At 44.5% G+C, this 121,538-nt stretch overlaps 1 protein-coding gene across 1 annotated transcript; it reads left to right on the forward strand.

Annotated features, from left to right (window-relative positions):
* The first annotated feature begins 46,268 nt into the window (after positions 1-46,268).
* Positions 46,269-119,585, forward strand: Slc44a3 (solute carrier family 44 member 3). The gene is made up of 15 exons (XM_051185587.1): positions 46,269-46,392; positions 46,741-46,848; positions 51,908-52,050; positions 53,138-53,274; positions 54,091-54,184; positions 68,702-68,862; positions 70,155-70,244; positions 71,523-71,647; positions 72,383-72,569; positions 81,164-81,329; positions 88,509-88,665; positions 91,665-91,751; positions 114,742-114,879; positions 117,892-118,128; positions 119,152-119,585. The coding sequence occupies exons 1-15, from the start codon at positions 46,366-46,368 to the stop codon at positions 119,254-119,256; spliced, it is 1,962 nt and encodes a 653-aa protein (XP_051041544.1). The 5' UTR covers positions 46,269-46,365; the 3' UTR covers positions 119,257-119,585.
* The last annotated feature ends 1,953 nt before the right edge of the window (positions 119,586-121,538 follow it).

Below are 121,538 nucleotides of genomic sequence, written 5' to 3' on the forward strand. Positions count from 1 at the left end.
AGTCTAGCAGGACATGCTGGCCCATGCCTTTAATCACAGCATTTGGGAAATAGTGGCCAGAGGATCATGAGTTCAAAGACACATAGCCACTTCCAGACCAGCCTGTGTTACACAGTGAGACCTAATTTCCAAAATTTTAAAAACCATCTTTTTAGGGGCTAGAGAGGTGGCTCAGTTGTTATGAGCTTTGTGGCTGTTCTTCCAGAGGACACAGCTTTTATTCCTAGCATCCATATAGCAGCTCACAACTATTTGTAACTTCAGTCCCAGGCCCCTCCCATATTATCTTCGGGCCTCCATGGTTACCTGGAAGGTACATGGTACACACATATTCATGCAAGCCAAACACCCAGACACATAAAATAAAGATAAATCTCCTAAAATGTAGTTCTTTATATTCCAAACAGAAGCATGGATATATGGATTTACTGCACATTTTCTAAACTGTGTGTGTATGGTAAGGCATGCTAAAGAATTTACTGTTTAGATTAGAAAAGCTCAAAGAAACCAGCCCGTACATTATTTGGCTTCACATGTCAACCGAGGGAAATGTGCCTCCACAATTAGTGTGCATGCAAGTTGGAGGCGGGAGAAATTCGGTTGTGGTCATGCCTCAATATTTACCTGGTGACTGGCTTGCCCCCTGAAACCTTCTGAGGCCAGGGAGGTCAGGTGAGCGGCAGTCTGATGACAGGGGTGGCAGCCATTGGGTTTGGAGGACAATGTTTCTATATAATATTAAGTGGGAGTTCAAGGTTTGTCCCCCCCCCCCACCCACCCAAAGAAAGAAAGAAAAGGAAGGAAAGAAGGAAGGAAGGAAGGAAGGAAGGAAGGAAGGAAGGAAGGAAGGAAGGAAGGGAAAGAAAAACCTGTCTTTCTTTCTGCCTTGTGTCTTGCATCTGTACAAGCCTGGCCAATTTCTTGGTAGGAAGACTCAGTGCTTTAGGGAATGAAGTGGCAGAGGAAAGCCCATCACACTGATGGAAAGCTGATCACAGTGATCACAAGCCTAGGGCTGCTCTTTCTCCTGATGTCTGTGGATTACTTCTTTTGGATCCCCCCCACACAGAGCCCGCAGGAGCTAGATACACCTGTCTCCCCAGAGGGCTCCCCCAGTTCCAGGCAGTGGGTATTTGGTAGATCACTCTTCACTGAATTATGAGAGTCCTTTAGGAATTATAAACTAGATAGTTCAAAGCAGCCAGGAAAAAAGAAAACAGAAGAACGGAAAGATGACTAACTTGCTTTTCTTGACTTAAAAGGTTCCATGAAGGACCAGTAAGATGATATTAGAGGGTAGTGGGCCCATGCTTCTGTTCATCTGTTGTTCTTTTTCTGCTTAAATTTTGTATAACTATTTGGATAGAAGGCTATTTATTAAGACAGAAGGGTCAAAAAGCTTTCCCTTCACAAAACCAAAACCCAACCTACACTATTTTCTTTCACAGAAAGCTCATGGCAGTGCCGTGGAGGACAGCGGTCTCCTTGCTTAGGTTTTCCATGCCGCCTTGATTTCTCTGTCAGGATGCTCGCTTGCCTTTGGAGATCAGCCACTACATTGTGTTTAAGCCACCTTGCTGAAAACTAAAAGCTCCCTCCACCAGGTAGTACCAGCTTGCCACCATCTCAAAGACATGTCTTTTTTTTTTTTTTTTTTTTTCTTATGTTACATATCCATCCCAGTTCCCTCTCCCTCCCCCTGACCACCCTCGCATCCCACCCACCCCCCACTCCACAGGGAGGGTGCTGCCTTCCAGGAGGGGTCAACAAAATCTGTCAAGTCATTTGGAGTAGGGACTAGGCTCTTCCTCCTGCCTCTAGGTTAAGGGAGTATCCTTCCATGGGGAATGTGCTCCCAAAGTCCTTTTGTGCACCAGGGATAGATACATCCTGGTTCCACTGTCAGAGGTCCCTTAGACTGCCCAGGCCTCAAAAACCTGTCTTGAAAGTGGGTCCATCAGCCCCATGCCAGACTCCTGACAAATTACAGCTCCAGCCAACATGTGATTGTACCCCCATGGGAGATCTTCCGGCCAAAAACTGCTCTCAGAGTCCTGACTCATAGAAACCAGGAGAGATAATAAGCAACTAGTGTTGTTTTAAGCCACTAGGTTTTATATTAACTTGTTAGGCAGCCTGTGGTTCTTGGGTCTCCCTTCGTGGTTAAGGAGTAGCTATCATAGCTCCTAAGTGTCATCATTTAGGTAAACAGCATATCGTATCAGGGCACACTTCAACCTGGTATTATAATAGGCATCAATATACTAGACTCTTCTGAATCCGTATCCAGATGTAGGGTTATATATCTCAGAGCATCCGTACTGGTTACACTCACATACTCTCCTCAAGCAAGGGCAGGACCCACCCTACGGCTCTCTTAGATGAGCTGTGTGTCTCTAGCACCATGTAGCTCACTGAGGGAAGCCCACTGCAGCCGCCCTTCTGCTAACTTCAAAGCCACTGATTTCATCAGCACCAACCCACTTCTAACCTTAAGTATGTCAACCAGCAAAGGCTCTGCTGCTGACAGAGACAATGGTCATGGAAGGGTCTAGAAGAGGCATTTCTGGAGGATGAGCTTCCTAGAACACTGGCTTACTGCCCAGGGGTGTCAATTCCTACTGAAGAACCATGACTGTGCCTGGAATATAATGCAATTGGTCACACACACACACACCCATGAAGGACAAGTTACAGATGTTGTGACACCCAAGCTACCTCTCTTACATCACGTACGAACTTCCTCTTCCAAGCTCCACCAAGCCTCACTATTAACTTTGACTTCTGAGGAATTTTATCCACTCTAAAGAGAGATGGGCTTCCTTTCCGGCACTGCCTCCAGCCGAGCTGTAGCTGACCCTGGCTCTTACACCAGCTGCATTTTTAATGAGAATAACTCTAGAATGTCAGGTGCCTATAGGCTCCAAATGCTCACTATGTGCAGGCCTCCTACTCAACACTTTTCATGCATCTGCTCATTGCGTTTAATTCCTCCAGCACCCTCTGGGAAATAATTGTCAGTTTCCCACTGGGAGAAGCCAAGAGATGCATCTCAAATCCCACAGCTTTTCCCAGAAAGAACCCCCTGAACAGAAGGAAAAGCACAGAGCCAAGTGTTCGTGGCGATAGGTTCAGAAGGCTGTGAGAGACTAAGAGAGACAAAGGAGCTCCCTTACATGAATCTGGAGTTTCTTCCAAGAGACACCCATGACTTGATAGAAAAGAGTCATGGATTTAGATGAACTCGGTGCTTAGAAGAGGATGAAGGAAAAAATAAAAACGTCACTGTCGCCTAATATCACAATAAGGGAAATAACCTATGGTTTAGTTAATTATGTTTTGTTAACACTAATGATACATCACTGTTGCTTTTCAACACTCATATCCTCAGAAATATCTACTTCTTAATTTTGATTCTTGCCTCATTTCCTCCTTTATGCTAAGTGATGCCATTTATATTTGTTGATGCTGGACCTCACTTCCCTCACAACATCCTGCCTGCCTTCCCCAATTTTCTCATTCATATATTGGTAAATCACGTGCTTGAGTGTATTTTACTTAATGTTCTACAACGGATCCAGGAAAGTCCCCTCACTTTCTAGGGACATTAGCCTCTACATTAAGGCCTCAGATGATTGGTCCCTCACTGAGCTCCGGCTTTGACTCACACTCACCCTCATAGGTTGGGGTCAGGAAGTGTGGAAAAGTGACGTATCATTGCTCAGCACCCACGGGCTACTCTGTTGACTAGGGATCTACTCCTTTGGGGCAGGAAGGAGGCACTTTCCTATCAATGCCGAGTCCTCAGGCCTGGCCGGTCAAGGTCATGGAATGATCCATGTTAGACTGCTGCATAGCAACCTGGGAGCCTTTCTTCCATTCTCTGGTAACAAATCTGAGAGGAGATGAGCGTGGGGTCAAAGCCTTCCTCTCTGCTATCACTTAGTAGTGGCCACTTAAGCAGTTGGTGTTTCCACTCAGGCTGGTTAGAGATTTTCATAGCTCTACACCCCACACCCACAACACCCCACCCCTCCACACACTGGCCAATAGTGCCACTGCATTTGGGCACCGTCAGAGAAGCTCCTAACAAGAGACACTACTATGTGCTGTGTAAAACAGCATATGGAAGCCCAGTGGCAGTGAATGAGTCTAGCAAAGCAATCACAGAGAATGTATTGGACCGTACTGCAGGAGAATAGGCAGCAACTTCCCAGAAGACAGTGTTGCTTCAGGGAGGAGGTGAGAGTTCTCTGTGGCAGTTGATGGAAGGTACTTGTTCTTATCATCTTGGGATTCACTTGAGCCTGTATCTGTGGCATCAGGCAGAACTCTCATTTTCTTAGTGGATTTTACACCAGGTGATGGTGGCTCACGCCTTTAATCCCAACATTTGGGAAGCAGAAGCAGATGGATCTTTGTGACTTTGAGACCCACCTGATCCACAGAAGAAGTTCCAGAACATTCAGGGCTACATAGAGAAACCCTGATTGGGGGGGGGGAGATAATAAAATGGTCTATTTTACAGTACATGTTGTATTTCTTGAGACTCACATTTGTGTAAGATGCCATGTTCATTAAGGGTTAAGCTCCAAATGGTCATGATCTGATGGTTAAAGTGTGGTACTTTTATTTTTGGCCTTTTGTCTGTACATACCCCCATTCCCATGCTAGCTAGCCCCTGGTAGATCAATAAGATTAAATAATTGAAAAGGGACAAAATCCCATTTCTGGAGCTGCTTCAGGGCTGAGTAGGAGAAGGCAGAAGCATTGCTGATTGTCACGGTGGTGTCAGAACCACAGTGCATAGAAGGCTCAAAAGACATTTGGGGAATGAGAAGGGTTTGTACCACAAGCTGTCAAAGGCCACACTGTGACACCAGTTGGAGACAGGGAAGCCCTCAGTGGTAGGAGACAGGTCTTGATGGATATTATCCTTGAGGCAATGCCATCTGGAACACAATGACTTGAAGTCTGAAGGACATCAATAGTACCAAAAGGGTCAAAGCAGGAGCCAAAACACAAAGCAGAATTTAAGGGGGGGGGGCCTTCTGGGACCAAGGCAGTCTAAAGTCATCTGGAGGACTTACTTAGGAGGTGTCCTGGCCAGGTCTGTTAAATTCTGGAAGATACAGACATGGAAGGAGGAGGGGACTGAAAATATAGAGTATAAGAAATCCTAGTAGAGCAGCAGTGGACATTGGCAGTGAGAAGGAAGAAAGGCCTGGCACAAGCAGACACCTTTACCCTCTAGGGAATTCGGTAGGAAGATAAAAAGCCTGCTGTGTTGTGGGGACAGAGGATTTGGGTTCCATTTCTCCACTGTAAGGAGAAACTAGAACCAGGAAGTAGCTTTAGATATGGTCAAATCATGTCTGCCAGTTGCCCTTTTTGCCTGGGCACGAGCAGGGAGGGGGGGGGTCCTCTGGGGACCGGTACTTGAAGGAGGACTCAAGACATGTCTTGTGGACTGGTATAAAGTGCAAGTGAGGCCTCATGATGGCGGTGAGAAACCCAGCTGTGGTGGATGGAGCGTGATGGGTCTCTTCTCCAGCACGGGGGACTGAACAGCGCTGCATTTTATTTACTCGGAGACAAATTAGTTCTGAGAGAAGGATAAAAATGTCTTGAATCGATTTCTGTCATTGAAAGGATTTGTCTGGTAGGACAAAGTATGGGTGATCTCAGATGTTGGGAAGGCACCTCCCATTTGAACAATCCCCAACTGTGAAGTTACTGACTGAAGCTGGACCCCCATAAGCTCACAGGGCGTGGCACTACTAGGAGGTGTGGCTTTGTTGGAGTGGGTGTGGCCTTGTTGAAAAAGTGTGTCTCTGTGGGGGTGGGCTTTGAGGTTTCCTCTGCTCAAGAAACTGCCCAGTGTCTGAGACCAGTTCCTGTTGTCTGCAAGATGGAGGTCTCCCAGCTCCTCTCCAGCAGCATGTCTGCCTGCACACCACCATGTCCTACCACGATGATAGTAGACTAAACCTCTGAACTGTAAGCAAGCCACCCCAAATAAATGCTTTCCTTTATAAGAGTTGCAATGGAAACACTAACTAAAACATTGCTCCAATAGGCTCTTTTGTTTCCCTTTGAGCATGGGCTAGAGCCTTCGCTTCATTCCTGGAGAGGTGAACCCAGTTAGCAACTTCAAGGAGTTTGACGATTTAGGGTTACTTAATATGACCGAGAGAGATCTCCTTTAGGTGACTGAAGCTGGTCACCCTAATGACTGTTTCTGTATTTTTTATTATTATTATTATTATTATTATTATTATTATTATTATTATTATTATTTTAGGAGTACCAAGTCCTATGACTGAACCGCATCAGGAAGGGAATCAGACTCAAACTTTGTTTTTTAGTATTTATTATTGTTATTATTTTGCTGCACTTCCCCCTGGATTCAAGATTAGGTAGTTGGACAAAAATCAAACTCTTTCCTCTGCATTGTGAAGGTCAGTAAGACTCTGTGCAGGTTGCTCACAGGGACATATGAGGAGAATCCCAGGGTTTACTTTCTCTTCTACCATTTGTACCATGTACTGTGTTGCATCAGAGTCTTGCCATTCCTGGATGCTTAGTAAGAGTTCCTTTTGTTCTTTTTCTTCCACTTGGGTTAGGACTCCAGGCTTTAGTTGCTGAACACCCAGGAGGACTTTTTTTTTTCTTTTAACCTTAAAAAGGAAATGATGGAGACTGGAGAGATGGCTTAACAGTCAAGATCACTGGCTGCTCTTCCAGAGGACCAGGATTCAATTCCCAGCACCCACGTGGCAGCTCACCACTTTCTCTAACTCCAGTTTCAGTGACTCCAACAACCTCACACAGACATGTGCAGGCAAAACACCAGTGCATGTAAAATAAAAATAAATATATTTTTAAAAAACTTTAAGAAAAAAAGAAATGATGGATTTTAGTTTGAACTTTTGAGTAAGCATTTAGACATAGCTTAGACAAAAAGAGTTAAACATAAGTCCCGATTCTATTATGACTCAGTTTTTTAAGCAGTTAAAAGTTGGCAAGCATGGCAGAAAACATAATTATCTTGACAAAGCACAAACTCTGTTTTTTAAGGAAGTTTGTGTAAATGTTAGCAAGAACAGATGAAAACCTTAAGCAAATCTCACTGTCATAAACAAACTTTTAACCTTAGGAAGCTAATGAACTTTAATCATATGTGCACACTATCTTTTGGGTTTTATCTTTTACAAAACTCCTGTGGCCTTGTGATGCTTTTCTTTTCTTTTTTGTTGTTGTTGTTGTTTTGGAAAAATTTAGTCAATTTACCTTAGGCCAAAATCTTTGTTTGGTTTGCAAAAATATTTTCATATCAAAGGATCTTTCTTACTTTCATGCTTTTTATATCTCTCTTGTATTCACTGGCTGTTTTTAACATCTTTTTAGCATTGTGAGACAAAGTAACATAACAAATAAACCTACCAACTCAGTTAAGTAATTGAATCTAAATTATATTAATGGCATTTATGACATGATAACAGTCTAAACTTACCTGTCCACATATTGCTGAAATATAAATAAAAGTTTTGTTCCCTGTAAGTCTTAGGAGGAGGTTTTGTGACTTTAAATGGCTTTTTTGTAAATCCTTTCCTGGTCTTAAAAGAACCTGAGAATTACTTTTGCCCAAATGACAAAACTTTCAAATTAAATGAACTTGAACTAATAAAATTATCTTGATTAGAAAATGAAGTAGAAAAAATATACAAAAACAAAAATCTGTATTTGTTAACTCTATAATTGTAGTTTGGGATACAAAAGCATTTGTCCCAGGCTGGTGACATGCCTCACACTGGTGAGATGGCCCAGGATGGTGACATGGCATAGGCTGGTGAGATGTCCTAGGCTGGTGACATGGCCACAGTGGTGACAAGGCCCACAATGGTGACAAGGCCTAGCAGGTCAGAGCATTTGTCATGCAAATTTGACAACTTGAGTTCAAGTCCTGGCTCCCTCAGGAAAGCTCAGGCTGGATGTCAATGTCTAACTCCAGGTTCTTGCAACACATTTCTAAGTCCCCATATTTGCAAAGATAGCATGAGAGAAGTCTCCTATTTTATCAAGCATTCTTTCATTCCCATAAATGCTTATTTAGTGTGTAGGGCGTATGTGTTTGTGTGCAATGTTTAAGTGTATGACCATGTGCATGACAATATCAGGAAATGCATACAGCATGGGTGTGCTCACAAGCTTCTAAGGTTCTTTTTGAAGTCATACCCATTCATAAACCCAAAAGCAAGGTAAGTGTGGCCATTGGGTGCAGGTCACACATTTGTCTGAGAAGGAGTCTGTGACTCGCTCCCAGCAGATAACAGCTGCCACAAAGAAGCATGGACCCAAGATGTCCAGACATAATGATCCAACAGAGGCCATTGATCTTGATCTTGGTCAAATATAAGACCCACCTTCCTGAAAACACAGAATACAAAGTAACTGTGATCATAAGTGTCTTAGTTAGGGTTTCTATCACTGGGAAGACACGTCATGCCCACAGCAGCTGTTATAAAGGAAAACACTTAATTGGGGTGGCTTTCAGGTCCAGAAGTTTAGTCCTTTATCATCATGATGAGCAGCATGCAAGCAGACTTAATGCTAGAGAAGGGGCTGAGAGCTCTACATCTTGATGCAAAGGCAGCAGAAAGTGAACTGTATCACTGGGTATAGCTTGAGCATAGGAGACCTCAAAGCTCATCCCCACAATGACACACTTCCTCCAACAAGGTCACACCTCCTAAGAATGCACTGCCTATGAGATTATGGGGGCCAATTACATCCAGACTACCACAATAGAATAGAACACATCCTTTCCTTATGATTGGCATGTGTCCTATGCTGCAGACTTGGGACCGAGAGAGAGGCTAGACATGGAAATCTATTTGGCTAGTCAGTAAATGGCAGAGCTGAGGCCACTGAGTTCAATTGCAGCATTCATCATTTGCGGAGTTCAGTCTCCCAATGTTCTAGGCAGGATTTCACCCTGTGCCTCCCTCTCTACAGGTTAAGGACTGGGAGCATAGCTCAGTGGCAGAGCAACTGTCTAATGTGCACACGAGGCCCAGAGTTCAATCATTGGCACAGTACATAAAAAAAAGGAGGAGAGAGAAGTAGGAGAAAGCAAGGGGGAGGAGTGGAAAACACGTGCGACTAGGAAGATTGAATCCCGATAGAAATAGAAGACGGGGGGGGGGGAGAACATAAAAGAGGGAGCCAATATTGGTTTGAAGATAAAATTGAACACAAAGAAAGGTCTAGAGAACTACAAGACTGCTCCCAACTAACAATTTGAACTTCCGTGGAAAGGCTACCATAAATGCCCTTCCTGGTTAATGAGATCAGCAACTAACTTCTCCATGGAGCCCTCATCTAATGCCTGTTGGAAACAGGAGCAAACACCCATACATAAACACTGAGTCGAACTAGAACCCAGATGCAGATGGAGAGGACAAGACCAGGCTGCAGAAACACATAGAGACAGCTGACCTGAACAAGAAGGAGCTAACGGGCCACCAGACTGATAGCTGGGAAGCCAGCATGGGACTGACTCAGGACCCCTGAATATGGGTCTCAGCCAGAAGGATAGAGCAGTCTAAGGGACCTCAGACAGTGGAGCCAGGATGTATCCCTGGTGCACAAAAGGACCTTGCGAACACATCCCCCATGGAGGGATAACTGCCTTAACTTAGAGACAGGAGAGAAGCCCTAGTCCCTACTCCACATGACCTGTCAGATCTACATGACCCCAACTGGATGGCATTCTCCTACATGTGGAATTGGGGTGGGGGATGAAAGGGGAGGGTGGTTAGAGTGCATGTGAGAAGGCAGAGAGGGTAAAAGGGAGGGAAGGAGAGTGGGAGGGAGGGAGGGAGGGAGAGGGAACTGGGATCGACATGTAAAATAATAAATTAAATTTTTAAAAAAGGAGGATAGTTAGGCAGTGGCATCACATGCCTTTAATCCCAGCACTCAGGAGGCAGAAGCAGGTGGATCTCTGTCAGTTCAAGGCCAGCCTGGACTACACAGTGAATGAGTTCCAGGACAGCTGAGGCTACACAGAGAAACCCTGTCTCAAAAGAAAGAAAAAAAAAGAAAAAAGAAAGAAAAAGAAAAAAAAAGAGGAGGAGGAAGCAATTGTAAAACTTAGATGTTCTTATTTGTTATTGCTGTTACCTTTAAACGGTATTCACAATAAAGGTGGGTGGCTTCCCTACCACATCTTTCTTTATAAGCTTTTTTCACGACAGGTAGTGGGATGCTGGAGACATGGTCCAGCAGCTAGGAGCACTGGCTGCTCTTGCAGAGGACCCAGGTCCACTTCCTAGCACTAACACGGTGGTCCACAGCCATCTGTAATCCTTGTTTCAAGGGATCTGATGCCTTCTTATGACCTCCACAGGCACCGTGCACATGTGTGGTGCACAGACATACAAGCAGGCAGTGCAACCACACACATAAAATAAAATGAATAAACCTTTTTAAGAGCCTCGTGTCAATATAGGTCATATTTTGGCTTTCTTTACAGGGTTGTCACATTTTCCAGGGGAAACAAAAACAATCTTTCAAGACAGATAATTTTTATCCTGGAATATATTTGTTTAAGATCTTGGAAGAGAATAGTGATAAATTGCATTTGGCAAAAATATATTACTCATGTGCTAGGTAAGTATAAAGGACTTTTTAAATCCCCAATTACTATTATTCCCATGGAGACTAAGCCTCCCTGCTGAAATGAACACAAACACTCAACATTGTAAGCAGCATCTCTCTTAATTCTCTGGTTCTGTGTGCCAGAACCCCGCACTGAAACCTTGTGATGATGTCCCAGCCTGTGGCACCATAGTCCAGTCCCTTCTGTCACTGTGGTCTCTGCACAAACATCAAGAGGAGTGGCTGTTCCTGCTTGCCTTCTTCCTCCTCCCCATGACATGGAAATGGGATCTATCCAGTTACCATTTTCACTGCAGTTACAAAATGCCTGGGAAAGTAATTTAAAGAAGGAAGGTGCTGGATTCAAGAGGAGAAAGCCTGTCATGAAGGGAAGGTGTGGTGACAGAAAGCCGCGCACCTTCATAGACAGTCAGGAAGCAGAGAGAGATGGATGCTGGTACTCAGATTTCTTCCTCCTTTTTTTCTTTATATGCAGTCCATGGGATGGTACCGCTGATTTTCAGGGTAGGTCTTCCCTCTTTAGTCTTCTAAGTCTCCTTGATGACTCTGAATCCCATCACACTGACTGTCAAGAGCAACCATTACAGGGGAGAAATGAGCAAACGTCTTCCGTTCCCTTTTGGAGTCTGAACACGAAGAACAGAACAGAAGCTGAACACCTGGAGGTAGCAACTCTACTGTAAGTGGCCTCAACTCTAGGGAGCCCTGCAGCCATGTCTGCAAAAGCAAGTGTCCTTTTGGGGGACACTGAAGAGTAGGGTAAGCCAGCCTAACTCTGGACTCTTCTGTGCTACTTCCTGTGTAACTTTGGAGGAGGAGCTGGGCCTCACTCATCTCTTTAAGATAATAATTGATGCTGCCACTTTGGGTAAAGGATGAGAGGAGTAGACATTTGCACACATAACAGAGGCTCCACCTAGAGTGCATAGTGTTAAGCATGGCACTGTGTGGGGGCTAGCATTCCAGGGGTAGAACTTGATGTGGTGGTTTGCATGACAATAGCCCCCATTGGGCTCAGGTAATTGAATGCTTGGCCCCCAGTTGGCAGAACTGCTTGGGAAGAATTAGGAGGTGTAGCCTTGTTAGAGGAAGTGTGCTGCTGAGGGTGGGCTATGCCATGACATTTCAAAAGCCCACACCATTCCCAGTTAATTCTCTCTGCTCCTGTTTGTAGATCAGATGTGAGCTCTCAGCTGATGCTCTAATTCCATGCCTGCCTGCTGCCATGCTTCCTGCCACAGTGGTCATAGACACACCCTGAGACCGTAAGCCCCAATAAACAACTTCTTCCGTAAGTTGTCTTGGTCATGGCATTTTGCTACAGCAATAGAAAAGTAACTAAGACACTCAGGCTTTCTTCATATGAGTTACAAACCTTGCACTTTCTTTTTCAATTATTTATTTACTTTTATTTTATGTGCATTGGTGTTTTGCCTCTATGTATTGATAAGTAAAGGTATCAGATCCCCTGGATCTAGAGTTAGACAGTTGGGAGCTACCACATGGATTCTGGGAACTGAACCTGGGTCCTCTGGAAGAGCATCCAATGATCTTAACTGCTGAGCTCTCTTAACACCATAAACCTTTTACTTTTTTCCCAGGTTGGAGAAGATGGTTTTCCCAAGCGTCTCAGAGTCCTGGCCCTTTACTGGTCGCCACACAATGGCCCCTGCATGTGCTGCTGTACCCTGAAAACAAGCTTCGCTTGTTCTTTCTGTTCAAGCATGAGTGACATCATCACCCCAGTTTTTGGAAACTAGAAAGGATACAGAGGGTGCCTTGCAGAGGGCCCCATGTATTTCCAAGACTTTGTCAGAGGCAGACACCACGCCTCCAAGCAAACAAAGGTTGGGCAACACTTTCCTTAAGTATGTTCACACAAAGAACATTGTGCACTGGTGACAAACCTGTGGAGGCATGGGGGACAGAATGTAACAAAATGTCCCAGCTAGAGGTGAGGAAGGAGGCAACTGGGGGTAGCAGACTGGGTGCATCTCCCATTCTTACTGGCTGTGGGATCTCAAGCAGGAGGCAGCATTTCTGGGCCTGCGTACCCCAGTGGGGAATGCCAGGAGGAGCAGTCAGCCAGGTTAATCTGAAAATCCCTTTAGTTCCTGACTTCCACTCAAGGAGTCAAAGCTGGGGAAGAAACCATAAAGCAATTTTCTCTGCATCCTGGATCCTGAGCTCTCAAGGCTAGCTCAAGAGGGTCATCAGATAGAAGGCTGAAATAGCTACATTGCCTATTGTTTCTTTAAATGTTTTAAATCATTTGTGTATATGTATGTGGGTGAATGATTGTTCATGTATGTGCATGTGCACATATCAGGGGCGGGGCACTATAGAAGCTAGATGTCAAACTCCAGTGCCATCCTTAGGAGCTGTCTGCCTTGGTTTTTGAGAGAATCTCTCACTAGAACCTTAGGCTGGCTGGCCAGTGAGCCCGATGGACCCACCCGTCTCCATATAGCCAGCAATGACATTATAACATGTGCTCTCACACCTAGCTTTTTACGTGGAAGCTGAGGTTTGAGCTCAGATCCCGTGTTTGCCATCTCCCCAGCCCCTAAATGGTTTAAATCTTTGAAATCTCTACTGGGATGGAAATAGCAATGAGAGCATGAGCACCCTGAGGAGTGAACTTGGGATGCAGGGGAGGGATGTACTGGCTGTGCCCTAGCTGACTGATGTTCTCATTATAGAACCCAGGCCTCATTGGTTTGCACCTGTGAATGAAACCAAGCTCAAGCTTTGTTTTGCAAGAAGGGTCAGTGTCCACACAGTCAGAGCAGCCCTGAGGGGAACAAGGCACCCTCGTGTGCTGAGGAACAGGCTGAACTTGGGTGTGCCTGCCTCAAGCCTGCTGCCCAGAAGTCCACCCTAAAGAAAAACCTGCCAAAGTTAGTGAAGACCTCATTCCTCACAAACAGCTGGAGAGATAAGGTTGCAGCCCCACTGGGGCTTTTGGTTTTTGGTTTTGTTTTGTTTTTGTTTTTGTTTGCTTCTTCTTCCTTCTTCTTCTCCTTCTCCTCCTCTTCCTCCTTCTTCTTCTCCTTCTTCTTTGTCCTTTCTTTTTTCCTTTTTCTTTCTTTTTCTCATCCTTCCCTCCTTCCTTTCTCCCTTCCTTCCTCCCATCCTTCCTCCCTTCTTTCCTTTCTTTCATATCCCAGCCACAGTTTCCCCTTCCTCTCCTCCTATTCCTCCCCCCCCCCACATCCCCTCTGCTCCCTCCCCCTCAATTCACTCCTGTTTCTGTTTAGAAAGGGGCAGGCCTCCCATGGGTATCAATAAACCATGGCATATCAAGTTGCAGTAAGACTAGGCAATCCAATATGAGAAATAAGTCCCCAAGAACCAGACAAAGGATTAGGGACAGACCGTGCTCCCATTGTTAGGAGTCCCATAAGTAGACCAAGCTACACAACTGTCACGTATATGTAGAGGGCCTAGGTCAGTACCATGCAGGTAATTTTTGGTTGTTGGTTCAGACTCTGTGAGTTCCTATGAGTTGTTTGTGTGGGTTTCCTTGTGATGTCCTTGACACCTCTGACTCACACAATCCTTCCTCTCTCTCTTCAGCAGGATTCCCCTATGGAGCTCTGCATCTGTTTCCATCAGTTACTGGATGAAGTCTCTCTGATGACAATTGGGGCAGTTACTAGTCTGATCACAGGAGAGGACAGTTCAGACTACGTATGTATCCACTGTCGCTGGGAGTCTTAGCTGGGGCCATCCTTGTAGATTCATGAGAGTTTCCACCTGACCCTGAAATGCCTACCCCGTTTCCAATCATCTCTTCCAATACTGTCCCCATCCATCCACCTCCTAAACCTGATCCCTCAAGTTCCCATCCCAGCCGCCCCAGTCAGCACAGGAGCTCCCTTCTATTTTCCCTTCCAGGAAGTGGAAATTCTCAACACCTCCCTGGAATCAGCTGGGTAGGAGAGGAGTGGACATTCTTGCAAACACTCCAAGGTGAGAAAGCTCACAATGGAGCAGAGAAAGTGTAGGTTTATCTGGAACAAACGTCATCATCACATGCTCTGGCCCGAGAGTAAGAACAAGCTGTAACCTGGAAACCAGGCCCACACCCTGAGCAAACACACCAACATGGCTTCTGAACCTGACAGCAGTTCTCAGGTGTCCATGGCCTTCGTTGTCATAGCTCCCACCTACAGCGCCTACGCCTTCTGTCACTGAGATCTGCTGGGGATCAGAACATCCTGTGTAGATATACACTGAGCCCTCCCTGCTCACATGTGTCAGTGCCCACATACATTCAGCCTCTGATGTGTCCCAAGTGCCAATGTGGCAAAGGAAGAGGCTGGCAGAAGATTTCAGGGCAGACGATGAGTGAGCAAAGGATACCTTGGCTAGGAGTTGGAAAGATAGCATCCTCCTTTCCATTAACTCACAGTGAGGAAAGAACCTGGACTGCCTAGGGCCGAGGGAGCAGCTGGAAAAGCGCTCCACACCCTTGGGGAAGGGAGCTTTTCCCCACACAAGAGCATTTCCCCACTCAGAGACAGTAGCCATCCTTGATAAAAGTGTGTCATTTCTTTCTCATTTGATGAGCGGGACAGCCGTGTTACTAGTGTGCGAGCTGCTGCAGTAAGGCTAGCTTGTCAGTTGCCACCCTCACACGTACTGGGGAAGTAAATGCCTCCAAGGCTCCCAGCACTTCAAGAGCCACACGGAGAGGTGAACAAAAACAGCTTTGGTTCCTGTGGTCGTGAAGTGGGTGTGGGAAGAACAGACATGACACCGGTAACTGTTTGAGAAAGCAAACAATAGCACAGAGGATTGTCCCTGCCGGGAGGATTGTCTCTGCAGGGAGGATTGTCTCTGCCCGGAGGATTGTCTCTGCCGGGAGGATTGTCTCTGCCGGGAGGATTGTCTCTGCCGGGAGGATTGTCTCTGCCTGGAGGATTGTCTCTGCCCGGAGAGGCCCAGTGACAGCAATCACTAACTAGTGCTGGAAACCCGCACACACTCAGACTTGGCTCTTGGTACTATTTTTGTTTTCCACAGCCCTCAGGGTGGAGGGTTGGGATGGCCCCACAGAAAGAAGGCTGGGACCTTTCCCGAAACCCTCCTCTTCCCATTGGCAGAAATGCCATGAGGAGGGGAGAGATGGTAAGATGCCCAGGACTGATTCACAAGGAAGTCAGCTCTAGACTCTGCAATCAAGAGAGGCTGTCATTTGGACTGTCCCCAAGGATTATACAAACTGCCTCAGGCATAATCACCTACCAAGAAAGGTCCAGCCCTTCAGAGAATCCCTCCCTTCCATTTGGAGAGGAATAGGATTCTTGTGCCATACACTAGCTGGAGCCCGCTCCCGCCTGCAGAGTGGATTCTATGCTTTCACTCAATTTAAAAAGATATTTGCTTTCACAATTTGTATCTCATGTCTTCACTCAGTTCTTTGACCAGCAAAGAACCTAGAGATGCAAGATGGGCACTCAGAGCCTGCCTCTTGCCGTACCAGAGCTCAGCATGAAGACTGGCCTTCACATAGCTTGCCTTTTTCAAACTACTAAGTGAAATTAGTCATCTTTCGTTCCTATTGTGGTCACATTGAATAAATCCTTTTTGTGCTTTTCACATCACACTGTCTATCTGATTAAGCATACCGAGGATGGGTGGCTGAGCCCAGGTTCTTAGGGCTGCCAAGGCTAATCCCAACAAACCCACTAACAAAGTCTCCCAATAAATAAATCACTTACTTAACTTGTACTCTCAGGAACCAAGGCTGTACCAGAAGATGATAAACTACACCCTGGAGAAATGCTGTGACCTAAACAGAGACCCACAGGGGAACAGGTCATCAAAGAAACAGTAGGCAAGTAATTAGTCATGTTAAAGTTAGTTGTGGTATTACTGCCAATAGCCAGCTGTAGGCTGTCTGGTGCCAGCTTGGGTAACCAGCTAACAAGCCATAGTCTAATTTTATAATCTGAACATTATGCTGAACAAAATTAAATTTTTAAAATAGACTTTGTTGTTTTTTTAAACCATAACCTATATGTTCAAACTTGTTTTAAATTCAGGCGTTACATTTAACATATAAATAAATAAATAGCTAAGACATAAGTATCAAAGTTCTAGGGAACAAAGATTCTGGCCCAACAAATTAGATATTTCCACCAGTCTATCTAGCAATGAATGACTGCAGGTTCAAAACAGCTTCTACAGAAATATCACAATGACACAGCATTTACATGGGCCTGGTGAGATGGCTAAGTGGGTAGAGGTGCTTGCTGCCAAGCCTGGTGACCTGAGTTCAATTCCTGGAATGCACACGGTAGAAGGGAATAACCTACCTCCTCAAGCTGTCCTGTGACAACCTCATTTGAGCAGCAGTGCACTCACAAGCACATGGGCACACGCATAACAAAAATATAAAATGTAAATGTATATGCATAAGAACTCTAGAAGAAACAAACATTAAAATGTAGCATGATAATTATAGCTGATGTTTTTACAATTTCCATATTTAAAATTTTATTTAATAGTTGCCTATTTTCTTGTAATAAACTTTTTTAAACAACTGTTCAAATATGCAACAATCTCGTTTACTTTGGGATATTAGTTGCGCCTACAGTCTTAATCTTTGTGTGGGTGTTCACTGTGGCCTCCTTTTCTCCCCCTATATATATTTCCTGAATGAAGGAGTAGACAAAAACTTAGAACCATAATAAGACTGACTAATGAAATGTTTGTGTTGAGCTTGAATTTCCCAACCAAATACCAAACTGAAAACATTTGGGCTTTCTTTTTTAGTATTTTTAAGTTTAAAAGATTTTTTTTATTGGTTCATTTCATACACCTGGGTAGTTTGAGTGCATGCAGAGGCCAGAAGAGCGCATCAGACCTGAAACTGCAGTCCCAGATGGCTGTGAACCACGATGTGGGTGCTGGGAACCAAACAGGGGCCTCTGGAAGAGCAGCCAGTGCTCTCAACTGCTGAGCCATCCCTCCACCTCTGTTTGGAGTATCTGACAAGAAGATCTATTAGCCAGATATGTGGCCTATACCTGGGAAGGCTGAGTTTCAAAGGTCAACTTGGGTTACACAATGAGACTCAGTAAGAGAGAGAGAGAGGGAGAGAGAGAGGGAGAGAGAGAGAGAGAGGGAGAGAGAGAGGGAGAGAGAGGGGGGGGGAGAAAAACCAGAAAAGAAAAATGAGTCCATTTTATCTGTCTCACTCAATTATTGGCTATTTCATTTGTTGATATGAACTTTGGATATAATAGATTAAGTTTAAAAAAATAAAATGTTTAAACACATCCTGACATTTAAAGTTTCTCAAAATTCCACTGTTTAAATGTTATCTGCCTTTTATCAAATAACATCCTGCAGGCTTCTCAAGAAATCTCATTTCTTAGCCACAGATATTTGGATCCTATCAGAATATGGTTTTCATTTATAACTATGTCTCCTCTGGAGTCTTCTCCAATCTGCTTAGTTGTTATGACTATAAATTAGAAAAAGATAAATAAAAAATTTTCAATGGCAGAATTTTACACTGGAAGAGTTGTGAGTGATCACTTGGTCTAACATCCCCACCCCCCAAACCAGGAATCCCTTGCAAGCTTCTGCCAGTAGGCTTCTGGTATCTGCTTGAACTGATGCTGGGAGCTCACTGAATTCCATGGAAACCTTGTTTTGTTTTTTTTTTTAAAGGTTCTTCTTATCCTTAAATCTGCCACAGATGAAGGTTTCCTTTTGTTATACAAGCATTCCTGTTGAGCACATCAAAAACAAATGTTCAAAAAACTGTCTTTGAAGAAGTAGAAATTCTACTTTATTCATTCACTTAGCATAGTTTTGAACACCTACTGTGTGGTGAGTGTTATCTGCAGGACTGGGGACATAGTAATGGCTAAGAGACAAGGTGGCTAGCCCAGGACGTATTTGTTGTCTAGCTGGAATGAATCTTCCACTGTATTTCCCTTTCCTAGTTAAATGCATACATTGTCAGTGAGCAGATGGGAAGCAGCCAATGTTAGTTCAGACCCAAGAATATGTAGGGATTCCTTGTATACCCCTAGAAATTACTGGGGATCCCCAAGGGAAGATTGAACTGTTCTATTGGGCTGGGCTGGACATGTTCTAGGTTAGCACTGTTTGGACATCAAAGAAATGTAACAAAAAAAAAAAAAAAAAAAAAAAGAAGAAGAAGAAGAAGGAGGAGGAAGAGGAAAAGAGAGAAATGTAACTTATTTCATCCCTAAAGCTAGAGAAGCAGGTTATCCCCATCCAGAAAGAGATAAAACGGGAATGTACCAGCAGGCTGTTTAGGTCTGCTTGTGTTATATATGTGTATGCAGGCATATATGTACAGTGTACTATGCATATACACATGTATTTGTTAGTCAAGCTCACGCACACAGTCACATAAAGGTGGAAAGATACTGTATGTCACTTATCTCATTGCTGTGACCGAATGTCTGACAAGCAGAAACTTAAGGGAGAAAAGACTTGTCTTGGCTCGGGGTTTATGGGATGCACTTCTGCTACGGAAGGCCCACTGGCAGCAGCAGCAGCTCCCGAGTGGTGTGAGCATGAGGCTGCGACTCCTTCCCTCCTCACATCTTGGTAGCTCTTGGCTGGCTTCCTAATTTTCCTTTGCACTCAGCCTGGGTCCCCAGAACGTGATGGTGCCAGCCGGGGGTGGGGAGTGGGGGCTTTCCAGAAACATCCTCACAGACACACCTCGGGGTGTCTGGGTGACTCTATACTCAGTCAAGTTGATGAGGAAGAGCAACCATCGCAAACGCCTACCTGATTTCCAAAATCATCACATCAAGGCAATGGACTGTCGGCCCTTTTCTCTGCTGTCCTCCTGTACTTTGTTATCCATTTCCTGCAGATGAAAAGTAGTACTTAAAGCAAACAGATTATGCAAAAAAAAAATGAAGCAGACGGAACAGAGCCAGTCCCAATGAATGTTCAGCTACAGGTGCCTCAGGGCCTTGTTCCCCTGGCAGCTTCCACCCCTCACCCCCCCACCCTCCATTCCCCACCACCACTCCCCACCCCCGACCCCTTTCGCTTCCAGCCAATAGCTCTCAGCTCAAGCATCACCTCTATGAGAAAAGTTTTCCTGATGTCCCTGGGGCCCTGCAACCTCCTCCCTTTCTTTGTGCACCTGCTGAGTGGAGTATGCAAATCTACAGGGGCACCTCCACCGCTGTATTACCAGCTCGCTTGATTGCAGAACCCACAGGCCTGGCCCTGACAGAGCCTTTAGCTCTGACCCAGCCTCTAGCAGGGTGTCACATTTCAAGCAAAAAGTCAGAAGGTATGTGAAGCACGAGGCACCTCACGTGGTCACTCCCATGCCTTCCCAAGGGCTTCAGTTCAACTCACACTCCCCTTCCTCTCCAACCTCTGCCTGACTCCCACAGTCTACCAACTACACCATGCCTTAGTCCATCCAGGAGCTTCTACAGTGTGGCGTGTGGATCCAGCTCATTTGTTCACATACGTCATTCATTCACACATATATCACATTCCTCCAGAACTATGCCCCCAGCCCTGAACAGACCACGCTTCCTTCCATGTGGGGGCAACAGAGGTCCTTGATTTCAGAGAAGCAGGAATGTTAATTACACAGGAGTGTCTCCTCAGTGGAGGAGATATAAATCAAATGCCTGCATTCCAGCCAGAAAGCTGCTATTTTGCTATAGAGGCAGACCTCACTTACCTAACTCCCCAGAATAATTATCTCTAGACCGGTGCCCATCCTCAGGGGAGACAACACATGTGCTTTCTGGCCTGCCAACCTCCAGGCTGTTGTTCAGAGACCACATTAGATTCCAGACCCTTTAACTATAGAACCCACCCTCATGCTCACATGTGCTGGGTAAGAGTCTCTACGTAGCTACACCTTTGGACTGACCGTTGCCTGGAAACCTTTTCCCGGAGTGCCGTGTTTTAAATACACTGACAATGAACCGCCTGGCATTAGACTCCCTGAGTTCTGATCCCGGTTGACTCAGTCATTCTGCACTGGGTTTTCATTCTCTTCAGAGGGTTCGCTTCCCTGTGTGGCTCCTGCATACACACCCCCGCTTCCCACCCAGGGGATTTCTAAAAATAACTACCCCTCATTCATACTTCAGTTCAAATTCTCTCCTCTCTGAGGCCTCTTTGGAAGCTTTGAAGCTCTTAGCCCTCACAGCCCCAGGGCTGCCAGTCTGTTTCTGCTGTTGTGCAAGGGTAAATTTTCATGTGACATGAGTCATGCTTCTGTAGAGTCCTAGCCTCTGTGTCTTACCATAGTAGCTACTTGGTAAGGGTCTGTTGGTTGGAGTAATTTAGGAAGTAGAGGAGTGAAAATGCTCTCAACATCCGTAGCCATGAGGGAAATGCAAGTCAAAACCACACCTCAGAATGGTTATGATGGAAACAAAAACAAAAAAAAGCCAAACACCATTGGTGAGGCTTGGGGGTAGGGAAGGAGCCACTTAAACTGCTGATGCTGTGTGAACCAGTGCAGCCATTGTGGAAATCAGTATAGAGGCTCCTAAGAAACCGGAAAGCAGAACTACCATGGGCCTTTTCTGTATATACTCACAAAAGAATCCAAGTCAGCATGCCATGAGATCCTCTGTTCAGAAGACCCCAACTAACTATCTAAGCAATAGTGGAGAGGCTACCTTAAACGTCCCTCCCTGATAATGAGATTGATGACTACCTTATATGCCGTCCTAGAGGCTTCATCCAGTAGCTGCTGGAAGCAGAAGCAGACACCCAGAGCTAAACACTAGCCGAACAAACTCCTGGAATCCAGTTGCAGAGAGGGAGTGGTGAGCAAAGAGGTCAAGACCAAGCTAAATAAACCCACAGAAACTGCTGATCTGAACAAGGGGGAGCTCATGGCCCCCACTCTGACATGTGGGAAACCAGCATAGGACTGATCCAGCCCCCCTGAACGTGGGTGTTAGTTAGGAGGACTGGGCCGTCTATGGGGCCTCTGGTAGTGGATCAGTATTTATCCCTAGTATAGGAATGGACTTTGGGAGCCCATTCCACATACAGAGATACTCTCTCAGCCTAGACACATGGGGGAGGGCCTAGGTCCTGCTCCAAATAATATGAATCCCCATGGAAGTCTGCTCTCTGGGAAGCAGAAAGGATATGGGATGGGGGATGATGAGGGAAGCAGGGGAGGAGGGGAGGGGGAGGGAACTGGGATTGACCTCTAAAACAAGCTTATTTTAAATTTAAAATTTAAAAATATCATAAAAAAAGAAAACCAAGAAACCCAGATATTTTCACATTAAATGTCTTCATTCTTTTGGGGAAAAAGAAAAAGAGATTGTTCATCTCTGCTTACTGTGGCCCAGTTCACAACAGCCTTGTTGTAAAGTCACCCCCCCAGAGTCCATGAACAGATGAATGGATGAGGATTCCAGGTGTAAGTGTACACATATGTGCATGTGTACACATAATGTGTATACCTGACGGGGTTTTATTCAGCCATAAAGAGGAAACAAGTATGTCATTTGTAGAAAAGGGGATGGAATTAGAAGTCACCATGCTAAGCAAAGTAAGGAAGACTAGGAAAGACAAATATCATGTTTTCTTTCATGTGGAACTCAGATTTTGCACACACACAGAGGGGGGGAAGACTGAAAACAGAAGGGAGACTATTTGGAAAGAGGAAGGTGCCGTGGTGGCTGGAGAAGGTACCGGCTAGTGAATAGGAAAAGGTGTATATGCATGTTCAAAAATGTTACTGTGAAACCTGTCTTCATTAGGGTTTCTATTGCTGCTTCGAAACACTGTGACCAAAAAGCAAGTTGGAGAGGAGAGGGCTTATTTGGCTTACATTGTTGTCCATCACTGAAGGAAGTCAGGACAGGATAGGGCAGGATCCCAGAGGCAGGAGCTGATGCAGAGGCCATGGAGGGGAGCTGCTTACTGGCTTGCTTCCCATGACTTGCTCAACCTGCTTTCTTATAGAACCCAGGACCAGCAGCCCAGGGATGGAACCACCGGACATGGGCTGGGCCCTCCCCCATTGATCACTAATTGAGAAAATGCCTTACAGCTGGATCTCATGGAGACATTTCCTCAGCTGAGGCTCCTTCCTCTGATGACTCTAGCTTGTGTCAAGTTGACACACAAAACCAGCCGGTACAAAACCCATTGCTTTTACCATGAAAAAAAATGATTTGGGAAATAAAAATTCTGCCTTTTCTTGCACATGAAGATTCCTAGCAAGACCAGTAAAAATTTCCAAGGGCAACACAACTACCATAGATAGGATGGTTTTAACACAAAATGACAAAAGGCAGTCCTCACAGTGGAATGGGTAGGACCAGTAACCAGTCAAAAAGAGGACAAAACTAAGTATAGTTTGTTCTAAGGTAAAAAGCTTATGTGTCAGCGGCTGGACAGACAACTCCTTGGTTGAGAGCACCAACTGTTCTTGCAGAGGACTCAGGTTTAGTCCAGCACCCACATGGCAGCTCACATCCATCTGTAACTCCAATTCCAGGGAATCTGACCCTCTTTCCTGGCCTCCTGGGGCAGCAGACACACAGGTAGTATACATACAAACATACATGCATGTAGACAAAACATTCACATAATTAATTTTTTTAAGTTTAGGAATTGAACATCCGGAAGTTCTCTTCCTAGAGGTTTAAGTGCTAGATTGAAAGTCACTGGTCCTTGATGGTGTCCTTGACTTTGCTTCTGGGGAGCTTTGGTTGTTCAGTTGGAACATCCATCTCACATCTGCACAGTCGGAGAAGCCCCATCCCTGTCTCTCTCTCTCCAAGTCCTGCCTGCTCAGAGAGTCTCTGAACAAAGAAAAGTCTCGTTCTGCATTTTTGGTGGTTTTTTGCAACTTCCTAGCCTGAAGTTGCCAGCTGAGCTGCCCAAGTTCCCACCTAAGCGCTCAACCTTTCACCTTACTTCGGCACAAATCCAGCTTGTGGTTGGACGCATCATCACCATTCACCTACAGTCTATAAAACTTTCCTGCCCTGGCTCGGGTGTGAGACTTCTCTGGCCTTGATCTCTGAGACCGCTATATCTGCCCAGGAGTTGCTTTGCTCAATATACATGTTGTTATACTTTTTCAATTCAGCTTGACCTGACTTACTGCACTGGTAGAGGAACTTATTATCAAGGAGGGGGAAAAAATTACTGGTAACTTTGGGTAAGTCAATGCACTCTTCTGATATTTAATGTTATCTGCCTTAAATGAATGGAGGGATAGATAGACACAACAGCTATAAAAATACCTTTGAGATTGAGTCAGGGAAAGAACAGAGGAGAGCAAGAAAAGAAATACTATAATAGAGGGAGCCATTATAGGTTTAAAGAGAAATCTGACACTAGGGAAATGTCCAGAGATCTACAAGGATGAACCCAACTACCAATCTAAGCAATAGTGGAGAGACTACCTTTAATGCCCTTCTACAATGAGATTGATGACTACCTTATATGCCATCCTAGAGGCTTCATCCAGTAGCTGCTGGAAGCAGAAGCAGACATCCACAGCTAAACCCTAGCCGAACAAACTCCTGGAATCCAGTTGCTGAGAGGGAGGAGTGATGAGCAACGAGATCAAGACCAGGCTGGAGAAACCCTCAGAAACTGCTGACCTGAACAAGGGAGGGGGCTCATAGACCCCAGTCTAATAGCTGGGGAACCAGTATAGGACTAACCCAGACCCCCCTGAATGTGGGTGTCAGTTAGGAGGACTGGGCAGTCTATGGGGCCTCTGGGAGTGGATCCATATTTATCTTGAGTATACTAATGGACTTTGGGAGCCCATTCCACATAGAGGGATACTCTCTCAGCCTAGATACAAGGGGGAGGGCCTAGGTCCTGCTCTAAATGATATAACAGATCTTGAAGATTCCCCATGGATGGCCTCACCCTCCCTGGGGAGCAGAAAGGGGTTGGGATGGGGATGGGGGGTGGGGGGTGGGTAGGGGAGGACGGGAGGGAATTGGGATTGACCTCTAAAACCAGCTTGTTTCAAATTTAAATTAAAAAAAAATACCTTTGAAGACTTCACAGAGATGTCAGGTGTTAGAGAATGTAAATTTATTTCAACAAATAAACTAGTTGAACTAAGTGGCAAAGGCTCTGCCATATATATGAAAGCTAGTGGGAAAAAAAAGAGGAAAATGTTCTTAAAAGTGTCAACTTCCTTCATGCTTTCAGACATATCCTTTGATATTCAATTCTGTTTTTAATGACATCGATTAAAGAAGACCAGGTGTTCTCTCTTATCTCTACAGGGGAAATGAGAAGGAGACTGAGTTCATCATATATTCCCTCTCCCCAATCCTTCCTCATCCTGCATGGATCCACAAGGAAGGCAGGGGAAAGGTCCTCACGGTCCTCTAATGATGCAAGACAGACGAGAGCCAGTGTGCTCGTCCGTTTCACTCCGCCAGCCCTCAAGGCCAACAGTAAGCCATGACTGTGGCCACTGGTTGAGGGTGCTGACCTGAGGTTGAGATGGGTGTTTTTCTAGGCATATCATGAAGACCTTTTGATCACCCCTGCCTTCCAAAATAGAAGGAAAGATATCATGAACGAGAGAGGAAGCTGACCAAAGTCACCATCACACTATCCAGTGTCAACGTGTAGCATGAATAATGAAAACCCAGAGACAAATATTGGGGTTAAAGCTGAAGATCCAAGAAGAAAAGCAGCCAGCCACTAGAGAGTTCTCACCTCTACTGATGCGCAGACAGAAGGGGTAATCCACCGGACCTCACTGCTCCTGACTGCTCTGCCCCTCAGACTCACTCAGACTGCACTGAGCTCCTGTCTCCTCCAGCCTCATAGTCCTCTCTAGTGCTGGGATTAAAGGTGTGGGATCCCAAGTGCTGAGATCACCTTTGTGTGAGCTGTTTCTCTTTTAGATTCACTCTCATGTGGCCTTGAACTCACAGAGATCTGTCTGCCTCCCTCTCCCAAGTGCTGGGATTAAAGGTGTGTGCCACCACTGCCTGACCTCTATGGCTAACTAGTGTGGCTAGCTTTGCTCTCTGATCTTTAGGCAAGCTTATTTGTTAAATCATAAACAAAATAGCACCACACCAAAGAATAAAGCACTCGTCCTCAGATAGAAGGAGTGCCTATGCATCAACAGAGATTCAGGGATGCAGTCAAAAACTTTCTTAAAACACTATAGCCTGTGGTTAAAGCAGTGTTCTTTTAGATGTTGTGCAATCTGGGTTCAAATCTTGGCACCACCTTTACTGCTCATGGGAATTCAAACAAGTAATAAAAGCTCAATAGTCCCCACCCAACAAGTAGGATGAGATCAATAGTTTCCCATAGGAGTGTGGTGGGGATTCAATGATATCACAAAGCATTGTGCCTGGCACCTGCTGACTAGATAATGAGTCGTAATAGATCAAGATGTCGCTGTTATTCCTGCATTCCGAGCACCACCCTATGTGCCAGGATTAAAGGTTTTTGTCTTGATTTTTAACTCCTAAACTCCAGCAGATAAACGATTCAGTCTGGTACATTATGATAAGATAGAACCACAAAGCTGTAGGAACAAGGGTTTGGGTCCAAAGGTTGAATCGATTCCTAGAAGATGTGAAGTCTTCACTGAGCTGCAAATAAGTAGGATTTCGTCAGGAGAGGCCAGGTGAGCCCAGACATTCCAGGCAGAGGGAATGTCCAAGGAAAGACCGGGAGTGCCGAGCTGGGTGAGGCTCCAAGCCAGCCTGGGCTTCTTTGTCTAGTAGCTTGCAGAGAATCACTTTCTTCTTCCTCCTGGGCTCAGCAAACACAGCCTGGAACACTGCTCAGCTGATAGCAAGATCCTTCCCAAGGATGGAGTGTGTGGTACCCGTGAGATGCAGACTGGAGTGCACCCCTCAATCATCCAATACCTATGACTCCTCCTGAGAAGGGTCCAGCAAGGAAAATGGCGAGAAAGAACTCTCTCTCTCTCTGGAAACCTGGGTCAGCCTTCCCAAAAGCCTCAGGGAAACCCAAAGTTGCCTGGCAGCTCCGCTGAGGAGATGACCCAGCAGCTGAAGCAAAGCCAGCAAGCCGCCCATACAGCCTTTCACCACAAATCCCTGTTTCCTTTGGAGGCCAGCCATCTCCACAAGTCACACGCGGGACTTAGCTCCAGAAGCAGAGTCACACGGACTGTAGCATTTACATGAACACCCAAACAGCAGCCTTCGCCTCTGTGGCTGGCAAGGATGCGAAGGGAGGAATATTGCCCGGTTCTGGGCAAATTCTAGATGTGTTTATACACTTGGAGAAAGGGCATTCCAGTGATGTAATTGTCTCCTCGTCACCACAGTGTACTTGGGGGACTGAAACTTTTAACTGTACTAGTGTTCCCTGCATTTTCTCCAGCCCCTTATTTCATCCAGGACACCAAGCTTTGTATTTCTCATCGGGAGCTTTGGTAAAGGGGAGAGCAGATGTCAATCCTAGAGCAATAGAAACCAGGGGCAGTGAGTTGGGAAATGGGACTTCTTGAAATTGGGAGCCCTGGGGCCAGACCTGAGACCTGAAGGGAATACAGAGAGGTGCTACCAGCTGCCGTGGCCAAAGGGTGCCAAGGGGGTATTTACAGACAACTCGCTACTCAATGAGACTATCAATCACTTGATGCATAGAACTCCCGGTCAAGACAGCCCTTCAAATGACTGAGCTGGAATTTCCTCCTAGACAAATAAAAGAGGGACGAAATGAGTGTTCTTTGCCAGTAAGAGCAGCCCTTCCTCTCACTCCCACATAGAGAGCTTGGGCCTATGTTGCCGGAGGAAATCATAATGGCATCCCCCGAGGGAGTTACCTGGCTTGTGATTCCTCTCAAGATTCACCTTGGTGCCCTCGTTGCTTCTGATGTACAAAGTGTGACCTGTGTGAAGGTAAACTTATACTCCAAAAGAAGTACATGACTTTTCCTACCTACTCAGACAGGATTCTAGGAACTGTGTTTAGGAATAGACATTAAGGATACGGGATGAAGTTAGATGAGGCCCAATTTGCTGCCATGGTCTGCTAAGCCTAGATTCCGGGTTTAGTTCAGGGGCTTGATGAGACAGAAAAGATTCTAACCAGATGGTCTGCAAAACCATCATGCACCAAGAAAGAAAGGTAGTTTTGATGTCAGAGCTCTGTAATTGTTTTTACTGTTTTCTTTCTTTTTTGGCTCAGTACAGGGTATTATACCTCTGGCCTCCCTAGGCAAGCTTTGTACCCCTGAGCTACACTCTAGCCATTTTAAAATATGGAAACAACACTCTCCTTAAGTTATCTGGGATGGCCTGAATGCACTCTGTAGCCCAGGCAAACCTTGACCTTGTAATTTCCCTGTAGGAGGAGGCAATACTGAATCCCTGGGGGGCTGCAGAGGGTGGTGCTGCTGGAGAAGATGAGAAGGGCACAGTGCAGTGAATCCTGCCACACCTTCAACCTGCCTGTTTAGTTGATGCTGAGCAGATGGTCATTCTCAGAGAATGACAGTGGATCGTGTAAGTTTAGCCGGGCTATGACTCCCCTGTAGCTGATGTTCAAGATGTGGTTTCATTGCAAATCAACACATGCCTGCCTGAAACCATGGTGTCATGTGACTCTTGACCCTCCAACAGTTTCTGTCTCAGCCATTCAATGAATGGAATATTTATACATTCACATGAGAGAAGGAGGAGGAGAAAGAGGAGGAAGCCCCCACCATACACCATATACAATTCAACATGGGTCATAACCAAAACTAAATTGTAAAACTATAAAACTTCCAGAGAAAAAATAGACTATATCACTTTGGATTATGTAAACATTTGCTAGACATGACACCACAGGCATGATTTTAAACTTCTAACAGTTACAATGGGCTATATCGAAATCAAGTTTTATTCTTCCAAGGAACCATCAAGAAAATTAAAAGATGTATTACATATTTCAAAAAAATTAAAGAAATGGTAAACGTTTGAGGGGATAAATATGGTTAACCGGATTTAAACATTACAATATATATATATATATATATATATATATATATATTATTACATATTACTATATATGTATCAAAACACATATAAAGTTCCCCCACTGATGTGTATTAACTTTTATTTTTGATATGTCACTTAAAATAAACTTTGAGAAAAAAACATTAAAAGGCAAGCCACAACCTAAGGGCGGTGTTTCTAAATCATATATTTGATAAAGGAATCATCGAAATTTTTACAACATAATAAAAAAAAGCCAACAAAAAGAAACAAACAGAGGCTAAAGAGATGACACAGCTGTTAAGAGCATTTACTGAGACTCACACCTTTAATCTCAGCACTGGGGAGGCAGAGGCAGGTGGTTGTGAGTCCAAGGCCTGCCTGCCTGGTCTACAGAGTGAGTTCCAGGTAGAAACCCTGTCTTAGAAAAAAACAAAACAAAACAGCAGAGCATTTATTGATTTCAAAGAGGTCCTGAGTTCTATTTCCAGCACCCAACCCACGTGCTTCCCAAAAGTCTGAACTCCAGTTCCAGGGGCTCTGGTGTCCCCTTTCGGCCTCTGTGGACTCTGCATGTATATGTTGCGCATACATACATGCAAGCAAAACACTCATACATATAAATCTTTTAAAATCAAAATTTTTTTCTTGTTCATTTCTTTATTTAGGGGGGTTAACATCATAATTCTTTAGGTAGTTTGGATCTGAACATTGAATGCTACAAATATCTCTACTATGTTAGTTTACTTTTTCTTTCTTTTTTTTTCTTATTTTACATATCGATCCCAGTTCCCTCTCCCTCCCTCCCACCTTCCCTCCCTCCCTCTCTTCCCTTCCATCCCCCCTACCACCACCCTCCCATCCCATTCCCCCACACACACATTCCACATGTAGGGTGATGCCTTCCTGGAGGGGTCATCTAAATCTGTCAAGTCATTTGGAGTAGGGTCTAGGCCCTCCCTCCTGTCTCTAGGTTAAGGGAGTATGACTCCATGGGGAATGTGCCCCCAAAGTCCTTTTGTGCACCAGGGATACATCCTGGTTCCACTGTCAAAGGTCTCTTAGACCGCTCAGGCCTTCTAACTGAGACCCATGTTCAGGGTGTCTGAGTCGGTCCAATGCTGGATTCCCAGCTATCAGTCTGGGGTTAAAATTGAATTTTAAAAAAATAAAATTAAGGGGATGAATCAGATCAAAATACACTCGTATGAAATTCTCAAAAAACTAATAAGAAAATGAGAGAAAACAAATTATACCAGCTCTTAAAAATATACATGATGTGATTTAATTGTGTGTGTGTGTGTGTGTGTGTGTGTGTGTGTTAAAAAGTAAAAACAAAGCTGAGCTCATGCTTTGGGACTTGAGTTTTAGGGTTATATGCAGACCTTGTCTATGAGCTTGAACTTTTCAATGCATAAGTCGTTCCTTCCATTTCAAAAATTGGGACCAAGGCAACTCTGAGCAGGTACAGATGGCTCTCTCTGTGCTGTGTGCCCCTGACTCCCTCGCCTTTAAGCCACTGCTGGTTTGTGATTCTTTCATTTGGCTCAGGCATTAATTCAGAGGATCCACAGGAATCCTGGGCAGAAAGTATTCTATCTGGCTTGTTATCTTCCTGCTGACCCTGTAGCCACGATTACAGGAATCCAAGATTATTGCACTTCGAAGCCTGGAGTCTCGTTCCCCCGAGTTACATGAGCCTCTCCTGGAGCCCATTCTGCAAGCCTTCCATATCCAGGGCAGAGCTATGGGATCTCAGGTACACATATGTATGCCCCGTTTGGACATACCATATGTTTTTTCTTTCTTCCTATGAGGAAGTTACACATGGTTCAAAAGAATCTTCTTTTATTTTCATAAAATATAGCCCAAATCAAGAAAGGTATAATCATGACTGCTGTTGATTAAATTACTACTTCAAACATGCTGGAGGAAATCCAAGCCAAACTAAGTCTTGCCTGCACAAGGAAATTCAGAGCAGAACATACACACCTTCAAAAAGTACTGGGTGTCAAATTCAGCATCGTAGGGTTGACAGCTGAGATAGAACCCTGTGTCAAGCTACTTGTTATTTCTCCAATAGCAGCAATGATAATTGTTGATATATTTCAAGCTTGATTTTTCTTTTTTTCCACTTTCATTTGTTTACTTTTTGGTTTTTTGTTTGTTTTGTTTTGTTTTGTTTTTCCAATTCAAAGGCCACCGGTTCTTCCCCAGTAAGGAGAGTGTCTGACACCGAATTCCAAATTATTGATCAAAATGTCTCTGGTCTCTGAGGCTGGGCAGTGGTGGCTCATGCCTTTATTCCCAGCACTCAGGAGACAGAGGCAGACCCATCTCTGTGAGTTCAAGGCCAGCCTAGTCTATATAGAGCAAGTTCCAGGACAACCACTGCTATGCAGTAAAACCCTGTCTCAAAAAAAAAAAAAAAAAAAAAAAAAACAAGAAGAGCAGCAAACATCCTGGGTGGCTGAAACATTTTCTTCCAGGAGGAATTTACAAGACCCAAGAGAGCCATGGGAGGATATAAAAGGATAGAGGGCCGTCCGCCAGACTCTGAAGTCATCTCTATAGTATTACTGTTCATCTGCCTAACTCTCATGGAAACCAAGATTCTGTGGGACTAGGATTCTGAGTCTTGGTCAGTCTTTGCATGTTGGTTAACCATGTGAATACTCCAGAAAGGGAGTAGGGGATCAATTCCAGCTGCATTTACAGTTAGCAGATTAAACATCAGCATCCAGATCCTCCCATGACCATCCCATTCATTAGCCCCAACCATCTCACTTCTCAGACTCCACACACAATCCACAGAGTCCCTCACCTCCCTGGGGGAAGACAGGTGAGCATGCGAAGCTCTGTAGCATCTTGTGCTTTTGGTGATGCATAGCTAGTCGTGATGCCCTCTCTACACCACTGGGTGCATCTAAATTGCTGAGTTATTACCTTGGAAATAAAAGGAAATAAAATTGGGTTTTGTGTACTTCAGACTAGCATATACAAATTATAAGAACAAAACCTAAACCTTCCAAAGAAGAGCTCAGAGCGATTGTCTGTGGGAAGCATCAACTTGCCAAATAGTTATTACTCATGAGGCTGACGGTGCTCGCATTCTTTCTAGAAATAGACCTTTCCATGAAGCAGCACAATGTGTTGTTGCTTTATGACGTAAAGCTACAAAGGAAATTATTTTTGTCCTCTAGGCAGTTTTTTTTAGTACCACATGAAACCAAATATTTCATGGGGGAAAAAAGGGGAACCCAAACATCCGGAAATTAGTGACATTTCCGGATTACATTTCTGAAAGACCTTTTCCTATTACATGAAACTATATTCTGTAACCAAGGATGTCCAGTAAATGAGTGGCCCAGCTTGTGGAAACTAGCAACCATCAACTGAAGCCTCCAAACCAGACAAATAAAGGAAGGCAGAGATGGCCCGATGGGTACACGGTCCACTTTAGAAGACATTGTCTTTCTGCACTCCTGTCGGTCCCAGGAAGGCAGCAAGAGGAAAGATCTGAGTAGACCAGAGGAAGCTCTAGCCATACCACTTCCTAAAAGTGTGACCTGGAGAGCGACAAGGCACCCCTTAGCTGCTCCAGCCTTTCTCCTGCATAGCAGAGCAATGATATCCCCTGCTTCCAGAGAGCAGGATTAAAGGAGGTGCGGAGCCCAGATTTTATGCATTGTCTGCCCCACTGCAAGCACTGCAGAGATCAGCAAGGGCGAGCCTTGGCTCCCGTGCTTCCCAAAGAGTGAAGACAGAAAAGAATGAAGTGGCCAGGTGTAAACAACAGAAACATATAGCAGGACATTTTAGACATATACAGCATTTGGGAAACCATCTGACAGATTCTGACCTCATGCGTCAATTAATTTTCACCCAAGGTGCTCATTGGCAGCTCTCCACAAGCTCCATTTTTTTCCCAGTACAAGCTGAAATGAATGCCACGATGTTGTAGTAGTAACGCGGTTATTATTATATTATTATTTAAAACCTGTTTCTGTGTCAATCTCAGATCTTTTCTCTCTTCATTGCCAGCTGAACTCCCTGGGTGTCAGATTAAGCCTTTAGCATGTCTACCTGGGAGCTTCCTTCACACTCATAACATGTGGATGAGCTTAAGATGTACATCCCACCAACTGTGGCCTACTTCTAGCACACACACTTCACATAGATGTAAAGAAGCTGGAGAAAAAACTCAAAAGGACCATTAAGTGAAATTTCTGAGCTTGTAGTTCTTAAATTTCAAAGCGTGATTCTTGGGACCAGCAACCAAAACTCTGAGTCCCACTAGCCGGACTCAGAAGCAGTTTTGAGTTACTAGAAATCTCAGAACTAGAGGAGCCACTCAGGCAGCTTCCCGTGGGTGCTATTTATTCACTGAATCCCAAGAAATTGTGGTCAATTTCCCTTCAATCACACTTCGAGAAGCAGCGTGAGAGCTTCCCAGAGCCATCATCCTGCCCCAGACACAGGAAAATGAGCAGAAGAGAAGGCAGGAGAGACTGATGAAGGTAAAGCAAAGGGCCAGGGATGTCTGCTCTCCTCGAAGCAGCTCTTCTGTCAGATGAGGCAACCACCAAACAAGGGAAAGGCAAGCTGGGCTAAGAGCGAAGTATGGTGTGGCCTCCAATTCTGCACAAGCCAGCTGCATCGTGACTCCTGACACACATCTCTTCCCGTCAAGAAGAACAATACCACCAGTTCTGAACGAGGACTGTAGTCCCATGGTCCCAAGGACTGTCCCTCAGGAATTCCCAACATTGCATCTCTATTCTTAGAGACAACACTCATGGCTTAAGTGATGCATTTTTAGATGACCAATAAGACTTTCTTTTAAGATTTGCATGTTAGGTCCAACACAGGCAAATAACTTTTAGCGAGTTTCATTTGGCAAGAATTTTAGAGCTTCCTTAACCATGATTTAAGGGCTTTTATTCACAGCGTTGTACAGAACTGTACACCAAAAGTCATTATACGTTTTGTACAAACTCCTCCAAATGTCATGTTTTTCCAAGAGTACTGGGCTGTGGCCCCCACTTCCTGCCACTGTGAGCAGGATGTGACCCAACGGGACATAAAACTCCCTTGTTTTCTGCTCTGATAGACTGGTGTCTGAGTGTGGTGACTTGATCACTGGCGTCTGTCTGGTGAGCCCAGATGACAAGAGGAAAATTCAGACTTGAGCCTAGAGGCCTCTGTGATGGCTAGACTTCCATTGTTCCTTAAGTGAGTAGTAGTGCCCTTCCCTGGGCTAGGTAAGTCAGTGAGGGGTGGAGCCTAAGAGCAGATCTGCCCTACATCTCTGTCAAGTGAGCACTTTACGGTATATAAGGTGGCGGGGATGACAGCCCAGCGCCCACACAGCATATCTGCTGCGTCTTCTAAGATCTTGGGTGCTGGTCCACGTGGATGTATGAAGGTGTCTAATACTTCTGTCATATATGCAATGCTGGGTCAGGGCTCTGCTGTCTGTTGGCACTTCCCTTCTACAGTAATGTTGAAGTTTTTGTCCTGAGCTACCAGAGTTGTTTTAAAAAAAAAAAAAAAAAAAGGGTGGGGGGACTAGTTTGTAGTCAAAAATTCCTGTTCTGCCTGTTCCCACCGCCCTTCAGGCCCCAAATTTTTGTATTTACACAGAGACTTTTATTAATTAGAAACTGCTTAGCTGATGGCTTAGGCTTCTTACTGGACAGATCTCTCTTAATTATTAACATATTTCTATTAATCTAAGTATTTCCACAGGGTCTTATCTTACCAGAGAGAGGTCCAGGCCTTTTATTCCTTCCTCAGCTACATAGCATTTTCTGGTAGCCTCTCTCCGTGTCCTCTCCCCAGAATTCTCCTTGTCTGGTAGCTCCGCCTATACTTCCTGCCTGGCTACTGGCCAATCAGTGTTTTATTCATCAACCAATAAGACAGATGTAAATACAGCAAGACATCCCCATCACTAATTCACTGGCTTAAGGTCAAAGCTTTCTCTTTCCCCATCACACATCCTAAGGAACAGCAGCAGAGGAATCTGGAGGCTAGGGAATTGCCAGGTATGGTCAATAGCTGACTGAAGACAAATGCGATGGAAAGGCATGACTAGCCCCCTTCTACTCAACACCAGGCAGGCCCACTGAGGCACTTTTCTCGCTCCTTCTAGAACTCATTTCCATCTGTCGGCTCTCCTAGTGCTTGAAATAACCCCTGGATGCAGACTATCGACTCTGCTAGCTTTGCTTCTCCAGGACAGTCTTGTGACAAATGCCAGTTCTCTGAGAGCCTTTAGTGACTGTCCCTCCTGTCCACACACAGCCAACAAGCAAAAGAGAGGACAGGGAGGAAAGAGCACGCTATTTCAGGTTGGTCTTCTTGGGCTTTGGGGATAGAAGTCTCATAGGTCAGGCCAGCAGACCATTGCCTGTCCCCAGCCACATTCCCCAAGCTTTGCCCAGAATTGCTTGGGACAGCAAATGATGGATTTCTATGAGGAACCAGCATCAGTAATAGAAAGATGCTGCTACCTTATTACAAAGATGGACAGAAACAAACCATGAACTTCAACATCTCTGATTTGTGCAGCTATCAGTTTATAGGACAGAATTAGAATTATCCTCTAATGTATTATTTGGCCCCTAAATTGACCTTCATATAACTAGATCTTTTAGAACATGGTATTCAAACTGTTCAAATTCAGCTAAGAGTTTCTAAACTCTCTTGCTATAAAAGTTCATGGCAAACAATAAATTGTCGTGAAAGAACCATGTAGTGAACAACCCAGAACAGTGTTAGTGCAGACTCCCGTCTAAGTCATGTGATCACAAACTGACCACAGTGTCCCGCTGTGCTTCTATAGATACATAAACTAGAGTGTCTCCTGCAGGGTCAACTGCTGGCTCCCACTCTAGTTCCACACAGTAGACTTCTGAAAAACATTAAAGGGCTTAAATTTGAACAGGGACTCTTGTAAGTAACATGAGCTTTGTTAGTAGTCAGGCATCTGGACTGGCCTGTCCTTGGGGTTCTGACAGGATACACCCTCAGCTGCTGCCACTAAGAGCACCACCTGTGCATACTCACTACTTTCCCTTTTAAAAGGGCCCTGCCCACCTCCATCTCTCTCTTTCTCTCTGTTGCTTTATCTCTCTCTCTTGCTTGCTTCTTCCCTGTCTCTCTGCCCCTCCAGACCTCTCTTTTCTCTTCCACTGTTCCTCCTGTCCCTAGAGGCTGAACTCCCCACCTCCACCCCCACCTCTTTTTTCCATTCCCTTTCCCCAATTAAAAAAAAAAAAAAAAAAAAAAAAAAAACTCCACATGAGTTCTGTTGCATGCTCTCTTTCTCGGGCTGCTTTTTAAATTGCAAGAAGTTTAGCAATCATAACTCTGACAACTGTACAAAAAATTTACAGAACATTCACTTCATTTGTTTATTATTATACTTTTCAAGTAAATTTTAAAATAAACATCAAGCTCCGCAGTGATGGCACATGTCTTTAATCCCAGTACTCAGGAGGCAGAGACTGGGATTTCTGTAAGTTCGAGGCCAGCCTGGTCTACCAGAGTGAGCTCCAGGACAGGCTCCAAAACTACAGAGAAACCCTGTCTTGAAAAAGCAAAAATAAATAAACATCAAATTTGAAAGAATATCAAATCAAACTCCTTTTGTAATGTAAGCATTACACGACTCTCTAATTCACAATAACCGTCTAGAGTGTTTTTTCTTAACTTTGGCAATGCATGTGACTCATGATTGTAACCCAAGAACTTTGAGACACTGAGGCAAGAGAGAGCTTGTGTTTAACCTGAGCTGCATAGGGAGTTCACAGCTAACCTGAGCTTTGTTGTAAGGCATTGTCTTTAAAAGGTGGGAGGTAATCCAGGAGTAGTGATATGCACAGCTTTGATCCCTGCACTCAGGAGGAAGAGGCAGACTGATCTTTGAGTTCAAGGTCAGTCTGGTCTACATAGTGAGTTCCTGGGCAGCTAGAGCTACACACAGTGAGGCCCTGTCTCAAAAGGAGAGAAAGAAAGAAACAAAACAAACAAACAAAAAACCCACAAAATATAAAAGTGGGAAGGGGGCTGGAGTGGTGGTTCATCAGTCGAGAGCACTTGTTCACCTAGCAGAGGACCTGGATTCAGTTCTCAGCACCCACATGGCTGCTCTCAACTGCCTGGAAGTACAGCCCCAGGGATCTGACACACTCCTCTGACCTCTTGAGGTCATGCACCTACATGCATGCATGCAGGCAAAACAGTCATGCCATAAAAAATTAAAAACAAGTGGAAAGGAAAAAGTAAATGAAATTTCCACGGAACATAATGCAACACAGCCATTTAAAACTCAAAATAGGTTTGTAGCTATTGCCTTGGCATGACATGTGGCTCAGTTGAAGAGAAGAAGCCAGGCGTCGAAAACAGTGCAGGGTGATCTCACCTCGGTGAAGCCACAGTTGTGAATAGTTTGACACTGTGGAAAGTGGAGGTTAAAACCTATCCCCTGGGCTCCCATGTCCTGACTTTGCCACTTCCCAGCTTGGTCAAGAAACTTGAGTTCACCAGAAAATGACTTTCCTGAAACAAGCCGAGCTAACATGTGTAAATTCTTCCTCTCAGGAAATTGCAGCTCCAGCAACACCAGGCAGAGATGGAAGGATTTCTATCACAAAGGGCAGGAGTGGGCACCCTGGGAATTTCATGCCCTCCTTATACAGTATGATAACAACAACAATGAAGTCAGCAAAAAAATTCAAAGTATATGATTCTACCTTAGGGTTCTAGCATCATTTTAATTCAATCATTAATTCATTAAGACAATACAAAATCAAGAATAACAGTAGCAGCCTATTCTAGCCAGATTTCACTCACTTCTTTAAAGAGATAAGGTTTATGAGACTTTTGCCCACATAAATAGTGGCCTCTGCTCCAGATTCCACTGCCCTGATTTTGGACTTTCTCTAACGTTTGCATCTCCTACCAGACCCAGCTTCCCCTTCCTCTCTAAGGGGCTCTGTTTTGCTCTCACTTGCTAGTGTACACCAGCATCCCAGCATGGAGACCCATCTACCTTACTGTGTTCTTGGGTAGGCTCAGAGCACTTCGCATCCTTGTATGAGACTTTACAACTATGGGTCTCCTAAACTGATAATAATATCCTATCCAAAGAAAACATTCAAACTGAGCTGTTCTGTTTATCCATGCCTTACAAGCAGGGACCTTAGATGGCATTGTGTGGGTGGGGACAGTCATTATTAAAGACAATGGGGAATTACAGAAATGAATAGAAAGGGATTTTTAGATCTTATATTGTTTCTCCATTCAGAATCCATTATTAACATGTTAGTAAGTTTCCTTCAGGTTTTTTTTTTCTTACAGTGTTATTTTAGGTGGTGGTAGTCATGTTACAGACACAAGTGAGCAAATTGCTTTTTCACTGGATAAAGAATCATAAATGTGCATCACACTATAATAGTTTCAAAAACGTATGAGTAACTAAATAACATCTGTTGAGTAATTTATGTTTTTTAAGACATTCATGGGTTTTCAAGGTTTAGCTATCAAGAATGGACATTCATAATTCTAAAATTTTTTTAATTTATTTATTTTTATGTGCATGTAGGTCTGTGTGAGGGTTGGAACTACAGTTGTTAGCTGTCATGTGGGTGCTGGGAATTGAATCCACGTCCTTTGGAAGAGCAGTCAGTGCTCTTAACCACTGAGCCATCTCTTCAGCCCATTCTAAACATTTTATGCACAAATTTTTGCTAAGTGTGTGCGTGGAGGGGTTGATGTATACACAAATATATATGTGTGTGTGTGCCTGTGGAGGACAGAGGTGAGCCTCAAGCTTCTAAGGGGCTGGAGAGCCTGGCTAAAACACCCAGAGACCTTCTGCCTCTCCTACAGGGCTGTGATTCCAAGCGCATGCTCTGGGCCTGCTTCCCCAGATGGTCTGTAAACCAAACTCAGGTGTGATGCTTGCAAGGCAGTCACTGATGCAGCAATCTCCTCAGCACATCTATCCCCCAGCCCAAAATGTTTGTACATGTCAAATTACTTCAGCTTTTTCATGTGTAGAATTAAAAAAAGGGGGGGAGAAATGTGTTCAAAATCATGAAATGAATGCAGGTGTTTTTACATTTATTTTATTCTATTTTTAGGTTTTTATACATGAGTAATATATTTAGATCATTTCCACTCCACCACCTCCCCGCTCCAATTTCTCCTTGCGTGCCCACCCAACTCCCTCTCAGGTTCATGATCTCCTCTTTAATTATTATTGTTACATGTGTGTGTGTGTGTGTGTGTGTGTGTGTGTGTGTGTAATACAACCTGACCAGTCCATTTAGTGATGAGATGGTTGTGGATATGTATATTTGTGGATATTTATATTTGTGTCTTATACTTTTACACATGAAAAGTATAAGTTAAATTATAAAGTATAAGTCAATTATATGTTGAACAATCATAATTAGAAAAATTAGGCTAGAATGGGAAAGTAAGAAAAACAGCAGCTAGCATCTACTAAACTCTTGGCGTGTGTCAGCAGCAAATTCACCACAGATAATTTCATTTAATTCCCTCAGCCAAGCATTAGGTACTATTATACCAATTTATAGATAAGAAAACTGAGGCCTGGAGAGATAGCCAATGTTCTGATTTCATGAAACCAGTAAAGAACAGAGTAGATATTCCATTCTCTAGAGGTGAACTGCTTCCTACTGGAGAGAGGAAGATGTGGAGATGCACATTGTTCACAAGAGAAACAATCCAGTCCCTTCCAGATTTCAGTACATCTCTTCCTCACACTGTTGCCAATATTTGGACCACCTTAATTTGAAATGTCAAGGTTAAAATGTTTGTGTCATTGAATGTGATCTCCCTGTTGTATTCATGTAAAGTCTGGAATTGAAGCCAGGATGCCGGATGCTGTGGGGAACAGTTGTGGTCCCAGCTTCTTGCCTACTGAAGCTGGGAGATCTCACACTGGGGCCAACCTGAGCAACTTAGCAAGATCCCATCTCCAAAATAAAGCAAACAAACCTGCGGCCTGCACTTCAATGCTTACAGCTTCTCCACGTTCATGTGTCTTTTGTGAAGTAGACAATTACATCGATTGCCCATGTTTCTGCTGCCCCCGCCCCTGCTTTTAGAATAAAGACAAGAATTTTGGACATATTTACAGAAAATACAAAAATATCTTACTTAACCTTGAATTCAGATGCATTTATGTTCCTATGAATTTATATCCCATAGTCCATGTGTTTCCTGTCAGTCTTTGTATCTTTGGAAAGCTCAGCCATCATCTTCTAGGAACTTAACAGACATTACTATTTATATCCCTGAAGCTTTTCTATGAATGAGTAATGCTATGGGGAGTATGATTTGAACTAGAAATATGCAGTGACTCTCTTTGTTTATAGTTATTGTTTAGAGTTTATTTAATCTACTGCTTGCTATTAATCTACTTATGTCTTTATGTGAAAACTTGCTGTAACAATAATTCATTCCATTTATTATTTACTTATTCTTTCATTTTATAACACATTCTGAATTCTCATGTGTGTTGTACAGAGTTATCTTGAGGCCCCTGAACCAGCTCCCCAGAACTGTACCGTGTTCTCATTATAGCTCTAATAGGATGACTAATGTAATATTCCTTTTCAAGTTTGATTGTTTACGAAACAGGTTGAGCTCAGGGGCTGAGCAAATACTTAGGAGGTATGAAGCCATAAGTTTAGTCTTCAGAACCAAAAGAAGAACATAAAGAAAGAGGTAATGACTTAGAAACAACTTAAGATGCTCTGGCCAAGGCTTCTACTCTAAGAATGCCTTATTAGATTTAGTTTGAAGCCGATAAACTAAATTTGAAAGAAGTCACACTTTGACAAGGCTCATCTTTCCAGGCCCAGTGGGGGCTTCTCTTCCCATAACTCGCTATAATCTGGAATTTCATTTCTGTCTTCTTTTGCTTCTGCCGTGGTTTCACTTTGGATCTGGTTTTCCTAGAGAAAATACACTCAAACATAAACAAGATAACTTTTACTTAATGTTTCAGAGAAATCGAGGCTCTGCTCTTAATCCAACAATTAGCAGCAGCTTTACCTAGGCTTGCAGGTTTGAGTTCCCCGACCACCAACTTCATCTGGTAAATAACTACTTAGAATACAAGGGAGGCCGGTGTGTTCTGCTTAAAGTTATCTGACTCTGTCTCCTGGGTAAGTATTTGGAGGAAGACTCATGGAGCCCAACTGGGACTTCCGTGAGTGAAATCAGGTGCCTGGGGTCAGGGTTCCAGGCTTGCCTGCTGCCTTTCCTGTCTCACCTGGGCCACCTAGTGCTGAGTGTGAAGCTAGGGGGAGGGACTCCTCCCCAAGACTTCCACCTAGGCACCTAGAGCACTTAGCTTGGTCTGACAGATCTGCCCTCTCCTTGCTTCTCTGTGTTGCCTTTGTGTTTGCAGATGATCTGTAAGCTAGAGCAGTTGGGCATCAAAATGCCATGTGAAATGTTCCTACAGCTTCCCTAGAGCCAGCCAATGTCAATTGACGGGATTCTCTGTCTATCTGATCCGTCAGTGGGATTGTGACCGACACTCTAGCATCCGCTATTGTTCACTGTCCAGACTTGCAGTCCACTGTCCACCACCAATTCAGAGGTGCCTGTCAAAGCCTCGGCACAAAGGCTTAATGCGCATACATGAGATTTAATTCTAACATCTCTGTATGCAACACTAAGAGGCAGAAAAGCCATTCTGGTGTGTGTTGTTTTTATTTAGTAGATCTTTCAATATCTTGGTGTGTGTGTGTGTGTGTGTGTGTGTGTGTGTGTGTGTGTGTGTGTGTTTTATTTGAGATACAAGCTATTAAAAAACAAAGAATAAATCATCATTAAAAATATGAAGAAAGAGTTGAGATGGGGAATCTTTCATTAACTGTCTCAGCTAACAGAAGGGGAGAGGTGTTCTTGTTGAGAAATGGTCCTGAGACAAGAGAAACAGTTATTTGGTGAAAAGCACTTGCTACTCTTCCAGAGGACCCACGTTCATTTACCAGCACCCACATGGTGGCTCACAATCACCTGTAATTCTAGTTCCAGGGGATCTGATCAGGCATGTGCATGGTGTATATTCCTACATACAGGAAAAATACTCATGTACATGATGTAAAAATAAATATTCAAAGAATAAAATGGTTTAGCCAGGCATGGTGGCACGCACCTTTAATGCCAGCACTTGGGAGGCAGAGGCAGGCAGATCTCTGTGAATCCAAGGCCAGTCTGATCTACAGAGTGAGTTCCAGGACAGCAGGGACTATTACATAGAGAAACAATGTCTCAAAACCCAAACAGACAAACAAACAAACAAAAAACCTATCCCCAAATGTTGAAGTACTGGGGACTGGGGTGTCTAATGTGAATTTCAGGGAGGGTCTTAATTCAGTTAACAGTTAAATAAGTTTCAGTTGTCTAGACCAGTTGCTCACCTGCCTTGAACTCTCATTGATTCACACAGTGCAGACAGCACATCCTTCCTACAATGGAGGTAGAAGCTACAAAAGGTAGACATGTAAGCAGCTGAAAGCAAAATGGACAGAGAAATGCCTCTCTTCCGGTTTATTTTTCCACTATGCAACAGGTAAAATCACCATATTGCAAGCACCACAGGACTGAGCCAATTAATGCAACCTCAACAACAGTTTATAGGAAACCGCATCTTAGATCAGAGTTTTCACACTGATAGGTCTGGGTAGCCTGGGATGTGCCTACTTAATGTCATCCCAGAAAGGTCTGCCCTGAAGCCAAGTACTAAGGAAGATGAGCAAGTCCCTTGGGATCTGTGTGTTCCCAAAAAGACTCATATGAACACAACTCCCATGAGTCAGCAAGCTAATTCACTAAATAGCGTAGACCAATTATCCTATTTCCTATAAACTAAAGGTGGCTGTTTGGTATCTTAGTTAACCAAATCTTTCAAAAAGTATTTAATATCAGTTGGAAGTTGCTTACATAATGGATGTAAAACAAGGCTCATCTAACTTGGTCATTTTAGGGACAGGAAAACTGAAGTTGTTAAAGGATGTGCTAAATTTGGCCAACAACTAGCATGTGTTGGAGTCTGGCCTCAAGGCTGACTTGCCTAAACTCAGATCCTCCTTACAATGAGGTAAGACATCTCTTACCTAATCTAAATACTGCTGAGCTTCGTGATATATTAAATATGCTAGACAACTTAAAGAATATATAAGAAGTTAAATCTATTTAGCAGCTTTTGACAGAGCATACAACATTGAAGTAGAAATATGTGTAATATAAAAGCTGCCTCAGTTTTTGAAATATTAATAGTTAATATGCAAATAACAGAAATATAGATAAGAGAAGATATCTAGCTCAGAATCCATTAAAAAAAAAAAAAACTTAGATGGTCTCGTTTGTTTTTTAACACAGCCACTGGCTTATAGTGCCATCTGCTGTTAGACAATGGTAATTACATTAGCCCTCACTAACCGGGTTTTTCAAAGCTCTTGGAGGATGGTGGGTGCCATTCTATGAAAAAAAAATCTGACTCACAATATAATATGGCTCATGTAAAACATAGATGTGAACTACAGGGGAAAATAAGCATTATAGAACTAAAGGAAAATAGCATCGTAGAAAAACAAAGTAAAGGCTATTGCTGTCGCTGTGGTTAGATCTACCCATATCTTCCAGATCGTAATATATTATGCATAGTTTATCCCTATCCTGTTGACTTTTCTTTCTATATTTTTCCCTTCAAAGAGCAAGTATTGGTTTTAATTGATCACGTCTCCTCCACTTGCTTCTCTTTTGCTTAATTTACTTTCTTTGGACATTTAGTTTTCACAAATACCATATGTTTTTAAATTTTAGATTTTCAGAGATGGGGGACAACAAAGAGCCTGGCTCATTTTACACGAGGCCCAGAGAGAAGGGAACCTGGCCTCATGCCCTCCAGCTGCTACCTAGGTTTTCACATCCATGACAACTACTTACTTTTTCTCTGTGCACACCATGTCCTCTGCCCTCCTTCTCTCGGCTTTCTTTTTGGCTTCACTTCACAAAGAACAGAAAAACGGTGCTGGATTGTAAACTTCAAGATAATTCAGCAAATGTCTCTTGAGAAAATCCCCATATAAGAATTTTTTAAATCAGAGCCAAGTTGTGGGGGCGGTCAGCAGCTTTCCTGACTCTGCAACTCCACACGGTTCCTACACATGGACAAGTTCCATGCTGGATGGAAGAGAATGGGGGCACACGTAACCCCCACGTAGCGGGAAAGTGGGAGACCACGCCTCTGGTGTGTCTAGGAGGGTGATTCCAGAAAGGATGAACTAGAGGACAGAACCCACTTTGCATGTGGACTTCTCCAACCAAAGGCTTGGGGGGGGGGGGTAGGGGGGGCTCGGGTGGAAGAAAGCAGGGAAATCAGAGTACCCTGATTCTTTCTTGATGGGAAATGTCTTTCTGTAAATATGTTTCTCTTAATGGTTGATGAGTAAAGCCCAGGTCTAACAGCCCACAGGACCAGGTCTCAGAAATCACAAAGAACTGCTCCCAAGACTTTCTCAAGTTTCTGTTGGAACTCTCAGCTTACACTTAGGAAGAAGAAAACTGTTTCTCAAGGTTAGTGTGTACCATCAAAAACTTGAGTAGGAGGCATCTAAGAGGCAGTAAAACCTTGGTGCATAGAAGTGGGAAATTTCATCAGGTCATTCGTACATTCAGATGTATGAGACAAGAGATGTACAGCCCTTCCAATCCCTCATCCTCAGCTACGTCTCCTCTGCCGCTTAGTCCACGCTGTCACTAAATAGGGCCAATAAGCACTCATCCCAGACCTTACATACTCCATGCCAATAGAACCTTTTTGCTCTGGTTTCACCATTTTTTTTTTTTTTTCTGCCTTGCTTCGTTCTTACTATCATACTCCTCTTTGTAAATATTGTGTTATTTAAAGCTCTCTGTCCATCTGTTCTAGTACTCTTTGTTTCGGATGCTGTTATTCAGCTCTAGTCTTTCTGTGGTTGTACAATGTCTCCTTGGGGAGTGCTGGGGGGGGGGTGGAGTGAATTCAGGGTCCCCTGGAATTCAGCTACTCAGAAGCATGCCTCCAGGAAGGTCCTAAGAGTTAGGAGTGGGCCGGTGATGATTACTCTAGAGGGAATTCCACCCTACACACAAGACATCCATTAACTAAAGATCACCCACCTCTACCCACCCTGGCTACTTTCAATATAACATTTGTATTGTTTTAGATTTTTATAGATACGTGCAAAACAACTCCTCCTTCTAACTACTCCCCAAGGCTCAGAGAACATTCCAGAAGAAAAGGCAGGAAGATGTAAGAGCCAGGGATCAGAGCAAAATAATACCTCCTGAAACATGGTAGGACCACTGCTCTTAGGAATTCAGAGTAGGTGTGGTTGCCTGCTCAAAGCCTGCACAAGAACAAACTCTGTCATACAGGGAAGACAGACTCCTAGCTGAGGCACTATTAATAGCTGATGGCTTCTGGGCAGAGTCGATTTTCTTTAAGAGTGTGGATGGCCCCTGGTGGGTCGATACGCTCTAGGGAATGGTCTCACATTCGTAAGCTCATGGACTGTACAACGTGGACTCTCTCCCCTTTCTATTGCTTTACTGATTATGGCTGCAATCCAGTCTCTACCCTTGGGGAGAAGCCATGAGCCAGCGGCCTGAAGGTGTGGAGGGACACGTAGGTGAGCTGGAGCCCCAAAGCAGGGCATTGGTGGCACACGCCTTTAATCCCAGCACTTGGGAGGCAGAGACAGGCAGACAGAAGTAGTTCCAGGACAGGTTCCAAAATAATACAGACAAACCCTGTCTCGAAAAATCAAAAAGAAAAAAACCAACCTGAGAAAGAGGTGCTCTGCAGTTGTTTCTGATTCCTCGCCTCAGCAGCGCTTTTGTAGCCATGAGACATACACACCCTCTTGAAGGATACCCACTGTAAAGTCGGGTGATGATGCAAAGTAGGAGAGAAGTGAGCTAGCGCCACTCCCCATTCCCCCACCCTCCAACTCCTCAGCCCCACCCCGCGAGCGCGCTGGCAGACACAGATTAAGTCAGTTCTTGGTCTCCGGGGACTTTGTCCTTTCTGAGCTCCTGAGAGTCAAGTTTCTGAAAGGTACTCTGTGGGGAGACAGTGCAGCCTTGTAGAAATAGTGGCTGGAACGGTAAACACGGAGCCCCTTGACGGCATGTCTCCCTGAGCACCACCGCTGTCCCTTGCCTCCTCACAGATAAACAGCAGCTTGCCACTTGATGCTTGTCACAAAAAGCTGGTGAAACTCTTAGGGCAGGCTTCTGCACGCAGGAAGCGCCAGTTACCTGTGTGTGGCACACCCCTGCAAACTCCCCGCCCTCGGGAATGATCCTTGAGGCCTTACTTCCGACTCCAGGCGCGGACAGCCCGCAGCTGGCACACAGCAGTCAGGTGCACTTCCTGGGAGCCGGGACAGTGCGAGTGCCACTCCAGTTCCCAGCCGAAAGTCACAGCGGAGAGGGCGGGACTAGGGGATTAGCGCCCCTGGCCACTAGGTGGCGCTGCGTTCTGCCGGCCCTGCCAGGGCCACCTGGGCTGGCCGCTGTACCTCTGTCCCGTGTGCACCGTGCACCGCAGCCACCAAGGCTGCCAACCCCTGACCTAGCTACCGAGTGTACCATGCAGTGCCTGGGCGCCGAGTACTTGGTAAGGGAGACAACCTGGACCCTAATGGAAACGGCCTCTGCAGGCACCTGCACAGGCAGAACACTTCTGCCTCCCGTGTCCAGTGACACCGCTCCTTTAAGGACACCTGGCCGGGAGGATACAAGGCCGAGGTCAGAAGAGGCAAGGGACTGGGCATGGGGGCAGGGGTGCTATTACCTCCAGCAAGAACTTGGCACCCAGAGGAATTCGCATCCACCGTGCTGGTCTTCTCAGGAGAAAGAGTCAGGTGACAAAGTTGAGTTACTTTAAGCTGCCTTTGCATAGGTTTGGATTCTGTTGATTTCACCTGTTTCTGTTCCTTTTCTCAACTCTTCATTTTTCTGACAGGTTTCTGCAGAGAAAACACCCAGGCAGAGAGAGTGGCGACCCCAGATTTATAGGAAATGCACAGATACGGCGTGGCTAGTCCTGTTCTTTCTCTTTTGGACTGGTTTGGTAAGTACGGCTGCTTGGCAGGCATAAGGCCCCGTTGTGTGTGTATATGTCTAGACACCAATGTGTCTGAAATGTTAAGCGCTTAAAGTTTATGCTGCAAGGACAAGCTTGTGTGATTGGCCCAGAGTGACCACGAGTTAGGAAATTCTTATTCTGCGGTTTCACAATCACCTAAACTTACGAGTAGGCTTCTGCTTGTTGTAGACCTAGATCTATTGGGTCTGCTTTAGGAAACGGAGAACCCATTTGCAGCGGTGTAGTTTCCTTGGTGAGGGTGAGGCGAAAGCAAGCTCTCAGGGTAGAAGTCCTTGTACACCCACCACACCCCTCAGTCAAATATTCCTCATCGGTTGTTGTTTTCTACCAAAGGAAAAGGAATCGAGAAAAGCCTAGAAAGAGACCTTTTTTTTTTTTTAACTGTGTACATACAGAAGCATACACAACACATGCATGCACATGCATGGTCTACTGTGTTTAACAAATTGATGCAAACTCTCTCGTTGCATACTTTCAGGTATACGTGGTTGGTGGTAGAGCCCATCAGACCAGCCGTGTCAATCCTGAGAGTCTCTTGGAGCCTGGTCTTTATTCTCTCAGAGACTCTGTCGCCTTCTTCAAAGGCTGTGCTGATGAAGTCACCCATGCCAGGTTGGGGCATGCTATGGCTGCATAATAAATGATTAACTCACAGTGCCCTATAATATCTACCTGATAGTAATTACCTTCCTTGGAAAGACTTTTTGAATTCACCCTAAAATACCACATTTGTTTTACCCAAGGAAAGAGGTATTTATTCAGTTTTTAATTTTCTAACTGGTTTTGCATAGATAGACTTGGCACCCAGTGGAAGGCCTGGAGATGTTATTGCTGCTGCTGCTGCTCTTACTAAGGCCCTTGGCGCTCTCTCAAGGAGCCCAAAGAAGGCTGTGTACCTACCAAGTCTTATTACATTATGTTCCCTATCAGGTCACTGTTCTCCTGGTCTGCTCTTATGTAAAGAGGGAACAGCTGTCCCTCCTGTGTCTGTAGCTTTGACCTTGGGCTGTTAATGTTATTTCATGATCCTTTGTGCCTCGACCACTCAAACTCTTGGGGCAGGCAGCTTCCTAGGGAGACGATCATAGACGGCCCTTCACAGCCTGAAGAATTGTGAGCTGGCTGAGACATTGCATGCACTGAGCTGGAAACTGCAGAGAAAGTACACTTTATAGGATAAATCTAAAGGTTTCCATGTACCCAAATTCTCTTTCCTAAGTTTAGTCATAAGAGTTCTTTCTCAGCTGACTGGCTTCTTCCATCTTCTGCGAAAATTTTAGCTACCTCTACCTATTTAAAGCGGAACGAGTGTGTGTGTGTGTGTGTGTGTGTGTGTGTGTGTGTGTGTGTGTGGTGTGTGTGTGTGTGTGGTGTGTGTGTGTGTGTGTGTGTGTTCATTCTGCTCCACTTCTGGGTCCTGTAGTAAATATACCATCTGACAGTGTAAGACAGGATTATTATTGATGTCGCGCTGCCCTCAGCTGGGGCTGGACAAGGAGGCTGGGAGAAAATGCAAGCAGAGCTGGTCCCCTGCAGGTAGAAAGAGCTCCTGCTTGTGCTTATGCTCGTATTAAATACACACACAGAAAGCAAATCTGAGGCTCTGAATGACCCCTGCCTCTACTTAACCCTCCAGCGTCCTCTCCCACATCACCCCTTCCTAGTTATCTTCCAAGACTCCCATTTCCCAGACCCAGCTTAGGGTGACTTCCTTTGAAGCCACAGCACCCTAGCATACACACTACCTATACTGCTGATATTGGAGTCTGGCCTCTGAGGCCAGGAGCTCGGCAGCCTTGCCTTAACAAAAGAAAACCAAGCCACAGGAAAGGTGTAAATAACATGAAAAAGAAAAGCCCAGAGACAGATTTTGGGGTTCTAGCTTCAAGCTGGCAAAGCGGCTGGCCTCTAGCTCTTACCTCTACCTCAGGCTGAAAGGGCTGATCCTGTGTCCACGAGCTCTCACCAAGCCTCGGACTGCTGCCTCTCCTCAGCGTGGCTGGAGACTAATCTCAGAATACATCCTGAGTCACTGGGCTCCTGTCTTTTATATACCTCTCTAGGGCTGGGATTAAAGGGGTGAGCTCTAATTCTCTTTTAGACTGATTCAGTCTTGTGTAGATCTTGGTGGCCTTAGACTCACAGAGATTCATCTACCTCTGTCTCCTGAGTCCTGGGGTTAAAGGTGTGTGCCACCACTGCCCAGCTTCTATGGCTGACTAGTGTGGCTGGCTTTACACTCTGATACTTCATGCAATCTTTATTAAATCATAAATAATATATCACCACAGAATAGTGAAGGCAAGTGTGTTTATTTACAGCTTTGGGCAGAACTGGAGGTCAAAGAGTTGTGTTTTTCTCTCTACCTTTTCTGTTGGAGTCTTACAAATCAAAAAAACAAAGCCAGGAAATACCCCGTGCAGATTGAGCTGTGTGATAGATAGCAGTGCTGTTTGGCATCTCTTCCTGGGAGATGAGGCCTCCCTCCTCCGGTGGGAAGGCATGCCTGGGATGCCCTAGGAAAAGTTTAGTTCCCTGAGGTCCATTTTTTTTTCAAGGACTGCTTACCACCTCTCCTCATGTGGAATCAAAATGGCTGTGGTGGTTCACAGATCTAGTGGTGTGAAGAAAACTCAAGAAAACCCAAATGCGTTATCGACCCCGCAAACTTTCCAAGGGAGGTATCACACAGAAAGTATCATGTTGTTATTAGATAACTCTCTGGGGAGGTAGGCAAAAGCATGTACACACAAGTACAGGTGACATTGGGTCTAAGTAGAGGTACAGAAGGTGGACACACCAAGGCCACGTAGGCCCACAGAATCATACTTCAGTGCTCTGCCTTGAAATGAAGAAGAGTGACCCTAACTCTTAGCAGAAGTGACCCATATATCCTAAAATCGTATTAGCTAAACTCAGGAGGGAGTTGAGAAATAAGAACGGACATGGGTCTCCTCCCCCTCATATGGTCAACAGCTGATAAGTTTGTTCCTTTGGGATCTGCAAAGGGCTTCCCCTCAGCCAAGGGCAGTGTCATCAATAATAACCCTGGGGAGTGAATTTTGAGGGTATGCTGTAACGAGTATGGGTTTTGCTGCCCGCTGCCTGGTCTTGTCCCGCTGCCAGGCCAGCCACAAATAACACACAGAGACTCTGTATTTGATACAATGCTGTTGGCCCGGTTACTTGTTTCTTATCTGCTAGCTCTGTCTTAATTATTAGCCCATTTGTATGTATTTCCACGTGGTCTTACCAGGGAGAGGCGGCTGGCGGTTCTACCTTCTCCAGCCTCTCCATCTTGGCTCCTCCTTACTACTTCCTCTTCCTCCTTGTCTCCTAGTCCCTCCTATCTTCCTTTCCTATTGGCCAACAGTGCTTTATTTATTAACCAGTATGAGAAACATATACAGAATGACATCTCCCATCAGTAGGCACTTGGTTTTGCTTATCTTTACACCCTCTAACAGTCTGTAGCATCCACTGAGCACTTGAAGAATATTTTATACTCTTGCTTTTTTTTTTTTTTTTTTTTTTTTTTTTTTTTTTGAGACAGGGTCTCGTGTAGCCTGGGGCTGGCCTTGAATTCATTTTGTCACCAAGGCTGGTTTTGAATTCCCCTGATCCTGCATCCTCTAGCTCCTGCAAGCTGGGATTTCAGGCGTGCATCACCTGCCCAGCTTACTGCTTTATTTCAAAACGACAAGGAATGCAGAGCCTCTCAAGTATGTTGACTTTAAGGCAGGGTCTTTGGAACATGTGGCCATGCCTTATGTTAGTGGATAGTGTCCCACAGCCTCTGTCCCTGAATAAGCCACATACTTTTAGGTGGCATTCTGTACATAGTAGATCAGGAAACTTACCCCCACGCTAAGTTTGTATTATGAGAAGAAATCTTGGCAGTGGACAGACTGGTATGTACAAATGTTGCCGTGGTTGGGACTGAAGTTTCAAACATTCCACATTCACCATAAAAGTGGACTTACAAAATAACAATGACAAATATATATATACATATATATGTGTGTGTGTATATATATGTGTGTGTGTGTGTGTGTATACATGTATGTATACATGTATGTATTTGCTGATTGCAAGGTACCCGTGTCAAGCAGAGTCCTAAGATTCTTCTCAGTTCTTTGTTTTGTGAAATTTAAGCAAGTAACCCAAATTCTCCTTCAGACTTGTGTGTAGATACCTATGGATTGTGTAACCTTGATCAAATTCCCTAAAAATAAGATGAAGGGAACATTTTGGTTGGTTGGTTGGTTTTTCGAGACAGGGTTTCTCTGTGTAGCCCTGGCTGTTCCAGAACTCACGCTGTAGTTCAGGCTGGCCTCGAACTCACAGAGATCCACCTGCCTCTGCTTCGTGAGTGCTGGGACTAAAGGTGTGAGCCACCACTGCCACCACCTGGCTGAAAAGGTCATTTTTAGGAAAAGACAGGATATCTGATAGTTCAGGCAGTTAAGTGTTGGCATTACAGGTAAGAGGACCTGAATTTGATCGGAGGAGGACACAGACAGACAGACAGTTGGTTGGGCCTCATTGGCTAGACTTACTTGGTGAGTTCCAAGCCAGCCAGACTGTGTCTCAAAAAACCAAAGCAGAGGCTGTGGGCATAGCAACCATGTCCTCTGACCTCCACACATACACACGCCTGCACACATGTGCAAACATACCCACACACACATAAACACACAGGAAAATATTAGCACAGCCTTGATGCACTTAGATAACCCATCCAGTCTGGCTGAAAAAATCACAGAAGTGGTGGCCTCTCAAATGAGGCAAAGAGGAGGAGAGAGCAGAGTCAAGCCTGGGTGCTGTAGGGTGCCCTGCCCTCCTGCTCGTGTACTGCGCCAGCATTCACACAGCTGGGCCCTACCGGGGTGGGTAGAATTGCTGTAGCGATTCCTCCTTTATGTACTTGGCTCGCACACCAGCGTTTTCAGGGATGTGAGGGGCTGTGATGTTCTTCTCCCGGTGGCCAGGCAGTCATCACTTGCCCCTGGGCTTTTGCCAGGTGTTCATCATGGGCTATTCGGTGGTGGCTGGAGCAGCTGGAAGACTCCTCTTCGGCTATGACAGCTTCGGCAATGTGTGTGGCAAGAGGAACTCCCCCGTGGAAGGCGCCCCACTCTCGGGGCAGGACATGACTCTCAAAAAGTAAGTCTTGGGAGTTAGGTCTCCAACCTAGAGAGGGGCTGTATTTCAAAGCTTTGCATTCATTTAAGAGCCGGGCAACTTTTCCTGTTTGAAAAGGAGGCTGCCCGTACCAGGAAGGGAGCAAGCAGCTGTACAATCAGTCAGTCCCGGGTTCACATTCAGCCTCGGCTATTTTCAGCTCTGTGACCTGGGGCAGAGTCTTTTTAAACTGGTGATTATGCCTGTCTTTCCAGGGTGTTTTAATGATCCCCTGAGACTGCATGAACTAAAGCTTAGCAGACTCTGTCCATTGTTCCCATGACAAGGGCTCACAATCAGACAGGTAGTATGCATTCTGCTGGGGATGGAGTGTAACTGTTGATATCCTGGGTTGGGAGAGGCGGGGGGGGGGGGGGGGGGGATGAAGAGCTTGTCTATTGGAACCATTTCCACTGGCTGGAAATGATTAAGGAGGCAAACTGGACGTATATATTAACATAATTCAATTTTTAAAAATTTTTAACAAAATAAAGTATGTGTGTCATTCACCCAGGAAATCTGTCCCATCATTTCTCTTGCACACCTTCCTGCCACCTGCCACCTGCCCCCTGCCCCCTGTGGAGAGAGGCTGGCTTCTAGACCCCTTTGCTAAGGAATAGCTGAAGGTCTCCTGGCGCTGCCTCAGATCCCCAACCTCAGCTCCCTTCTTCCCACTGGTCACTTCCCTGAGTTCTGCTGTTCTCTGAAGCATTTGGACACTTTAGAGAAGTTTCCATTATACTTATGTGTCCGTTTCTAGCACACCGTGAACAGTTTGATCACCTTTCCCTTTCCTGGGTGCCTTCTCGGGTAACTTCTGCTGTGTCCCTCATTTCTCAGATACAGAGCCTAGAAAAGGAGAGGTTTGTCACATTTGAATATGGTTCACAAGATGCTGCCAGTTGGTGTGACAAGTGTTCAGTTACTTGGAAGCATTTGGCTAAAAAAAAAACGTTTGCCTTAGTCATTTCCCCTTGTGATGGTATGTGATACATTTTCAAAGCCTGCGTACGGTTAAATCAATGCATCTCAGCGGCCTGAGACGTGCTTCTGTTTCCTACATCTGTAGACACGTTTTCTTTATGAACGCCTGCGATCTAGAAGTCAAAGATCGGTGGCTTGCTCGCACAGCCCTCTGTGTATCCAGATGTCCTGAGAGGCAGTTGGACACCCTGGAAGAGGTCCAGCTCTTTGCCGACATCAATGGTAGGTGCTGAGGGCCCCCTCTTCCCCATACCACCTGGTGTAGCAGCCTGTAGGGTCCCCGATAGATAGTGTAACTACCCCGAAGCTACTTTCTCTGAAAAGGTAGGCATTAGACACCTTTGCGGTGCCTCTTATGCGGAAAGGGACCGGGAGTGTTTCTCAGGAACATGTTCAGTGTTTTGAGGCTTTCTGTACTTATTTGTAACCCGGGTGTGGTCCCTGCTCACGGCAGTAAAAGTTCACCTTAGAGACTAAGAAGGAGACAAGTGGATACAAGGCCCTGCAGTTCCCATTCAAATCACCCACGGGGAGGTTTTCTGATGAAGTTGTCAAAGAGTCGTTCAATATTTTCACTGACAGAAGGAGTCAGAAGTTGTACTAACACCACTTGGTCCACACAGTTAGACTTAACGTTAATTAAAAACAGAAAGAAAAGAAAAAGAAAAAAAGTGAGGCAGCTTGATTGTGAATTTTATCTGTCCGAAAAATGGAGTGTGAGAGTCTTAAAAAATATTTTCAAAGCTGGGTTTAAAATCTCAAGCTCCTACAATAAATCATCTTCAAATATTTTAATACCAATCCTATGATTTATAGTGCTGAATCTGGGGGTTTGGAGAGGAAGACAACCCGTGTCCACCTCAGATGGCACACCTGTCCTTTCTGTGTGCATGCCATCCGTCCATGTCAGGGTAATGCACTCCAATTCCTTCCTGATTTGGTTAAATGGCCGTGGCTTCTCACTGGCTTCCCAAGGAATATGGATACAATACATTTAAAAAGAAAAAATAGCCTAGTGTACGTGTGTTCTGCTTTCAGGGTCTTTCCTGTGTGTCTATAGTTTGAATTCCTTCAACTACACTCAGAGCCCAAATGCAGATACATTATGTCCCAGGCTCCCTGTTCCTCCTAGGTAAGTGCTTATGTACAAAAGGCATTCAGTATTTGATCCTGTCTGTTCCTGTGAAAAATAAAAGGGAGGGTATAAAATGCAGGGTGTAACTCACATCCAGGGACAATCAAAGAGGGACTATTTAATATATATAATAGACAATGGCTAAATAAGGAGAGAAATCAGCAAACAATGAGAGTGTGGTCTGCAAACAATAGGGCTTGGCTGGAGAGGTGGCTCATTTGAAGGAGCTTGCCAACTAGCCTGGTGACCTGAGTTTCATGACCAGGGACTCCTGTGATATGACGAGAGAAGCCACCCCTGAAAGTCATTCCCCAACCTCTATACTTATACCGTGGTGCACATGCACACACACACAATAAAATATACATTATATTACTAGATGAGTGATTTTTATGAAGTAGCTAGTGTGCATTTTTCCTTCCCAGTTCTTTGTTATCATTAAGAAGTTATCATTAAGAATTACCTTTTCATTACAACCAATATTGTTAGTTTGATGTTAGTTTTTATTGTTCAAGAGTATGCCGTATCACCCTCTCTGTGGAGTGGGGGTGGGATGGGAGAGTGGTAGGGGAGCATGGGAGGGGGGAAGGAAGGGAGAGAGAGGGGGAGGGAGGGAGGGAGATGGGACTGGGATCCATATGTAAAATAAGAAAAAAAAATTTTAAAAAAAGAGTATGCCATAAGAAATAGCCCAGGGGGTCTGGAGAGATGGATGGCTCAGAGGTTAGGAGCCCTCATTCCTCTTGCAGAGGACCTGGGTTCTATTCCCAGGATTCACATAGTGTCTTGTAACCATCTGTAATTCCAGTTCCAGAAGATCCAACAGGCCCTTGTGACCTGGACTGTCACCAAGAACACATGTGGTGCACACACAGACATTCAGGCAAAACACTCATAAGATAATTACTCAGAAAATTCAGTGCATTCAGGTTAAATTTATTAGAATTTTACATGAAGCTGGTCATATTTTTTTTTAATGAAGAAGTAGGCTCAGAAGGGGAAGGCCAAGCAGGCTCCACACTTGTTTTTCAGTGAACAGACAAGCACAGGTCCTCCTGAACAGCCTGGGTGACCTCCTGGTATACCCCAGGGTCTTACTGACCCTGGCATGCTGCAGGCAGCTTGTACTTACTGAGTGGAAAGGAAGCAGCAAGGCCTGCATGGCTCACGTTTGCCCTGTGGAAAAGGCTAAGGCCATGGGTAGGGCACTCTGATGTACCAGTTTGCACTGCCATTCTCTTGGAAAATACAAATACATTTACAATGAATAAGTACTCCTAAAAAGACCCCCAAGGAACAATAATTTAAACAAAATAAGACATTGCCTTGGCCAACTCATATAGTGTTGTTGAAACTTTTGCTTGGAACCTACAAAATAAAGTATATTCTGTCACAACCTAGCACATACAAACCTTCATACATAGGTTCAGGTGAATCCACGAGAGTCCTTTTAAAGGGGTACCAAGAATTTATTAGAATACACCTATGGATACACAACAAGGTACATAGCTGCCACCATAGTCTTTCATTCTGCCCGGGGTGAATGGAACCAGCAGTCTGATCTCACACTACCACACAAAAGAGAGAGAGAGCAACTACCCCTCCCTTTCCTTTTAAAAGGCCATGTCCACAGACAAAAAAAAAAAAAAAAAAAAAAAACAGCCCCTACTGGACCAGATAGCTCAAGATCATGGGCAGATCGAATATCCATTATATTTCCCCTTTTGTCTAAATAAGAAGGTTGTAAACCTAATACAAAACTATATACTGTTACAAGGAGTTTTTCCCCGCTGCTGGTCCCACTGCCATGCCAGCCCCAAATAACTCACAGAGACCCTGTATTAGGTATAAAGCTGTTGGCCAGTTACTTGTTTCTTATTGGCTAGCTCTGTCTTAAGTATTAACCCATTTCTATTAATCTAAGTACTTCCACGTGGTCTCATCTTACCGGACTGTGGGGCAGGACCTCTGTTCTCTCCTGTCTCCCCATGCTGATTCCTCTCTACTCCTTTCTCTTTCCTCCTTGTCTCCTAGTCCCTCCTATCTTCCTTTCCTATTGGCCAACAGTGCTTTATTCATTAACCAGTATGAGAAACATATACAGAATGACATCTCCCATCATCTCCTCTTTTCTGTCTAAATAAAAAGAAGGGTTTTAACCTTAACATAGTAAAATATATCAAACAACACTTATCAAGTAAGAATCACAGTTAACAATATTTTGTCCATTAACATTTAGTAAGATTTAAAGACATATCATCTATCCTATCTTCGTGAGTCTAAAGTCTATGTAACTTATCTTTAATCCTAACTAAGGAAAACTATAACCATAACTATCTGTCTTCAATTCCTTCAAAGACCACAGAAGGATAGTATATAAACTCTAGAAATGACAGAGACAACTCACTGCCTGGTCAGTCACCCGAAGTTCTTCTGTAATCTTCCATCTTCAGCTCATAGGCCATAGTGTGTCTGGCAGACTCTTCAGCAAAGCAGGAAACTTTAAACTGTCTTCTTGTATTGGCAGCTTGTCAGTCATTTTTCTCTGTGTCCTGCAGACTGTCTGGCAGACTCTTCCATGAAGCAGGAACTCTGTAGCAATGTCCATCTTGAATCAGCAGTCACTTTTCTGTGGGTCCTGCATGTCCAGTTTATACAGCATAAAGTCAAATAGTCCATACAAGAGCAGTATCTTGTCCAAATGGCTAGTCTTGCCATATTGGAAGTAAACTTTATAACACGTTTCTTCTATGTCCATCTTCCTTTCTGACGCAGGTGGTGTTGCCAGGAGCATTTATGTCTCACTGTCAAGAAAAACCCTAAACCATTTTAAATGCCATATTCTGTAGGTCTTTGAAAGGTTTGAAGAATGTCTATCTATCTCAAATACATCTCTATATATCTAGAAATCATAACTCACCTAACTATACGTTTTGACTATTATAGGTAACTATCTATAATCTGCACTAAATAATACATTACATTTCTAACTGAGCTATATAAACACAATACCTAAACAAGAGGAGAAATATACATATCACAAAATTGATCTTAAATTTGTATCAATAAATGAAAATCCATTTCAAAACAAAGTATTCATATCTATACTATAATCCTCTTTTTACCATTAAAAATTGGTTGTGGTCATTAACCATTTAAACCAAGCCTATTTAAATGAAAACAAACATTTATAGACAATATTTGGGAATTTGGGCATCATTCTTTCCAAACTGCTTCCTGCTGGTAGGGGGCGCTGTCATGGGGATCCTAAGAAGATGCAGAAATTCTAGCTGTAGTGGTCTGCAAGGCTGCATTGTCCCATGGACATTGCTTCAGGGGGTCTTGCTTGATCAAACCACATTTGTTTGAAAGGAATCCACAGCTTTTCATTTTTTTGTGGGAACAAAAATAGCAATCCTTTTCCCCAGTAACTTGTCCTTAGACTTAAATTTTGTAGTCAAAGCATTTTTAAAATATATAAATTGAATTGATCCAGCCACATTTGTTTTAACAGTTGTTGTTATTTCCTCAACAGTCAAACAATACAAAGAGAATATAATACCTTACAGTATCCAGGTTCTCCCCATCTTTATGCAGCTTTTTTATTACTCTGTTTCTTTTACTTTTTATTTTTTCATTTTTTGAGACAGGGTTTCTCTGTGTAACTTTTATCTGTCCTGGAATTCACTCTGCATACCAGGTTTACTTTGCAATGACAGAGATCTGCTTGCTTCTGTCTCCCGAGTGCTAGGATTAAAGGCGTGTGCCGCCACACCCAGTTCCTCTTTGTCTTTTTAAAACCATTTTATTTCTTTTCTCTCCCAACCCTACATATATTTTAGACCACAATATAAACCTTTAGTGCTTTTTCTTAATGTGAATCTGTCTTTACTGTAAATCTTTATCTTTTTCTGGCCACGAGTCTTTATCTGGTAAACAACAACATTGCTAAAATGAAAGTCATAGCTGTGTCAGCCGCGGTCTTATCACAGATGGCGGCAGCTATTTTACTGCCAGCACTGAGAGCTGTGGTCACTGTCTTGGTCTATGCTGCCTTCCAGGCACATGTTGCCGGCTTGGAGATGTGGTCACTGCCATTGCCAGCTCTTGTACACACCAATAAATTGTTAGCAGTGCTTTTTAAAGCCGTGTGGTTTTTTGCCGCTTATGCTGAGTCAGGAAACCTCCCTTAAAGGAGCCGAGGAAATCTTTGCGTGAGGAAATCTTTGCTCGTCTCACGCAAAACAGAGTCCAACCCAGAAAAATGCTGTTAGCAAGAAGTCTTGCTTGTCTTTGTTCTTTTATTTCTAAAACCCTTTTTTAAGCTTTTGTTAAATTTTAAGTGGAAGTTCTTATTAGCCATGTTGCTGCGCCATATGTAAAGAGTATGTTTTTCCACTGCCGATCTGGTCCCAATTAACACACAGAGACTCTGTATTTGATATAAAGCTGTTGCCCTGTTACTTGTTTCTTACCAGCTAGCTCTGTCTTAAGTATTAACCCATTTCTATTAATCTAAGTGTTTCCACATGGTCTCATCTTATGGGAGAGCTGGCTGGTGTTCTGCTCTCTCCAGTCTCCCCATGCTGACTCCTTCCTACTATTTCCTTTTTCCTCCTTGTCTCCTAGTCCCTCCTATCTCTCTTTCCTATTGGCCAACAGTGCTTTATTCATTAACCAGTATGAGAAACATATTTACAGAATGACATCTCCCATCAATATACAATAAGAACAAGTATTAGGTATTGTCCAGGAGAAAGAAAAGGTAATAACATACACACACACACAAAAAAAAAAATGTAACTACAACCAATAAGAACAATGGCGAGCAAGAAACACATACTAAATATCCAGGTAATTGGCAAATAACAGAGATTATTCCAATAACTGTCCTATCCTGAAGAGTCTAAGTCTTGTACCTAATATACCTTAGCTAAAATAAGAGAAAATAGTAACTGTGACCATCTTGTCTTCAAATTCATCAAAAACTTGAGGAGGAAAATAGTATTAGCTGAGTAAGTAGGAAGTGCAAGCAAGCAACTTACAAAAGGTGCAAGAAATGACAGAAACAGATGGCTAACTTGACAGTCACCTAAAGTCTTCGGCAACGTTGGGGCAACCAACTCTGGCTGTAGGCCTAGAATATCTGACAGACCATTTTCAGAAGCAGGAGAATTAGAAAGACTGCCCTACCCTGTCTTGGCAAGGTTCAGCAGTCACTTTTCCTTTATCCTGTTTGTCCATTTTGGACAGCATACTTACTGTCAGCAGTATAGGCAAGGACAATTCTTGGCCCAATAGGCCAGTTTTGCCAAGAAAAAAACAAGCTCCATATGGGGTATCTTTGGTGCCCATCATTCTCTTGGGATCTGTGCTATTCTAAACTATTAAAACATTTAAATACCATATGTTGTAGGTCTTTAAAGTGTTTGAAGATTATCTATCTATGTGGAGTACATCTCTGTGCATCTAGAGAACCTAGCTAACAAAGTATAAGTATGACAAACATGGGTGACTATTAGCCTGTAATTCTTAATAACCTACACAGCTTAAAGACTAAAGCTTCACATTATGAAAATAAACAATCTTCAAACATGTATACAGGACACATGATCTCAAAAGGACAATGAACTCAAAATTGTAATAACATATAAAAATATCTTGATCAGATGTAGAAATATAATTAATTTGTATCAATATATAAACTACCTTAAGCAGAAGTAGAAACATACATACAGTATGACGAAAATAATTTTACATTTGTGTACAAAAATATTGTAGACAGAATTAGGAGCATACACAATATGACAAATATAATTTTGAATTTGTATCAATATACAAATTATCTTAGACCGGGATACAAAAATAATTTCACATATATATGAACCAGGTGGAATCGTTGTGGGGCTCCATCTTACAAACAGAAATGTCACACAAAGACCTCCTCTTATTACATATGAGTCATGTGATGGTTCCTATTCCAGTGATACTTTTAAAAATTATATATTTTGTATGGACAGCCAGTCAACATTCTAGCATGGAGAAGCAAGGGACTAAGAAGCCCCCACTCCTAGCTGAGGAGTTATTGACAGTTGACAGCTTCTGGAAGAGGGACAGTCAGTTTTCTTTAAGATGGACTACACTTCAGTGGGTGGTCCCACATCTAGAATTACGTGGTCAGCACTAATTGGACTCAGTGGGTTGGGGAAAAAAAAGACACAAAGTTAAGTATAGAGGTGGGGAATAGATCTGGGAGGATTTGTGGAGGAGTAGGTGTGAATATGACCACAATACATTGTATGAAATCCTCAGAGAACTAATTAAAATATTATATCAAAATTAATTACTACTGGGTGGTGGTGGCACACACCTTTAATACCAGCACTGGGGAGCCAGAGACTGGAGGATCTCTGAGTTTAAGTCCAGTCTAGTCTACAGATCAAGTTGCAGGACAGCCAGAGCTATACAGAGAAGCCTTGTCTCAAGAAAAAGAAAAAAGAAAAAATAGCACAATCCTCTAACTGGTTATGAATAACATTTGAGAAATACCAATTTTGCAAGTCCTGAAGAGGACAAGCAGGCTCAGGCTCATAGGCAGCAGGGCACAATCCGCCATCTTGCAGCATTCTTTTCTAAAGTTTGCAGAGCAGCTTATTCAATCCACTTTCCTGTATTATATTTGTTTTAATATGGTTATTGTTGCTTATCTTAATGAAACATTACTGACCCAGGAAAAACAACTGAAACATTTTAGTAGGTTAAAGTAAAATTGCCTAAGGCTTGTACAGAAGGACATTGGTGTTTAGGAGCAATGTGAGTGTAGCTGCATAAAGAATTAAAAGAAAAATGTGAGCATGCAGAGGCCAGAGAACACACTCTGGGATTATAGTGAGAGACACTGTCCACCTCTTAGAGACAGAGTCTTGTTGGCCTGGAACTCACCAAGCAGGCACTGTCTCTGCCTCTCCCATTCTGGCATTACAAGTGTGTGCCAACACAACCAGCATTTTTGTGCAAATGCCGGGGAACCCAGCCCTCTTACTTACAAGTCAATCTCTGTCCTATAGACTAAACCATCCCCCACTCCCACCCCCAGCCCTGAGAATGCAATTTGTTAAGGTTTCCATTTAAACAGAGTTTGATCAATTCCTCTTTCTGTAACTGGATGACAGCCCAGAGTCCACGGGAAACTTACACAGTGCGACTGAAAAAACTGCATATTTGTGGAGCTCTCTCTCTTGGTCAGTTCTTTTCCAAGCTGCTAACAGCACAGAGTGTCTGTGCTGCAGGTGTCATTTCATAGAGGAGAAGTCTGATCAGAGAAAGGTTGAACCCAAGCAATAAGCTCATAGAAAAACGGGCATTCAAAACCAAGCAGTGTTCATATTGGGTTTCATAATGCAGTATATGTCTAGTCTAGCTTTGGCTAGACTAGACAACCTGTTGAGCAGCTTACTAAGGCTCACAGCAAGCTAGGAGGGGGAAATGCCCTATTATCACAGGTCCTGAAGCCACAACCTCTTCTTCCTCTGAAGCCAGCCCCAACCTTTTTCACCCTCAAGCTCAGACCTTGCCAATACTAACTTTCCAACTGCAGACAGAAGTATTGATTGACTAGACTTTTCTGGACAAAGTGAAGGAGACAAAAATAGGCCTGAGGGCACCATTTCCTTTTCCTACACAAGCAAGCATTTGTTTAAGATGGAAATTATCACATTTATCGTGGAAGGGCTGTGCCAAGCCTTAAAAGCTACAAAACCTGAGAAGTGTGGCTATAGAGCCAAAGGACATTTTCTAAATACTTCCTTTGACTACATCAATTGTTTCTTCTGCTTGTGTGGATAGAGTAAGGTGTAACCCACCCTTTTAGAGCAGTGGCTGAATTTCAAGAAGGTATGTGTAGCTGTGCATGAGTTTGACAAGCAGTGAAAAAGTACTACAGAGGATAACAAGCAGAACTATCTTTTTCTCTTTGGTGCTTAGCACAGCACTTTATTTTGAGTCTCCTGTGCATTTGAAATCTAAAAGGCTTGAGATTTCTCCCTCACACTCTCACCTCCCACTCAGTTCTAGTTCTGCTTGACTCTGGGTTGTTTGCTTGGGTGAAATCCACATACAGATGTCCATACATCTATCTGGACAGCCCTCCAGACTACTTCCAGCAAGTTAGAGTAGTTCTGCTAGTGGCAATGAAATGTGAAACGTGGGAGAGACCTCTGGCTGTGGACTAATGCGTCTCTGGCCAAGTGAATGACGGGCATTTTCAGTGGACATCGAGGCAGCCTGTCTGCAATTGGAAAGTTGTATGGGCAAGGTCTGCCCTTGAAGGTGAGAAGGCTGTGGCTGGCTCCAAAGGTAGAAAAGGCTTATTTCCTCTTCTTTGTTTGGCATGAGTCTAAGGAGGTCACACATAAGAGATCCAAACTTTACATGCGTCTCTGCGTCCCTTTTGGAGTAAGATGAGTCATTCTTGACATTCTTGTCAATACAGGATTAATGGATAACACACTCACACACACAAACATGCACATGTTAGCAAAGCCAAGTGCATAAATTTGAGGTCTGATGAAGAATAATGTTTAGATCAAAGCAATAGAATAGTGGTAAGTCTGTGTTTGTTCTTAGGTTTTCGAAACCCTGATGAAACTTCAGAATACATTTGCTTTTAAAACACTTTCAATTTATTGGGGTTGTGAAACCATTTAGTGTCAGAAAAGCAAAAAGAAATTAGAGGTTTAGAAATTGGAAATCGGGACATAATTGCTGGTCTTCAGAGGGTATGATTATAGTCCTGGGAAGCCAGCATGACTAACTGGAAAGTCCCTGTGTGCAATAAAAGAACTCATAGAGGTGGCGTGGGATTAACTAGGATACTGAAGTCTGCACACTTGTGTTGTTTAGAAAACACTTATTTACTACAGCAGGAACAAAGATCTTATACAAAGACACCAACATGCCTAGAAATCAATTTGACAGGAAATATATGAGAACCACAGGAGAAAAACATCAGTGCCATTTTAGATACAATGAAAAAAAGTAAAAACAAAGGGGAAGGCACTCCATGTTAATCATAACATTCATCATGAAAAGACTTTATTCCTCTCTATCGGTCTGTTATGTTGATTAACAACATCAAATCCAAACAAGGGAATTTATTGCACGATAAAACTGGCATTGTGAGTCAATGAGGAATTGTGAATTATTTGATAAGTAGTTATCAGGCCAACCAGGGAGATGGCCATAGGCGGTTTTCATATAGAAAATGAAACCAGAACATATTAGAAGTTTACAAGGATTATCTCACATCCTGATGTATGGAGCAAATGTTTGGTATTTGGAAACAACTCAAATGGCAATCAGCAGAAAGACAGAAGGGCAAGTTTTATGTTCATTGAGTGTGTAGTGCTAGGCACTAAAAGGGTTAATATGTTGACCTGTGCAACACCTGAGCAGAAGCAAAGGGACTCAAAAGGTGTGTGTCCCATGATACCAGATGGCACCAGAACCAAATCCAAGTTCTAGTAGTAGAAATCAGATCTGTTGAGCTAAGGATGCAGCTCAGTTGGTAGAGTCCTTGCTTAGCATTCATAAAGCTCTGGGTTCAAATCCCCAGCACTGTATGAATGGGGCACAATGGTGTGTGACAGTTGTATTCCGGTAGAAGAATCAGAAACTCAAAATCACCCTTGGCTACATAATGAGTTTGACAACAACCTCTCAAAACAAACAAACAAAAATAAACAATCAGATCTATAGGGGACTAAGACTAAGGGGACTTACTGCAACTATAAAAATGTTCCATGTCCTAATCAGGCCCTGGTGGTTCCTGTCTGTAAGCCCAGCATCTGGAAAACGTGGGCAGGAAAATTCCAAGTTTAAGGCCAGCATTGGTCACATAATGAGAAAATGAACCAGGGTGGCAGGTTAGCATGTGTTGGGGGCAGTGTTCCTATTGTGTCTTGAAAGGGATAGTAGTTATGTGAGTGTATGTATTTGCCAAAAGTCTGGTTGGTTGCATGTTTAAGATCTGAGCGTTACATGGTAACATACATATTTTGCAGCAATAAAAGCAGGAAATCCCAGGGGCTGGCAAGATGGCTCAGAGGTTAAAAGTGCACACTGCTCCTGCAGAGGACCTGAGTTCAGTTCCCAGGACCCACACTGAGTGGCTCACAACTGACTGTAACTCCAGTTCCAGGGAATCTGATGCCTGGCTTCCCCCAGGCACCGGTACTCACCTGCACACACATATACTTAATTAAAAATAAAGCAATTCTAAAAAGAAAAATAGGCAGCCTGGTCTACAGAGTGAGTTCCAGGATAGGCTCCAAAGCAATATAGAGAAACCCTGTCTCAAGAAAGAAAGAAAGAAAGAAAGAAAGAAAGAAAGAAAGAAAGGAAGGAAGGAAGGAAGGAAGGAAGGAAGGAAGGAAGGAAGGAAGATTCTGATATGCGCAGTGATGTAAGGTATATTATTAAAAGCAAACAGTAGATCAGTATGTAGTGTACTGCTTTTGCTTTAAAGGGGAAATGTGAAACATGGTGTGCTTTATGTGTTTTCAGATAGAAATGCACAAATCCATACTCATGTATTTGTCATTCCATAGTCATTACATCCTACAAATATGTCATACCATAACCATTACATCCTACAAACAGAACATGGGACATAGCCAGAAAGAACTTGGCTTTTCTCTATGTCTTTTTAAATTTATTCAGTGGAACTAGTCCATCTCCGCACCCCCTTGCTCTTGAGTTAAACACAGGCAGTTCCAGAGTCTTCTCTGGTGACTTTCAGGTACTAAGTGTCCTGTATTCTCCAGCCAGCTGGTCATGTGGGAGGTCCTCTTCAGTGCTGACTGGAGCAGGCTGTAGCCCCATTCTGCTCAGGTCCCCACCGCCTTCCACATAGCTGACTTAGATACAGTCAGTAGAGTCTATGCATGTGTAGCATATCTGGACCCTCCAAAGGCCCTCATACATCCCTTGTCCCTGAAAAATCAAAGCTATGCCCTCTCCAGATGTTAATGGTGGTTCACACTTAGCTCTTGGAGTCTCTATGCTGTTTTCCATGAGATCTTCTTTGTCTGACTTAGGAGAATTAGGAGATGTGCTTCTCATCTTCTCCTTGGAGGTTAGGGATGAAGTCTCATGACAGTCTCAAAACCAAAACAAACTCTGCTACTGTTCTGACAATGACCATTCTTATTAACAACCTAATGGGACTGACATTCAGTTTGTGCAAATGAAAAAAACCAAATCAACCAAACAGGTAGGAGATTGTTAACTACATACAAATGTATGACAGTAGGCATGATGACAAAAGCCTTGAATTCCAGAACTAGAGAGGCACAGGCAGGCAGATCTCAGGGAATTTGAGGCCAGCCTGATCTACATAGAAAGTTCCATGAGAACCAGGGCTATGACCCTGTCTATAAATAAGTAAATAAATAAATAAATAAATAAATAAACTTATTACAGCCCCACTGATGCAGGTAGAAAGAAAAGAGCTGTCCTAAGTAACTTTGGGAAACATCTTTGGCACTAGGAAATGGAGGCTAAAAGCAAGAAGGGGTGTACACGAAGAACATGCTAGAATTAGTGAGTGTATGTATTTGCCAAAAGTCTGAAAGGATGCAGTGAAACCTCAGAACTGACTACTCCATGAGTAGAAAGAGAGTTGCTTTGGGGATCAAACTGCCAGAGCTATTTCCGGGGCTGGAGGTGGGGCAGAGAAGAACAAAGCAGAAAAGCAAGAGAATTGTATAGGACAGTGGCCGGGTGGGGGAGGGGATCTTGGATCTAGTACAGACTGTTGGGTTTGATCAGGCATTAGATGCCCCTTCCCAAGGTAGTTAGTTAATCTTTGTGGCAGGGCTGGATTGAAGGAGGTTCCTGGTAGACAGAAACCCCCTTCAGGCCCCTGTTTACCCAATAACAGTCCATTCATTTATTTCACCAAAGTCCTTCTGTATAGGACGTCGTCACCAGTGTTGCCATTGGGGAGGGGGCACTTTGAACCAAAATTGACAAGCAATTGTGTGTTTCTTTGGCTTGGTTTGTTCTGCTTCATTTGGGTTTTTTGAGACAGGGGCCTGGAGTCTGCTATGTAGACCAGGATACCCTCTCACTCACAGAGATCACCTGCCTCTGCCTCGCCTGTGCCGTGTCCTGGCTTGACTAGCCATCCTGAAGCTTTGTGCTAGAGTTGATGATGAAAGGATCTAAATGAATGACACTCCAACGGCAGTAAGCAAATCCAACAAATGGCTCTTGGCTGCTAGATGCCATTTTACAAAGGATTCTTGGACAAATAGCAGATTGGATGAGGTCTTTGATAAGGAAAATGCCAGCTAATTCTAGTATCAGCGTGTACAGCCAGACTATAAAGAAATGATGGAGGAGGAAGAAGAGAGGAGGAGAGGATAGGCTGATATAAGTGATTGTCAAGTAAATAATACAAATACTTCTCTCTGTAAGAGGCAGAGCTTGAGCTCCCTCCCCATGACAGTGAGCAAGGCTTAGTGACTCATTTCCCAAGACTAGAGGATAAAGGGGAAATGACAACCTTAATGAAGTCATCAAGATCAATTCACAGTAATGTCACCTGGCTACTTAAGCTGCCTGATGGGATCCATGAAAAGGAAATGACATCTTACAATGATGCCTTCCCCTAAACCCAGAACTGCAGTCTAATAATCATGAAAGAATAGGAGAGAAATTCTACAAGTAGTGGGGAGTTTGCAAATCACCCCATTGAGAATCTTCAAAGACAGCAGTCATGAGTAACAAGTTGCAGACTAAAGAGGATTATGACAAGCAGATGTGACTTGATGTCCTGACCTATGTCCTGGGACAAAGAAAGGACGCTGCTGGAATATGATAGGGTACAAGCAAAAGCTGTATTTCACTAATTGCACATTGCCACCTCTGAAAACAATGGTTGTTTGTGAAGAAATGTGCTCAGCCACTAAACAAGGAAGACTTAGTCCATTGGACCTTCTAGAATTATCACGTGAACGTTTTACCCTCCCCAAAATGTCAATTTAAATTTAATTTTCCTTTTATGTTTCCATGAAATCACTACTGAGTGACTCGGGGACTCTTTTTATAAAACTGTGACCACCCATGGAAGGTTTTTTCACTCGTCCATGTTAAACTTCAGCAGGAGTTTCAGAAGCCATCTTCTCTCTTCCTGTTTCCTCTTTACATTTCACAGAACGCAGCTGCCTGGTTTTCCACAATCTGTTAGATAATCAGGCCCTTGTTAAACTGGGAGTTTTATGGGGTGGTGGGAGACCTCCTGATGGTATCTGTGGTTCGTTTAGATTTCTTAGAATGGCTATTCCTGGGTGTGTTTACACTTCAGATGAGAGATCTGAGATTATCTTTCACATGGACTGAAGTGTCAGTCACACAAGCTGGGCTTCAATTTCTGAAGAAGACCAAAGAAAGTCATTCCTGTCACCAGTGCAGCTTCTAGTCAGCCCAGTCCACCACCCTATTCCTTGAATTCCTTAAAGGAATTCTTGGGGTGGGGAAAGAGTTCAGGGAGTAGAATACTTGCTGCTCCAGCATGAAGACCTGAGTTCAAATCTCTGCACATACACAAAGGCTGGCCACAGAAGTGTGCATATGTGATTCTGAGCTCAGAGTCGAAGATCCTGGCCAACCAGTCAAGACAATTGGTGAGCTCCAGATTCAGTGAAGAGACCCTGTCTCAAAAACAAAGGTAGAGTAAAAAGTGACAACCAAGATTGATTGACCTCAGACCTATACACACTGTGCACATGCATATGAGAACATACATGTACATACAACACAGAGAGAGAGAGAGAGATTTTATTCTTGTGCTGGAGTTGATAATCTGAGAATCCAAAAGTTCCTATTTATTTAAAAAAAAAAAAAAAAAAGGTGGTGTGTAGATAGTCTATGAGATGTCAGTCAGCCTCTAAAAATCCAAAAGGAAGAAAAGTTTCAAGAGGCTAGAGGCTGGAGAGATGGCTCAGAGGTTAAGAGCACTGGCTGCTCTTCCATAAGTCCTGAGTTCAATTCCCAGCAACCATATGACAGCTCACAACCATTCGTAATGAGATCTGGTGCCCTATTCTGGCCTGTAGGGATGCATGCAGGCAGAACACTATATACATAATAAATAAATAAATCTTAAAAAGAAAAAAAGTCTAGTGTTTCCTTAATCATTTTCTCAATATGAGTATCAACTATTCACCCCACACATACACACAGAGCATGAGCATGCATAATTGGGTACATAATCAGGTCAGGGCAGATGCTACCACACATATGTGGAGATCAGGGGACAACATCCTGATTGAACTCCAGTCTTCAGGCTTTAGAAGCAGGTGCCTTTACCTGTTGAGCCATCCCATTTACTCATAAAGTCGTTTTTATAAATGCTGAGCTTCTAGTTTAGGGATGTTGAAATTTGAATATAAACATTTTTAAAGATAAATAATTGATCATTTTACCATTGATCCTACCTTTTATTTTCAGCAAGTCCTTTCCCTTACTTAATCGGTGCATTCCTCAGACACCCGAGTGCTATTCCTTATTTGCATCAGTCTTTATAAATGATGCTGACGCTCTCCATCGGATTCTAAGTGGAATAATGGCAGGAAGAGACACCATCCTCGGCTTATGTGTCTTCACATTCGGTAATGCTCAGTTAATTTTATTCAGTAACTGTATATGGAATGCCCAATTTCCTAGCACTCAAGTACTTTGTGTAATGAAAATCGGCATCTTTGACTTAAATATAGACCTTACTTATTTTCTTTACAGATTTGTTCCAAGGTTTAAGTATAGACGGGGGGGGGGGGAGTAGGATTAGTTGGCTCCAGCTGGGAAGCTGTCCTGCATAGAAGTGAGTACTATACTGGCCTGGCTCCTGTCTTTTGTTAGCTGCATATGAGATAGGCAAATAAAACACTGCCACTTTATGCGTTGGCCATGGAAAGTACAATCATCGGGGACACCAGACACCAGTTCTGCTGGCCAGTGTGCCTTCCACTTGTCAGTCCATGACATCAGAAGGCTGATGGTCGGGGAAAGGGAGGAGTATGTGTCCATGCAATTCCCAGGGTCCCAGCCTGATGGAGCCCTACCTGCTTTGAGCAAAGGCCTGCTCCCTTGTGTGTCTGGGGAAGCAGCTGCCCACTCTTGACCCATGGCTTCCATGCTTTTTTCTCCTTGCTGAGGCTAAGAGCAGATTTTCTGTCTGAAGACGTTAGGCCACATTGCTTCAGGAAAATGTTGTAGGTCGCTACCTCAACCCTTTCCAGTAGCAAGGCCTCCCACCTCCAAGCTGAAATAGACTTTTGGGTCAGCCATCAATGTATTTCTGCATGTTTAAAAAAAGTTACTTATTAGCCCCATGGCGGTGGCGCAGACCTTTAATCCCAGCAATCAGGAAGCACAGACAGGTGGATCTCTGTGAGTTCAAGGCCAGCCTGATCTACAGAGTGAGTTCCGGGATAGCCAGGACTACACAAAGAAACCCTGTCTTGAAAAACCTAAATAAAAGGCAAAACAACGTTAGGACTTTACATAGCCCAGTTTAAAAGACAAAAGGCTTAAATACTATAAAATTTTAAATAGTTGATTTGGAGTTGTGAAAAATAATTTATTTTCAGGTATTGTGGAATAATACATTTATTTATTCATTCATTACTTACTTACTTACTTTGTTATCTTTAACTATTTAAATTTGAGAAGAATGCCAGCATTTTTCTGAACCTACTTATCAGAGCTGTCTTGTGTCACAGGCCTAGGAGGGTACCCTGGGTATTTAGTATTTGGTAGATTTCCCAAGATATTTGGATATTGAGTAAGCCTGTCTGTCAGCCCTCACTTTTCTGGGCTCGATCATCAGTTTTATATTTACCACCTTCCTATCCACCTCCCACCGGTTGCCCCCGAGCATCACGTGCTGTGCTTACCTTTCCAGCCTTGTCTCTGGCCATGATGTTCACCTTCCGATTCATCTCCACCCTTCTGGTCCACATTATCATTTCGTTGGTTATTTTGGGATTGCTGTGTAAGTATTTCAACCCTTCTTGAGTAAATGGAACATCTTTCCAGTAAGTCCAGAGTGTAAAGGTTGGGGTTCTTGTTGTTTTATGTTTTAACTAACTAGAGTCTTAGAAGGAGATGCAGGCTAGCCCCATCATTTTACATAAGGGGAAACAGGGAGGACAATGTCAGTTGCTTCTGCCTCCCAAAGAGTGTTAATGCCCAGGCTGTCCTTGAGTCTGCCTATTGTGTAGCTCCTGAGACAAGCCTGCCAACTGGGTGACACTGGAGCCCGTTACACTGGGCTGAGGACAAAGCTCCGTGCTAGAGTCTTGGCAAGCGTGCACATGCCCTGTATTTCACCAGTACTTTCATACATTGTAAGGAAGAAGTCCAGCTGGCCATGTTAGTGCACACCTTTAGTCCCACCTTTAGTCAAGGCCAGCCTGGTCTACACAGCAAGTTTGAGGACAGTTAGGGCTACATAGAGAGCTGTTCTTTCAATCTTTCTTTTCTTTCATTCTGAAGGATCTATTCTGTGCTACACTTACACAACCCATGGTTGTCACACAAAGGCTCTGACCAGTCTGAAGAGCAAGGCTGAGAGGAGCCGAGATCCCTCTTTTCCTTCTTCTAGGAGTTTTGAGGAAAGAGATTAAGGCCCTATTTTCCAACTGATAGAGGCCATTTTAATGACTGCAATGTTTCATCTCTTCGAATTTTTAGTACTGCTCTCAGGCAGCCACACAGGAGTCCTGGGCTCCTGTGATAGTCACCTTTCCAACTGTGCAACAAAACACCTGAGCAAATCACTTAAGGAGAGAATTTCTTGGGCTCACAGTTTCAGAGGTTTCACTCCATTGTCGCTGGGTTTCCTTGTCCTGAGTTTATATTAAATTAGTATTCTCCTGGTGGAAGCATAAGATAACCTAAAACTGATTTTTACCTCATGGCCATGAGGATGCAGAGAGTTAGGGCCCCCCTCTGCCACAAACACATCTGTAATAACCCATGTCCTTCCATGTGTCTACAAAAGGCCAGTAGGTACCCTAGGATTTGCAGGTTCTCTGCAGGCTAACCTGGCTTTTCCCCGATCACCCAGAGAGAAATGATGGACTACACAGCATCTGGGGATTTAGGACCTGCTATTTGAACAGGATCATTAGGTCTGAAGTGGCTGCACTTTGTGTGGGCATCTGTGTGTGTGTGTGTGTGTGTGTGTGTGTGTGTGTGTGTGTGTGTGTGTAAGAGGAGTGGGTAATCTCAGGACACATGCCAAGCCTACTGTCACTTTGTTTCCTAGTTGTCTGTGGTGTCTTATGGTGGTTGTATTATGACTACACCAATGACCTCAGCACAGAATTGGACACAGAAAGAGAGAATATGAAGTGCATGCTAGCCTTTGCCATTGTCACTACAGTCATGACGGTAAGACAAGCCCTTCCAAAAGCTAGTTAAGTAGCCACCATCAGCTCTGAATCCAAATTACTGAATTCCAGCCAAAAACAACTTGGATATTCCAGAAGATTTAACACTCCAGAAGTCACACATGGAGGTCCCTCCACAGGTCACCTTGGGAGAACAGTTTCAGGAGAGTGTTGAGGTCAAAGAATTTACGGCGGATAAAGAGGCAGAGGTCAGATGTGGGAGATTGGCAGTAACCAAGACAAACCAAGAAGCTTGACCAAGAAGAGAACAGTAGAGAAGGCTGGATGATACAGATGTGAAGGGTGGTGGTTTCCTTAGCCTGGGAGACCTGTAACTGTGTCTGTCCGGAGAAGGGCATAGCAAGTAGCTTTGAGACACACTCCTTTTACACGACACTCACATTCTCTTGCCTCTTTGCAGCCCATCTCTGGGTGTGTGCCGTGGAGGAGGGAAAATGGAAGACTTTTTTCCCCTTGACCTTTAAAGGCCTTTTTTACTCACCTTCAAACTGTGGCTCCTTTAGGAAGGGATTGGTCCTTGTTTGCTATTGTGATTGCGGGATCTACGGGGCCAGGACATAGTAAGTTAGTGCTTGGGAATGTACCTACCCATTTATAATAGAAGTAGTGGATATCATCAAAGAGAGCTGCTCGGAGCCAGTTAAACAGTTTGTCTCCAGCCCCACCCAGGCCCTCCCTGCTTTGCAGTGGTTCACTCTGACCTCTTTCTCAGCAGGCAGTTCTCCTTGCCTTGATTTTTACCCTCAGAAAGAGAATGAAATTGACGGTTGAGCTTCTCCAAGTCACAAACAAAGCTATCAGCAGCTGTCCCTTCCTGCTGTTCCAACCGCTGTGGACATTTGCCATCCTCATTTTCTTCTGGGTCCTTTGGGTGGCTGTGTTGCTGAGCCTGGGGACTGCTGGTAAGTGTCACCATTTTAGAACTGTCAGCCAATTCCTATGAGGGCCAAACCTCTTGTGCAACTAGAGGCGTCTGGTGGGGACAGCGGTGGAGCCAGGGGCCCTGTGATGGGGAACTCTTTTGTATCGGCTTTGGAGAAGCTGGGTTTCATAAGTTAACAAATTCAGTCAGGCTTGAAAACTTAGGTGAAACTATAACACGAACCAAAGCTCACAGGAAGACTACTGTTAATTGTCCTCAGGTGTAGGGCTGGAGAAAATGGCTCAGTGGGTAAAGACCTTCCCTAGCAGGCGTGAAACCCTGGGCTCATCCCAGCACCTCACAAACTGAGTGCAATGGCACATGCTCATAATATTAGCGTTCTAGAAGCAGAGGCAGGAAAATCAGAAGTGAGAGTTCATTCGTGGCCACCTAGCCAGTTTGAGCCAGCCCGGACTCCGTGAAAGCCTGCCTCGGGTTTAAATCTTTTCCAAGGTAAGTTGCCATCTCCTAGAAAATCAGTATAGCACAGAGTAAAGACTGCCCTGTGAGTTGATTCCAGCAAGGCCAGTGTAAGTTTATAACAAGTACATACAGAAGTTCAGATTGTTTTGATTTTGCAAGGGAAACTGTAGTCTCCGTTCTCCTGTCATGTCCCAAAGGTGCTTCTCCTCCAGGGGACTTGCTCAGGGTCAGCTGGGTGCATGGATGGACAGATTTGGTATGAATATAAAGATTGAGGGGCTAGGTGGTCATGGCACATGCCTTTAATCCTAGCACTTGGGAGGCAGAGGCATGCAAATCTCCATTTGAGGCCAGCCTGATCTACAGAGTGAGTTCTAGGACAGTTAGGGTTATACAGAGAAACCCTGTCTTGAAAACAAACATGTATATCTAGGCATATCACTCTGATGTTGCCTTCACTGAGAAATTTCTGCTATGAAAAGAAAATGTAGGGGCCTGGGGAGATAGTGTAGTCCATAAAGGGTCCAACCCAGGAGACAAACACGGTCAGATCAGAAATTCACTGGCTGAGGGATAGCCTGGCCTACTGGTCAAGTTCTGCTGGTCAGTTCCAGACCCATGAGAGTCACTGTCTCAATAATTAATCAGATAGTGCCTGAAGAGTAATACCCAAGGTGTTCCTCCATAAACATGTACATACATGGGTAAATTAACACACATACACACATGTCAGCTGGAAGGAGCAAAGTGCTCAGTGATGACCTTCATTCAGCTGAAGCCCCTGCATCCTTGCAAACTGGTACTACCAACCAATGTGAGGACAAACAGCTGATTAGTGGGCCACACTTAAGTGAAGCCATTCTGAAAATGGTTTGACTCTACTCTTCGATTGGGTGATGGCCCAGATTCATACTCTGTGGCAAGTACAAACAGTAAGTTACTTGATGAGACTGTTCCCAGGCAGCCAAGAGCAAGAACAGATGCCACATCAACAAGACTGGGCCAATTCCCTAATACATTATCAAGTGTATCTTCTCCCTTATTCACTCCATTTGGTGAGGCAAAAATGCATTTTCTTGCACAATGTCTATAATACAGACACAGGCCCATGTCACAGAACAAAGTCAATGTAGTAGATTCTTCGTGAACTTGGTTCCCTTCCCTCTCCTCTGGAGTTAAGTGACCCTACACAATTAAGATGCTCATGGGTTCCTTGGAAGTTACAGCCCTTGAAGACCCCCCTGTCCAGATGTGGGGATGCTGTAGGAGCAGCCTCTTCTGCTGGAGGTCTCTGAAGGCTTTCTGAAGGCCTCCAGTGACTGTCCAAAAGTCACCCAGAGAGGAACCTTGGTCAAGCAGATTAACTCTAATAATCAGAATGAGCTCTGTCTAGAAAGGGAAGAAAACTGAAAGATGTAAGGTAAAGTACACAAAACCCCAATGCCTTCTCGTGCCTCAATCTCTGCTCTTTCCTGCCATGTCATAGTTGACAGGGTCACATGGTCTCCAACCATGGTGTCTCACCTCAGTCTTTAGGAGAATGGCAGGGAATGAAGATGAAGTTACAGACAGCACAGAATTCTATCTACCCACAATGGCCAGGTGCAAGGGACGTGGTAACACCCATCTCCTAAGGAGGTTGGGAAATGAAGTTTCCACTTTGCCAGCCATGCATAATTAAAAACTTACAGGGTCTATTACCCAGGAGGGCGGGAAAGCTCTCCTACAGTGGCACTTGAAAGCAGCACACTACCAAGCGTCTTCCCCTAGCTCCCTAGCTCAAGGTAGGCTCAGTGCTGCCGGAAGGCAGAGCAGGGGCTGTGTGCCCAAAGAGGAGAAACCAACCCAGTGCTGGAAGGCCCTCAGCTAACTCCATACCAGGTAATTTCTCTTCTGCCAGCACCACGACCCCTTGTAACTAGTCTGCCTTTCTCAAGTTTTAAGCCAGAAAATTAAAGATGCAGTGAGTAGCCAGCTGATAATTGTACAGTGAGGATGAGCCGTGGCTCACTGACTGCAAAGTTCTCTGCACTAACACACTTCCCACTACCCACCTCACTTTCTGGATGAAGTGCTAACCCCACTGTGCAAGTGGAAAGGCTGGAAATTGACAGAATATCAGAAACGGATAGAGCAAAAATACTCAGTGCAGGTCGGAAAAATTCCAGAGAGCCTGGTCTCAGGCACGAATGAAAAAGCCCTGTCCTGAGACTTGACAGTGACATCATGGAGTTAGAGCCCCAGAGCTGACTTGGGATTGAACTGCTAGTTTGGTATCCTGTGACATTCTCTTGCATGGGCCCAACAACAGAGCTTTGACAGCCTCAGCCATGAGGACCCAGAGTGAAGGCAGGGAGGCAAGGGGTCATTCTTTGGTTGAAGGGAGCCTGTTTTTCCACAGTCACTTCATGGGTTCTCCGTTAATGCAAGAGCTCAGTGGGCATGGATGGGAGGAGCCTCAGGGAAGGAAAAGGAAACGGAGTGTCTAGAGTGTCTAGACCCAAATGTAGCTCTCCAGGTGTGTGATCTTCGCCTTCACAGTAGAACAGGTACCACAAAGCGCTACCCCTGTGCTCCCAGCTGTAGTGCAGGATCATGGACTCCCTCGGGCTACCTGACCTTCCTTTCTACAGACTCATGAGCACAGAGCCCAAGAGCACAGAGTCCCCTTTGTTCACCAAGTTCATCCAGTGTCAGTAGCTTGAATCTGGGCCAAGCAGGCCAGCAACTGCATCAATTTTTGACTCCAGGAAGATGGGTATGCTGTGCCCATGAGAAGTGTGAGCTGTTATGAGTTGGTTTTCCCTGCCGGTCTGGTCCCACCACCACGCTGCACCCAAATAACTCACAGACGCTGTAATATGTATAATGCTGTTGGCCAGTTACTAGTTTCTTATCGGCTTGCTCTGTCTTAAATATTAACCCATCTCTATTAATCTTAGTATTTCCACGTGGTCTTATCTTACCGGAGAGTGAGGGGCTGTCATTCTGCTCTCTCTGTCCTCCATCTTGAATCCTCTTCCTCTTCTTCCTCTCCTCCTTGTCTCCTAGTCCGGCCTATCTTGTTTTCCTATTGGCCCACAGTGCTTTATTCATTAACCAATATGAGAAACATATGTACAGAATGACATCTCCCATCAGTGAGCAACTTCCACATCTTAGGAAAGGATGCTTGCCAGAGGACGCAGGTGGACCCTGCATGGTGGCTCCTTGTGTCACTGAAGGTCCTCTCAGGCAGTGACGTAAGAGGACAGGATCTCTGTGACCTAGAGTGAGGTTGTGTGTTGTGGTGGGGAGGGGGGCACACTCAGTAGGTAAATATTTGTGAGTTTTCTTTGAGGGAGCTAAGGGTTGAGAAAGTTAACAATTTAATGTACAGAAACATAATAAACTTTGGTGGGTCATGTTTTCTCACATGAGCTTTTTCTCCAGTAAATGTTGATGCCATGTGTACACATGATGCACAGACTTAAATGCAGGCAAGACACCCATACACATACAATTTTTAAAAAATAGATTATGTTCTTTGAAGAGTACTCACCGATCTCTACATCCATCCACTAATTCAGCATTTACTATGAGCTAAATGTCCTGAGGTGAGCTGTGCTGATACACACCTTTAAGCCCAGAACTTGGGAGGCAGCAGCAGGCAAATCTTTGAGTTCTAAGCCAGCCTGGTCTACATAGCAAGTTCCAGGACATCCAGAACTACAGAGAAAGAAACCCTGTCTCAGAAGAATTTAAAAAACAAAACTATTAAAACAAAGGAAAATATGAATTAAATAAAAAGCAAATGAGTAACAATTGATAAGAGTATGGAGAAAATCAAGTCAGGACAGGAACAGCAAATGCCTGAGCAGACAGGAACTCGATTATTAATTTGGCCATAGGGTCAGAATTAGGGTTAGGGTTGAGCAAAGATTCTTGAACAAAGACAGGGCCACAAGGCTGAGTTAGGGGAGGAAGAATGTCCCAAGTAAGCAGGGTCCTGGGGCACAGGAAGAAAGCATATTCAGCTAAAAATGTGTCATTAATAGAGCAGACTAAAGTCAGAGAAGGAATGGGGTCAAATCCTGGGCCATGAGATGGGAATTTCAGAGGACAGAAACACAGCCTCATGTTCATTTTAAAGTAGTACTGCAGGACGAAGAGAGATGGGGGCATAGCTCTCAGGTCTTTGTCGTGCAGTGTTACATACTGGGTTCTGCAACTACTTTAGAGTGTGTAGTACTTGCTGATGTTCTAGATGAAGGAGGGAGGCAAAAGAGTTGGCAACGGCTTGGGGTTGTTTTGCTTTGTCTCTAATTTTAGCAGCTGGAAAAAGAGATGGCCATTAACTGAGTTGGGACAGAAAGTTGAGAGGGGCATTTCATGAGTAGACATTAATTTGGGGAGTTATGTTTTAACCATTAGGTGGATATTCCTAACAAGCAATGAGTCTGAAGGTCAGAAGGAACATATAAACAGTGCTTGGGAGTAGATAAAGATTTGTGCTTTCAGACATTTCTCTGTTAAGATGCCCTAGAAAACCAAGGCTTAGTTCAGTGGTAGAGCGCTTGTCTAGATTTGCTGTTGAAAATAAATTGACTCTGGGGATAAGGAAGGACAACAAAGGGGGCTAAAAGTGAAGGCTGGAGGTAGGTGACAAGATTTGCATTCTGGGAAAGGGTTTCCAGGGCATGTGAGTGGTTCCATATCTAAGCTAAGAACAAATATCTGGGTATTGCTGTCTTAAAGAAACTTGGAGGTCAGACTATTGTAGTCGTTGCAGATAAGAGGAAGGCAGCCATGATTGGAATCTCTTAACAGAAGGTAGGTAGGAGAAAAAGAATCGGTAGGATCTGTTATGGATGGTTAATCTGGAGGTATTTGACTGTGAGAGAGCCCAGGAAAGAGTCCAGGGTAGTTTTTTGGGGGGGGTTGTTTGTTTGTTTTGTTTTGTTTTCTGGAGAAGAGTTAAGACTGGCTCAGGAAAGGGAGTATTTTGATGAAGAAGGCAGAATTGTGAAGAGACCTTTTCAAGTGTGTGGGAAAGAGTGGGATCTAATGACAGGGTTGGCCTCAGGCTCAAGGGCAGTTTACCCTTTCAAGGGCTGAGGTTAAATTCTGGACACACTGATAAGTATGCGTGGGGAGCAGGCATAAGTAGAGGTCTTTCAATTGCCTCAGAGCAACAGGAAGTGAAGTTATTGGCTCTGTGGTTGGAGGAGAGATGGTAAAGCAGTTGTCTAGAAAATGAGATGAGCAAACCAACATGGTCACCTGTAAGTCCTGAGTCTCAGACTGGTTTTCTTTTTCATCACCCATTTTTCCTCCCAGTTGCTAATGTCCATCAAATTGCCAGTGTTCAGTAGATGTTCGGTAAGTGTTTAATGTCAGCATTGGGACCATATTACCTATACTTCATTTGTAGTTAAGCATGCATCACACATTGTTCTTAGAACCTTATCCACTTATTACCTCTGCTAGTGTGTTGAATTTAGAGTCAAGATGAGATGGAGTCACAAGAGAGTGAGAAGTAGTTATCACTATCCTTAGGTGATAAGAACCTTTTAGAAGTTTCCATGATTTGTTTGCAGTTGGTCAGCTACCCTAGAGGATCTTGCCTGCACCAACAAGGCCCACCAGGAGAGGGCAGTCCTGCATGCTTAAGCACGCCTGCCCCACCCTCAGGTTCTGGAACACTGTGGAAGGCCTTCTGTTCCCAGGCTTTCACCCTCAAGCCACAGTGCCTGATCTTTTAAGAGATGTGCTTAGAGCAGTGCTTCTCTTGCAGTGATTTCCTCCCAGGTGGCATTTGGCATCATATGGAGGTTTTCTTGAATCATTATAAATAGGGAGGAGAGGCAAACTGTACTCCTAAACACCCACAAATGGATCAAACAATCACAATGCTCTACAGGGAAATAGCTGCTCCAAAATGCCAGCAAGTGCATTGAGAAGCTAAATAATCCTATCTCAATGAACATCTATAAAAGCTCAGTAAAAGTGATACAGAGGACCAAATAAAGGGCAGCTTAGCTTCGGGAGATGGAGTGATAGCTCCATGGGTAAAAGCACTTGATGTGCAAGCCTGGCAACTGCATTTGGATCCCCAGAATCTACATAAACGCTGGAAATGGCAGTGAAGTCCCCATAATCCCAGCATGCTATAGGAAAAGGGAGGAGCCAGGTGGAACTCCTACAGTTGGTGAGCCAGCTAACCTGGCTTATGCAGCAGTCAGGAGACCATTTCAAACAAGAGGAAAGGCAAGGACCAAAACCTGAAGGTTGCTGCCTGACTGCCACATGCAAGGCCATGGCATGTGTGTACACACACACCCTCACACACGAGCATACCCAATTGCCTGCATACATGTGGTGAGCAGAGGAGATTCAGCCCTTCAACTCGCAGAAATCTGTCAAAATAAGCTATTGGCTGCTTCTTTGGAGGTGGTCAAGTCTTTGAGGGCAGAGTGGATCTTGATTAATCACTTCATATGTCCCACTTGCTGACTGTTATCACCAGCGAGACAAGCTAGGAAATGTGTAGAAATAGCCATGCGGGGCAGCCAAGAGGGCAGACTCTCCTCTCAGTGTCCACACCGGCCTTCTGTCTGTGTGAGAAATGGGATGCCTCCAACCCCCCGTCTACGTAAATATTCTCCACCTCCAAAACACAATGTGCTTCTGAGACTCACGGTCTTGCCTAAGGAACTGCCTGCTCGTTCGCCAGCCATGCACTTCAGAGGGCTCAGAGTCTTTTTCTCAAAGCCTGTGGGCCTCATTTATCTAAAGGGCATTGTCATCATGACAGGTCACTTGCTTGTGGTTGGGAATGCTTTTCTGTAACACACCAGCTTTGGAAAAACAGGCATATTTCTGGGCCTCGCCTGAAACACGTGTCCTTCCAAGCACAAATGAGCTCAGCGTTCAGTAGACCAGCTTTGCCATCTCTCTGTAAAGCAAGCTATCCCACCACCTCCTGCAGAACTTAGAGAGGAAGCAAAGATCAGCCTTCACGTGTGGTTTTGCTTCACACGTGGTTGTCTTCTTTCTCTCCCTTTGTGCTCGAACTCTACTGTGAGTGTCTAAAGGCGAAGGAACGGATGAACCGAATGTCTATGGGTAGCTGTGACAAGAAATACAAAAAACATGTTTAAATCATAGGCAAGTTGTAGGTTTCCGCAAAGATCCAAGTGCCTGCCTTCTTCGTTATGGGAGTTTATTTGAAGAGCTAATGAGAGAACATGTAGGAATCAGGCATGGCCATAGAGCTGGCAGCTGGTTTACCAGTTTCTGCAGAGCTAATCCAAAGGGTTCTTGAGGTTGGAGGAGAAAGGAGAGTGACACATACGAGCATTGGAAAATTACTAACACACCCTTACTGACCTCAATTCAATGCAGTATTGTGCTCCTGAAATCCATGATAATGATAATATTATAACAATAAAGACAGCGATAATTGGTATCACCTATGGAGGGATACTTCCGTAGACCAGCCTTTATCTTAGAAGTGATCCACATTATATCACTTTATGTTCAAACTACCTAGAGGAAATTAGTACCCAGGTAAGACTAAAACTCTAAGAAGCAATATCTAATGTGTCCCAGGCTTGCAAACACTAAGACCCACACCAAGGAAAGTAGGTGTTTTACACATGCCAAGAGCATCTGCTCTTGCAACAAACTCTAAATGAAATTCCTTTGAGTGAAGGAAGACTCCTGAGTGTCTCTTACAGAGTCTAAGTTCTTTGGTGAAGAGTTCTTTAATACAGTCGTAATATTTTGTGTGTTTCTGTCAGTATAACACATTTGGCCCACATCATACAGGTGATGTAACAGAAAATATACAGGGAAAGGCGAACTTCTATTAATCATGAGACATCACTGAAGACAGACTCTTCGGAACCCATTTCACACCTTCAAAATGATTACATTTTAGAGAGTGTGTCAAGTGTCTTACAAATTCCCCGTAGTCACTTTTGATATTGTTTGTATTATTTAATTTCTCCAATTTTAGTGTTTGCTCTATGAACTTAAATTTTACCTTCCCATCTGTGTTTTGCATAGTACCAAAGGCCTAGCATGAAGAAACATCATGGCCTGTTGAACCATCTTCCAAGATCAGGGAAATATTGGTGTAAAGCATGTTTGCATTTTAAATTGCAGGCACTGCCCAGGTGATGGAAGGTGGCCAAGTGGAATATAAGCCTCTTTCGGGCATTCGGTATATGTGGTGGTACCATTTAATTGGCCTCATATGGACTAGCGAATTCATCCTTGCATGCCAGAGGATAACTATAGCTGGAGCAATGGCTACTTGCTATTTCAACAGGTGAGTCCAGCCTTTGACCGCTGTGGTGTGTCTGTGTGTTTTGGGTTGTATACATACCTCTGGAGATATTTAGGAGTTTTCATTCGACTCTTTAAAAAGAGAGTAACAAGAATTAGACAAAACCAACCAACAAAAAGACTAAGCTAAAATTTGGCCTAAAAGCTTGATTGTTGGACAGAAAAAGTAGTTGTCCTTAAATCTCACAGATTTCCAGGCTCTTTTGCTTAAACTAGAAAACTTAGAAAGAAAGAAAGAAATAGCAAAATTGCCTAGAATTAACAAACACCTAAAGGAAAAGGTTATCTTCTCCTGTGAATATCCATTTTTACTGGCTTCAGACTTTAAACATTATGGATCTATTTTAAATGCACTCCAGTAGCTATATCAACTATTGTATCTCTGTGAAATTAGAAGAATATTTACTTGGAAAATAATTTTATACCCTACAGGTATAGCTCATTTTCTTAGCCTTAAGTACTAGTGAATTAATCGCTTACTTCTGTATCTATAGCCCATTAGCCAATGAAAATGGTTGAGGACTACTGCTCCTCCCCCATCCCCACCACCCATCCCCACTCACATGTACCTGAGCTCTTGGCATCTCTGTGTGTAACTCTCCAGGGATTGTAGCCAGAAAAACAGGCCAGGGACAATGACAGGGTTGGACTTGGAACAGGAAGTTTACTCCTGGCAGAACTGACCCTCCTCTAGTCTCTCAGACCAAATAAATAGATAAACATGAGCTTTCTGGGGTAAGAGAGCCAAGCAGCCAGACTAATGTGGTTGAGCAGTTGCCTCCAGAGCATAAAGATCACTGTGGGCTTTTAATACGGTGGTGTCCTTTGGGGAACCACATCATTAGAAACTCCAGAGGACCCAAGAAGGGACTGCTGCCCTTGGTTGTCATTGAGAGCCTCCAGGCAGCTGGAGGTGGGAGTTGCTTGGTCCCCAGCAGGGAACACATATCTGTCCAGCCAAACTGGCCAGCAGGTAACTAACATCTGTCTGGCAGATTTTATGTTAGCCTAATCAGACCCAAGTGTTTCCAGCAAGGGCTTGGATTCAGAGGTCCAGTGGTTCAGGGTGTCGATCTCAGCCCTCCCTTCTCTCCACACTCTGTCATTAAAGAATTACAAAAGAGTAAATACACAAACTGTGGGAAATAGACAAGCAACGACAGCAGATGAGGACCATCAGCCTTGAAACGTGTGATTTTGGATGCTAATGTCAAAATATAAAATTCAGCCAGATGATGAAAAGTGAAGATAGATCTGCCACAGTGGGGAAAGCTAGGAAGTGGGCTTGAGTGTTGGCTGTGCATAGACATGAGAAGAAGATGCTGGCTGGACCTAGAAGCCAGAGGCAGGAATTGAAGAGTAAAATGTGCTTCCAGGCCAGCCTGATGACTCAGCAGGTGAAAGTGCTTGCCATGAAAGCCTGATGACCTGAGTTTGATCCCCAGAACCCATACTAGGAAGAGACACCTGACTTCCAGGCATTGTCCTCCAACTTCTACCAGGGCACACCCATGGCCTCATGGTTCCACACACAGCATACACATAGACATACAGCAGTAATAAATACAGCTTTAAAGACAAATAAATATAAAATAAAATGTGCTTCCAAAGATGCTAAGTCTTCAACACCTAGACCCTACCTCCGTATAAAAGGAACCCTTTGCTGTCCGTGACTATGACTCAGAGAGGGTCTGAGCATGAGGAATCTGGCACAGCTGAGACTGAGACTAAACCCGGAGAACAAGTGCAAGTCTAAACCCTGATTAGTGAGGACCTCACCATCATACCCCCTCATTCCACAGCTCAGCTTCCAGGATGATGGCAGCCAGGTTGGCCCTCTGAAGAGGGGCAGGGTTGGAGAAACTTTCTAATCCAGGTTAGGTGTCCCATGAGCCCCTAGTGAAATGGACTTCCAGACTTCTACCCCAGCAGTGGTGCTCCCAGGCTTTCTACCTCAGAGCATCTAAGTGTGTTTAAACTGTTCGCTAGCGGTTATTGTGCATCCAGACACAATATTAAAGCCAAACAAAAGGAATTTAGAGGGAGGGACACAAGGCAGGCTGCAAAGGAAGCTGGTGACAGTACAGGGCAAGCACTTAGAACACCGTCACAGAGAACGAAGAAATACTGAACTCATTAACTAAGACTCTGCACATAAAAAAATGGATAGTAAGAGCATGAGAAAGACCCTTAAATAATCAGCTATTCCACAAGTAGGCATTTTCTATTGAATGCTTGAACTGTGAAGCTGAAGAACTCTTCCAGAAAGCTGAACAAAAAGACAAATGGGAAAATAGGGGGAAGGATAAACCCGCCATCTGACTAATACAGTTTTAGAATGAGCAAACAAACAATTATGTTTGCGTCAGGGTCTCATGTTGCTGGGGTCACCTTGATCTCCTGCTCCTCTTGCTTCTTCCACAAAATGGCTGAGATTTTCAGGTGCACACTACCATTTAGTGTGCTAAATGGTAGTGTGTGGTACCACACTGAATGATAGCGTATGCCAGGTGTGGTGGCGCACGCCTCTAGTCCCAGCACTCAGGAGGCAGAGGTAGGTGGATCTCTGTGACTCTGAGGCCAGCCAAGTCTACAGAACAAATTCTAGAACAGCTAGGGCAACACAGAGAAACCCTGGTCTCGAGAAAACAACAACAAAGATTAAAGAATGAAATTTTCAAAGAAACTTGGTCAGAGCTGGGGACATAAATTAGGTGTCTCCAAAAGCTTCTCAGAGGAAAAAATAAAAAGGCTCAACAGGGCTAGAGCATCAGAATCAAATCTGATGTGTGACATTCAGCAGCAACTCTGAACCCAGAACACAGCAGAGCAGAACTGTCCAAATGTGTGTGCGTGCTCCCAGGCCCCTGACCTAAAGTTCCATACCCCTTCCCACCATCCATCCATCAAAGGTCACAAAATCCCCAAAGATTTCCTGGGCACGTCCTTTCTAGGAAGGATGTTTCCCCTGAAAGTTGTGAGTAAGCAAGGGAGGGAGGAAGAGGAGTTTCAGAAAATGAGCAGCCTGTACAAAGAGGAGCGGGGAGTCCCGGGAGGGAAGCAGCGTTGTAAGTGTTAGAACGAGAATCTAGCCTAAGGCTGAGTGGGAGAACAGAGACCTGCAAGAGGCTGTCTCCAGGCAAAGACAAAGCCCAGAGAGGAACAGACGTGCTTAGACACGTGGAGATTTACCTTTGGCTCAGTGTTGAGTGCAGCCCAAGGGCGACAATAAGAAATAGGAAATACACAAATAAGAAAATGTGATACAAGTACGAACTCCAGGAAAACCCTGAAGTTGTACTGAAGAGAAATATAGCTGGACAGGGCTACTTGGATCAGTTGGGAACAATCTTCACAGTACATTTATTTTATTTATGTACTAATGATATGAACGTTAAACATTAACTAAAAAAAAAAAAAATAGTGCAATTGTTGACGAGTGGGAAGATGAGGGCATGGGGCAGGCTGAACAGGGAAAAGAAACCTGAATCTTCTGCATCGGACATCAGTAGGCAATATCCAAAGCTGAGAAAATAAGAGGAGATGAACGGGTGGCGGTGGCTCGATGGTAGAGCACTTGCCTGGCATGCCTAAGGCCCTGGGTTCAATCCTCAGCACCAGAGGGGAGAAAAAAATGGACAGGATGCCATAGGAAAAACCAAGTCATGAAGAGCTACAGTCTTAAAGCATGGAGGAAAGTTCCAGAAGAAACAGCCGAACTAGCATCTCTAGGGAGGGAGAATTAAGGCTAGGTAAAGCAAGCCTCTGTTTTCCTTAAGCCTACTAGCACTGTTTAGTTTTTCAATTATTGTATTTATAAAAATTAATTTACAATAAAGTAATAACTGAGTTGAAGACGTGGCACAGCAGTTACAAGTACTTGCTGCTCTTGACGAGGACCCGGTTTGTTCCTCAAACTCACAGTAAGCAGCTCACAACAGCCTGCAACCCCAGCACCAGGGAGCCAGCCCCTCTTTTGTCCTCCAATCGGCATCTACATACATGTGGCAGACATGTGCAGACACACACACGAATTAAAAATAAAGATCTAAAATAAAATGCATGGAGGTTTATTTTTAGCAGCACAGTTATTTGATTACTAGAGTCTTCTTAGCTGGGCATGATGACACACTCAGAAGGCAGAGGCAGGAGGATTACCACGGCTAAGGCTGGCCTGGTTTACAGAACAAGTTCTAGGCCAACATGGACTCCATAGAGAAACCATGTCTCAAAACAAACAGACGAGTGGACTTTCCTTTGGACTGTCTGCTTCTCTGTGAAACTTTCCTCATCGACAGCTCACAGTTCTTCCAGGCTACAGTTTGACTGATGCAAACACTCCATTGACTGCTGTCACTTTTTAATCCTCAAGAGGGCTGAAGAGTTTATAAAGGGAGCAGTATGTACCAACCTATGGGCAACCTTGAACCTCAGCTTTGAAGGTCATTTTATAGAGTTGTAGAAACAGCTCGGGTCACCAGGCTTGGCTGTCAGCACCTTTATCCAGTCTTTTTCCCAGTCCTGTGGTATATATAGACTTGTAACCCCAGTGCTAAGAAGGTACAGATAGGCAGATCCTTGGATTGCAGGCCAACCATCCACGCCACTGATAGGCCCTGAGTCAGAAAACAAGGTTTAGATGGCACCTAAGAAACAACATCCCACCCCTGCCACGTCAGGGTGACCTCTGGATTCCACATATAGGCACGCACGCGCGCACACACACACACACACACTCTCTCTCTCTCATGCATGCATGCACACATGCCCATAATAAGGACAGTTTGTTATTTCTTATGGAATCGGAAGGATGACCTTTACCACCACCTCACAGCCTCCTCATTCCATCCTGCAGGTTTTACTAGCGAAATACAAGGAGGGACAAGGCATTAGCAGTGGCCACACTGTTTCCCACTCACTACTGGCTTTGTTAGGAGCCAGCCACCCCATGCAGCCCAGACTTTATTCAGGGACTACAGCACAAAATTGGCTTTGCATAATGTTGGAGGGGTTTCTAGAGAGTACCAGGCTGAATCGAACTATTGTTCTTAGGGCCCCGAAGTTGCTGGTGTGGCTGTAAAACATTGTATGTACCTTGACTTAAAGGTATTCTCAATCTTCCCCAGACTCCTATTCAAGTTATCACTGGTTACCCAACATGCCTAGCACTACAATGTCAGTTCTCAAACGATGGTTAGGTGCGGAGAGTAGTATTATTTTCGGCTTCCTGGGGAAATAATCAGATCTTCTCCCTAAAGGCAGGTGTGTTAGCTATGAGGGAGGAAGAGCTGATGGCCCTGGCCACTTGTGCAGGGAGGAGGGATGGCAGGCTGATGTCCCTGGTGACCACAAGAAAAGGCGGTAACTTCAATGACACTCTCTGCTCAACCTCTCTTCTGCAGGACTGTTTCTAGATTGAAAGCAGGTATTGAGTGACTCTTGGCTTAGGTTAAAAGGGCCCTTTTAGGCTCCCTCTCCCGTCATGTGATAACCCAGCTTCTGGAGCCTCTGCATCCTCCTCCAGCCAAGCCCAGCAGAGCCAAGCATTGTGACAGGGGAGGGAGGCAGAGCAGGCAGTCCTCTGTCCCAATGGTTTATCCTGCTACAATGAAACCTGCTCAGAAACCTGATGCCTAAACCAGACTTCAGTACCTGGAGGACCAGACCTCGGGGGCCATTCGCAGTGGCCTGTGAGTCATTTCTTTCCCAAGCAGATGGGGAACAGGTGTCCCTTCTGCATCTCTCTCTTAGTCGGTAGAGTAAGTTCTAAGGCTTATAAATCTCAATGGAAAAGTAAACATCCTTCCTTTAGGGAAAAAAAAATGAGGAGATGGGGAAAATGTGTCAGAATTTCCTGGCCTGCTCTACTCTTCCAGTATCAGATCGAAATGACAAAATGGATTTCCACATGTGAAAGCCCAGATTTGTCCTCCAATAACACCCCCCACCCACCCACCCGTAGCCTGGGCTGGCTTCAGATTCACTGTGTAGGGGAGAATGACCCTGAGCTTCTGGTCCTCCTGCTTCTACCTCCTCATGAGTGCTAGAATTGTAGACGGCACCAGCACTAGAGGCCCATACACAGCTGGGGATCAAACCCAAGGCTCTGTGCATACTAGGCAAGTGCCCTCCCGAGTGAGCCATGTAGGCACACAGCACCCTTGGGTGCGCAGCCAGGCTGTGGTTCTGCCTCAGCCTTGCTGCCCTGTTCCCTTTCTCTTCCTGGGTTATTTAAGTAAGAGCAAAATGCCAACTCTGCCATCCTGCTGGCCATGGGTCCCCTCCTCCCTCGGATCCCAGGGCACTGTCAGACCTTAATTCAGAATGACTTAGCAGGCCAAGCCAGTTGTAGAGGGATTTTTTCTAAAGACACAAGCTTCCCTTGGAGCCTGTGAAGTTGCTTCTGGGAAAGCCGGCCTCCTTTTCTAGAGTAGCATCCCTGAGAACGCAGGGTCACACATTCAGAAGGACACCAGAAGAGTGACATCAGCTCTCCTTTCTTTTGGCTTTCAGGTTTGAGTGAGAGGGAGGACCATTTCCATTCTGTTCTTTCTTTCTCTCGGTGAAGCTGACTGGTACACATTCTTGGGAGCTGTGTCATTACAAGTCCAGTAAACGATTCACGCTGAAGTGACCTTTAGGGAACACAAAAGAAATCAGCTGGCTTAGGGAACCCAAAACTGTGCAGAAGCTAACTGAGCCAGTCCTGTCGTGTCTTCCCGTCAAAGCTAAGCCCCGGGTTACCTTTGCTGGCCCCAGTCCTGATCATGTGACATGATGATAGCTCTACTCACCAGGCTAATATTGGCAAAAATTACACACGTCTCTCTGTCATTTAAACGGTGAACACCGTTGAAGGACTCGATCTATTGCAAATGAAAATAAAAGCAACAGCCAACTGGAAGGGTGGATGGAAGGACAGAAAACTACAACAAAGAGCCATGCATATTTTGGCTCATTAATAGTTTTCCTGTTTACACATGAATGCCAGCAAAAAATGTGAATTAGCCCAAGATATAAGGTAACCTTGGCGACCAAGGAGGATAGGGATCTTGCCAAAGTGCTTGCTGTGTCACAATGCCACTGAGGATATGAACCAGAGAGAAGTTTCTGGTTGCTTTTTATGTAGTGAGTTTTAAATGTTCTTTTTCCCTGTTCCCAGGAATCAAAATGACCCTCCTGCCCATCCAATCCTTTCGTCTCTCTCCATACTTTTCTGCTACCATCAAGGAACTGCGGTGAAAGGGTCATTTTTAATCACTGTGACAAGGATCCCAAGAGTCATTCTCATGCACATTTCTAATACTCTGAAAGAGCCGGTAAGACAACACCCTAAAACTGACAAGTTAAGGATGGGAAACGTAAGGTTCCATGCTGGCTCCCATGCAAGGACTCAGACCCGGCTCCCCAAGCTCAGCTTTGTGTGCAGGCTGAGGAAGGGGTAGTTCTGTGTTAGCTGGAGAGTCCTAATTAAAATGCAGGGCAAATGCTTGGGTCCTGATGGTGCAGTTTCAGCTAGTGTTTGTGCTTCTTTCTCATGCTTGTTTGTAAGTAAGATACATTTTATAGTAGGAATAATAGTCGCTTTGTTTTGATGCCAACATAATCCCTGCCTGCTGTGTTTCTAGAGGGTGCCATGGGAATGGATTGGTGTGGGCCAGGAGGAAAGAGTCAGTGTGTGTGTGCGTCCATTTGCACGTATACACACTTACACGCACGCACGCACTAGCATGCATGTGTACATGCTCACACACGCTGGAGAGTGAGAAACGGACAAGCTGACCTACATCTCAGCTCAAAGGACAGAAAACTGTAGCGCTTTTGTGCTGAGTGTTTTCTCCTCATCGGATTTTCTTTCCATGCGCATTTCGTTATGAAAGCCAGTGGAAACCGGAACACCAGGAAAACAGCTGTTCTCATGGTGTCTCTAAGCTGCCACACAAGGGAGGCTTGGACTGGTCCCAGCTTTCCTGTTCTCATGCAATGCTGATCCTTCCCCGCCTCTGTTTCCAGCTTGGGGGTTTGTGACTTGCTCTGAGTGTCACAAACCTACCTGATTCTCTAGCCTTTGAGTATAGTTACATGGCCTTAGTAAACAGGGAAGTTTTATGCCCTGGCTCACAATTTATTGTGTTTGTTTTTAAAAACAGAAATCCAAATTGTCACTATTTTAAAATCCACAATCAAGATTTCAGCTCGGCATATCAATTAAAGACAATGGAGTTGAACAGCACATGGAATTATCTGGCTTTCTTATGTTGCTATGTTGACCAATTGACTATGAGATGTTTTCTTGGGTCCCTTGCCTGGCTGCATTTTCAGATACTTAAAGAAATTGTTCTCCTGTCCCATAGCAAATCTAAGCTACTGCAGTCTTAGAAAACCTAGAGGTTTCCTTCCTGTCTTCCTTCCTGTCTTCCTGTCTTCCTCCCTTCCTCCCTTCCTTCCTTACATGTATTCATTTATTTTATGTGTATGTGTACGTGTGTGCATGAGTGTGTGTGCCAGAAGAGGGCATCAGATTCTCTGGAACTAAAGTTACAAGCAGTTGTGAGCTGCCATGAAGGTCCTGGGAATCGAACATGAGTCCTTGCAAAAGCAGCCAGTGTTCTTAACTACTGAGCCACCACCCCAGGACAGGGTTTCTGAAATTCAGAATCACTTTTTATTTTAAATGTACTCAGGTCAGGTGAGTATTTGGTACCTATGCAACACACATCTGAATATATATTTTATTAATATGTATTTTACAGCCCGGAAATGTACTAATATGTTGGCCACCAATACATTTACCAAATAATGCATGTAATCATTTAACATGTGAATTAGTTATTGATAATCATAAATCAGTGAGCAGCTGAGAGCTTTCTGTCCCCTCCCCCACAACCTCCCCAGCAAGGTTTTTTGTTTTGTTTTGTTTTTTGTTTTTCGAGGCAGGGTTTCTCTGTATTGTTTTGGAGCCTGTCTTGGAACTAGCTCTGTAGACCAGGCTGACCTCGAACTCACAGAGATCCACCTGCCTCTGCCTCCCGAGTGCTGGTATTAAAGGCATGCGGTACCAACAGCCGGCCTGAGCAAGGTATCTTAAGCCCTTTGGGGAAACAGCTTCCATAAAGCCAAATTGGTGGAAGACAAAGGTCTGTCTGACCTGGGTCTGGAGGATCATTTGTCACTCCCCAGATTCCACAATGTGCAAGGTAACCAAACTCCCATTTAGCAATGTCACCAAGGTCAAATATGACCTCCCATAGGTCTTCTGCATTAGCTTTACGGCTTGATCCTGTGCCTGTGGTGTCAATACTTCTCATAGCCATATGTGATCACTCACATTAAAGTCTCATTCACAGTGGCCACCAAGCTAAAACCTGCCAAGTTTCATCCAGTTGAATTAACCCCGAGACAAGAAAATGTCTTTGTAAGATTGAGTTGTTCAGGGGTCCACAAAGTAGGCTGGTTGAGAATTGGTAGCTGGTTTGGGTTTGTTTTGTTTTGTTTTGTTATCTCTGGGTGGTAGGTGGCATATGGCAGCTACCCCTTGCCCTGCTAGTTCACTTGTTTGTTTGTTGGAAAGGAGCTGGGGGTCCTAGAAATTGAACTCAAGTTGTCAGGTGTGGTATCCAGCACTTTTACCTCCAGTACAATGCTCTCCAGCCTGGGATTTTGTTTTTGGATTGTTTAGTTTTGCTGTGTTTGTTTGCTTTGTTTTGTTTTTTGTATTTTTTTTTAATGGTAGGTGGTAGGTAGGACTTGGTGAACCACCCCTACCTCAGCTAATTCATTCTCAAGTTACACACTCAGGTTAGACTTCAGAAGATTGATTGGATCATTGAAATTCAAAATAAAACTCAAAAGTAACACTAAAATAATTCAGCCAGGCATTATGGCCCATGCCTACAATACCTACATTTGGGAGGCAGCAGCTACACAGTGAGTTTAAGGCCAGCATGGGCCACCAGAGACCCTGTCTTTAAAAAACAACACACACAAATTATGCATATCATTTGACACACTTAGAGACAGATGACGAGGGAGGAGAACTAAAATGTCAGCTTTTCCTTTGCTGGTGAATACCAGTTAACCTGTTTCTCTCTCTGCTGAGGTTAACAGGGCAGTGATGTCCAGGGACACAAATGAAAGCTAGTCCATCCTCAGTCGTAGCAATTTGTTGAGTTGCTGACATATGAGCCAGAATTTCTCCAGGGTTTATCCCAGTACTTAGATCTGCAAGTGGAAACCATCCTCCCTCAGAGACAAGCTACTTACCTTCTCTCTGTCGTCTCCCGCTCTGTGTTTGTGTCCCAAACCCGCCTGATCCCAGCAATGTGGTGAGCAGTCAAGAGGTGCGTTCAGAGGCAGCTACTGTGGGTTCAGGTGTCTCATCAGACACCTGCAACATCTCAACCAGGTATGTGCCTTCCCTGTGCCCCAGGAGTCTGAGGGTGGCTTCCGTCACTCAGGTCAGCAAATCCTTCAGGGTGGGTTAATTCCTTCAGCTTTTCAACCATGTCATGTGTCAAGTCCACTTAACTCCGACATCAAATCCAGGAAAGCAACCACAGGCAAATGTAAAGAAACGCACACGGCTGGGTGTCAATAAAACTTTACTGGTGGACTCTGAAATTTGAATTTGGTGTAATTTCACATGCCAAGAAATATTTTTTTCTTTTGCCTTTCCACTCATTTTAATGTTGTAAGCGTCATTCTTAGCCCCAGCCTGAGAAAGGCAGGGCAGAATCTGTCAGACTAATCACACCCCCTCTGCAGGGCTGTGGTTTGTAGACCCTGTACCTTGGAACAGTAGACTATTACAACTGCTCTTTAAATTTCAAAAAAAAAAAAAAAAAAAAAAAAAGAGTTTCTTTTTCTTTTCTTTTTTTTCCCCCCTAAAATAAAAAGGGGGCAGGAGCCTTTTCCCATTTGACTATAATGAATAGCTGTCAACCTCAAGCAAATGTCAATGCTGTAACAGGCATCATTCTCCTAAACTATGAGAATTTTCTCCCATCTCTTTTTCTACATTTCACCAACCCTTTCCTTTCAAGCTACAAATATTCTCTTTTAAAATCTTTCAAATTGACAGAGACCTAAATAAATGTTTTGTATTTTTCTGTAGCTTGTTTAGGAACGTTTAATAGCCCACAGTCACATTTATACAAAGCAGTGTTTTTTGTAAGGCAGTGGCCGTTTTATAATTAAGCGTGTGCAGAGATTCCCACTTAGAAAAGTAGTTCTTCGTATGACCCATCTTCCTAGCAGATGCTCCAGCAGAAGCGAAGGGAGTAATTAGGCCGTCTCTGTTTGATGTCTTACAATTGGTATTTAGAATACCTCTCATTATTCAGGGAAAGTGTAGCATTCTTTGTTTTTAAGCCCTGCTCTATTTTTAAGTCTGAAGCTGGGTGTACATTTTAGAACGTATTTGGGTCTAAATACCACAAGCCACTATATCTAAAACACAATAAGGCAATGTGGCATTTCTCAGAAAGGTGGGGCATATATCAAGCCAAGCCACGCCTTGTGGGTACACTCACAGACTAAGATGCCATGCATCCCTTTTCGGAGCTGTGTGCGTGAGTCTGGACACTAGCTGCTAGTATAAAGAGTTTGAGATATGTTGATAAGAGATAAGATATAGTTAAGTGAAAATTCAAAGCTAAGAAACCGTAGAGTATCTACAGCCATACCACCCTGAAAACACTCAATCTCATCTGATCTTGGAAGCTAAGCAGGGTCAGGCCTGGTTAGTACTTGGATGGGAGAAACAGTAGAGTTAGACTGGACAGGCAAAAGCCATGGGACCACGAATACACACATGTTAACCAGATGGTCCTCCAGGGGTCCAGGCTGGAACCACCTCCTCTCTCTGTTTCATGGGATCCAAGTTCTTTCTGTGTCCTTCCCCTATTCCACTCTCGGTAGCCAACTGCCCCCAGGGGATCCTAGGACATCACCATATCAGAAGGGGAGAGAAGTCAGTGGAAAGAAGGACTAGGTCCACTCACTCATCTGTGACTTGGGTTTGGAGTCTACCATTTGTGTGTTTTGGTGGGAGGGAGCGGTGATATTCTGGACTCTGCCACTCAGCACATTTGAAAACCACTGTCTAATTTTCTTACATTTGTTTTCTCTGCTCCGTTACCCCAGGGACATAGTCTCCACCTTCTAAAATTTCACCTGCTAATATTGACTAAGACCTTTTCTCTTGGGAATTGAGAGTATTTGCTAGGTCAGGTGCTCATTTTAACCATGCTGTAATTACCGTAACACAGGTGGTGTGTCCTGTATGAAGGTATGTGACAGATATGCAGGGGAAGTGATTGTCCTGGGCGGTGAGAGTAAGCTGGCCTTGCTCCAGCTCTGAGAATGCGTCAGTGGGACAAGCAGGGGCGGCTCTCTGAGATTCTGACCTTGGGTCCGTGCTGTAAGCCATGGCCTGCAGGAGCTGCCTTTGCCTCATTACACTAGGGTGACTCCTACAGGAGTGGGCAATGCCATCGGGCATGAGAACTCAGAGGGTAGGAGGCTGGGAAAGAAGAGCTGGGGGGGGGGGGGGATGGGAATGGAAAAGAAAGAAAAGGCTGATGGGAAGGGAAGGGACTGGAGAGGGCTGGTCTAAATGACACCCTGAAAGTGAGAGAGACGCTGAAGAAAGAAAAGAGGCAGTGAGGGGCAGGCAAGCGTCATTGGGGTGGGGGAGGAGACGGAGGGGAAAACAGAATGTCCACACACCGGAGGGGCAGCACAGGTACTGCTGTAGTTAGCAGGGAAAGGCCAGCCTCTTACACATGGTGCCAAATCAACAAAGAAAAAAAGAAGCTCTATATGAAAAAGCAATTCCACCATAATTTTTAAAATTAATTCAGAGAAACCTGTCTCAAAAAGCAAAATAATAATGATGATGATAATTGAAAACGGGCAGAGACCCACCGTAAATCCAAGCTTCCAGGAGAGAAGTCCTTAATAACCATGGATTTGAGCAGAGGAGTTCTTAAATATGACACAGAAATCATGAACTATCCAAAGGAGGAACAGGGCACAGACGGGGCCATGCTGGTAGGGGGCTTGACCTAGCATGCATGTCCATCCCTCAGCAATGCACACACCAGGCATGGTATACACCTGTAATCCCAGTACTGGGAAGATGGATGTGGGAGGATCGGGAGTTCAAGGCTAGACTCACCTACATAGAAAGGTCAAGGCTAGTCTGAGTTGCACAAGAGTGAGAAGAGAGGAAGGAGGCTAATGTTGGTGAAATGGTAGTCAGCTCAGCTGTCAATCTCATCTGTGGATAAACAAAGGAAAGGGGGCTCAAAGTGAAGGCATGGATTTAGATTAGACTGGAAAAAGCCTCCCGTTGGACTAGGTTACTACGGGGGTGGGGAAAGTTTGGGCATCTCTATGCCTGGAAATCAGATACAGAAGGACCAAAGCATGCTTTTCTTTACTCTGTTTGATGGGAAGGAGGCCAGGGAAGCTGGAAGAGTATCAAATGTGTTTCTCCTGCTCAGAACCCAGATTAGCCGCCTGCAGCTTGGAGGCCACTGGTGTTTATAACTGCTTCCTAAAAGCCTTATCCATCTCCACTAAGACCCAGGACAGAGGCAGGCAGACATTTCTGCCTTTTGTAGACACCCAGCCTAAGGCTGCACAGTAGCTGCATTTGCAGAGTGGGGTAATAAAACACCAAATCTCACCATTTCTCATTTGCTTCTCTCTGCTTCAGAAATCCAAATGAGTGTACAGCTGTGAAATAAATGTTTTCCCTCACATATTCATTAACACAAAAATCATGTATTCATTGATGCTGAGTGCAACCATTTGAGCCTGGGCATAATAGGGGAAGGGAACCAAAGGAATCTGAAGTGTGTATGTAGCAGTAGGAAACACATGCATGAAGCACGTATACACCAGTAAGAAATCCAGAAAATACAGACACTCAGAGAAGAACAATCTTGGTCATTGATATCACTAGCTAATGAAACAGTGACTTTGCTGGCTGTAGACTATCGGCACCAACTGTCAATCCGCCCTGCATGGTGGAGTAGTATCTCCAGCTTCCAGGCCAGGAGACTGAGGCCTGGGAAGAGGGCTCATAGTCAGTGTCAGAACCAGGAGTCAATCTAAGTCCACAACCCTCCCCAACCAAGCCTTACTGCTATGCAACTTTTCTAGCCACAGACTCAGAACCGCTCCCAGGACTGTTTCTAACAGCTTTTTGATCCAAACAGGCTAGCTTACTGACTGGGGAAGGCTTGCTAATGGCAGACTTGGAGAGAAGTGTGTAGGGCCACCAGAAGCCGAGACTGAACCCTGCGATTTCAGGCCAGAGACTCCCCTCCTCTCCCCAGGCAAGTCAGTGGTCCAGGCCTCCGGTCTTGGCGGCTGATTCATATCAGTATGGCTGGCAAGGAGGTCTGGAGCCTCCCTGCCCTCAACCAACACATTTGAGGGGCCCTGCACGAAGATCTGTTCCATGAGAAGGCCTAGAGTTGAAATAAGAGACAAGATATCAGGTCATTCCTTCAATGGTATTGTCAGAATGCTGAATGCCATTTGCTGAGGGGATGGAGTGGGCTTAAATACTGATTTACAGCACAGTGGAAATAACAGGATTTTCAGGCTTAGCTCCTCCCCACTTGGTGTGTGTTAGCAAAACAGGAAGAGTACCAATAACAGGTCTGGGGCAAGGAGTTCTGGCTAACAGCTTCAGGTTTACTCAAGGTGCCTCAGGGGTCCATGCAGGGCCTTACAGGGCCCAGTTGAAATCTTCCCAAGGGACCACATGCTAACCAAGCCACCAGAAAGCCTGCCTTCTGTGTTTGCTATTGTCCTCACCCAGTTTCTCATGATAATGCCTCCCACTTACACGTGCAGGGCATCTGCCCTGGCTCTGATGGTGGCTTTAGATCAGCACCCCTTCAAGAACAAAATTCATTGGTGGGCCTCCAACACTCTCATAGATGCTTCTGCATTGATCTGAAAACACGCTAGGATTCTTCTTTTTCAAATCTTAGAGGAAAATCACAAAAGCCTATAGGTTTTTCACACAAGGCAAGGCTTTTTACCAATCAGTAAAGTAGAACCTGTGGTTATTAAAGTGTGTCTTTTATGAACCCCGATAACTCTGTTTCCTCAGACGCCATACTCTCTAGTCTGATATGACATCTAACTGTCCATGTGGTGCCTGGCAACTGTCTGAGTTTGGAACCTGTCTTAGTTTAAGTTTTTATTGCTACGAAGAGACGCCATGGCCACAGAAACGCTTATAAAGAAAACTTACAGTTTTAGAGGTTCCGTCCATTATCATAACCGGGAGCGTGGCTGTGTCAGACAGACGCGGTGCTGGAGCCGAGAGTATTACGTCTTGCAGGCGACAGGAAGCCAACGGTCACATCAGGCAGTATCCTAAGCCTAGGAACCCTCAAAGCCCACCCCCCCACACACACACGAGCGTGACACACTTCCTCCAACAAGGCCATACCTACTCCAACAAAGCCACGCCTCCTAATAGTGGCACAGAGGACCCATTGCATTCAATCCACCACTAGGCCCTGGGTTGGCAGAGAGTTGGGATGGTTCACATTGGGAAAAATATAAACAGTATTGTTCAGTTACAGTTGTTCATGTGAACTAACACACTTTGTCGGGTATTTGGTCCTAACTTATTTTTATTTATTTATTTTTTGTTGTTGTTGTCGTCATTTTAAGGATTGGATTCCTTTTCTATTGTTTTTCCTGCCAGCGAAGTGGAAATAGGTATAGAAACTGAAAAATAGGGTGACACAATACCATTTGAAAACTACCAGTCTTCTGGCAGAATCTCCCAGCTCCTTAGCTGGGTGTCACAGCTGTTTGCCTCTGCCCCTTCCATATTTGTGTAACTCAAGCTGGCCACTCAGCCTCAGGAGCTTTGCAGGTTGAAAGTGTTGGGTTAAATAACTGCCACATCCCTATAGAGGCTTCTGAGCCTTGGCAAACTATCGAGTTCAGAGCAGAGGCATGCAGATGCCAGCCCCCTGCATCACATGCCTGTGAATTGGGCTTAGGGTCTGATTGTTTTCCTATGTTCTAAATTGACATGCTCTTCTCCCACACCCCACCTCCAAATGCTCTTTGTTTTGGTTTGGTTTGGTTTTTCAAGACAGGGTTTCTCTGTGTAACAGCCCTGGCTGTCCTGGAACTCACTTGTAGAACCGGCTGACTTCGAACTCACAGAGATCTACCTGCCTCTGCCTCCTGAGTACTGGGATTAAAAGCGTATGTCATCAAATGCTTCTTAATCTATGGCAAGGCCTGACCCTGGAATCACAAAGATCATTGTGTTGGCCATTTAGAATCATGGGGAATGGCTGCCAAGCATATTGGAGAGGAAAGTAGAGCCATCTCTCTGGCTCTACTTAGAGGGATTCTGCCAGAAATGCTGGTGGACTGTAGGAAACAGCATACATGACTGACAGTGGAACTCGGGACAGACATTGGTCATCCTGGGCAGCCTTAGAAATGGGCGAGTATATTATGGTGCCTATTATGAAGGATGCTTCACCCCAGTCCCTGTCATCCATACCCAAAGAGTCTAGGATGTTATGGTGGAAGTTCCACCCAAGCCTCCTCCTCCATCTCCCCAAACCCTGCTGCATCTATGACCCCTCCCCCAGAGATACTCAAGACACTCCCACAAGGTATTTAAACTGCCTCCCAGAAAATAGATTCATGGTCTCCCTTTCCTGCCTCCTCTCTGGGGGAGGGGGAAATCTGGAAGGCCATCCAGGAGCGTTGTATCCATTAAAGGTGGGCTTTTTCTAATGATTTGGTCTGATCTGGATTGATGCATCAGCAGAGAGGCTTATCGAGGTGCAGAAACTTTTCAATGCCCAGCACCATTCTGGTTCCATTTCTCTATAGGTGATCACACAGGAAGACAGGTGTCTCCCTGAAGAGGGGCAGGGTGCACTAAAGTACCTCAAAGTAGACCATCATGCATGCAGCCTCCTTTACTTTGTCATCTCTCTGGATGCAGGCTAAGCCAGTACAGGGATTGTTGCCTCCTGGCATTTGCATGGAAATACGGGCAACTCTGTCTTTCTGAGCAACAAATACACTTGTCACAAAGGTTCAGACAGTCTCATTCATTTGAGTGAAGAAAGCGCTTGCTGCTTCCTGAGAAACAGGCTCCTCTCCCCTCCCTCCTCCTAGCCACCACCTCCACCCACCTGCCTGCCAGTCATTTTTATTAGCAAACATAAAGTCAGTCAATCTTCTGAGGCTGTGTAGTCAACTTGACTTTGTAAAATCTCAAAGCCTTCTGTCCCCAGGCCCTTGCCTCAACGCCTGTCTTTCTCTCTATCCATGAATAGCATCAGTGCTCTGTGACGTTTCCATACCAGGTTTTGGTTCATCATGAGCCAGGAGTGTCAGATCACCACTGACCCTTCTTTTCCTTCCCCAGAGTAGCGTGTGCATTTCAGGGGAAGGATGCAATGAACTGTGGGAAATTGCTCTAGCCAGATTCTGAGACTGATGGAAAGAAGCCTAAGAGAATGTTCTTTTAGTCACCAATGTGGCTCCAATAGTAACCCTGGTTGTAAAGCACCCAGGTAGCCTCTTTCTGTGGCAGAGGTGGCTCTGCCTCCTGATTCCCGAGCCAGCTGGCTCAGAGACATCCCCGGGGCAGCCAGCTGTTGCAGGAGCTCTAGAGAGGTGTCGCCTGCTTTCGAGTTTCAGAGGGAAGCGCACATGTGGGACCATATCGATCAGTTTCCATGAAGGCTCATATATGGACAGTGATAATCCCCTGCTCGCAGCTGTCTCACAGCAAATGCTATTACCCCTGCTTTAGATAGAAAGGAATTGAGGCTCCTCTTTGTCAGAGGCCCCAGACTGTCTGGAAGAAAATGAGTTGGATCCCCGTGCTTCCTGGTGTGTGGCTCAGGAGCTGCTTTGTGTGCCTGCCCCAGGCCTGGCTCACACCTGCTGTGAGCATGCTGCAAGTGTCAGGACTTCAGAGGGCGAGGCCATAGGATGTTCTTCTCTAAGTGGGCATTAGTACACCCTCAGGAAGCAGCTGCCACCTTAGACAAGACTCTGACGTCCTTCTCAATTTGAGATTCTATTTTAAGGGGGAAAAAATAGAGATGTATTAAATGAAGGATTGCATCACTCTCAGGAAAGGGGGCAGTGATATAGGGGCAAGCAGGCACCTCCGCTGGGAAGTGACTATACTCAGCACAAATGGCTTTGACTCCCCCCACCTCACCCCCCAGGGTGCAGATACCAGAGACAAGGACCACTGCTGTGTGTTGGGTACTTAAGATGCTGTGCTGGGCACTCTTGCTTCACCTGCATTAACTAGAGTCGCCTCACCCCATCAGCGCTTGAGAGGTGCACTGTTGTTATTCTCTTCCAAACAGATGAGGCGAGAATACTTAGACTCTAAGACGTTAGACAGGGAAAGTGAGAGTTGCCTCTTAAAAATGGGAAGACATAATAGGCCTTTCTTCTTCCTTACCAAATGCAAAACAGTTGAGAGTCACCAGAGTCAAGCCTGAAAATACCACCTTGATCACCAAATCAGCTGGCTGGAAAATGCATCCCCTCAACAGCTTGTTAATGGTTCACCCTAAGTCAGAAGGACCTTACCTGCAGAGTGGGAGCTGGAGCTGAAAGAGTGCAGTTTCTGTGACAGACAGTAGGACCTAGTCTGTGGAAGGAATGCCCCCAGAAGACTAGTGAAAATCTAAGTTTGATTCCTGGAGCCAGGGTCACCGGGATTCTTCTGGTTTTGTTGTTCAGTGGCGGAAAGGGAGGATTTAGTTATTGTCACTTACCAATTCACCAAATATTGGAAGCCTGTGTGCTAGAGAAGTTGAAGGTTAAAGTGCCTGTTTCCCAGGAGTTTGACAGATAATTAAAGCATGTTTGCAAAGCTCTTAGTTCTAGGCTGGCATGTGTAGATAAGACAGAAGACATTAACATTACCATCACCAAACCATCGCTGATGGTCGGAGCGCCTAGTGTATCTATCCTGTGGCACTCAAAGACTGCTGAGTTCATGAGGTTATCCATAGGATCCTCTTTGTTGTGTGTGTGTAGGGGGGTATCAGTATCCTTGGAGGGCTTCTCCTGCAATGGTTTTCTCTTCCCTAACCCCAGTCACCACCACAGTATTCATCACTCATTGAGGAAGCAGAGCTGCTCAGAGTACCACTTTCCCTCCTTACATTTGAAAGCAGCCTGAAATCCCCCCCCCCAACTCCAGGATTCAGCACTTAACATCCAAACCTGAGATCAGGATACAGAGTGTGACTGTGGATGGAGATTGAGAAAATCAGCCCAACCACCCTGCCCATCACTTCTAGGAGGCAGGCTTGTCTGACCCTGTGTCTTCTACCTCGAGGCTTTGTCACTGCATCAATTTCTTGTCATTTCCTCCCTCCCTCCCTCCCTTCCTTCATTTCTTTCTTTTTTTCAAAAGAGGGTCTCATTATGTAACTCTGATTGCCCTATAACTTGCTATGTAGACCAGGGTGGCCTTGAACTCACAGAGTTAAAGGCATGTACCACCATGCCTGGCTACCATTCCCATTTTTCATCAGAAGATTGGAGACATGACATGGCCTAGCAAGGGTAACTAGGACTGTTTCCAGAAACACAAGCCTAAAAAGTCACCCTACCCAAGAGACCATCATTCCTTAATGATGAGACATCCTGCATAATTCTGAGCTTCACGTAAAACACAAGGCCACCAATTTATGTTTTTACCTTCCCATCAAAACGTGCTTTAGATATGCCAGAAATAGCAGATGGTCCACTTGGGTTTTTAACTTTGATCTGTGAAAACTACCACTGAAGTCAGCAAAGCTTAAATAAGAACATGTTGTGACAGTATTGGAGGATATGGCAGCCAAAGAAGCACATCTTCTACCATCTTTCCCTTAGCAGCCTTGTGTTTGTGGCAGGTACCCTAATTGTCTGCATCCGAAGATAGAGCATCCTCTGTGTTCATAGGTAGGGAGGAAGGAGGGTGCTCAGAATGCAAGAAGAATGTTTGGCAGTCGAACACTACCCCAAGTGCTAAGGAGACGTAAAGACTATAGATTATTGTTGACGTTTCCCAAATTTGTTTAGCATGGGAAATAGAATTAAACAAGTAAGTAACTCCTACCACAAATCTAATCTTCCTTGTGATAGGGAGCAGGCTTCTTCTTGCCATCTCCTTCTGGGTCTTCTAGACAAAAGCTACTGTCCAAGATTGCTTGAGACTCCTCCAAAGCCCTCTACTTGCCCCTCCCTTTCCTGCCTTCTCAGCAAGGCATCAGCTGTGGGTGTATTCCTCAGCTGCCCTTCCTCAGTTATCTCTGTCCTAGACATTGACAAGGATGTGGTTGGTCAGAGTCTAGAGGATGCGCTCATTAGGAAAACAAATGAGAGGAGGTATGAGTCAGAGTGATTGGGAGTAAAGACGTTTTGATTTGGCAGTCACTAATTCATGCTACAATCCCATGAAGTCCTCACTACCTGAGCTTCATATTCAAATGATTCTCACATGATTGTGAATCAAAGACCAAAACCCAGATGTGTGAGAAACAATCTCATGTCCCATAACCCAAGTTCTTACATTGAGCACCCATTTCATTGATGGGCAGAAAAGTGAATTGCTATTCTTGGCCTTTTATGCAAGGATTCAGGAGTTCCCAGGCATCAGTTGGCACAGGCTGGCTCTTGGGAAAACCATCTTCTTGTCTTCATGGCTCTTTGGGCCCTCTCTAGGAAATAGGATTCTTTTAAAAAGCCACGACATATGATCTTATGTGCCCAGATATGCGAGCAGGAGGTTACCATCTGTCCTGGTCACCCAAAGAACACAGATCTGCAACTTTCCCTTTCTTAGGCAAATAGAGGCCTTATAGGTAGGCATGGCATGGAAGACCCTTAACATTTGCTTGCTCTGCTAAGACAAAAAGGACCTAAACGTCTGGTCTGAACCATGTCCCCCAACCCATCCAGGGTTCTTTCAGTGGGTGGAGTAAGATCAGAGCACACACCAGCTGCTGCAAGGCATTCACATCATACTGGGAAGCTTTTCCCTTTGCTTTCCTCATTGCAGGGCAGGGCTCAAAAGGTTAAATGCTAGGGAAAGCGTGGAAAAGCTAGTAAAAGTGGTAGATGGATTATCTTTTTGCCCTCACTCTGAACTTAGCACCTTGGAAGGCTGAGTAAAGCCCGAGTCTTTCAGGGAGGAAAAAAAGGAGGAGATCACAGGAAAAAGCAGGTAACACACATGTGCCTGGCAGAGACAGTGGGCAGCCCTTCTGCTCAGAGACTCTAGACATTAGAAAGAAACAAGTACCCTGAAAAGTAGGCGAGGAAATGGTGTCGATAAATTTAGTTGCATTAGATTTCTTAAGTAGGTGGGGCTGGGAAGCTTCTAAAAGCCTTGGCAGTTGGATCCGGTCTTTGACAACAGTTGTGGTCTCATCTGCCCACTCCTTTTGCCTTTCGTAGGATGCTTCAGTTGGCACAGGGGCGGAGGAAAGTGAGCATTAGTGAGATTGCATTGTCTGAGGAATGAGACAGCTGTGCTAAATGACTTCATCTGGAGCATCCCAGTGTGAGTGACAAGTTGTCTCAGGGTGTTTGCCACGCCGTGTTTCTTACCATAAAAGGGACAACAAAGAAAGTTGGGGAGGTCCAAGGAACACTAGACTGCTGCTCTCATGAAGGCCCTATTCTACTCTATGTCTGGGAGCAGACTTTCCACACATGTCTATGGTCTAAAGAATGACCATGAGGCCCATGTGGTCTTAACACCATTCCTGGGTCCATGCTGAATTCATATAACTCTTTCATTTGCAAAGAGTGGCTGGGAATCTGAAAGGGGAAAAAAGTACTAGTTTAAAAGAGCTGCCCTTGTCTGGGACTGACTGTCAGGAGAACGGCTCTCTGAGTAGGTGTACCAGTGGACTGGGGAGGTTGGAATGAAAAGGCTAGTGGCCAGGCTTCGGAAGCTCCGAAAGAAGACATCTGTCATACAAAAAGCCATCATAACAAAGATGCTACAGTACTACATAAACAAACATTCTGCAACAGAATATAGAGACTAGAAATATTGCCTCATATATGGCTGGAGGCACCAAAGTATATCATAGAGAGAGGACCATCTTTCCAACAAATGTTCTTGAGAAAACAGAAGACTGTCATTGTGTAACATTCAAAAACCAACTCATTATGGATTTTAACCTGAAAGACCCAAAACTATAAATCCCTGGGCTACAGAGATAGCTCAGCAATTAGGAGCACTGACTGCTCTTCTTGAGGATCTGGATTTGGTTCCCAGTATCCACATCACAGCTCATAACTACAACTGTAATTATAATTATAACACAGCTCATCATCACTTGTAACTCCAAACATAGATCCTTTTCTGGCTCTTCAGGCAGTGCACACTTACATGAAGGCCAAATACCCATATGCATTAAAGTACACCAAACATTTTTTTAAATCTATAAAATTTTCTTCTTCCTGGAAGAAATCATAGGAAGGAAGTGGAAGACATTGGATTTGGCACCAATTGTTCATATGTGACACAAAAAACACAGGGGAAAAATAAAGTAAATAAATAGAAAGATCTGTCTTAAACGCAAGAACTGACTGCACACTGTAGGCAACAATCTGCAAAGTGGTCCTCAGAGTATAAGGCCCATCTTTGGAAAAGGACAAAATGACCACAAGTCATGTGTGATAAAGGATTAATATCACCAATGTATAACAAATTAGTTCAACTACAACAGATCAAAGAACTTAATTTTTAAATGGACAAAGGATTTGAAAAGACATATGTACAAAGAATCTACATGAAAGGCCAGTAAATGCATGACATATACTCAACATCACAAACCATTAGGGAAATGTAAATCAAAGCCGTGAGATGTCACCTCATGCCTCTCAATAGATCAGACATTAAGAGTGTAGCCAAGGAGTTGGAGTCCAGCACCCCACGCCTGGTATCCATTCAAAGGAGTTCAAAGCAGAATCTGAAAGAGCTGTGTGCACAGCCATGCTTGTCCTAGCATTATTTATAACAGCCAATGGTGGAAGAAACCAATGTATTTGTACACGAATGAATAAATAAAGAGAATGATTATATATCTACAGAGGGATATTATAAAGCCTTTAAAGGAAAGAAACTCGGTCACATGTTACACAAGGATGAAGATTATACTAAGTTAAATTGTAGCAACTCTTGGTCTGTACCACCAGCTCCCAAATAACAACACTGAGACTATTATTTACAAAAGCATGGCCTTAGCTTGGTTTGCTTCTAACTAGCTCTTATAACTTAAATTGACCCATGTACATTAATCTACGTGCTCATGGCTTTTACCTCTCATTCAGTATGTCCTGTTTCCTCTCTGTGTCCTCTGGTGTCTCCCCCACCTAGATTCATCTCCTCTTGTTCTCTCTCTGCCTGGAGTCCCACCTAACCTCTTCCTGACTAGCTATTGGCCAATCAGAAGGTGCCTTGGAAAAGATACATCTTTACAGTGTACAAAAAAGATAATTCCACAACATTGGCTGTGTTCCTTCGGGGTTCAAGCATGGTGAGGTAGGACTTCATGGGTAGAGTATATAAAAGTGGCTCACTTTATGGCAGACAGAAGGCAGAGAGAAAAAATAGAGGAGTAAGTCAAGGGACAAGATAGGCACTTGAAAGACACAAGCCCACCTCCTAGTAGAACGTTTAACCATGGAATCATACATGGAGTAATCCACTGATGAGGTTATATCCTCATACAAGCCTTCAATACACAAGTCTTTGGTGTGGGGGTGGAGAGGACATGTGATATCCAAATCATAACACTGCCATGTGAAATGTCTAAAGAAGTTAAAATTTTGCAGAAATGCAAGGTAGGAAAGTGATGACCCAGGACTGGGAGAATCCATGTTTTGTTGATACTGAGTATCTGAGCTGTAAAGTGAAATTGTTCTAGAGATCTGTAACGTGAAATTGTTCTAGAGATCTGTGCACGACCATTTATATGTACTGTTAACCTGATGCCCCCAAACTGTTCAAGATGATAAACTTAGTGTCATGTTATGTTGATTTTTGATTGTTTCAAATCAGGGTTTCTCTGAGTAGCTTTGGAGCCTGTCCTGGAACACACTCTATAGACCAGGCTGGCCTCAAACTTAGAGAGATCCTCCTGCCTCTGCCTCCCCTGTGTTGGGATTAAAGGGGAGCACCACCACCACCTGCCATCATGTTTTTATTAAATAAAAAGAAGAGGAAAGATATGCTATTATATGTTTTTAGCCAATCCATTTTTCTGCAAGGTTCACCAAGCCATGGTACAGAACAGAACCAGGGTTGCTGTGTGATGTTTTACTCTTTGGCTTTTTGGACTCTTTAAGGGCCCTACCACCCAGCTCCCAAATAAATCACACATTTAGGCTTATTCTTAGTTAGGAATGCCCACCTTAGCTTGGCTTGCTTCTTGCCAGCTTTTCTTAACTTAAATTATCACATCTATCTTTGGCCTCAGGGCTTTTAACTTCTCTATTCCTGTAAACCTTTTCTTTCCTTCTTACTCCATGTGTGGTTGTGTAACGGGTGGCTGGGTGGCTGGGTGGCTGGGTGGCTGGGTGGCTGGGTGGCTGGGTGGCTGGATGGCTGGCCCTTGAAGTCCTTCTCTTTCCTCTTTCGTTCACAGATCCTTCTCCTCCAAGATTTCTTGTTCTATATATTCCCTCTGCCTGCCAACTCAGCCTATCCCTTCTCCTGCATCGCCATTGGCCGTTCAGCTCTTTATTAGACCAAGCAGGTGTTTTAGACAGGTAAAGAACCACAGCTTTACAGAGTTAAACAAATACAGCATAAACAAAAACAACACATCTTTACATCATTAAATGTTCCACAGCATAAACAAAAGTAACATCATGAACACGTGGAGTTTGTAGAGGTTTTCTAGTGTAACAGGCCCCAGGGTAAACTTTGCTTTTTTCATATTTAGTTTTTGAGAGTTTCGTACATGAGTACTGTATTTACATCAGGCTAAACATTTTGCGCACACCATCTAGGTTTGACCTCGTAAGGATTCTGAGTGTCAGGTTGCTGTCAGCCACACGGTACAAAAGAGGAAACTGAGGCCCAGAGGCTAAGGAGCTTCACCAGGGTGACACTGACAGCGGTTCTATGTTAATCTGTAAGACTGCCACAAGCCACAGCAATACTGGCTTGATGTCACTGGCTGAGTTCCTTGTCAGGGATGAGGGTGAGGAGGAGGAAGTGGAGGTTCCAGTAACCGGGAGCAAACCCATCTATTCTGTGTTTCTGACTGTCTAAAGTCAGCAGCCACGCCAGCCCTCCCTGCCTCACACCCCACAGTTTAGTTTGCCCTTACAAAAGAGCAGGCCTCCTTTCTGACTTGCTCGTTTCCTCCCCTGACTGTGCACACAAGTCAAAAGAGATTGGTGGCAGCCACCATTCTGTAGGGGAAGGATGCTGAGTGAAGGTAACAGTCTACACGGACTTGCATGGTCACTCAGAGCCACATAGTTGCATTGCAGGGCACCCAGCATCAGCCAAGGGTCAAGTTCAGCAAGATGTGTGTGTCTGCTTGGGCTTTTCCTGGATCTGAGGAAAGATGAGTACTCTTTCATAGAGAATGTGCTGTCTGCTCCCTGATTATGCCCCAGCCAGAGAGAATGCTTTATTCTCAGTAGGATTTGAAGATTTTTCCTGGGGGGGGGGGGTCATCTGAAGGTGCCTTTAAATTTATTTTAGCTCGCTTACTTATTTCCTTATTTATTATTTACGTGGGGAGGTGTGTACATGCCACAGCTCAATTGTAGAGGTCTCACCTGTGAGAGTTGCTTCTCTCCGTTTGTGGCTCCTGGGAATGAAACTTGGGTTGTCAAGCCTGGTGGGAAGTGTTTTTTACCCACTGAGCCATCCCACCAGCCCTGGGCCTTTTAAGCCCGGCATGCTAGTAAACATGCCAATCATTCAAATTCGGGTTTAGTGTGACTATTATTTGGAAGACAATCTTTGCCTAAAACGTCTTCATTCATCCATTCAGCCAACAGCTCTGCAGACAGGATAGGGTTCAAAGGAAGCCATCTCAACAGAGGGGCTGTGGGGCTCTACAGGACAGTGCACCAGGGGGGTGCAGGACAGGGGGCAGGGGTGACTCACACGGTCTGTGAGTCCAGTTCCAGGGAATATAATGCCCTGTTCTGAACTCCTAAAATTAATAAACCCATCAATATCCTTTCATTCTGGTTTAATTCATGTGTGTTGAAGGTGTGTGTACACATGTGTGCACATCATGTGAGGTCAGAGGACAATGTTCTGTGTCACCCCTCGGTCATTGTCCACCTTTGTTTGAGACGGGGTGGCTGGTTGGCTGGTTTAGAACTCATCAGGTTGGCAAGGCTAGCTGGCCAGGGAGCCCCGGGGATCTTCCTGTCTCTGCCTTCCCAGTACTGAGACTACAAGCAAATGCCATTGAACTTTTATGTTTGTTGGTTTGTTTTCTTTTTTTGAGACACGGTCTCACTATGTACTCCTGGCTGGTCCTGAACTCACCATGTAGACCAAGCATGCTTTGAACTCACAGATCTGCCTGCCTCTGCCTCTGGGATTAAAGGCGTGAGCTGCTGGGTAGGTCTGGTCCCTTGTGTTTGTTTTGATTTCTAACATGGATTCTTTGGATCTGATTTAGGACTTTCTGCATGCCTCCAGGACAAACACTTGACCAGCTGAGCTGTGTTTCTAGACCCACTTTTCCATGATTTTAAAAGGGCTTTAGGACCAGTGAGATGGCTTAGTGGGTAAGACTGCTTGCTACAGAAGCCTGGCCACCCACATTCTATTCCCAGAACTCAGAGGGGAGAACTGACTCCCACAGGCTGTTGTGCTTGAACCTCCACACATGCACCACAGGACTTGTACACACACACAAATAGTAATAAATAAAAATAAATGTTAAAATAAGTGGAAAGGGCATTTAGAAAGCCCTTTTTTGTTTTGTTTTGATTTTTTTGTTGTTTTGTTTTGTTTTGTTTTTTTGTTTTGTTTTGTTTTGTTGAGACAGGGTTTCTCTGTATTGTTTTGGAGCCTGTCCTGGAACTCGCTCTGTGGACCAGGCTGGCCTCGAACTCACAGAGATCTGCCTGCCTCTGCCTCCCAAATGCTGGGATTAACAGTATGAGGCAGCGACACCTGGTGAAAGCTAATACTTGTATGTGAAAGTATGATTTGTGAGAAATTCAAATATTCCTTCAGTGTGGGTTGCATATCACTTTCTTTACTTGACAACATGTGTATGTTCATGGAAAAAAAAACCTTGTAGAACACAGTTCTCTTATCCTTGGGCTGGTCTGTCTGCCTGTCTGTTCTTTCAACTATGCATACTTGCCAAGGACTGTTGGGAGGCAAAGGGGCTACTTGAGAATGATCAGTGGTTTCCTTTCTCCTTGCCTCCGTATTGCTTAATTTTTTTTTTAATGATGAACTTGGATCGAATAAGGCTATCCTAAAAATTAAGCTTAAAAGCAAACAAATTTCAGAAAAGCAAATGAGACTGTATTGTCCTGCTTCTGGCTTTCTTGGCAGGGGTAACTCTCAGCCACCACTCCCCACCACCAACCCTGAGTGAGCAAGTAAGGGAGCCAGTGAGCTCCTCCCTCCTAGCAGGACCCCTGAAGGGGACTGGGCTGGCAGGCTTCTCCATTCACAGTCTCTTTGGTAGTGGTTTGCAGCCTGGTAAACAGTGCATTCTTGAAGGGGCCAGTAAAAGCCAGGCCCTGGAAGGCTGGCGTGTGTTTGCCGGGTGACTTGACTTCCTTCCCATGTGTTTGTGATAAAATCAGATGAGACTGGCTTGGGTTAGTTCCTGCAAGTTTTCCTAGGGGCCTCAGAAGGTCGACTGAATGTCTGTGGACTCAGCTACCCCTGTGCTGAGGGAAATGGTGGTGTCTGAGGTACTCAAGTTTGTTTTAGGAGTTCTTGCTTTATTTTGAGTGAATAAAATCAGAACTCAGCTAGAAAAGCCATTCCAGAAATAAAGTCAGCTATTCATGGCAGGGCTTTGGGGCAAATCCCTTCCCTTCTCTACGGAGGAAAGTTCTATTTACTTTCTGAAGAGCCAACAGCAGCTCAAGTTCACAGTCCCAACACCAAAAGAAGCAGCAATTTCATCTTGGGAGGGGACAGTCCGGTGCTCTCAGGTGACAGAGGACTCAGCCAGCTTGTGAAATCTCCAGTTTTGATTTGGGGAGTGGAGGGGACCCTTTCTATGTGTTGTTAATATCCTCGGGGAAATTTCAAAATAAAGAGCTGATTGAGCCTTTTTTGTTACCTAAAAGCACGACTATTAGAATTTTCTACTAAGTGGGATAACAGTGCCTGCAGAGATTACTTTACTGAGTTAAGGTGAAGTAACTGATCAGGTTCCTGGTCCACTGCAGGCACTTTGAAAGTGTGTGTGTGTCTGTGTGTGTGTGTGTGCGCACACATGTGCCTCTGTGTGTGTGTACACATGTGCCTGTGTATGTGTGTGTGCTCATGTGCCTCTGTGTGTGTGTGTATATGTTCACATGTGCCTCTGTGTATGTGTGTGTGCGCACATGTGCCTCTATGTGTGTGTGTATATGTTCACATGTGCCTCTGTGTATGTATGTGTGTGTATGCACATGTGCCTCTGTGTATGTATACACATGTGCCTCTGTGTGTGTGCACATGTGCCTCTGTGTATGTGTGTGCACGTGTGCCTCTGTGTATGTCTGTGTGTGCATGCACATGTGCCTCTGTGTGTGTGTGTGTGTGCATATGTGCCTCTCTGTGTGTCATGTGTATGTGTGGATGCAAGCATACATGTTCACTCATGGGGCCTGAGAAGGCTTTGGGTGTCCTGCTTTATCACTCTCCACCATGTTCCTGTAGGACAGGATCTCTTACTGACTCTGGAGCTTTCTGGTAGCTAGCAAGCGCCAATGACCCTCCTGTCTCTGTCTCTCTCCCACATACTAGTGCGTGACCGCCCTCAGCTTTTCTTTTTCAAAACATTTATTTATTTTGTTTATGTGTAACAATGTTTATCTCCATATATGTATGTGCCATATATGTGCCACATGATGTCCAGTGCCTGCAGGGGCTAGAAGGGAGTGTCAGATCCCCGAAACAGGGGTTCCAGAGGGTTGTGGGCTGCCATGTGTATGCCAGGAACCAAACCCAGGTCCTCTGGAAGAGCAGCAAATACTCTTAACCACAGAGCCATCTTCCCAGCCCTTCCACTCAGCTTTTAATGTGGGCTCTGGGAATTTCAACAGAGGTCTTCATACTGGCACAGCAAGCACTCCTTCCTGCTGAGCATCTCTCCAAACATGATCATCTTTAATACAAAACTCTAAAGTCAGCAGATGTCTTTTCACAAAGCCCAAAACCAGGCCTCTGAGAAGAAGCAGGGTCTTGCAGCAATCATTCTGCAGGCTTTAGGAGGCAACCATTTTTAGAACCCAGCCTCCTTCTGCAAAACTGTCCTGCCATGTCATAATGGCAGATCTCACACGAACACCACACTGCTGTTTTGAAGGCAATGCACAATGCACACCTCAAAGTAAATGTTTTCCTGCAGACCGGTCTGTCGAGTCAGAGGTCCTCTCCATCCAGGAGCCACATAACATCGGTCTCATGTGGGTGGCTTGGCATGCCATCTAGCCTTTCTGTGCTTGGGTACTCTCTGCTACCTTACTGTCTTGGGGCTAAAGGGATTAAATGAGTCAGAATGTTCAGGAAGAGAGCCTAGAATGTGGTACACTATATACTTGCATGAACATTTGTGACAGTATTTACTTTCACATAGAAGTACCTAGAGAAGACAACAGTAAAGGCCACAGATATGAGATAAGAAGCCCTCTTCAGGTTAGTGCCAAGCTGGTTGGGGACATGCCACTAGGACCTCTGCTGGCATCAGGGTGTTCAGGAGTCAGAGCATCTGGGTAGAAGTGTAGTTCCTAGTCCTGTCATTTGTGCCCAGGGGAGTTTCTTGACTTTGGGCCACACTCTGGTTTGTCACTGCCAGCGGGCCAGTGTGCTTGGGGGTTGTGTGGTCACGCCACATTGACCCTAAGTGCAGCAGGGCCCTTGGGCATTATGGCTTGTGTGGGAATGTCTGGCGAAACTCTGATATGGTGGTTTTGAGCCATAACTTGTGGCTTACTCCTCCCGTAGCCTTTGTTATTGCCTAAGTGACTTAGGAAACTCACAATACATCCTCTCTCGGACCTTCGGTCCTCATTTCACCCGCTCCTCCTTTCTCTTTCTAAGGTGTGTCTTACGACGTCAGATCTGAAAAACCTTTTGACCTGGGCTGGAGATGGAGCTCACTCAGTTGCTAGAGCGCTTGCCTGAACAACAAATGCTGTAATCCCAGCACTCGGGAGTTAGAGACGGGAGACGGCAAATTCAAAGTCATCCTAGTTGTAAAGTTGAGAACAGGTCCATGACACCCTATTTCACAAAGAGGATAAAGCAGCTCGTCCTGTGAACTTTATTTATTTAGATTTCTCGAGGCAGGGTTTCTCTGTGTAGCTTTGTAGACCAGGCTGGCCTCCAACTCAGAGATCCTCCTGCCTCTGCCTTCCAAGTGCTGGGATTAAAGACATGAGCCACCTCCACGCTGCTCATCCTGTTAATTGTGGTCACCAACCTTAAGTGATTTAAGCATTATCCTCTCACAGGGGGGTTGGGGTGTCATCCCTGATCCTTCATGATTGACATGGTGTCCTTGTTTCCTAGTCCTCATCACAAGCCATCCTTTCCACACACAGTCAAGCCCTGTAGCTAACTTAGCACATGGCCCTGAAGCTGTGAGCTCAGGCGCACGCACACACTTGGACAGCCTTGTGTAGTCTATCCTGCTGATGATGCCTACTAACTAAGCAGCCTCTTTTCTGCATCAGTGCAGGCCGGACCACTAATGCTGAAAGACCAGAATGCTCAAAGTCTGCACCCTGTGTCAAGGGCGATGCTGTCCTCCTCCACTCACTCAGCCAGTCATCAATCTAGGTTTTGATGTGGCTGACACTCAGGGATGACTCTTGCAGTAAAATGCTAGTGCTGTAGTCACTTTAGGAAGGCATATATAATTTCCCTGTCAATGTGGTTTTAATGCTCTCTTTCAGTGGGCTATGAGATGTTAAAGATAAATGGTTCTGAGCCCCCTTGAAATTTGCAGAGTTGACACATGTATGAAAATGTATCATTTAACCTTTAATCAACTCAGAGGAGGAATAAAGTCTATTTTTGTTGCATGTGAGGGATGGATAGTACTAAATTGGTTGTGAGGGAGTGGGTTTTTTTTGGAGGGGGTGGGGGACCCTCCCTCAAAAAATCAAAACAAAAGAAAATGAAGCTACCCTTCCCCATATGACTCAGGATGTCCACTAGGAATCAGTTTGGAAAGGGAATGAGCTAGCACCTGAATGAAGAGAGGAAACATAGATGGAGAGAGACGTGGTCACCACACTGATCACTGGGACATGGTCTGAGACACATGGTTGGCCGCTCTCTGATCCTTGAGATGGAAAGCCTGAGGATGAAGACAACACAGGTCCTTCCTATGCCTCAGAGAGGCTTGAGGAGCTGCTCCATGCTCCCAATGGTAAAGGATGCCATCTTTGGAGCACTCTAGCTACATGAGAGTGACTAGCCTTCATACATTTGTCACTGCTACATGCTGGGCTCTACAGGAATGTGTCTTTAATCTTCCCATCAGTAGGTATGTCCCCCTTTATTGATAAGAAAAAGCAGCTCATCGAGACTGGTCACTGGCCCCTGCCCTGTATCTACTCTCCTCACCCAAGAGCTGGAGAGTGGGATCTGAGCCCAGAGACAGTTGGACTACAGGGTTTGCGCTTCCCGTAACCACCATGCTTTTAAATTGAGTTTTGACCTAATGAAAACTGGTGAACATAATATCCAGACAGCTAGAATTTAAAGAAAAGATTCTTTGTCTTACTGACTCATCAGGGGGCTTTGGGAAAATGCCCTTAATCTTGGTTTCCACTCTATGAAAGAATGAGTCTGGGCTAGGGGTAGAGTTCAGCTGGTAGCATGCTGGTCCCACATACAAGAAGGCCTGAAGTCAGTTCCCAACACCACACAAACGGGGTAGATTGCCCAAGCCTAAAACCTCAGCACTTGAGAGGAAAATGCAAGAGGCCCAGAAGTTCCAGGTCATCTTTGAGGCCAGCCTGTGCTATGTGAGCCCCTCTGTCAAACAAACAAAAACAAATCTACTCTCTCTCTCCCTCCCTTCCTCTTTTCCTCCCTCCCCCCTCTCTCTCCCTCTCCCCCCTCTCTCTCTCTCTCACACACACACACACACACACACACACACACACTTTGACTTAGTAATCTTATTTTTGCAAGTTTAACCTTAAGAAATCTAAAGTCAGGAAATTAAGATGTTTACTATGTACTCATAATAGCAAAATATTTTAAGTAGCCAGTAGTCCCACCTCTCACTTCTTGGCATTTTTTGTTACACGTATACATCCCCTTAGAACTGGCAGTTGCCAAAAACTAAAATTTTAGATGCCATGCATCAGCAGAATATGCTTACACAAAGGCGAAAATCAAAGACATAATCTTTCACAATGTGTTTTTTTATTTTTACTCAGTTTTTCTACTCTACCTTGTTTTGCCTACCATCCTGCTATTCCCTCTGACTGTGCTCCATTTGCTCCGAGCACCCCTCCTCCACCCTCCCACCTCCCTGGTCCTCAGGGTAAAGGGTCTGTCTTGTTCCTGAGACCCCCTTCTGTTAGTGTAACTGTTTGTGGGGGCCCACCATCCCCTGCGGGAATGGTTTTGCTCTGCTCTTAGCTAGACTCCAGATATCAACTATCTGGCACACACAGTAGGTTATCTTTCAAGCACTTTTCTGAGTGGCTGCTTGATTTTTAACTTTGAATCCTAATTTGTACAGGAAACTCAGTTCTCTAGCAAGAATCAACAGCATCTCTCAGGCCTTAGGGACCCTAATCATTGAACCCTCACTAATTCCATGGCAGCTGCAGCCGTGGGTTTGGCTCACAGGTCACTAGGGTCTGCTCTTCCTGGTACCCAGGCTCCCTTTCCTGCCCTCCAACTCTGCTGTGTATTAAAAAATAACTTAGGCTTACTCATCGTTTCCATGTTCGTGGTGGGACCTTTAACCCGCCGTATGGACGGATGAGAGATTCTTTTCCACTTACCACAACAGTATGAAAATGTATTTGAATATGGCCAGAAACTGAGACTTTGAACTTGTTTTGGGTGGAGATTCCGTACTGTCGTTCTGTTGTCTTCAAATGACAGGAACCGTATTTGTAACTGTTGTCTTTTGTTCTAGAACTCGTACACCGCTGCAGCCATTAATGGGACGGATTTTTGTGCATCAGCAAAAGACGCACACAAAATCATGTCCAAGAATTCAAGTCATCTCATGTCTGTTAACTGCTTTGGAAACTTTGTCATTTTCCTGGGAAAGGTGAGATGTCTTGACTAAATAACCGAGCCTGGAATTCATCAAATTAGACAATATGAAGGCTGACTTGAAAGGGGATTCGTGTTTGTGGCTCTGGGGTAGCTTCCCTGCTTCATCCCTCAATCCCACGAGGCTTCCTGTTCTGCCAAGGAAACTGTTGCACGTTTCCATGGTCCCACAGCATGTAGTCACTATTTTAATCTTAGTCTATCTTTCTTGCCTCTGACCAAGTCCACCATTTTGATCCCTGGTTTGTTTTGTTTGTTGAAAATGTCAGAAAATGAGTAACCTTTGTGGATTGGTTTTTGGTCCTAAAGTGTAGAGGTAACATTGATCTGATTAATTTGTACATTATTTAAGAGCAGTAGGTCTATAAAATGGAATCTGAAAGCCAGCACTTGGGAGGCAGGCAGGTCTCAGAGTTTGAGGCCAGCCTGGTCTACACAGTGTGATCCTGGGCAGCCAGGGCCACAGAGCAAGAGCTTGCTAAAGAAAAGGAATCTGAGCATCTGAGGGAGCCAGTTCAGTTGTACTCCGATGTCACTTGACTATCTTTTTGAAATGTCTTGTTCAATAAAGCTCTTGGAAACTTCAAATCTCAGGGTCCTGTGACACAGCTGTAACCCTCCAGCTACTCAGGAGGATGAGCCAGGAAACTCTCAAGGCCAAGGCTAGCCTGTGCTATAGAATGAGTTCAAGGCTAGCCTGGACAAAAGTTAAAAATGGGCTGGGTATGATGGAGGTCAGTGGAAGAACACTGGTGTCAAATGTGTAAGGCCCTTGGGGTACAACAATCAAAACCAAACAAATGATAACCTTTGCCTCTCCTGGGTTGTAAGGATAACTGAAATGTTGATGAACATCTCTTTCCATGTAATTCTCATCTCCTTGGCCTAATTCTGCATAGCATAGTTTGTCTGATCCCACTTCCACTTAAGGATCTGTCTGTCTATCCATCTATCTGTATCTATCCATCCATCCACCTATACCTATCTCTATCTATCCATCCGTCCGTCATCTGCCTACCATCTACCCAATGATTATGTCTGTGTTTATGTGTGTCATATGCACAGTTGAAGACAGAGGTATCAGAGCCCCTGGAACTAGAGTTACAGGCAGTTGTGAGTAGCTTGACTTGGGACTGGAACGAGGACCTATGTCCTTTGCACAAGCAGCAAGCACTCTAAACTGCTGAGCCATCTCTCTAGCTCTCCTACTTCCTCTTAGGTGCTGTTCAGATTCTTGACTCTGACTCTTCCCACTGTGTACTCTGTGTTCAAAGCTAAACCCCCTCAGGCTGGAAACCACTGCCCGTCTCTGGTATGAATACCAGTTTTCAGCAATGCTCGAAAGTGAACATGACCTTAGTCACCAACTGTGACCTGGGTGATGCCAAACATGGGGATTGCTCCATCTAGGATTCTATGCTTCCGGTGTGATATTTGGTGCATGACTGTCATAGTTAGCTTCCAGCATGTTAAGACATGCTTGCATCTCACAGGTGTGTGCTAATACATTTAGGGCTCACCTGGGCCCGGAGATGTTTCATGCCACAAATAGTGACAGAAACACAATTATGCCTTTCAAAACAGCCATGTAAGGTACAGCTGCACGAAATTGGTAATACTATCACCTTAGATTGCAGGTGACACATTTTCTAATTCCAAACATATTTGTGGGTGCAGTTTTCATAATCCCTACCACATTTATATTGTTTCACTTTAAATATACTAATTTTAAGATTTCCTATAGGGCCAGATGGTAGTGGCACACACCTTTAGTACCAGCACTTGGAGGCAAAGGCAGGAAGATCTCTGTGAGTTCGAAGGTTCGAGGCCAGCCTGATCTACAGAACCAGTTCTAGAACAGTTTCCAAAGCCATAGAGAAACCCTGAAAAAACAAAAAGAAAAAGGATTTCTATAGGAAGCATACCATGCCTAATGGGCTATCAAAAAGTATGGGATAATTAATGACTATAGGCCTCTGAACTAAATAGCATTTAGCATTTTGAATTCTACATTCATCTTTGCAGGCATCTGGGGAGTAATGGGGGCCCCAGGTGGACTCTGTCACATATATTAAGAAACTGGGTATACCATGGCCTGTACATGTGTTCCTGGAAATATAATTACATGTCACAAACGCCTGGGACAATCCAATTATCTTGCACACTAACACCTTTCTACTTTAGTGCCTGGAGGGTAAAACCAATCACTTAGGAAATTAATAATTCACTTACTCAATTGCTTGCGGTATAAAAATGGGGATAAAGCTTGGAGGTGGTGGCACTCGGAAGCAGAGTTTGAGGTCATCTGAGACGACAGAGCGAGTTCCAGCACAGGCTCCAAAGCTGCAGAGAAACTCGCTTGGAAAAAAAAGAAAAGGAAAGAAAGAAAAAGGCTGAGAGTCGGTTGGTTCAGGTGAAGTGCAGAAGGAAGGAAGGAAGGAAAAGGCTGAGTCGGTTGGTTCAGGTGAAGTGTCTGTATAAGCAAGCATGAGGACAACCACCCAGAAAAGATGGGTGTGATGTTCCATGTCTGAACTCCAGTGGGGGGGGGGGGGTAGAAATGGGAGAATCTCTGGGAGCCAAATGGAAGAGCTCCAGGTTCAAGTGGAGAGCAATAGAGGAAGATATCCAACATGGACATCTCTCTCTCTCTCACACACACACACCTTCACAATCACACACACCACACACACATATCCTAAAATGTGGATCCTGATGATTCTGCCATACTGTGGTCAGAAAGCAGAGTAACTTTTGTGCATTTCATTTAACAAGAAGGCAAAGGCTAACACAGATAAAGTGAAAGTTCATGTCTACCTTCCCACCCACTAGGCTTTTTTCTACCAGTTTTTCCGTTTTTTTTCTATTTCATCCTGTCAAGTTCTCTTCAGGACACACACAGTAGTATTACTTGTAGTTGTGGGAGGGAAATAAAACCTTCGGTAAAAACAGGTCACTGAGCCTATTCATAAAGGTTTTCAAGGGGTCCCCTCTACCGCCCCCACAGGTACTGGTGGTGAGCTTCACTGTTTTTGGAGGGCTGATGGCGTTTAACTACAACCGTGCTCTCCAAGTGTGGGCCATCCCTCTGCTGCTAGTTGCCTTTTTTGCCTACCTAGTGGCTCACAGTTTCTTGTCTGTGTTTGAAACTGTGCTGGATATACTTTTCCTGTGCTTCGCTGTGGATCTGGAAACGAATGATGGATCGTCAGAGAAACCGTACTTCATGCACCCAGAGTTTTTGGTAAGCGAACTTTTCACCTCCCGTTGTACTCTCCATCCTCATGACCTCCCAAAGCATCGAAGATGCACACATGGCAGAGGCCACATACCCAGTCTCATTTCTGGTCCAGAGGACGATGGGAGCTCGGCTTTCTGAGGCTGAACCACTTCCTTACAGACAGACAGACACACACACACAGCAAAGAGAAGTGAGAGTAAAATGGGGCGTGTGGACTTTTCCATGGGACTCTGGTGGAGACAGTAGTATCTTCAGCACTAAAGCGTGATCTTTCCTGCCTCTTGGATGGCCTGGGAGTTTAAACAACTGATGTTTATGGAAAGCATGATGCATTTCCAAGCACCATTCAGACCCACAGCGCTTTGGGTAGTGCCCATTGCTCTGCAGACTGTTAACCTTTTATGCCAAAACCAACAGATCTGAAGGTCTCGCCCCCCCTGCTAACAGGGCACACCCTCCTCGAAGCCCATGCTGCTTGTATCTGGAACTAGCAGGCAGTGGTTTGCAACAGCTTTTTGCAACACAATGCATTGCTCATCATTTGTCTTATCCTCTTTGGACAGGAGACATTTCAACGAGCTGTGTCGCTTTGGCGGCCGGAGGTCAAATGATATTTTAGTAATTTTCTTTCGTTTTTCTGTTGCCATAAAAATTAAGGGTTGAGGGCTGGAGAGATGGCTAGGCTCACAACCAAAGAATTAAGGGTGGAGTTCCTTTGGTCTTAAACAACATTCAAGGCCCTGTCAGTTCAGCAGACACTGGATTCTAGCACTTCTATGAATGGATGTTCCATTCACAGACACATAACGATCCAATTTTTACCTGTCTTCCCGTACTCTGGTGGCTGCAGTAAAGCTAGTCTACTCTTCATGCCTTGTAAAGTCTACTTTGACATCTATCTCACTCTGCACACAAATGTTTTCAATGCACTTGGGAAGCTTCCAAGATTCAGTTTCTTAAAACTCTAGGACCATGAGTACAGGCTGCTATGACACCACTCTGTTGCTCATTCTTTTTGTTTCTCAGAGTTTTATGAAACGGACCAGCAACTTTAACAATGGAAGGTCTCAAGGATGCAAGGAGTCATTACCAAATGAAGAGGGGACAGAACTCCGGCCCATTGCGAGATAGGAGCCCGGAGCCCTTTGTACCTGGAGAACCTGAGTTCACTTTGACTACACTGTGATACTGAAATGCCTATAGCTATTTTCACATGAACTGGAGCAAGAAAAATCACGTTAAAACTATGTTTCTATGCATCACTTTAGAAGGCACAGTATGTATGGGCACAGTGACATACATCTATAATCACAATTAGGAGGCTGAAGTAGAAAGACCACCAGTATAAAGCCAGGGTGAGTTTAAAGCCAACCTGAATGTTATGTAGAGACCTTATCTCAACATAAATAAATAAAAATAAAAAATAAGACTGGCTCACTGGATAAAGGTAACTGCTGCTAAGCTTTCGGACCTGAACTGATGGCCCCGGACCCACACAGTGAGAGGAGAGAACCGATTCCGATTCCCACAAGTTGTCCTCAGACCTCCACACATGCTGTGACACGTTCTCTCTCTCTCTCTCTCTCTCTCTCTCTCTCTCTCTCTCTCTCTCTCTGTCACACACACACACACACACACACACACACACACACACGCACGTGCGCACTAACACACATTTAAAATGTAAAAAATAACACATTATGTAAAAATTCACCTGAGTTTGTGAGGTTACAACCAGTTTATCTTTTTCTCAAGGAGGATTTTGTTAGCAGAAACTCTACGATACTGTTCTTACATAGGGCAGGGCTTTCTCTGATTTTTTTCTAACCCTGGACACATACTAAGAAAGCATCTTAGCATCTCAAGTTACAGCTCTTACACTCAGTGACCTAAGAAAGGCCTGAACTGGACCGGAGCAGGCACACACAGGAGAGGCAGCTAAGCAAGAGTTGACTAAGCAAGATTCGACTCCTCTGGTTGTGAGCAGGTGGTTCCTTCACACATCAGCAAACACTACAGAGAGGTGATGTGATGCTCAACTTCTGCCCTAAAAGAGACGTGCCTGGGAGCTTTTTAAAAAAGTTACTACAAATAAATAAATACATAAATAAAAATAAAATTGCACCTGAACAGCAGCTGAAATACAGATGCCATGAACAAGGGCTTTTCCTTTTCAAAGCCCTAAACAAAACGAACTTGGAACATGAGGACAGGCACCTCATCAGATGGGATGCTGTGTGGAATTCCCATCCTAACCTGAGAGGAAATCTGACTTACTTGGCAGGCCAGCCATGTGATGTAATACAAGGCTCCCTTCCCGGTCCCGGCTGCCTCTGCACTTGACAAGAAACAGCCTGACAGCTCAGGTCCACTTTGAATGCAAATTTTTTCTTTCTTTAACAGGATCATTTAGCTCTGAAGTGTCCTATGATGATTTACAGGGCACTCCCAGAAGCATCAAATGAGTCATCACAGAAAGTTAAGCAAGTAGACATTATTTCTGTGGGTTCAAGCATCTCTTTATCTGTCTTGGCAAAAAAAACCACCCAAGCCTAACAGCCAGCCCTATCAGAAGAAATCACTTGGCTAAGACAAGGTCAGAAGGCATGAGCCACCAATGCCCCTTGGTGCCAGCACTGTAGTTTCCCACACTTAGCTGTTGTTTGGCCTTCTCTAAGGTGACAATGAAGGCTTAGAGTTTTCCCAGTTTATCACTGACAGCACACCCGTGGCAGCTTCCCACATCATTCATTTCACAATGCATACATAATAATTTTCCCTTGCAGCGAGAAATGCTTTAAGGGTATTCCAAATTGAATTTAACATGAACCCAGGGCAGGCAGTCGAGTCATAATAAAACAAGGACCAGGTAATTCTATATGCAATGGGGATTTTTTTTTTTTTTTTCTCTTTTGGTCTCTCTCTCTCTCTCTTTTTTTTTTTTAAACACACCTTTAAAACACGGTCTCTGTAGCTCAAGCTGACCTCCAACTCATAGAAATCCTTCTTCAGCCTCCCTAGTGCTGGGAATGAAGGATTCAAGCATTAAGCCTGCCTGCCCCTGTCACCTGGCACAAATCACTCAGGCAGTACTCCAGTCAGCCCAGGGTTGCATGAATACTAGTCTGCAGGCAGGTGCAAAGGACCCCTTTAAAAGTCAGACCCCGCCCACTTACGCTCTCTTTGCTCTTTCAGGCTCTTCTCTCTCTCCTCTTCTGTTCCTGGTTTGTCCCTCCATCACCCTCACCTGCTGTGGAACCTGCTACACTTTCCCTTGTGGTCCCTTAACTTGGGACCCCCACGAGGGACACCCCGCCCCTTCTCCAGCTTTATCCTATAATTGTAACAAAAGAACAACAGGGGTTACAGGTGTTAAAGTCACCACACCCAGTTTAGACCTGGTCTCCACGAGT

The sequence above is a fragment of the Phodopus roborovskii genome, unplaced genomic scaffold (assembly GCF_943737965.1).
Source record: "Phodopus roborovskii unplaced genomic scaffold, PHOROB, whole genome shotgun sequence".
NCBI classification, from domain to species: domain Eukaryota; kingdom Metazoa; phylum Chordata; class Mammalia; order Rodentia; family Cricetidae; genus Phodopus; species Phodopus roborovskii.

Bases quoted from the DNA above. Each gene is read 5' to 3' on its own strand.
- Slc44a3 (XM_051185587.1), top strand. From the start codon at position 46,366: ATGCAGTGCCTGGGCGCCGAGTACTTG. The intron at 88,666-91,664 runs GTAAGACAACAC...GCCTGATCCCAG, and splicing joins CTAATACTCTGAAAGAGCCG to CAATGTGGTGAGCAGTCAAG. The intron at 114,880-117,891 runs GTGAGATGTCTT...CCGCCCCCACAG, and splicing joins TTGTCATTTTCCTGGGAAAG to GTACTGGTGGTGAGCTTCAC.